This window comes from Alexandromys fortis, unplaced genomic scaffold (genome assembly GCF_014885135.2).
Source record: "Alexandromys fortis isolate MF-2015 unplaced genomic scaffold, M_Fortis_MF-2015_v1.1 scaffold_88, whole genome shotgun sequence".
Lineage (NCBI taxonomy): Eukaryota > Metazoa > Chordata > Mammalia > Rodentia > Cricetidae > Alexandromys > Alexandromys fortis.
In genome coordinates this window covers 1,127,280-1,249,175 of record NW_026067961.1, presented here as the reverse complement: position 1 = coordinate 1,249,175, position 121,896 = coordinate 1,127,280, and the positions used below count along the sequence as shown (strand labels likewise).

Sequence of the window (121,896 nt, the reverse complement as noted above, 5' to 3'; positions counted from 1 at the left end):
CCCATAAAACACCTCCACTTCAACAATAAGGAAGTCAGATGGATCCTGCACAAGGGTCCAGGACCCTGCATGAGGCTATGCTCTCAATTTGACCTATATGTCCCAGTCCTTCTACCGTTTTGGGGAAGACGCCTGTCAGCACCTCCTGGATCACACTGTAAGATCTAAAGAGAGTCTCTCTTTCATATTCCTGCCCATCCAGACTCTCAGCTCCTATTTTTGTTGTAATGGTAAGACCCTTCTCCCAGGTTGCTCAGCAGCTCCTGGGGACTCTCTTACCTCAGGGCTTTTAGGCTAGCCCCTGACTTTATGGACAGACCCTAGCAAGAGACCTGCCATCCCCTAAATTTCACCCCAGAATTAGCCGCGTTCCATACATACATCGTTAGACACCATCATCACTCTCCAGAAACAAGCCTCATGTATATTAAAGGGTTCTTTTTAAAGGCTCAAATGTCTTCACCAAAGGCTCAGGTCTGGGACCAGCTGGACTGTGTAATGATTCATGCATTAATGATCTCATTTTAACTACAGAGATTCCAGTCACAAAAATAATAACCACAGACACTCTTGGGACAGCAGGATTTTTGCTGAATTTGGATTCTCTATCTAGTTCAGCCAAATAGCTAAACCTTTCTATGCAGTCTTCAGGGAACCAGAGAAAGCTGTTAGTTTGGACCCCTGAGATGACATGGGCCTCAGACCTCCTAAAATTCACCCAAGCATCAGATCCCCCAATCATAGTAAACCCTCTTCATTAGGCTTTTGAGTGAGAGAGCGCGGAGCACTTGGAGTTCTAACCCAAATTCTGGGGCCCTCACGGTGCGTAGTAGGTTATCACACGAAGTCATGAGATCTGGTGATATGGGCACTGGCTCCCTTGCCTCAGGTCCCCAAAAGCTTTTTAGATCAAGACTTCATACTCACCCAGAAAGGGTGCTTACAGTTCATCTCCTTCAACCCTCCACAGTGGACCCTGGGGACCAATGAGGGATCAGAGAGGGAATAACCAGGTCATTGAATGAAGAGCGTTGAGTGTACAAGTGTCAAACACATGGTGGTGTTTGGGTCACAGCCAGAACGAGGTGCCTCACTTGGTCTCACATGGCTTCACCCTGTACCATCTCATCCTTATCTTGCCCACCCCCCCTTGTCAAGGCAGCCAGCATGGAGACTCTAGAACTGTGCTGTTCCTGCAGCAGCAGTTGCGGGAGGTGAAGAGGAACTTGGGCCCTCTCCGTCTCACCTCAGCCTCTCTTATTCTAAATTTCATTCAACTCTTAGAAGCCTCAAACTTCTCTCACAGCAGAGTAGGTTTTTAGAGCCTTATTTTTGCTAAGACATGTCCACAGGCTGAAAAACAAGAAGGTTGAGGACCACAAAGAGGCCCGAGTGACGGCAAAGCGTGAGTAGAGCCGACAGGAGAGGTGTACTCCTCCCTGTAAGTCCTCCTGAGGTGAGCATGCAGGCCACACATCACCTAGGTGTCTGCGATGTCCCCAAATCTCCCCTTTCCAGCCCACGGGGCAGATGCACAATTGCAGGAAAGATGCAGATATTCAGCGGGTGCTACTGGGCCCGTGCAGGTGCACACACTTCCTGCCTGTGCTTGCTCTCGCTCCTCACAAGCCTAAGGGAGAGGTTAGTCATAAGAGCCAGTCGCAGGAACATGTGATTTTTTTTAATTATATTACAAAAACAAAAATTCCCACCAAAACACAGCTAAAAAAATAACACATTTTTCTAAGATGACATTACCCAAAACAGTGACTAGCGTCGTTGGACTACATCCATCAATACTGCCTGGAGAAGCATGTCGTTACACTGGAAATGGACAGTTTGGTTTTGGTTTTTGTCCCCTGTCTGAAATGCTGTTCTAAGTAGCAACTTTTGTCCCTTGCAGGATTCTCACACGGGGATCCAGGGCTGGTGCTGCAAGCTCAATGCCGTGACCTCAAAGCAGCCCCACCCAGAGCTGTTAGCTGGGGCAAGCAGTGCAGGAGGACCATGAGAGAGAGCTGTTAGCTGGAGGCACGGAGCTTCCTGGGACCACAGAGGCTGATGTGTGGCATGGCTACTTGTCCAGCCTCGAGGTACCCGCAATTGCTCAACAGCTGTCTCCAGGTCACCCCCAAACTCACTCCCGGTCTACCACATCAGCGCTCCGGGAATCCTGGTGACTGAAAGATTGGCTTTCTCTTGCTCTCTGTGTTTTGCAGAACAGAGTTTATTTTGGACCCAAAGGCCGGTTCCTGGAGAGCTACACGTGTTCTCAGCATGGCAAGGCTTGCTCCTGTGACATTTATTCTCTGGAGATAGTCCGTGGGGGTTCCCTTCAAGTGTGGCAGATCCTGAAGGCTCTTGAGGCAGCTTTGGCACTTGAGGCACTCTGAGGAGACACATAGCTCTGAGTCCTCAGATGGGTTCTTTCCTGTTGACAGCCACCATTAAATAAGTCCTCCTAACCCTTCTCAGGAGCATGAAGTGGGGTGCTTAGGATGGCTCCTCCTGGACAATGCCTGAGATATACTTGTGTAAGACCCCGGAACTCAAGCACTTCTCAGTGGGGCTCACAGAGCCGTGAGTGAGGATACAGTATGCTATGCTATCCCTGTGCTACCTCAGTGTAGATCCTGAGGTAGCATAGGGCTGTGTGTGCCTCGGGAGTGTCACCCACCTCTACTGTGACCTGACGCCGTAGGCAGGCAATGCAGTCTGTCTAGCCTTGGTTTGCTCCTCTGTGCAACAAGAAGGGTATACTTGCCCTCGCTTTGTGAGGTGTGTTAGTATATGCCAGGATGGCCACTTCCTTCACCCAAGAAGTTCTAAGCCAGCGGCTGTAGCTGCTGCGGACCATCTGGGTGCAGGCCTGCTTAGGACCTCCTCCCCTAGGCTAAGCTGTCAATGTCTGTCCAGTTGGAAGAGCCTACATGATCAGCTGATCTCTGGCAACCCGGTGCCTGCACCTACCCTGAGTGCACCCAAGCCCCGCCCCTCAGAGGCCCACAAAGTGTGGTGTGGGTGATAGCAGCCTGAAGTTTGCAGAGCCCGCTAAGATTGGCAGTGTCTGCTCCTGTGCTCCCAGGAGGCAGCCCAATAGGAAGCCAGTCCTGGTGGTGCTGACTGTGTTACCATCCCATTGTCTTCACCGCCTCTGTTGGGCCATGCTAACCAAAGCCAGGCCGAAGGGGAATGGCTGGCCGCGCAGAGTCTGGGCAGCGCATCAGGCTTTATGGCATCAGGGGCTCCCTGTGGTCCTCCATTCCTGCAGGAACTGCCAGGGCTCTCGCTGCAGGAGTTCACAGTTTCTGGCAGGCAGAGAGAGCTCCGTTGGCTGAGTATAAGCAGGAGCTGTCTCTCCAAGGCCACTCTGTCCTTGGGGTACACCATGAGGGCTGAAGCCCCCAGCAGCTGCCCCGGTTCCCCCCATGGGGATGAGCTAGCATTTAGGCTGGGCAGGACAGATGTTCTTCTCACAGCTGGACTTTGACCTGCCCTCCCACAGCTGTGCTCTCTCTTACTGTCCCATCCAACCATCCTGGCAACAGACAGTCGGTTTTCCTAGGCTTGCTGACAACAGTGTATGGAAAAGCCAGGAATGCACTAGGTTGATCACAGAAAGGAATGCTGGGAAAGTTAGAGTGGTGGGGGTGGGAGGAAGAAAGCAAGTTGACCCATCAAATAGAAAGAGTAACATTTTATCAAATATTGAAAATTCAATTTTCAATAGTCTGAGTCCCACTGTCCCTCTGTCTGCTGAGAGAGGTCCATAGAGAGGCCGTGGCCAGCATGTTTTGGGTGCTGGCTGAGTGTTGATGCCAGAAGCTTCCCCTGGTCCTCCAGCCTCCCCTGGACTCTGATTTTGTTCTGGGCAGGAGACTCAGGGGACCAGCAGAATGGCATACATGAGGGACCGATCCATCCCCACATCCTACAGAGGCTGTCTCCAGACTTCACCTTCAAGACACAGTTTGGAATCAACCTGCAGAAGACATGGTGGCCGGGCCGCTCACAGCTAGCAGGAACAATAAGACGCCAGAATACTTTGCGGCAGAGGGTGAGTGAGAAAAGGCTCTCGCTCTGTTCTGGAGATGGCAGAGTCTTCAAGAAAGAACGGGCGTAGAGAGTGGGTACGGGCATACCTACCCACAAAGGGACAGCCCCTGTCTCAGCCTTTGGCCCACCACCTGCCTCGTATCCATGTAGGTAGGGCAGTTCCAGAAGTTTCCTAGGGGCAGTTCATGACTGCCATTCCTTCGGAAACGGCGCCTGGCAAAGGGCCCTTGCTGTTTCCGTGGCTACAGTTGAGGGGTCCTGCTTGCCAGGGCGGTTTCTCACAGAGGAAGGAGAAGGCCCGGCCCTCAGTGGCTCTCTGTCTCTGTGAACTCCTCTTTGATGGGTTGCTTCCGAGACTTGCAGTCAGGCAGGTCAAAGCCAAAGTCTGCCCACTCGTCGGGGCCTGTCACCCCACCTGGGCCTCCGCGGTTTGGGATGGTGATGGTGTGGCGTACGCGGAAATGGACAGCTTCCATGACGCGCTGCCGCTGAAGCTCTCCAGAGCCACCGATGGAGATCGTGGCCGCATTGCTGCTGGTGCGAAGCAGCTGCTGCCCGCAGTCATGGCTCTGCTTCAGGTCCTGCAGGCCCCTCCAGATGGTCATGCGGTACTGATCAGGGATTTTCAGGGCCCCGAGGTCCTGCGGGAGTGATGGACACCTTGTGGTCATAAAAGAGAAACTACAGGGTTCTGTGTCCCCCACACCAGAGACATCCTACCTGCAAGGAAGCTTCTGACTTATTAGGACACGGCAATATGGGTGACAGAGCAGCCCAGAGAGGGACAGCATCAGGGTCACCTGCGCACGCACAGCGTCTAGCCACATGGTTTTGTAGGACAGCTAAAGGACGTGTGGGAGTGTCGAAGGGGACCGTGATGAAGGCCTCTCTGGGGGCCGCATGCAGCCTGGAACATGGATCACAGTGAGAACAGAGATGGGGGCCTAAGGAACCACCTGTCTCTTGGCCCCAGGCTGCCCCTTGGCACCCATTAGTTGGCAGCGGCTCCAGGCTCATCCCTTAGCTTCAAGCGCATGAGTCTCCCTAGTGAGGCAAGGGTTAATATGTGACTCTAGATAGAAGGAAAGCAGTTAGTGGTCACACAGATGCGGGTCGTCAGGCACCAGCCTCACTGCCTCTGATAAGTCTCTGTATCCAGCCTGGGTCCCTGGGCAGGCGGCAGATATGGACTGTCCTCTAATTTAGGCGGGAGTCTAGGAAATAGTTATAGGAGGGGCAGGAGGGACTGAGATGATGCCCCCAGGCCCTGAGGCTGTGTCCCATGGACAAATCAAGGCTGGCTGTGTTACTGGGCTGTACTCAGATGCTGGGGCTCCAGTCTTGATGTCCAGCACCCTTCTAGTCCACACCCAATCCAGAATGTTCTGTGTTGTATGTGTAGGCTGGTCTTTGGGCCCCGTTTATTCTTTCTGGGCCTGTCCTCTCCTGGCTCCTGCACTTGTTAACCACTGGGTCCTGGAAAAATCCCAGCCCCCCAAATTAAAGGTAGTTTGGCTGCGGCACCAGGGGGCTTTAACAAAAGAGAAAGCCCTCCAGGTCACCCCCAGGGACCAGAGCACATGTCCACCCAGCCTCCTTCAAGTCACCTGAGCCTGTTTTGGCTTCTAAGACCCAGAATCTGATTGTTTGTGGGAAAGGCTCTGGGAGTTCCCCCGGCTTGCCACCCTAAATGGCGCACTCTACTCTGCCTTGGGCCAGGCCCTCCATCCCTTTGGGGAGGTCTGCCGGTGTTTACCTCTATGGTGAGGTTCTGCAGGTGGTAGATGCTCTGTAACCCTTGGGAGGTGAAACATTCGATGCAGTTTGGACACCCCAATCCTGTTAAAAAACTGCAGAGAGAATTTGAGAAGATAGCATTAACTCCCATTGCTAGGCTGTGTGCTCAGGTCTCCCAGGAGTAAGAGGTCTTGCTAGGGAGGGAACTGTCCATTGCAGTGGCAAAGCCACTGGTCCCTTGGAGCAGGTATGGCCAGCCATCAGTGTCTCAGCCTAGGAGGCCTGGCTCAAGTGCCCTTCTTCCCAAGGTTCTGTGCCAATACCTGCTGATGAGCCCCGACACATCCGACCGTCTTAGCCTGTCTTCCTTTGGGGGCAGGCCAAGCAATTCAAACACAGAATAAAACAGAGCCACATGCAAGGCTGCTCCTCCAGAGCAGGAACCCACAGTTAGTAGCAGGTGAGGAAGAGGGGGTGCAGCACAAACCCAGGTCCAGACATGGCCCACACACCTGACGAGGCTTGGGTCTGCGTGATAGGGGGGTGGCGGGGTGCAGTGTGACCCCGAAACCATGGTCTGGGAGCCGTGGCCGCCGTTCATCTCACCATTGGCTGTCATGGTGTGGCTGTGACTGTTGAGCATCCCGGAGCCTGGGCAAAAGAATGATGGAGGAATCTGAGAGCAGCTCCACACGCGGTGGGAAGTGTCCCAGGTTAGGATCCAGCCTGGTAAGGGCTGTCTGAGGCTGAGCAAGGGCTGAACCCATAGGCCCAACTCTTCTCCTCAAGAGGTGGAAGTGGGACGTGGCTGTGTACAGGGCACTTAGTTTAAATGAGCCAGGGATTAGCAGCTGGCGTATGGGTGTTACCAGGTTCCAGGGCCCTTATGGGGGACACCCCTGGGCGTATTGCCAGAAGCGTATCCATTAATGTCCATGTAAAGACCTTACAGAGGAGACCCACATTCCAGCCCGCCCGGCTGTGATGCCTCATGTCCTATAATCTTTCAAATGAGGGGACTTGGTGTTGCCATTTTGCTAATGGAGAAACTGAGGCAGAGTGAAACTAGGGATTATCCTCAAGAGGGATGATAGGCCAGGCAAAGCCCCAGACATAGGACTCCTGGGACTAGAAAGAAGACAGCCAACCTCCCTATGGCCATTGCCCTTCTCCAGGCTGAAGTGGCAGGGAAAGCAACCTTCAAGAGTTCCCCACCAGTCCTGTTTATGATCCTGGTAAATCCAACCAGTCCCCCCCTTGGGTCTCTGCAGCCCACACGAGGTGTCCTCTGCTCTAGGGACTCACCCATGGGTCCCAGGTTGGGCCCAGCTGCCGAGCTGTGTGGTGGAGGCTGGCCCACCAGCTGGTTGACGGAGGGCAGCTTGTTGACGCCACCATGTACCTTGTTTATCGGGGAGAGGACGGGCCCATAGGATGACGACTGCAGGTGACTCCTGCTTAGAGAACAACAGCATACATTCCTAAGAGGTAAAAGCAACTCCTTTCTCACCTGGCACTTCTGCGGACATCCCTGGATGCAGGTAGATGAAGACCCCGCCTTTCAGAGAGCTACCAGGAAGATGAACACCTCACCAGCAACGCCAGCCCCGCCTGCCCACTCCTGATCAACATTTACAAGGCCCATAGAAGGCAGAGGTGCGGTTAAGGTGGGGGCTAAGTCCTAGAAGGCTAAGTTCCTGGAGAAGATGCCTCTGAGCACTGAGCTGCCTTGGTCCTACTGTGCACCATACCTCCCGGGCTCCTGGCCTTCTCACTGCTGGGTCAGAATATCCACACTTCCCTATCCAGATGGTGGGGTTCACTCACGGCCTCTGTAGGAGCTGCTGCTGCTGCTGCTGTCGATAGGAGTCGACCAGAGGCTGTGGTACAAGTTCCATCAGTTCGAGGCTCTCCTTGACTTTCATCAAGATCTCAAAGTTCTCCCGGCCTCGCACCTGAGCACAGAGAGGCAGACCCTTTGCCCAGGTGCCCGGGAGCCTCCCCTGGCTCCATGCCTCTGGTGGGAGGGGGCAGCCGGAGTCTTAGGAGGAACCCCGGGTTTGTGGCAGAGTGTAGCTCTTCTCTCAGGGTCCCCTTGCACTCCAGAGCTCAGGACAACTTGGCTTTCTTTCCTCTGCCCAGAGGCAGATGCAGGAAGGGGGTTTGCAGGGGTTCAGAGTTCCATGCCCAATCTTCCCACTAAGAGGCTCTCCTCTTCCTCCTCCCATCTGGCAGCTATAGGCAATAGGACCCATGCTCAAGGAAATAGAAAACGTTCTCTCAGAACCCTCCATGACCTTGCCACCATCCAGTGTTCTCTGAGTCACACAGGCTGTGCCCGGTAGGATCATGAATTCCTACTGAATCTCCACCATGGGGGTCTCCTGGATGCAGAGCTAACCTGGCTGGCATCGTCACACTCACTGAGTTCGGGCACTGCAGAGTCTGACTCTGAGCAGAGCCTCCTTTGAACCCCATCTCCTTCAGGGTCATAGTCTCCACCCCAGCTGCCTAGATGCCACCTTTGCCCATCTCTGTGGCATCTGGAAATTGCCCACCTGGGCTTTCCGGTAAGGGGCACCCCCAGGCCTTGTCCTCCCCAGCTCACTCTGACAGTCACTCACATGCATGTAGAACATGTCCTCATCCCCATTCCTCCTCTTCTTCACGTTAGCGCCCAGGGCCGGGATGGCTGGAGGGCTCTGCTTGAATGCTGGGAAGCAAGTCAGGAAAGACATGAGTCAGAGGGCCAAGGTGCCCAGGTGAACACCTGCCACAGGTGGAGCATGGGTACAGTGCAAGCCTAGGCCAGATGGAGCTGGGCCCAGAGTCGCCTGGCCCTGGCCTTCGAGCACAGAGACAAAGGAACTGTCTTGGGTTGGCTTGGGTTGCACTTGCCCTGTTCAGCCAGAGGCCTCTAGGCCCAGGCCACTGAGACCCAGATCCATCCCACGGATGTGAACATGCTTGGTGTCTTGGTGTCTTTCTGCCGTGGCACGCCAGCTCACACCCAGCACATCCAACTCCATCCTGAGGGATGACCCGCCCTCCACCCTGGCCCAGAGCCCCACGCACCACGTTTACTGGCAGCCCCGTTCTTCGTGGCGCTCTCATTCAGGGCCTGCTGCTCGCGGTAGTGGTCTTCATCGGCTTTGCGGTCACGGCCAGGACAGGCGCAGATGCGACCCTCGAAAGACCGGCGGCCCAGAACCTGTCCACTGTAGGGTGGGCGCAGCACAATGGTGAACTCCTGATCAATCCCACCCCCTGCAGACCCCACAGGACTGGCCTTGGACTTGAGTGCCCTCCGAGGAGAGCAAGCCCTCTCTGTGTCCATGACATGCCCCCCACAGTGCTGGCCCAAGTCCCTGCCCCACCCCTACCATCCTGGCACCGCAGACTCACTCCCGGGTCTCCAAGGTGATGATAACGAGGATAGGCCTCCGGTTCATGCCCCCTACGCAGCTGCTGTTACACATGAAGTTGTACAGGATGGTGGTGAATTCTGTCCCCACCTGTGCACAGGGGAGACAGGGAAAGGGCTTGGCTTCAGTATGCAGAGCCAACCAACTGGAAAAGGGACTTCTAGCTGTCATGTCTGGCCCTGGTTCTAGATAGGTATAGGAGTGATGCACCATGGTTCTCTGTCATCTACCCATCTACCTGCCCAACCACTCACCATCTATTAATCCTGTCTGTGCACTATCCATCCATCTCTCCATCTCTCTGCATCATCTATCATCCATCCATCTACTCATCCATCCATCTACTCATCCATCTACTCATCCATCCACCCATCCATCTACTCATCCATCATCTATCCATCCATCCTTCCATCCACTCATCCATCCATCCATCCATCCATCCATCCATCTCTCTGCATCATCTATCATCCATCCATCCATCCACTCATCCATCCATCCACTCATCCATCCATCCACTCATCCATCCTTCCATCCACTCACCATCTATTAATCCTGTCTGTGCACTATCCATCCATCTCTCCATCTCTCTGCATCATCTATCATCCATCCATCCATCCATCCATCCATCCATCCACTCATCCATCCATCCATCCATCCATCCACTCATCCATCCATCCATCCATCCATCCACTCATCCATCCATTCATCCATCCATCTACTCATCCATCATCTATCCAGCCATCCACCCACCCATCCATCCACCCATCCATCCACTTACATGCCTGCCCATCATGCACATATCCAGCCATCCATCTACCTACCCACCCACCCACTCACCCATACACCTACCCCATTCCCTTGCCCGCCAACTTCTCACCCGCCTGCCCGCCCATCCATTTGCTTGCCCATCTACCATCTACTGACCAGTTTACATTCCTGCCCACCCCCCCTCCCGTTCATCACCCACTCACTGGCCTGACTCCCCCCACCTACTCACCCACCCCTCCACCTACACATCTGTCCACTCACTTGAGATTGCCTACCCAGCCACGGGTCCATTCGTGCCCTCATAACACTCTGCTGGCTCTGGGATCAGAGCGCTTGGGAAGTGCAGAGTCTATGGTGCGATTGCCTCAGCCAGCTCCCGTGATACATGGAGGTCAAATCATAAGGCCGTATGTGGGTGTGTGTGTGCGTGGGCTTTTGTGTCACATGTTTGCTGCATGCTCTGGGCTCGTCTGAGCAGAAGAATGAGAGGGACTCCATCCTCAGAATGGAGGAAGTTCCATGGTCTTGCTAGATCAGGACACCAAAACCACAAATGCCAGCCCTTCCCAGAACTTGCACCTGGCAGCCACTAGAGGGCATGAGACTCCCACTTTGTTTACAAGCTTGCTCAGGCGAGACCTCCTGTGAGGATAGGGGAGGAGGCTGGTCCACCCTTGGCCCTGTCCTACTGATACAACAGCTTCCTCAGAGGACCACGGGGCCTGCCAGAGGACCGGGGAGGCCTCACACCAGCACAGCATGAGAGCTGCCTGTCTACAGTCCTCCTCTGAGTCTCCACCCTGGGGCCACAGGCCATCATTCCTGTAGAGCAACTTCCCTCCACCTTGGCCTTTGGCCCCAGCTGGGCCTCATTTCAGATCTAGAATGGTGATCACACACCCCTCCGTTGCCAAAAGTCAACCCCTGCCTCCTCCAGTCTTTCTTCCTTTGACTGCTTTTTGCAACCACCACTTCCAGCCTGGATCCCTCACTTACGTCCAGCCTGAGCCTCCACATCCACCCTGTACCCCATATCTAGCCTGTGCCACCTACCTCCACTATACGGCACCTCCAGCTTGCACCCCACTTTCGAGGCTCTGCACACAGGCCCTCCTAGTCTCACCCTTCACCTCATCTTTCCTGCTCTCCTGAGCCCACGTCCCACAGCTCCAGTCCCCTTTATCATCTTCTATGGTCCCCAGCCTAGTCTAGGGGCCCTTTCATGACCCCAGCTCCCAGCATGGAATTCCCTACCCTCCATCCAAAGCCCTATGCTTGCTGGCTTAGTTTTGTCCTTGCCAACGGAGTCTGAGATGTCCAGGAACTCTTTCTCACTCCTCATTCCCATGTCTAGAAAGCTATGCTCACGTTGGGAGAAATAGACAAGACTAGACTCTCCTAGTAGGGAAGGGCTGAAAGCTTAGAGGTCATGTGACCATTCCTTGCTATACAGCTAGGGAGAGAGAGAGAGAGAGAGAGAGAGAGAGAGAGAGAGAGAGAGAGAGAGGTCTGAGGGTCATGTCACACAGTATGTGGTCACAAAACAAATGAACAGCCAAGAAAAGGCTCTGGAGAGGCAGGCTGAACTCAGAGCAGTGGCTCCAGGAACCCCACCCTGTCTGGCCCCCAGCTTACCTGTGGGGGTTCGTAGGGTACAACCACGCTTTGCCTGCCGGTGACAGGGTCATCCACATACTGGGAGAGGTTGTTGCCTTCTACTCGGATGAGATGGCTAGCCGGGGCAGACTGTCCTGCCAGGAGGGGACATAGCTTTAGAGAGCGGCACATCCTCCAGCCTGTCACCCCGTACCAGGTGCATGGCAGAGCTGAGACCATAGGGCTTGTCCCTGTGAGAGTCCCAGACGAGGCTCAGAGCTGTACAACCCTCATTCAGGTGGCCTTGAGCCTGGCAGATGCTGTTCCCAGATCTTCTGACCCTGGGGGTGTTGCGGGCTTCTCCAGGAATGCTGCAGGAATGCTTGCTCTACAAGGCTCCCCAGGGTCAGCTGGTCCCTCAAGCTTCTCCCAAGCTACACCCCTGCTGGAACAGCAGCCTCTGGGGCTGCAGCCAGTGCTGAGGAAATGGACTGGAAGGGATGGGGCGGGGCTCCTGCTCAAAGTTCCCGCTAGCGCCACCAGCCCACTCATTGGCCAACATCTCTCAGTTGCACTGCTGGCCGGGTTTCCCCTTCAGTTGGGCCCTCAGGCCACTGGCCATGGTGCTATAGAGGTTGGGGACCCACAGTGGAGAGAGGGTGCTCACCTTCATTGAAGTCCCTGCCAAGCTCGTGGTTGGGGCAGCGTTTAACGATGTCGGTCACGTGCTCTGCCTTCTTGTAGACAGGCATGGCTCTGATGGCCGTGCCCGGGGGTGGCGGCGTGGACACCTTGATCTGGATAGGGCACGTCTTGGCAATCTGACAATACAGCTTCTTCAAAAGTGGGGAGTACTGGGGGGAAGAGAAGAGCCAGGTTGAGCTCACAGCCCAGCTCCGCATGCTTGTCTGGGCACTTTCCACAAGACCCCTTTCCCAGGCACCCTGAAAAGGCCTGCTCCCATGTGTGCCTTCCTTCAGACATCCTTTCTCCAGAACACAGAGATGGCTATGCCTGCTGCCCACTTAGCAACCTGAATCCCAGAGGCTGCAAATGGTGGGCAAGGGTCAAGGATGAGAAAGTACGGGAGGACAGTGGGGATCCGTCTCTGTCTTGTTTCCCCAGCAGAGCTCTTACGCTTGGCTGCAGAGGTGGATCTGGAGCGTTTGAGCTTGCTCGACAAGCCCACAGTTGCATTTTGCTGCCTTGCACAGAAGAAACACTCTGTAGGTAGACGGCTTACGCCTTCCACTCTCTGGGCCAGCACGGCCTTGCAGGGTGATCTGTCACATCAGCACTATTCCACCAACAAAAGCCACTGAGTCCAGGTAGCCAAGCTTGACAGCTGTGTGCGGCATGACCGGGTTTTCCGACCCTAGAACCTGACTGGACCTAAGATCATGCCAGGGCGGCAAGGTCATGCCATTCCGGCAGGGTCATGCTGCTATTCCTCCAACCATCCTGGGGCCCAGGTCACCCATCTAAGGACCAAACTGGCCCTGAGGAGGCCACTTCAGGTATGTCCATTTATGTATACACTAGCTGACCCTCCCTTGCACTCCTGAAACCCCTGGAGACTCCTCACACCTTCTTCTCCAGGGGCAGTGGCGGTTCCCTTGGGTTTAGAGGGGATTTCTACGGTGCGCCGCTTCCTCTAATGTCCCCATTGACTTAGAATTATGAGTTACATCAACCTGGAAAATGTTCACCGTGCCCAATTGTGACAGTTGGGGAAACTGAGGCTCGAGATGGAGAGTTGTCACAAAACTGGGAAGAGCAGGTGATGCGCACATACTAAGAGTCTTTCCTTTGCAAGGGACAGTGGGGGATCCTGACCACCCGAATCCTGTCGGCTCAAGGTTTCCCATAAGAGGCTTACCCAAATATCACATACAATGGGTAAATGCAAGGAAGGGGAGGTGGGAGGAGGTACCATGAAGTAGGTCCCTCCCATTCTATTTAAAGAGCAAGCGAGGCTCACTCTCAGGGCCCTGCAGAAGCCCTGAGGGGTTTGTTTTGAAAAGCAGCTGAGAAAAAGAGTTCTAGTCAAAGCAGCAGCTCGGGGCCACACCAGGGAGGCCAGTTTGACTTCTTGGGGTGACATGAAGTTCACAGTGTGGGGATCCCCACAGGCAGACCAGCGGAGTGCCCAGGCCTCTTAGTCACAAATGAAGGCTCCCCAGCAAGGCTCAGGCTCAGACGATTGTGCTTGCTCTCCTGTCGGGGAGGGAGGACCAAGACAGTCCTGAACTCATAGGGGCTTCACCTGAGGCTAACCAAGTGACTGTTGTTTGCCCATTGCGGAGGATAAGAAAATGGGCTCAGGGTTGGGGGTGGAACTGGGTCAAAGTCACCAGGAGCAACAAAAAGAGGTTGTTAGCCAGCCTTTGAAGTCCCCCGTTCTGGTTCGGGAATGTAGGTTGGATTGCCCTAACCGCAGGACCACCTGTCAGGTTTGCCTACCACTGACTTACCACAAGACCCCCAGATGCCAGCCATGTGGCAGAGTGCCAGCAAGGTCAGACGCCTCGTGTTCCAGCATGGACGCTCTCACTACCAGGTGAGGTGATAGGTGAGTTGGTACAGCTGATGGGCACACGGACCTGGGGGCTCCTACCCCAGAGGTTCCTTCCTCTCCCGCGCTCATGACCTGAGAAAGGTTCATAGACCCACCGGGGCCTGAGCCAGGATGGGCTGAGAGCAGGGCAGGTATGGTGGTGCCTTAGGCCACATTCCTGGGAAGCCCAAACATGCCTGGCGGGAGGGACCGTGCATTAGGCTCACCTCTGTGCTCCTATCAGGATGGAGCCAGGCTCAGGGCACAGCCCAGCCACGGAGGGAGGCATCAGGGCTCCCTTCAACCACCTACTCCTGAGCAGTGCCTTACCACAGTGCCCAAGTATCCCCGGGGCCCTGCCCCAGCCCTCCCCCCTCCCCCCACTGCCCTCTGAGGATCTAAGTCCCGAAGCCGTCCACCCTGCTCAGAAGGTGGCTTTTGTACCTATGGGTGCCCTGGGATGGGTGTGGGGTGGCACAGCCCTCCATGGCTTACAATGGGACCCTGGCGGGGGTGGGGGAGGGTGATCTGGAGAAAGCTAGGGAACCGCTTCAGAGTAGCAGGGCTGGTAAGGGACTAGCCATAGATGCCCCTCCCTGGGGAGGAGCTTAAAGTGCCAGGAGCTGTCCCTGGTACCAAGACAGCGGCTGCGGCATGATAATCTCTCAGAGAAAGAATCACCTGATGTCAAGTCATCTCTGGTGGTGCAAGTGTCTCACCGAGCCAGTGTGGACGGGATGAAGCTACAGGAGGTTACTCTCCCTAGAGCAAGGCAAACACTTCACCTCACTTTTTGCGCCCTCAGGTGGCATCGCTATTAGGTCAAAAACAGTGGTTTTTGAGGCGTTGGGGCTCACAAACACTCGCTAGCCCTACACTGGCCATAGGTTAAATCTGTGGGTATCTATTTTAGCCAGGAGTAGGGAGTTTGAGGGTGGGGTGCCGAGGCTTCCCCGCATCCTGGAGGGCCAGATGGTAAAACCAGCGGCCACAGGGAAAGACTCCAGGATACTCAAGACCTGAGACCAGGAGGTCGCCAGTGCTCCCCTTCCTGGGCAGAGTTTGTGGGGTCAGTCCTCAGGGTCAGACTCTGAAGAAGGGGCAGGAGGGTGGATATCTCTTTTCCAGAGTGTCACGTGAGAAGGCTTCCTCCCTGCTGCCCTCCTCCTGCCTCTCCATCCCTAGAACCGCTAGATGGATGTGTTTCAACAGATTCCGAGCTGATAAAATCTTATTTATCTTCGGCTGTTGACACAGAGCCGTCCAGACTTGCCTGCGCGGATGCGTGTGTTCCGCGGGGCTTGCAGGAAATACTTTGCCCAACATCGGGGCAGAGCAGACGTCCCTCCCGCCGCACTCCTCTCCCGAACCCTCCTCCTTCGCTCCCTCCCTGCCCCCACCCCAGTCCACTATAGTCCCCGCCTGGCTGGAAGCCCCTAGCCTGGCAGGGCTGGTGCAGGGTGGTGGGTGAGAGGGCGGGCGGGGGCGGGCGCGGCACAGGGCTGTTAATTTCCTCGCACCCGCTCCCAGGCAGCTGGGTGCCCGGCACAGGCAGGTTTGGGCAGGAGGACAGTAGGGATGTGATAATAACTTGTCTGTCATTTTCTCGGGACATGTAGCGTCTTGAAAACCGCAAATACCGTTAACCAGCTTGGGTGAATCTGTTAGGACAGATTCTGAACGAAAGGCAGTGGTGGGGGCTTTATTTTTTTAGTTTTTTTTTTCATAGCCCACTTTTATATAGTTTGTGTGTGTTTGTACGTGTCTGGACTCTGGACCCCCCTTGAGAATCAGCCCCATGGTCACAGGCTTTTACTCTTGCTAGGACAGATCCACAGAGCAGGGCACGGAATCTGGTAAGCTCAGACTGATCTCTTAAATCTGGAGGGACCCAGGTCCACAGCCCCTAAGTTGTACCTCCCCTCCCTGTTCCCTTTCCCCTCAAGAAAAGCCACTGGGAGAGCCGCAGACCCATGGATCCCATCAGCCGATAACAGGTCCCGGGCAGCCACTCTGTGGGCGTATCTTAGCCTCAGCTGAGTTCGCTCTCATGATCATTCATGTCCATGATCAATCAGGGGACATCTGAGTCTGGGGTGGGTGCTCACACAGGCTAGGCCTGATAGGACAAGGGTCTACACCTAAGCCCTAGGGAGGGGATGATGCCCAGATGACATCGCTCAGCCTGTGCCAGAACACCTCCATGCCAGGATATAGGCTGAGGGCAGGGAGAGTCCATGTTCTACGAACCCATCTTCGGAGGACCCAGGCTTCAATGCCTAACCCTGCCAAATGCGCAATAGAGGCAGTAGTCATTCCTAAAGAGCTGAAGCAATCTGAGGGAGGGTAGAGGACCCCAGGAGCATCTGAAGCCTGAGTAGGCCATAGTCTAGAAACAAAGACCCATTCCCCTGAGGAGAAGCAGGCCAGGAGCTAGCTGGGGCACTCCTCAGGAGCTGGGCAGCTTGTCCCACCAAACAAACAAGCAGGAGCCATATGGGTATCCTGGTAGCCTGTGCCCTCTTTCACACCAAGACTGTGGAGTCAGAGGGCCCAGGTCATGGGGTTTGGGCCTGCTTAGCCTCTGCATGGCAGAGAACCTTCCAGCAGTTTCCGTCCTAGGCTAAGGAGCTGGGAAGCAGATGGAGGGCCCGATAGAGCTGTCTCAGAGGAGAAGGGGAGGGCGATGGTTGAGAATCTGGAAGGAATGCACGGTTGAGGGGTCCACACAGAAACCTGAGGAAGGGAAGGAGCCCTGTCCATGCCATTTCCTGCAAGGCTTCTGGGTCTACTTCGACTTCCTGGGAACTAGAAGTTGGCTTCCAAAAGCTGCCGTCTGAGCTGGGGTAGATCGGTAACCAGACCTTGTCATGTTGCATTTGTTCTACATCTCTGGTTCCTGGTAAACAGCTCTCAAAATCCAGAGACTCTTCAAAGCAACAGTGCCTTTTTATGCTAATGACAAGCTGAGGGCTGCTTCCCTGAGTAGCTCCTGGAAAGATCCAGGCGGTATATGTGCACCCAGCCCCAGCCTTTGGGAAGGAGCAGAGAGCATGAAGGTCAATTAGGTCCCAAATGTCAGGTGATTTATCATGGCTCCATAATGAAGCCTCTGCATTAACCCCAAAGGACAGGACTTGGTCAGCTTCTGGACAGCTGGACATGTGCAGGTGCCTGGATATGGTAGCCAGAGAGGACCAGGAAACTATATCCTTTCTCTACCTTGGCCCACACATTCCTTCTCTACCCCCACTGTACCCCGTATATCTCTTTGTCTCCCTGGGTAACTAGACAAGCATTTTGCAGAGTCCCGTGAGCTTCTGGAATAGATGACAGTCCCAAAGGGTAGCAGGCAGAAACATTACATAAGGCAGTGGTACCACAGGGGCAGCCTTGGGTTTAGAATCCCTGCCCTGGGGAAGGCATCAGACCTCCAGGAAACCCAGCATCAGAACTGTCTAGAGATGGTGCTGGCTGGTATCCGCTGCTGTGGAGTTGTTGGCTTGCTGGAGGGAGGAGTCTCCACACCTTTGGCCCTTTGTTTCCATCAGACTTGGCAAGTCAGGGGCCTGAAATCAGGGTCTAAACAGACTGAGTTAGTGTAAGAGGGCAATCAGGTGACCAAGCAGCACACCAGAGCCAGGAGAGACAGGTGACTCTGGGCCGGGGTTATGTTTCTGGGGGAAGAGGAAGCTGCCAGGTAGGGATGTCTCCCCTGACATCAAGTCATGGGGTGGAGGGAGGCTCCAGAAGCTGATTGGATGGGTGCAGCTGAACTATGAGCAAATGCTGTGTGGTACCCCAGCTCCAGAGTGCCACTGTCAGGATTTTCTGAGACTTCCCTAGGAGGTACTGTCACCTACTCCTAGCTTGGACACCTAATCTTATCCCAGGACCAAGGGCCATCTGAGGTCCTCAGGAGCAGCGTAGCAGGAAAGTACTTGGAATACATCATGACGGGGTCCTAAGCACCCTAGCTTTATCCTCCCCCTGAGTCCAAACAGGGACCCCCTATAACCCTTCTTCCTGATCCAGCCAGCAGGAGGGTTGTGCCTTGTGTCTTGGCCATGCACGGGGGCAGCCGGCTGCTGCAAGCAGACCTGTTTGGCCCGTCCTCTGGCCTCCAGTCATCGGCTCAGTGATAAGGGACTCACAGACCTGTCCAGCACAGGATCCCACAGGGAGGGTGGCAACCAGCCTGCTCTGTGCACAGCGTGGAGCCCACGCTGGTTGTCAGTGGCGACATCCACAGGCAGGATCAATCTCGTCAGCATGAGGATTGCAGGGCACCATAGGACAGTCTGACACACCCATCTCTACTCCAGCTGTGACCCTTCTAAACGCAGACCTTGGCCAGCTCCTCTCAGGACCGGTAACTTTCCGTATAGTCTCAGGGGCTAGTGACAGCCAGGAGCCAGGGAAGCAAGCTGAGTGTGTGTGTGTGTGTGTGTGTGTGTGTGTGTGTGTGTGGTGTGTGTGTGGTGTATGTGTGGTGTGTGTGTGTGTGTGTGTGTGTGTGTGGTGTGTGTGTGGAGTGTGTGTGTGGTGCATGTTGTGTGTGGGGGGGGAGTCGTTCCTCAGTGCTGTAGGCAATAGCTGACTAGAATATAAGTTTCCACTGAACTTTGGGCACCTTAAGTAGTTTTGGAATAGGAACGTTCAGGTGTCTAAATGTCCAATCCCGCATTAAGCATTGCACAGCGGACTGGGAGCTTCTGTGAGACCAGGACCACACGCAGAGTGTGACACTCCCCTGTTTTACCACCCACCCCCTCTAAGGCTCAGCAAGCTCCCTTAGGTTGTCAAGCACAAGGGGACACCCAGTGAGCAGATACGGCTCGCACTGCTGGTGGAGAGGCAGGCATACAGGCCACTCACTGAGCGGTGAACCTGGAATTCGGGTCACTGAATGGTTTCTGACTTATTTGCCACACCAGCAACTTGTCCAGAAGATTCTAATCAGCCCTCAAGTGTACTGCATAGCCCGGCTTCACAACCTGCTAGCCAGTCTCAGAGCACCAAGGTTGGTCCACCATGTCTTCTTGGACTGATCAGTGGTGGGTGATGGCAGAAGACCCCTCTTCCCTGCTCTTGGAGCCTAGAATATTCCAACTCATACAAGCAACAGAGTTCCTGGATGGGCTCAGGGCTTTCACCAGGAGGAGGTAACAGAGTCTGGACTTTCAGGGCAGAGACAACTATTCTGGAGTGGTCTCTATGCATCTTAGCTTAGCTTCCAAAGTGGGAGTCTCATAAATCTCATGTTGCTCCTATAACCACCACCAGCCTGGAGGTGCAGGTGTGCAAAACCCAGCTCACCATTCGGCTCTGAAGCTCACCTTACTCCATTCCCCAAACCCTGCCCAGCTTTAGCCTAGGATGGACGCCTCCTTCACCCCGGACTCTCATGCAGCTGTAAAGTGTGTTGGTAGACCTGAGGGGCAGTGGGCAGGGCTAGGTCCTGCAGGGCAAGCATACCATGGATCAGCAATGGGGAGAGGTGGTTCACAGACCTGGCTGGCTTACTCACCTTTGAGACTGGTCAGCCCTAGAAGTTTCTAACCAGGAAGCATTTAAGAATCTACCCAGGGCGGCAGCACAAGTGGCGATAAGGGACAAGCCAAGTTCCCTTCTTCGTGGTAAGCAGTGTCCTCCAAATGTCAAAGCCTCATCACTACTGCTCACAGCGCTCCTAACATCCCAGAACTACCCCTGGAGAACGTGGAGCAGTGGGCAGGCAGAAAGAGTTCCACAGACTCCTGGGATATGCCACTGGGTTACCATCTCGTCTCTGTACTTTGCTGATGGCCTGACCTGGCCCCTCCTCTGAATTCTCCTCTGCAAAGTGGAAAGGAAGTACACGTTATCTCCTGCATTTCCTGCAGGGTGATGGGTGGTACCGGGGGTCCTGAGATGCCAAGCCCGCATCAGCTGCACAGAATGCAGGAAGTAGGGAGTCTTCCACAACCCCGGCCAGACCAGGTCTCTATCTACCACTGTGGTGTGAGCTGATGAGAGAGTCTATGTAAGTATCAGCTCTAGGCCTCCCGGGGTCACGCCAGGCAAGCTGAGTGGAGAGAAAAGGAGTGAACCAGGAACCACACTCCCCGTCCATACAGCCGAGTCTCCAAAAAATGGATGGTTCTTTGTGATGTAGGAATCAGAACTCAATCCTCCATAGCCCCATGGGATAGAGTCCTATCCCACATGGTGCCCTGTCTCCTGCTCCACACTAGAGCCCTGGAGGTATGTGGTGTAACCACTCAGGTGGTGAGCATCCTTCGACACGGGAACCATGTTGCCAGTGTCTAGCTGCACTTGGATCCAGGGGTTCAGAGTCTCCAGGCTAGATTCTGTGCCCATTGGGGATCAAAGTCCCCTGGGCCATCAGTGGAGGAGAGAACAGAAACCCATCTCTGAAACCGGGACCCAGCACAGACCAGGGCCAGCCTACTGGGAGCCCGCCTTCTACTGTGAAGTTACACACACAATATGAGCAATTGCTGTAATTCCTCTCTAAGTGCTCTTGTTTCCCCCCAATAATTCTCGTTTCATCTCCACAATAAACATTGTTAGAACTCTCCTCTCGGCTTTAAATATACATAATTGCCCCCGGTGCCAGTAAAAGGTATTAATTCCATTTATGCATTCCATAAACTTTTAGGATAACGCAATTGATACCACAATCATGTTGGGACACCTCCTCTATTCTTCTGCTTTGCAAACCTCCGAGGGGCTGGAAAGTTTGTTCCAAATCCATTAGTGTTGACTCAGCCCCATCCTCCCCAGGAATCCCTCACGGAGGCTTTGTGCTTCCCGCCAGGGGCTGGTGGGTGGGTAGCTGCTCTTTCTCAGGATAGACAGGCAGGAAGGCAGGCAGGCAGGCAGGCAGACAGACAGGCACACACACACACACACACACACACACACACACACACACACACACACACACTGAGGCTGAGCACCACTGAAGATTACTTGGGGCCGTGTCCAAGCCATTTCATCAATGATGCTCCCAGGCCAATCAAGTCATCTGTGAACACGGCCTCACTATTGGCCCCCTCTCTAGCAAGCTAGCGGTGTCACAGCCCAGACACCACACCAGGCCAGTATTACCATCCACACGGGCCCTCTTGCCCAGCTGCAGAGCTCTCTCTCTCTGAATGCCTCCGATATTGAAGACAGCCACCTCTGTAAGCAAGACAAAGGCAATGTGAAGGGGCTGCGCTGGAGCTGGACAGCGGCTAGACGCCCATTGCGTCATGCTTGTTGGTTCCACTTCCTCCTCTGTCGAGGGACTCCTGAGACCAGGTGTCCACAATCTCACACCCAATAATAAAGCCCTCTTCTGGCCAATCCACTCGCTGCTCAGCCTTGCCTGAGGAAAGGGGCTGTCAGAACCCAAGACAGCAAGCAGGGAGACTACCATGTGTGCTTGCATGTTCATTCCTAGTTGTTGGCACGCCTGTGTTTACTGGTGTATGTGCGTGCATCTCTGGATACACATATATAGGTCCCTGAGCCCAAGTATGTTTACATCCTGTGTGCTTATAGATATATGTGTGTGCACTGCACACATCTGTGTAACGAGGTGTCCACACATATGGGACCCTGGGCACATGTACACATACGTGTGTATATACACTCATGTAGGACCATGAACTGAGGACCCAGACCTTTTACTACACAAGCAGATTTTTAGGTTGAGGGAAGCTAATTTGGGCAAGCAGATCCTCTGGGGCTGGAAAGGTGACTTCGGCAATGCCGAGGCCAAAGGCCCCATTAACAGCTGTGGTCACTTGGAGGCCAGTGAGGGTGTTTTTGCCAATCTGAGAGGAACGAAGGCAACAGTCAATATGGAATTGTACTTGAGAAAAATATGAGTTATCTATCAGTTACCAGCCAGTGGTGTGGCAGGGGCCTAGGCGCAGAAGCCTAGATGGCAAGTCTGGGCAGCGCACACACAGTTGGACCCCCAGAGCTGAGAGCAGCCGCTACCAGCCCTTCCCTAGGCATTGAGAATAGCCCTTGGGTGTCTGCTCCCAGATCGCCAAGGTGCCAAAAATCTCATTATCAATGTTGGTCCCACCTCCGCCCCCTGTGTGGCAGGGCTGGGAGGGTGCGGGAAATAGCATCCTCTTGCCCAACAACTCAGCTCTGCTGCCCTGGCATTGGGTGAAGGTTAGGTGGGGAGGCCAAGCCTTCTGTGATCCATGGCAAGTCTGGCCAGCCAGAACTGTCTCTAGTCTGAGCAAACCGCCCCATGAGGACAGAGCAAGGCAGCAGCAAACAAACCATTATGGGAGACTTAGTGCCAGACACCTCCGAAGGGGCTGCAGAGGTCCCGAGTGGAAGAAGGAAGCCAGCAGAGAGGGCGTTGCCTGCCCCTCCCAAAGACCAATGCTGACCATCTGAGGTACCCTGAACCCTCAGACATGCCAGAGACTGACCCCATTAACATCCTCAGCAAATAAGATGGAGGGGGGCAACTCTACAAGCTGCATCATCCCCAGGGTTTAGGGGACCTCCTCCAGACACCACCAGACCTCTATGACGGACCAGGTCCCCACCTCACCCCAGGTCAGGAGCTGGGCTGGACGAAGAATCTATGGTTTACCCCACCCCAGCCCAGCTACAGACACAGGAGAGACCTTTAGCAAGGGTAACAGTTCTATAGAAAAGCCAACTCAGGAGGCCACGCTGGATGGCTCCCTCATCTCCACTGCCCCAGCACTGTGCGCTATACCGGTCCCATCTCATTCGGACCCTTACCACCACCCCTCAGTCAGTGGTTGGGGAGAATGGCACACGAGAGAAACTCAGGATGAGGCACTGTTACAGTCACCCAGCCCCTTTTGACTCACTGGAGCCCGTCAGAGCCCCAGCGTTGGGCTGAGCCATCAGTTAACCATGGACCAGACGCTGGGGAGCCCACCAAGAGCAGTAGCCAAAAGAAACTGCAGGAGGTCAAGGCCTGAGACAGACCCAGGCCAACTAGACTGATCTGCGGCCACATACAGGGCTGGCTCTGTCCAGCTCTTCAGTCTCCAGAGAGAAGGTGAAAGCCGCACCAGTGGGACTAAGGTTTTGGAGAGGAGCCTTGGGAGGGGCCTTGCTCCCGTTGAGAAGGGGAGGTGAGACAAAGCTTGCACCGCAGAGACGGCCCCAACCCCAACTCCAGCTACAGAGGATGGATGCTGCTGCTCAGTGGACAACTGGACGACCCAGTATCCCTCCGTGCACCTCCTACTGGCCCAGCAGGTGCAGGGTTCCCTCTTCCCCACTGGAAGGGCCTGGGGCTGCCCTTCTAGACCCAATGCCTCGTATGCCCCGCACATCCAGACAGTGTCCCAAAGGTCTCACTCTGCTTCTCCTGCAGCCCTTGCTCCCAGAGGCAGTCTGGATGCTCAATGGTTAAGAAGGCTCATGGCAGTGACCCCTGAACCCCAACTCCAGCACCTACTTACTAGTTGCACAACTCTGAGCAGGCTGCTTCCCTTCTCACACCTCAGCTTCCCTGGCTATGCAATGGGGACAAGATCAGACTCCACCGTGGGCAAGTCAAAGCACTTAGCTGGCTACCCAACTCGCAGCCAGTGTGCAGGGGGTGGATTTTGACAACATCAGCTAATTCCCAGCCACAAACCAGACTGTTTCTAGAGACGTCAGAGAAAGGACCAGAGCTCCCGGCACTGTGCTTACACTCCTGGAGAGCCGGTCCACAACCAGCAAGCGACCAAGCCACCTGGAGGAGGTAGTCCCCAAAGGATCATGTGGGCCCCCAAGACTCAGCAGAGGTGCGGAACTCAGCTCAGGATAGATTCCAAGGCACTGAGCACAAAAAAGCTGGCCAGTCTCCCTGCCCCATGGATCTCATTGATTGCAACACTCCTGACCTTTCTGGACCCATGGGAGGCTGGCTGACTCTGGCCACACGTCCGAGGAGTGGGCACACCCACACTGCCAGAACCCGCCTCCTGCTTGATGCTCCTCCTGGCTCTGGCCAGGTGGGAACCCCATGTGGACAGCATGTGTGCTCAGAAAGACCTCCGTGCCAGGGCTGTGGTATTCCACCCTGCTGCCCTCCCTCCAGATGCCCACTGACCATGGCTACTCACCGTCCAGGTGGCTGACTTGGCTGTGCTGGACTGCTGGAAGGTGACCTCGAAGTGGTGGGGGCCAGGGTAGTCAGTGTTGGAAGGGATGACAGGCGCTGGAGACATGGTGTCGAAAGTGGAGCTGGGCTGCGCGTAGGGCGAGTGGGTGGGTGCGCTGGCAGCGTGCTCTGGGGTGTAGGGGCTGGCCGGGGCCGCGCGGCTGCCCATCTGGTCCATGGCGCTGCTGAGCAAATTGAACTGGGCCTGGCAAGGAAGGGGGAGGAGGGAGGGGAGAAACAAGGGCTAAGGTGGAAGCCCCAGCTCCAGCTCCTGTCCCGTTGGGGAGGTGTCTTGTTACAGAAGCCTTAAAGGGCCAGCCGGCTCCAAGTCATCCCAAATATTTCCTGGGGCCCCCACCCCACCCCAACAGGTCACTACTTGTGTTGGGATAAACGCATATTCACCTCTCCCGCCTGCCCCCTCCGTCTGCCTCCCGGGTGCCAGGGCTTCTGGGGATCCACCCAGCTGCCAGCAAGGTGGATTGGGGCTTTGTACACCTACCTGGAGGGGAGCTATTTGGTTGGGAAGGTTCCCAACCCAAGACCCTGGTGGGCTCCACTGTGTTCCTGGGGCAGCACAGGGGCTGGAGGGCCACAAAGATCAAAGTTCTGGGAGCCTGTAGCCTGGCTGCAAGGGTGGGGATGCACTGGGTTTTAGAGCATGGGTACCCTGAAGTCCTGCAAGGCCAGATGTGACTAGGTCCAGCCCTCTGAATGATGGACAGAGGTGAGGCTGCCATCAGTCCCCAGAGGTCCCAACAGCCATTTCAAAGGAATTTCTTTAGGCCTTGGCTTTATCTCCATTACAATGAGTTCCCCACTCCTCCAGGTCCGGGCAGCTCCTCCAAGAACCCTTGCTGGTTCTCTAAGAAAGCCCAGGCTGTCCAGCCCTTCCCCTGAATCAACTACCCCACTGGCCCAGGAACTTTAGGGAGGCCCCACCTTCCTGCCATGGTGTCTCAACAGCTATCAACTGGAAGACTGGAAGACGACCCTGTCCACATCAAAAGGCATCACAACAAGAAGGATTTGAGAGGATAGTACCAATGGCGGATGCTGGTCAGAGTGGGTCCCAAATTGAGTTGCTTAATTGATCCTCTCTGCGCTGGTGAGCTTTCCTGCAAACTCAGATGGACCTCCACCAGCCTGAGGTGGGTACTGCATCTGTTCCCACTTCACAGACGAGGACCCCAAGACTCCGAGGGGGAAATGACTGGCTCCAGTTAGCCAGCACATAACAGACTGGATAGACGGTGAAGAAAGGGGATCACAGTACAAAGTGCCCCCCTTTACCCCGCTGCCCTCTTCAGAGAGGCCTCTGGACCTGGCTGGAGTCTTGTCTTCTATGTCCCCTCCCACTAGCGTACTGCAATAGGTGTTCCCAGACAACACGGCTCCAGACCCCAGGTTTCCCTTCTCGTGGGGACCTTGTGTTCAGCCCCTCCTGTCCCTCAGTCCTCACACGGGGGGGGGGCAGTTGTACAAAGTGACCGGCAATGCCAAGGCCCCAATGGTCCACTGTGAGTCCTTGATTGACAATTCAAGTGTCCTTGAGAACACCAGACTGAAGATAACACAGGAGGGAGGGTCCTACAAAAAGGCTGCCTAGCAGGAGGAGGATCAGCTCAGAGGACAGATCAGAGGAGGAAACTCAGGAGACAAGGGGCCAGAGACGCGTTCTAATTTGTTTGTTTGTTTTTAAGATTTGTTTACTTCTTGATTGACTGATTGGTTTTTCAAGACAGGGCTTCTCTATGTGGCCCTGGCTGTCCCAGAACTAGCTCTATAGACCAGTATGGCCTTGAACTCACCGAGATCCTCCTGCATCTGCCTCCTGAGTGCTGGGATTAAAGACATGAGCTGCCACCTCCCAGCTCTAGATAGGTTTTTTTGTGTTATGTGTATGAGTGTTTTCCTGGGTGTGTGTTGCACACCCCATGTGGAAGCAGGCCAGCATGATGTCACCCTACCCCTGAGTGATACTGAAATGATGATATTCTAAAGAGAGACTCGTGCCTCTCAGTCAGTCAGAACAGTAAAATAATGGACCCCAAAGAAATGGGAATTTCTCCTCGCACCTCCCACCTCCCCAACACAAGAATCTTGTGGTGGGAGAAGGAGAAGGCCTCAAGACTGCTTGTCGCTCAGAAAAAGATTTCACATAAGCTTGCCCCCACTGAGGCTGAAGATTAGTGAGAGCTGGGTCGCACCCTGACCAGGATGCTCAGATATGCACATTCCTGGCCCTCTAGTTAAATTTTGATTTCATTTTGGACCCTGAAGCCAAACTTTAGTGGCCCTCTTTGTCCTGCTTGCCAGTGTGGCCACATTGAATAAACTTTTCCTGTCTTCATTTGACTTCTTCAGTTGGCTTCTTGTGTATGGGTGGCCAAACCTGGCTCAGGATACATGGTGTAACCCCAAGTTCAACAACAAAGAGGGCATCAAATCCCCTGGAACTGGAGTTACAGGTGGTCGTGAGTTGATGTGTGGGTACTGGGAACCAAATCTGTGTCCTCTACAAGGGAAGCAAGTGCTCCTAACCACTGAGCCATCTCTCCAGAACCAAGTTCTGTCTCTCACCGAAACTGTGGCCTCCAAGGGAAGCAAGTGCTCCTAACCACTAAACCATCTCTCCAGAACCAAGTTCTGTCTCTTGCCGGAACTGTGGCCTCCAAGGGAAGCAAGTGCTCCTAAACACTGAGCTATCTCTCCAGAACCAAGTTCTGTCTCTTGCTGGAACTGTGGCCTCTGCACCCTGAGACTGAGGGCCAATCAGAGACCACCAGCTCTGGGACACTGGGGCAGCCAGCTGCTGCCACGCAGAGCAGATCTGAGCAAACCTGAGCTGAGCCAATGTCTAAGCCCCACCTTCTCCCCAGTATGCAAGGCCCTACTGGACTTGGATGGATAGACCTTGGCAGGGGGATCCGTTTCCATAGTAAAAAAACCATCTATCCACAGAGGGGCTGAGTCCAGACTCAGACCACTACATCCTCTCTAGTCCTGGGCAGGCTCCCGAACCTTCTCAACTTCCTGTACCATAGGACACTAGCCCCTTCACCCCTACTCCAGACAAGTGGACAAAGGAGTCAGAAGAGCACTGGCAATGAGGACTGTGATGACATCATAGGATTGTGATGACATAGCACTGTGACGACACCATAGGGCTGTGATGACATAGGACTGTGATGACATCATAGGACTGTGATAACAGCATAGGACTGTGACGACATCATAGGACTGTGACGACATCATAGGGCTGTGATGACATCATAGGACTGTGATAACATTATAGGTCTGTGATGACATCATAGGGCTGTGATGACATAGCACTGTGGTGACACCATAGGACTGTGATGACATAGGACTGTGGTGACATCATAGGACTGTGATAACGTTATAGGACTGTGATGACATCATAGGACTGTGATGACATCATAGGGCTGTGATGACATCATAGGACTGTGATAACATTATAGGACTGTGATGACATCATAGGGCTGTGATGACATAGCACTGTGGTGACACCATAGGACTGTGATGACATAGGACTGTGGTGACATCATAGGACTGTGATAACATTATAGGACTGTGATGAAATCATAGGGCTGTGATGACATCATAGGACTGTGACGACATAGGACTGTGACAATGTTGCGAGCCTGTGGGTGAAACTCTGAACCTTGTTCCCAGCAGACAACCCAGTGTGACTTCATGTTGGTAAACAACGCAGAACAGGTGAAGCCAGAGAGGCAAAGCCAGAGAGGAAAATGGCAATAGACCACGGGACTGCACAGAGAGAGGTAAGAAGCTCAGGCACTGTTCCTCTCTGGCGAGGAGGAAATGTTCTGGAGGTGATGGATGCGTACATACCATCAGACTAAACACTGCTGGGTGGTACATTTTGTTATTTACTTGTTTGTTTTGTTCTTTTTAGTTTTTGGGATGTGGTCTCTTGTAGCCCAAGCTAGCCTGGAGCTCATTATATAGGAGGCTGACCTTGAACTCCTGATCCTCCTCCATCTCCCTCTGGAGTGCTGTGCTGGGATTACAGGCAGGCACCAGGGTGCCTGCTTCATACCGTGCTGAGAATTGAACCCATGGCCTCAGACACTCTAGGCAGGAAGTACTCTACCACCTGAGTTACACCCCCCACCACCATGTTTTAAATAGTAGATTGTGTGGTGTGTGAATTATACCTTAATAACACTGTCTAAAAGCAGGAAGGAACTGATCCTTACCTCCCCCAGCACCAAGACCATGTGAGGGGAGCATGGGATGTGCCAGTTGTCCCCCCTCAGAAAGAGGGGTGAAGCCTCCTATGTTGGAGTATCTAGGCTGAGGAGGCCCCATCCCATCCCAAGATCTGACAACAGATTCCTGGTAGGAAAGTCATGGTCCCGCACCTCCTGCTGGCACAGGAGTGTGGGTGGGATAGAGGCAGAACCCAGCACAGACCCCCCACCCAAGCATCCCCGTTCTCAGACTCCTCCTATAGGCTTTTGACCCCAGCCCCTACCTCCCAGCAGAAGCCTCTGCCTTAGTCTCGCCACAAACTCCACTGAGCTCAGAAGGGCTAGCCCTGGCTACAGCAGTTGGAAAATCCGGGCACTCTGAACTTTGTCCAGTCCTAATGCCTTCCACAGGAAGGTGTCACTCCTATGCCTCCCACTGAACTGTGAGTATGTGAGGACCCCACCATCCTGTGAGTTGCACTAATGGCTACAAAGTGTTTAAAGGAAAGCATCCCAACTGCAAGGACTCTATGCCAGAGAAAGAAGGCCTAGCGCCTTTCTCCTAGCTCCATGGTCACACACTGAGATGACCCTAAGTTGGCAGGAGTAACTGTCGGTTGCCTTTCCCAATTCCTTTCATCTGTTTTATGTTGCAGGCCAGGGGGCCGAACCCAGACTTCACGCAGGCAAACACTCCATCCCCGAGTCACAGCTCCGGCCCTCTTCACTGTGTGAATGCAGTTGTTGAAGTCCAGAAATCCACACGTGGTTCACATTGTACACGTGTCCCGCAGCACTCGTGAGCCATCCGGCCCAGGAACCCCATGGATGCCTTAACATAAAGCCCTTTACAGACAATGGCATAGCACTTACATGGAGCCTACACATCCCCTGGCTGGCTAACAAAACCTAACACGTGGTATCTGCCATGTAGCCATTAGACTGCCCCGCTTAAGGGATGAAGAGTCATGTCTGTACATGTTCAGTATAAATGCGATTTTTCCAAATTTTTTTGATTCCTACTCATTAGAATTTGAGGATGCAGAACCTACAGACACGGGTCCCCACAGACACGGGTCCCCCACAGACACGGGTCCCCGCAGACACGGGCTTTAACCGACACAGACAACCCCACAGACACAGAACACACAGACAGATGACTCAGCAGACACAGGATCCCACAGACACAAAGGAGCCCACAGACAGGATAGGTGTCATAAACACAGACGCAGACAGGAGGATGCCGTTGCCACAGAAGAGTCCACAGACACAGGATCCCACCCACCGTGTTTTCTGAGAGGTGTGCATTTCAGAGCGGTTGCACAAGGCATTTTTCTGTGCACACAAAGTATCAGAGGAAGGAATGAGTGAGTGAATGAATGAATGAGTGTGATGGCGAGGCTGAGTCTGGTGATGGCTTCCCACGTCTGAGTGATGGTCAGGAAGGCAGCTCTCTCTGGTGTGGCTGTCTAGGAATGAGGATAGAGCCATGGTTCTATCCTCCCTGTCTCCCAGGGGATTCCTGGACCTCGGGGAAGGCATTTCCCTGTTACGTTTCAGATCCAGGATGGGATGGTAGGTCCACCTCCTTCCTGCAGCCCTCAGTGTCTCCCCAGAGAAGGGCTTAGGGAAGGGAGGTCACGACAGCGGCAGTGGGCAGTAGCAGCCTCTCCGTGCCCAATTTCTGTCCCATCCCTGATGGGCAGAGAGCCCTGCCTCTCTTGCTCAGAAGCAGAGTACAGGCCCATGGCAGTAAGGTTCATATTTTAACTTGTCTGCATTCTTCCGTGATTGGAGGTGGGTGCCAAGGACTTAGTAATTGAACCAAAAGAAACAGCGATAGCATCTGTGGGGGAGCGTTCTGCAGGAGGGACCGGGCGCTTCCAGAAGTCAGGCCCTCTGTGGGGGAGCGTTCTGCAGGAGGGACCGGGCGCTTCCAGAAGTCAGGCCCTCGGCACTGGGGTGCAGAACCTGGCTGGCATGGTGAATCTGAAGCCCTCTCACAGCGACAGACCCCTGAAGACCTGCTTTGGGGACACTGGACTGGCCAGCCAGTAGACCAACCTGTCCCCTTGTCTAGTGAATACTGGCCCTCCCCTGCCTGCACTTTTCTTGCATTTCAGGGACTCTACCCACTTGCTCACAGTCTTGGTGTCTATCATGCCTCCCAAAGATGGCAAGGACCCCACTGATTACAAAGTGTAGGAGATCTCCATAGCACTCCCTCCTTCCTCTGAGGCTCTGGGGAAGGACCCACTCCTGTTTCCTCATTGCCAGGCTGTGAGGCTCAGTCAGGGCCCCTACTCCTGCCTCCAGATAGGCTGCTGAAATGAGAACTTGTCAGAGAGGTCTAAGCAGGTCCACACAGAAGCCCAGGGGTCCCCCAGGCTCAGAGGCCCCCCGGAAGCCCAGACAAGGCCCACTTGGCCTCAGGGAAGACCTGGGCAAAACCCAAACTTTTTTGGTTTGTTTTCCTTTCAATGAGAACTCCAAGATAGTGGGCTAATTAGGACATGCCCGGCCTGCGGCGGCCCACATGTGCCTACATGTGCGTGTGGAGTGCCTGGGCGTGACCTGAGGAGGCCTTGAGGAATGAAGGAGTCATGGAGCCAGCGGGTGGCCTTTCCTCCAGTGTCCAGGCCACTAGTGGGCCAGTCTCCATGGGAAACCCCGACATCAGGGGACAACAGCTCTGATGGGGGATCGGTTTGAGGAGAACACAGCTCACCCCCAGGTCTCTGTGTCACACACTAGACTTTGTCCAGTGGTACTGGAGTCATCCAGCAAACCCGCAGGACACTTGAGAGTAAGACCTGTCTCCTGGGCCCAGGCAGATGGGGTCCCCTGTGAGCCCCACTTTCTACACTGTCCTGGGCTCAGACAGATGGGGGGCCCTATGAGCCCCACCCTCTACACTGTCTTGGGCACAAAAAAATGGGACCCCTGTGAGCCCCACCTTCTACACTGTCCTGGGCTCAGGCAGATGGAGGCCCCTGTGAGCCCCACCCTCTACACTGTCCTGGACTCAGGCAGATGGGGCCTGTGAGCCCTACTCTTTACAGAGAAGGTCAGGCTTTCTCCAAAGAGTCTCCCATTCCCTCACTCTCCGGGGTCTCTTCTTGGCCCCTGCATAGAGATCTGCAGGAGGCCTCCCAGGCACCGCTGCTGGAAACAGCGCCATCAATGCCTCTGCCCTCCTTCCCTGGGCTCAGACTTCAACTCAGTTCTAACACCTTGTCTCCTGGTAGTCTCTTCATGCCCTGGGTTGACAGCGCGCTGGCAACCCTGCCCTATAGCAGAGGGTCATGAGGCACAGGTCACCCAATACTGGGTCTCTAGCTCCCCAAGCTCCTGCTAAAGGCAGCTGAGTTTCTTGTCTGCTCTGAGCAGAGAGAGAAGGAGATAATGCCAGTCTAACCTGCACTCTCTCCTGGTTGACAGTGGGTCGGGTGAGAACTGTGCCCCAGGGCGTAGGGGACAGCAGGAGCCGGCCGGAGAGAGGTAGGATAAGGGTCCACATCCCTGGACCTCCGTTTTCTCTTTTTTCATAGTGGGAATTAAGTCCATTCATAACTTGTAGCACAGTTGTGAGGGTGGGGCCTGGAAGCCGAAACCCTATGGCTATTGGAGAGGAATAACCCTGGCTCAACCATCAGGACATCGGAATCCAGGAGCTCCATCGCCTTGGGCTGGCACATTCCCACCCTAACATACTGGCACAGGGCCCAGTGAGGAAGGGACAGTGGCTGTCTGCCCACAAGAAGCAAGGCTGGTACCAAAGGCTGAGCAGAGCCATGAAGCTCCATGTGGGATAGACTTGCCGTCCCCAGCGGGGGTCTCATTCTTGGATGTGTACCGGTTGTGCTAACTAACACCTGGCATGGAAAGAGATGCTCGGAATCTCTGGCTGAGTGAAACAGACCCTGAAATACCCACGGAGACCTAAACACAGTCAGAGAGTTCTACTCCTTGGACTTCAGGAGCCTCTGGAGGAAATGCCACACGAGTGCTGATTGCTGTCCTGTTGGCTTCCACAGACAGCATCCAGGGTGGAGGACGGGGGCAGGCTCTTCCTGCTCAATGCTGGAGTGAGGGCAGGGCCTCCCCGATACATCCCTTTCTTCCCCCACCAGTCACCTGTCCTGACCAGACAAGGAAGCTCTCGGCTTCCTGCCCTCACATGTTAAACTTGGATACTGTGCTTTTACCTTAACGACTCCCACCTCCCAGCTTAACTGTTTCAAACCCACGAACAATCTCGATCAATCGGTTCTTATACATGCATGGAAACTAAGCGTCTTTTTAAAGGCTGGGGGCAGGTTACCTCCCTTACACAGTCCCTTCTGATGTCATCAACCTCGACAGCCTTTGTCATAGCCCAGAACACCATGATGGACCACGGAGGTGGACGGGCTGCGCCCAGTTCTTTGCAACAAAAGCACATGCTTTACACGACATGCAACATTCTCCAGAAAGGTGATTTTTTTTCCTCTAATGAAAATAATGACAGAAAACCTGCCTGCTGCATGCACGGGATGTCAAACATAAATGCAAAGGCCCGGGGGTGAAGGCTAACTTCATTCTCCATCTCCCCACCAGAAGACCAGCCTACCAAGGTGCCCTGCCTCCAGGAAGCTCCTGTGTGATCTTCAGCTGCCCCAGCGTTCTGGGCTTCCCCTCCCTAACACATCTAAGGCCATGCTGTCTCCTGTCTCCCCATCTGCTTCGTACAGAACCCAAGATCTTCACGCAACCGCTCTGCCTCAGTTTACCCTGGGATGATGTGGGTTGGTGATACTGGGGGGTTCGGAAGTCGATACACACAGAGAAGTGGGAACACGTGATGGCACACGGGGACGCAAGAATGTTGTCTACTAATGAGGCTCCCTCCAAACTCTGCCTTCCCGAGGGGCAAAGGCACTAGGCTCTGCTGCAGGTGTGCTTCCAAGGACCCCACACTGAAGCCGCCACATCTCCACAGACAAAAAGAACCAAAGTCCACGCACCAAAGTGACCAATCGGTTCCTGATCCACAGTCACCAGCCAAGGGCTTGCTTGTCTGCTAGGGGCACCCAGGTATCTCTGTACCCTGGATTCGGAATGCCTTGCACCCAAGCATTTCTGTACCCCAGATTCGGTATGCCTTTTGAGAAAGGAAACTTCCTTTGTCCTTCCTTCCTGCCTGTCTGCCTCATGCTGAGTCCACAGCTGCTCTAATAGGTCCACCTGGTCTGGCCACTTCCTCTGCTCAGCCAGGCTCACAAGGATAATGCCAGGGACCCAAGTACCCAGCAGGAGATGGCAGCAGCAGCCTTAAGTTCAGAGTTCCCTGAGGTTTTGACATGCACAGAGGGGAACATGGCTTCATAGACCACACAGGATACCTGGAGAGCCTGGAGCACAACCCCACCCAAGTCCACTGCCGTCTTAGTAGAAGAGGACCTTTGTCTAGGTCTCCCTTTCTTCCTTCTCCTCTCTACTCTTCCTCCCTCTCTCCATCGTTTCCTCCTTCCTTTCCTCCTTCCCTTCTTCCTTCATTTTCTCCCTCCTTCCCTTCCTCCCTCTCTCCACTACTCCTTCCTTCCTTCCTTCCTTCCTTCCTTCCTTCCTTCCTTCCTTCCTTCCTCCTTCCCTTCCTCCCTCTCTCTATCATTTCCTCCCCCCTTCCTTCCTTCCTTCCTTCCTTCCTTCCTTCCTTCCTTCCTTCCTTCCTTACCTTCCTCTCTCTTTTCTCCCTTCTTTTCTTCCTTGGCTTGCTCCCTTCCTCCCCTTTTTGGTCTGTCTTTTCTTTCTTTCCCCATCCTTTCTTCACCCCTGCCTCCTCCTTCCTCTCTTCCCTCCTTTCTTTCTGAAAATCACCCCGGCCTCTGTGTGCCCCCTCCTGTGATGACAAGGCAGTTGTGGCCCACCCTGGATTTCTCATAGAAGTAGTTGGGATGGGAACTGAAGAAAAGAGCTAGCTGCCAGGTCCCCATATGCTGTGGTCCCTCAGGCTCCCCTGTGCAGCCGCAAGTACTTCACATTTCAATGCCACTTCCTCAGTACAAGGCCTAGCCCCTGGGCACTTGCTCTGTTGTCCCATGGCCGTTTCTGCTCCCTTACTAAGGTAGTAACTCTGGGTAGGAGCCAAGTAGCGTTTACCCATCCAGCACAGGTATGGGTGCTATGGCCCCCGTGACCACATCTGCTTCTGTGGGATCTCAGAGTTCTGCAGAAACCTGCTCACTCCTGGGCCTCTTTCCTTCTCCCTGGGGCAAGCGTTGTGCTTATTCTGCTGTGAGAGATGGGGAGACAGGGTCCTCTCGTTTCTAGAACACCAGCCGAAGCTGTGTGGACTCTTCTAAGGGTAAGTAGGCTTCTGGAGCCCCAGTCTTCTCCCGTAGGCATGTCTGAGCCTGGGTTCAGCTTGCCTGGGGTTAGTGACTGACAGAAGCCTGGCCCTGTGGAGACCTCCATCCTGATGGTGTTTCCCACAGTCTCCCTGAGCCTGTGATTAAACGGATGGAAATGCCAACAAGATACGACTTGTGCATGGGGGGAACGGCTGTCTCCCTGGAGGTATGCACACAGCACCCTCCTTTTGCCCGCTGAGGCAGAGCCTTGCCCGGTCCCATGCCAGGGCCATGTGGAACTTTCCACACCTCACACCCGGGAAACGTGCCCCCAGAAGCTCCACTCAGCTGCCAGGCGTGCATCTTCAAGACCCACTGTGAAGCCTGGGCCACCCTCCACCCAGTGCAGCCTGAACCTTGGGTATTGTGGAGCAGAACATTCCTGGGGGTCTCTGGGCAGCTCCCCCATCTCTTTGGCACTATATGAGCAGCAGTGATTCACAGAAAATTTCAAACCATCTGAGTGTACCCCAATAGCATAGGGGAGGTGGCGCTCAGAGAAAGATGTAGGAGAGGGCATGCCTCTGCCAGCTCCTCTCCCTGGGCACATTCTTGTACTCAGGAACTCAGTATCCACATCCATGCATTCCTCTTGCTGTCCTTCTGTCTGACTTGTTCATGGAGCCAGCTGAGGACACCTGGAGCCAGTCAGTGAGGATCCCCCAGTCTTTTCCTAGATTTTAGGTTCACGTGGAATAAAGAACGAGCAGCTGACCCGAGAAATTAGGATCATGACAAAGGAGATGTGGGCCCAAGCCATGTGGGCCACCTGCAGTGACCCATAGTGAGACAGTGACAGTGTCTTGGGACCCAAAGAGGGAGAAGACAGCCCAGTGTAAGCTGGGAGATGGGCCATGAAAGCTAAGGACAGATGCTGCCCACACACTCAGGGCATCCCCTGACCCTGCATTGCTCATGTCATCTCTTGGCAAAGGGTCCTGAGTTCTCCCCTGGGTGTACAGTGATGAACCTTCTGGACAATCAGCAAACTAGCTCAGGGCTTCCAGGAAACAAGGGGGAACACTGCCCAGTGAAGAGGCAGAAACGGGTGCCTAGGTAGGGTGGGACTCTGGGAAAGGCACGGGCTGCTGTGGTTTCTAGTCTGTAGGAAGCAGTCCCTTGGACCCCCCAAATCTTGTGGGATCTGGTGTAGTCCTACGCGGGGGAGGGGTGGCTCTGTGCACATCTAAGTGGTTCTGTGCACGTCTACGTGGTTCTGAGCACGTCTGAGTGGTTCTGTGCACGTCTGAGTGGTCCTGTGCACGTCTCAGCATGGGGCAGGCAACATTGCGGCCTTTGGACACAGTAGCAGTAAAGAAAAGGTGTTTAAAGGGGGGGTCAGAGATAGCGCTAGGGTTTAGGTCTGGGTCAAGGGAGTAGAAGGTGTCTCACGGCTGAAATGATGTTGCCCGGGTGGGTCGCCGGAGCTCAGTTTAGCTTCATGAGTGGATATCCCATCATCTGGCTCCCTGGGAACCAGGAGGGAATACAGAAAGCGGAAATGTCCCTGGACAGTGGGGAGACAGAGAGAGCATAGGTTCAGGGTGACCTCCCTGGATCAGGCTCCAGTGGGTGTGCCGCTCCCTCATCTAATCCTACTTCAGTTCTATCCTCCCTGGGGTCACCAGCCCCCTCTCTGTGGTTGACTCTGGTCCCTTTCATAACCTCATAGTGGAACACCTTGTCCCAGGGCACCATGATGCCCCCCTTCCTGGCTTCCAGGCTTCTCCTTAAAGTGGCTGTCTTTCCCCAGAACTGCTTCCCCCTCCCCCATAGCTCTCCCTTAAATAACTTAATAACAAATAATAAATAAACTTAATGACTTAAATAACACTCATGTTCATCTCCACAGCATCCTGCCCACCTGACTCCCACACCTGAGTTGCACATGGCTTCCCCCATGGATGTCCGTGTCCACAGCATCCTGCCCGCATGGCTTCCCCATCCACCCATGCACTCACATTCTTGAGCCTCCCACACAGAACCCTACAGCCTTTCTGACCACTGCTTCAGGGCTCCTAAGGCAGCTGTGGCCTTGTCCTCTAGCCCTGTCTCAGTCCTCCGCAGGTCTTACACCTGGCCATCTCCACAGATGCCCTGTCCCAGCCACCAGATGGTCAGATCCCACTTCCTCCTTCCTGTTGTTGCTTCAGGAACCCCACGCTTGGTCTCCAGTTCCTACCAGCCAGCCACTCTCTCTGTCTCAACCGTTCAACTGCGGAAGCACCCCTAACTCTGCACGGTCACAGAACAATGCTGGATTCTCCCTTCTGAGGCTCCTGCAGCAATTCTCCATCACGGTGGAAAGCCCTTGAAGTCACCCTCACACACTCCACCCCACCTGGACCACATCCCTTCTCCCAGTCTCAGCTCTGCCCTCCTCTGGTCACTTCCCAGCACTGCACTGTGCCTTTCTAGACCCTAAGGCCAGCTCCACCCCTCTGCTCTCCAGTCCTTTCTTGTTGCATAGCTATCTTTTCCCTCATGAGATCATCCCTTGGGCTTCCTGTAGGAGCACGGAGAAGCCTGCTCCAGGCACAGGGTGGACTCCAGACCTGGGCCACACATGCGCTTCTCTGCAACCTCACACACACATCTGAACTGGAAACGGAGGAAGAGGCTAAGAGTTTGGGGTGTCAGAAGATGACTATCTTATGCTCCTGTTCATCTCATCCCATCTAGCAGGCCCAGTTCCAATGGCCCTCAACTTCTTCCTACACTGTAAATGGGCTCCCTGCATGCAGCCCATTCTGCATTGCATTCAGGGTTGGACTCCAGCTGAGGGACATCACTTGCCTAAAGACTCTTTACTCCTTGGAGAGAGAAAGGAAGGTGGGGGAGAGGCAGAGTCAACCGCATAGGAAGCAGCAGCAGGAAGATGAGCTCACGCCCAGTTCTTGCAGTCAGCTTCTCTGTAACTCCACCAGCATGTAAAGGGCTGGCACAGCCATGGCCAGATGCTGTCATTGGGATCTCACAGCTCATCTCTGTGACCTAAGCAGGCATCAGAATTAGTACCACCCTGCTTACAGAGAACAAAACTGTGCCTCAGCATGTGGCCTCATACTCCCCCTAAAGTCATAGCTGGGGGGGCACCAGAGATAAAGTCTGAACCCATACACTGAACCCCAAATCAATATGGGGTACACTTATCAGAAAAACCATCCCTGGATCAGACAGCATCCTGAAAACCAGGCCCTTCTCCAAAGACAAGGCTTGCCTGTGGACTCCCAAGTGGCTGCTTCCACCAGGCAGGGACAACAAAGTCAGATGAGTGGGAAAGACGCATCAGCGAGTCCATGGTTCACATTCTTTAATACACTCCGAGCCAAGAGCTTCTCTCTGCTACACATCCTCTCATTCACTGGGACAAGGTCATGAGCAAATAATGAAACCGAGTCACCCGCCCACCCAGTTAGACTGATGGCTCTGCCCGGCTCCCAGCAGGAGAAGCTTGGAGCCCCAGCAAATCCTGGGGTGCACTGCTGCATTGGGCTGAATGCAGAAGGGGCATCCATGGTCCACAAAGAGAGGACACGTGGCTGGGGAGATGGCTCAGTCAGTGATGTGCGTGCCACAAAAGAATGAAGACCTGAGTTCCATCCCCAGCACCACGACAAGGGCCAGACGTGGTGGTGTGTGCTTGTAATCTAGTCTGGGGAAGTAGAGACAGACAGACAACCCAATCTAGCCTACTCAGTATGTGCCAGTTGCAAGAGAGAGAGAGAGAGATTGTCTCAAAATACAAGAACACATATAAACACACATACACACCCCACCACAACATAATGCACACAGAATAACAGCGTGACATGGTAGCCATTACTGGTTCTGAGACCTAGGGCAGCAGTAGCTAGGTGGGAGTCACTGATTGTCTCGGAAGCAGGTCTCTGTGTGGCCCTGACAGTGGCTCTTTGCCTCCTATTTGCCTCAGGAAGGGCATCCATGAAGAACCATGATTTGACCTGCACTCAGTCAATGGAACAGGTGGCGCCTGTTCCATTAGAGGAAAAAACAGCACAGTCCTCTGCCCTCTGACTTCCAGTTTAGCCTGTTAGGAGACCCTTAGATTCCAGACATAGCAGCCAGATACCCCAGAGGTCAGTAAACTATACGGGCCAGAACTGGGTATGGGAGTTAAAGGCTACCTGGGTAGCTGATATCTGACAATGACACACTGGTGGACAAAAGAATCGATTAGGATGTGGGTGAGGACAGACAGAGGAGGAAGGAAACCCCCTCCTTGGATTTCAGGTGAAGGTAGGAGGAAGGGTGGAGTTGCTGTCCCTTGAGCTATGCCAGTATGCCCCCAACATATGTGCATGCATGCACACACACACATGCATGCATGCACACACACACCACACACATACACACACACCACACTCACACCATACCACACACACATACACACACATGCACACACCTCACACACCACACACATGCACACACCACACACACACATGCACGCACACACACGCATGCATGTGCATGCACACACACCACACACGCACACAACGTACACATCACACACAACACACACACGCACACACACACGCACACACACACACTACTCATTCTGCTAGGAGCTGCAGTTCTCCAAAGCTCTCTGGTTTTTCACAAAGACTTCTGTGGCTCTGTATTCATGGCTCCTATCTTGGGTATAGCTGGACTCTGTCATCTCCCACAATCCTTTACCCATTGTAGGGTCCCTGCACAGTGTATGCGTTCATGGCCCTTACTCTGCCTACTCCCCTAACGGAGAAATAGTCCCATGTGGGGCAGCTGCACCAAGACCTCCATCTGCTCAATTAGCAGCCTGGTGTCTGCTTGACCCCAGGGACCTGGCAAGTCTGGAAATGAGCCTAAGTCCCTTGGGCTCAGGCCAAGAACAGTCTGTGGCCCCTTCTGCCTTCTGCTCCTCTGCCGAGGCTAACTGTACCTGAATGAGAAGAGCAACAGAAACCTTGGGTTCAGCCTGCTACCCATCTGTGCCTTGGAGTTCACACCCACATTGGGAAGAGCCCACGGCTATGAGAAACACCCCATCTGCGCTGTCAAGTGAACAAAGTCCCAGGTGAGGATGCTCTTGGCGGGGCAGGGCAGCCTGACGCTCAAACACAAAACAAAGATGACCTCTTTGCATAAGTTCCTCAGCAGCTGAGTAGGCAGCACAGGATAGCCCTGGGACCCTGAGCAGGACCAGAGCCACCAGACTCAAAAACTGTTTCAGGATCACCCAATTCACAGGGCAGTAACTCAGACACCCCATCAGACACCAGCAGAGCCTCCCTCCAGCTTCTCACTTGCTGCTCTGCCAGAAGCTTCTGGTCCTCAAGAGTCACCTCTGAATGAAGAGAACTAGAGCCGTCCACCCTCCAGCCCAGGATCTGCCTCCAGCCTCCCCAACGCCACTGGTCACCCCACCTGGTAGCAGGCACTTGGCCATGGAGACAGGTGAGAGAATGTCTCTCTGAACCCCAACCATGGCAGACCCTGACAAGCCCCAGAGATGCATGGCACCAGGTCTCCAAGTAGACCGGACACAGCACACCTACCGTGGCAAGGTGTCTCATGGGGTCACCGACGTAAAGCATGGTATGCTTGTGGGGGGCTGCACACGCTGAGGAGCTGGTGTGCCGCGGGACGAGGCATGGGTCTGGGTGGCTCGGTGGGGTAGGGGCAGATTGGTGGCTTCCCGGTGGGGTGGACTGAGGAGGGGCTGAGGCTGTCTGGCTAGGAAAGTAGGAGCCAAGGATGCTCAGGAGCGTGTGGGCTGTGGGCTGGCATTCTCACCCTGCCTTTCTCCCTTACTTCTGTCAACTGGCTGCATCCAACAACAAACCAGGGCCCACCCCTTTCTTCCTCATGACTATTCATCAACGCAGGGCAGGCCTCAGCTTGCCCGGAGATGTGTTGGACCGCACCAAGGAGGCTGCACAGGGGGAGCCGGTGGGGATGCAGGGTCACTGGCTGGCTCGGAGATCACCCATTCCCACCGTGCTCCTTCCTAGCTGCCCCCCAGTGAAGGCTCTGGGGGCCGCGACTGTCACCTATAAGCAGCTGCCGCTCCAAAGCATGAGCGGTCAGCCCTGGTCTTGGAGACCTTGGTAGCCAGGGCTTGGCCACCCTGAAGGAACAGGTGGTGCTGCCAGCCTTGGAGACCCAGGTGAGAGGACCTGCCTCCTCTCAGAGAACTGTGGGCCCATAGGGACCACTCCAAGGCCTGAATAGAGGAAAGACACACCATTATGCTTGTGCCAGGGCACCCGTGGAGAGCCAGGCACAGGATCAGGTGGTCAAAAGTCCACACTTGTGGGTGGAGCCAAAGAACCCATAGCATTGCATTATAGATAGTATTTTTTCCTGGCTCTAACTAAGCCCAGGAAGCAGGGACATGGCTACCCCACCAAAGAGAATTCCTGAGGGACCCCTTTAGAATGCATCTCAACCACTACAGACCTTACAGAGCCAGGGGCTCTACATCAGCATCTGCCCAGTGGTGGCCCTATGGCGGTTACCACTGCTCTTTGTCTGGGGTCATCTAAGTCTCAGGTTTATTTCAAACCACGAAGTCACCTTTGGTGTAGGTACCTGAACCCACCTTGTCTACAACAGATGTGTGTCCTGTGGAAGTGGACATTGGCCCTGGATTTCCAGGCCCCCTAAAACACATCAGTGTGATCCCCACATTGAAAGTTTAAAGATGTTCAAGAAGATGCAGAGACGGCATGGAGACTGAGCCCTCCTAGTCCTTTCTTGCCAAGTTCCAAACCACCTTCTGCCTCTCCAGAAAACTGGGAGTAGCTGGGTTTGGGTGGGAACTGTAGCTGTAGCACTAATTCAGAGTTCGGAGACCCACAGAAGCAGTGGAGGTACCCTACGTCATCCGGAACCCTACCCTGGGCGAAAGCCACAGCTCCACCTCACTGCTCCTAAGTCAGATATGAACAGTAAAGCCAGTTTGTTAAGAAAAATTTTGTGGGGGAAAAATCTTTTGAGAAACACTGCTCAAACTGGGGTTCATAGTAAGAAGTTCTGGGGGGGCATCTGCAGTTTCTCTCCTGGGGGCTAAGGGATAGGTTTGCAGACGTCCACCCCAGTAGGTGTGGCCTGGCTGCTCCAGAGAACCCTGAAGAGATGGCCCTCAGTTTCCAGAATGGGGTTTAGGGAACTGTGCCCCTCGGCAGCTCTGAGTCCTCATCAATCAACTGTCATGTTGGTTTTGCAAAGGAGAAAACGCAGGTGATAATTTGTGCTCGTGTCCACAGTTCCAGACGAGGGACCTGGCCTGAGAGCCTATGAGTCCCATGACGGAAGATGTGTCCATCTCTGAGCTCTCCTCCCCACTGCAGCCCCTGCCCCAGCCTGGCTCCTGCCTCCTCCTGGGTGGTCTGTCTGTCTGCCTCAGGTGCCCCCAGGCAGCAGCGAAGGTCTGCAGGTAACTCCAGTGTGTCCTCTGATGTCCCTAGGTAGTGGTAGGGGTCCTCAGATGCCCCCAGGTACTCCTAGGTACCCCCGGTAGTGGCAGGGGTCCTCAGGTGCCCCCAGGCAGTGGCAGGGAACTTCAGCCCTGCTGGCGGCTTTGTCCCTCTTCCCCTGGACCCTGGCGTGGGGTAGAGGATTTGCGGGTTGGTTGAGTTCAGTACTGTACACGTAAGACTCTTACCGCCAAAGTCTATCAAGGTAAGGGTGGCCACGTAAGACTCTTACCACTAAAGTCTATCAAGGAAAGGGTGGCCAGGAACTACTAGGGGTGGTGGGTGGGCTTGGGGTGCCCAAGTGGATTATACTAAACCCCGTCCCTGTCCCCAGCTTAGTTCCACCCTTCCTCTCACTGTAACTTCTTGCAAAGATATCTACATCCTTCCTGCCCTACCTGCCCCAAAGATGCACACACTGGCCCACGTGTGTCCTTTTCTCGGTCAGGAGAGACCTCCCCTCCTCAAAGCCAGGAAGGCTTCTTTGGATGCCCCTTGGGGTCTCAAGGCATTTACTCCCTACAGGTCACAGGGAGATCAGCACAGAACCTTCTGCCCTATCCAGCAGCAGAACCACCCCTACCCTTTGGGGCCCACCTGCTCACAACAGCTGTTGCAGAGAAAGGCGCCAGAAACAGCGGGAAGGGGGTGCCTCTACTGGAGGTGCAGGCCTGGAGGAGGACGTGGAGAGGGGAGGAAAGGGCGGCGATCCTGCAGCCACACCTGGGGCACCTGCCTCTCTCCCCCTTCCTTTGTGGAACCACGGCCCCCTCTATGCGTTTTCTGCACCCTAAGAGCTGGAGGGGCTCTGGCTGTTGGTGCCTATCTTCATATGGCTCACGGAGACTAAGGAATTGGAGTGAAGGGGCTGATCTCACAACATGTTTATCATGTTTATGGGGTGAGAATTGGGGTTCCTGCCCTCAAAGCCAAACTTCTACAGTCCTTTGGCAGCAGTTGGTGTTCATGATGGGGACTTTGCCCTTCCTTCAATCTTCCAGTCACTGTGGTGGAAGCCTCAGTGATCTGGGACTCCCCCCCCCCCCCCCCCACATGCACTGCCGCATCCGAAGCATCTCAACCTTGCTGGGCACCCTAGAATAGGCTGGAGCAGTCATTCCCATGCCCAGCCTTTGGCATGGGCCCCACCCCCAGCTCACCCTACACAGTACCTGGGAGAGTACTGCTCTGAGTCCTCTTCTTGTTGGACAGGGGTCACTTCATTTTTAAGACAGGGTCTCCCTAGGTAGATCAGGCTGGCCTCAAACTTGAGATCCCCCTAGAAGGGTTACCTAGGAGCTGGGATTTTAGGCATGGGCCACAACACCTAGCGACCAGGGCCTGTTTTAAAGCCTGGTCCTGGAATCTTCGAGGGCAGCTAGAATTGAAAACCACTGCCAGGGCAAGGAGCTGCATACACAAAGGCCGAATTGGACACGGGGAAAACCAGCTGGAGGACTCAGTGCCTCTGCGTGGCAAACTGTTCAGGGCCTTCAAGGAAACAGCCTGGGAAACATAGGACCCCATCCTTGCCCTCCCCATCACTCCCGTGGGAGAAAGAGCACCTGTTCCCCCAAATCCTAGAGAATTCTAACTGTCCATCTCCCCATTTTACCAATGGGGCCACTGAGACCCAGAAGACTAAAAGACCTTGTGGTCTCCCCGCTTAGAAGGCCAGGATGGGCTAGGAACCCAGGACATTTAGTCTTTGGGACCTCGATTTCCCCCTACCCATCACAACCTTCTAGATTCTGCTACATTGTCTACATGGCCACAGGAAACTAAGACCACAGGGGCTCACGGCTTCCCTCACCAAGTCTGGGGCTCTTCCACAACCCACCAGGGGCCCAGCTGTTCCTTTTTACCCCATTTTCTTTAACCCCACAACACAGTCTCCTCGAGTAAGACAAGGACGTGGTCAGATGTCAAGCCCCTTCCTCCACACAAGCCCAGGCAGATGAGCTGGTTCCCAGCATCCGCTGGTACTTCTGAGGATCCTGCACATCCCCCAGCATCCTCTCTATTCTAGCCCCTTCCGTCACACCAACTTCACAAGCAAGGACACGGAGACTCAGAGGCATGTGAGAACTTGAACTCACTGACGGTACCGGTTTCTGCCAGCCATGAAGGTGGGGTGAAGGGTATCGTGTGGTTTTGAGGGTTCACTGTAGCTGGTAGACCTGTTCAAGACCTCCCATGCGACAGGAAGCAATCTCCCACGTGAGGTCCCTTGGTCACAGCATAAACCATCGAAGAGATGTCCCACCTGTTCAAGAACTGTGCTGGCTTAAGCCGGACCACCTTTGCCAGACTATCCTGGCATTTGGGTGGGGATATCCAGCACATAGGAACAACTAGGTACCAGTCAGCACTGGGCGAGCTTCTGTGGGGATGGGTGAGGGTCCCTGAGGACACAGGAGGTGGGGTTGCTGAGAGCCCTCGGTACCTCAGATTCCAGAACTGCTCGCTGACCTGAGAGTGAGCTGGGTAGTATTCCTTGTGCTGGACCCAGCCAGAGGGGGGGCTAGAGTTCCCAGGAGTGGGGCTAGCATCTGGGAGCTCCCATCCAGTCATAGCCTTGAATGGGCCCAGGTACCCCTGCTGTCTCAGCTCCGTTTCCTCTCTGTACTGCCCAGTCCCCCTGAGCTCTAACATCTTAAAAGCCACCCAATACTTTAGAAGCTGCTGCAGACTGTGGGGTGTGAGGTGGGGGCCTTACTCTGTGCTGGTGTCCTGTTTGAAACAACACACGGAACCCACATGTGAGTCCACGGCACGCTCACCCTCCTCTCTGTGTGAGTGTGGCCAACTCCTCCCTCTGATGTCTGTCATACTTCCGAGCCCCCGAATGGGAGCCATTAGCCCCACTCCTGGGCTACACACTCCACATGTAAGAGCACCCATGCAGCTGACACGTGGGAGTGTGGACCTCTGCAGGCTACCCTCCTCCGTCTGTGCCTTCCCCAGACCGGGAGTATGTACTCTCAGTCTGAGCCCTGACCACTGCTTCCTTAGAGCCCCTACCTGCAACAGTGAGGGACCTTGCAGGTCCCCAAGCCACCCCAAGCTGTTATTTCCACAGCCACCTCCGTCCCACGGACTCAGCTGATGGCTGCGAATCCCAACACTGTCCACCTCGCCTTGCTCTGGGAGCATGCATCCTACAGTGTCAAGCTGTCCCTTCCTTCCCCAAGCATTGTGATCCCGATAAGCTGCAATCAGCCGTGTCATATATGAGCTCAAACTTCAACCACCTCATTTCAGGTATGAAACATCTATTGTCCCCTGCAGTTCCCCATAGCCCTCTGCAGCCCTCTGCCAAGGGTGGCAAGGCTGTCTTCCTGCCAATGAGTCTGGAGCACAGCCGCCAGATGGCCAAAGATGTGGCTTATATCTGAGTCTTGATCTTTTGCTATCAGAGCGGCTGGGAATTTTGAAACATACAGTTGTTGGGTCTGTAGCTGTATCTTGAGAGGACTGGGTATAAGGGTCAGGTGAAGCCTGAAGAAGGAGGCCAGGAAGTCCTGGCTCCAGGGAATTCCCACTTCCAGGAGCTGAGCTTTGCACCCAGGAATTTCATCCATGGCTCTACTGCAAGGCATGTTGCTACCTGACAAAGCGGGCCCCTTGTTTGTGGAGGCGTTGTGCCCCACCCGAGTTACCCCCGCTGGGAGCAGCATGCCCCAGCAGGTGAGGTCTCATGAGCACCCTGCCAACATGTTTACATTGGGTATCCTTAGGGCCAGGGGTGGGTACCATATCCCTAGCCTTGGGGGCTTGGGACTGTGCCCTGTTTACACCTTCAGTCCAAGACCCCCACCCAGGTAGGTCAGTGGGGTCTCTGAGAATTCTGTCCTCTCAGGCATGGGCTGGGCAGCTTGGGCCGGGGGAGGCAGCTTCCAGCATTGCCAAGGCAGGCATCTTTAGAGTCTTTGTATAAGGTCCCCCCTCCCTGCAGCCTGGTAGCCATTGCCTGTCTCTCTAGACTGGAAGACATCAGTATCGTAGACAACAAGGGTCAGGATCTTGTCACTAAGGGGTAACAGGCAGGGTGGGGGACTATCCTTCTTGCCATACTGCACGGCTGTCTTCTGTTCCTAAACCCCAGGATACCCCTGCTGCAGTATCTGCCTCAGTTGTCATGCCTGTCACACGGACAAGCAAAGGTGTTGAATGAAGGTGAACTCTGAGACAGTCTCCTGAGCAGGCAGAGACCAGGGCTGGACAGGCAGAGCTCAGAGACGTGGACATCACCAGGCCGACACCTGAAAGACCCCGGCCCACCGGGGCTGCCGCTGTAGGAGACAGTCTTCTAGTTCTACGGGGACCAGTAGGCCCTGACCCATGCTCTACCCTCTACAGAAGGGGGTGGGACCACAAGGAGATGTCTCCTGCCTCTTCAGCCTTGCTGTACACTCATTCTGACAGCTCCACGGGGCCTCCAAGGTGAGCAGACTTCCCCTTCCGGTGTGAGTTCGCCTCACACTTTCCCAGCCTCTCTAGTCCCCGGCCCTCTGGCACGTGGGTCCTCAGGGGCTAGTGGGAGAAAGGCTGTCCTGAAGACCTGCTCAGCTCTCTGGTGCCTCTGCAGCTGGCATGTGCTCTTCCTTCATATGCTTGCAGGGTTCCTCCAATGAGTACCCACCTGACACCTTCCCAGCCTCCATGTCTCATGGGATCCCAGCACCCTGGTGGGCCAGTGGGGAGGTTGTTGAAGACAGAAGACCTCAGGACCAGAGGTCGTCACAGGCCCCTTCTTACATGCACCAGCCACCTCCCTCCAGCTCCTGGCATCAGCAGGACATCGCAGCGGCAGCCGGAGAGTGGGTCAGGGACAGAACCGCACTAACTACTGTGGCTTGCCTTCTGCCTTCTAGACAAGAGTTCCCAGTAGGAGCTGGTGGGCTGGTACCCCTTCTGGTCCAGGAAAGAGACTGTTCCCATTGGTTACATCTTTCCCTTCTCATATAGAGTGCTTAGCCCACTGCCCTCCATCCTGACCTGGTCCACAGTGGAAAAGGGGACAAGAAAGATAGGGATAGCTCAGAGACAGACAGCAACGCGCCTACTCAGACCAACATGGAGCGGCTTTCTGAGCAATGGAAAAAGAGACGGGCCCTCTCCAAAGGGCCTTGAGATGTTAGAGAATCCCAACTTCCTTCTTTCTGAGGGGTGAGGCCGCCTGAAAACAAGGGCATCTCAGGAAAAACTAAAGAAAGAAACAGGTGAAAGAGGCAGCTCCTTCCACCCCTGGGTCCAGTCGGCAGCTCCTCCCACACGGGAACCAATCATGCTTAAATTCATTCCTACCTAGGAGCTGACATAAGACAAGCTGGTTCTACTTCTTATAAGTTAAATATATTTACTTCTTTATAATTTGAAGTGTCCTGACTAACACAAGGTGGGCCACCCAAAGCCCTGGCTTCCTCATTCTGCCTGGCTCCTGAGAAAAGCCGACCCCTGTTTATTACCAATCTCGTCTTCAGCAAGGACCGCCCCACTCACCATGCCCGGCAGGTGGAAGACATCCATGCTGGTCTCCTCATTGCCCACTGCCTCTCTGTTCCCCCTGCTGGGCTGGGGAAGGTCGAAGTAGGTGCTGTCTGGCTCCCTGCATTGTGGGGGGAGAAAATCGGCTGTTAGCATCTGGTCCAGCATCCCCTGAGTCCCCCTGGTTCAGGATGCAAGCTACCCCATGGCTACTGGCAGCATTTGTGTGTCCCAAGAGATCGATCGTAGTCCTCCACCTCCTGGAGCTTTCCTGCTCCCGTCCCCACCTCACCAGCCCTTGGCTTGTCCCTCAGACCTGGCAGTACTGGAATGACATCATTGTGCATACATGATCTCTGTGCCTGGACCTCTCTGCCCATAGCCATCTAGAGCACTGCCCAGAGGACAGACCACCCAGGCAACGGCCTAGGGCAGCTGCTACTCCGGCAGACCCCTCTTCCAACCTGCTCCAAGCCAGCCAAGGTGAAGCAAGCCCAATGGTTGAGGGGGGTCTCCAGACTCACAGAGAACTCCACAGATGCTCGAAGGTAGCTCCCTCGCCAGGGGAGGAAGAGGCAGACTGGGTCATCTCTCCCACGCTGCGGCTCATTCTGCAGGGAGAAGGAGGACAACGTGAGCATCCAGGGAGCCCCACCCTCTGCCTTCTCAGTACCAGGTGAGTGAAGTGAGCAGGGCTGTGACCATGCAGGGGAGACCCCAGAGCAGCTGCCAAGCTCCTGCCCATGCTGCTGACACCACCGCTGTGCCCTCCTCTTCCTTCCCACTCTCTTCTCCTGCCCCTCTCTCCTCTTCCCCCTCAAGCAGTCCATCCACTGGCCCAGGAAGTGAGACAGAGGCAAATTTGGTTCTTGATACATCATTCCTAGATTCTGCTGGGGTGGGAAGGGCTCCGGACAGGCAGTAAACAACCTCCGGGGAAACGGGTAACAAGGGCACCCCTTGTGTAGACGCTATGGGGTGAGTGAATTTAGTCTCCAGGGTCTTGGGGCAGTTTGCGCAAGAATAAGCCAGGGCTGCCATCACCGTGTTCTGAGCCGACAGGTATGGCCAGGGTTAGGTCAAGCCAGGTCTTGGTTGTGTGTTTGGTGGGGGAAGGTTGTGCCAGGTGCCCAGGACTTGGAGACAGCTCAGACATCATCAGTTCCTCTTAGTAAGAGCATGGGCAGAGTGCCCCCTGCTGGAACCAGGTCTGGGACGCGTAGCTATGCAGGCTGCTGCGGAACTCAAGAGGGGAGGGGTCCTCTCTGGACCCACAGAGAAGAAAACTTGACAGAGTCTAAAGCTAAGGCCCTGAGACTGTCCTGGAGTTGTCACCTGTGAGTGGTCTCCTCCTCAAGGAGATAAAGGGGAGGAGGGTTACTGTGACCCCAGCTAGAACCCACTAGCTCTCTCCTTACTATTTCCTTAGCACAGCCTCCAACATGGAGACTCCACCCAGGAAGCGGGTGGAGCAGGGGAACCCCAGTCCACCTGCCCGCTGCTGCCCCTATCCCAGCTGAGGAACAGCTCCCTGGGGCAGCCTTCTGAGCCCTGGGAGTCAGTCTGGCCCAGCCCTGCACTGCCAAGCCGACAGGTCCAGACTTGCCCAGGGCTGGCAGGGCAGATCTGTCACTTTTGCCTGACCCCAGGCAGGCGGTGGCTCATAGAGGTTTGTGGCACGCTCTAGAGATGGCACCGGCCAGGCCATCGGTCCCCAGAGAAGTAGCACAAGCTGGAAGAGCCAGTACAGCAGCTCAGCAGAGCATAGGCACCTGAGGGTGGAGGCTCACCCAGGAAGGGAGGACGGCACCCGAGAGTCACAGCCCCGTCCTCTTCAGAAGTCGGACTCTGAGACATTAAGCGCCTTGCTCCACAACTATAATCAGCTCAGCTCACACAACTATAATAAGCTCAGGAATGAACAATTAATCTATACTCTTCTTTAATAATAGGAATTAATTTTCCCCACTTCCCATTTACCACAGTTATGAAGGCTTGACACAGCATTGGCCAACCAACACAGAGGGTCAGAAGAAACCTGCCTTCACCAGTTGTGGGGGCGCTTGTCCTTTCTGGTGAGGAGCCATTGGTCATGATGGGCTTGCCAGCAGGGCCAGGCTGGTGGATGGGGAATGAATGGTGTGAATGGGTCAGCTGGACTAAGCTAACACCTTCAGACCCTTGCTCTGAGGTCCTGACCTACAGGCCATGTGGTCCTTTTCTCCCCTTTACACTGACTATGCCAGCTCAGAAAGGGAAAGGACAGCAAAGCCTATGTCCCTTCACAGAAGCACTGTTCACTTTAGCCAGGTGGGGTGGAGGGTCAGGAACACATCGGCAGAAGAGCTGAAAGACAAGATGTGACCCGAGCACACAGTAGGTGGCATTTGGCTGTGACCAGGGACAAGCTGCCGACTCAAAACCCCCAATGTGGATGAGCCGTGAGAACAGCGCTGAGCCACCCAGTGTCTGAGTCTGTTGCTTCGACAGGTACAGGACAGGAAGTCTACAGAGGGAGCCAAAGGCAGATCCAGGGGTTCCAGTCTAAGGTGGTGTAATGGCAAACAAACACTATGGTCCCAGGTTTCTTCTGGGGGTTAAATATGCTGGGAGCAGGCAGAAGCTCGGCCGTATCACAAGATGAATGGAGGTCGCTGAGCTTCAAGCTTCAAGATGCTGTTTGGAAGCCAGCAGCGATGCACACAGGCAATCCCGTCATCAAGAGGCTGAGGCAGGGGCATCAGTTCAAGGCCAGCCTCAACTACCTGAGACCTAGGCTACCAAAGCAATATTTTAAGATAAGATGCTAATTATGTGTTCGGAAAATTTCAGGACATTCTTTGACTTTTTATGTAAGTCCATTTATTTATACATTACCTATTTATACACGTGTGGTGTGGTATTATGTGTACACGTGTTACCGTGGTGTGAGGGCAGAGGTCAGAGGACAGCTTTCAGGGGTGGGTTCTCTCCTTGCAGGTCATCAGACATGGCAAAAAGCACCCTTGCCCCCTGAGTCACTTCCCTGGCTCACGCTGGTTTTTGTTTGGAAAGAGAGAGAGAGAGAGAGAGAGAGAGAGAGAGAGAGAGAGAGAGAGACCCACAGCGGCATCTGGAACACATGTTCAGTCATGCTGTGACCATTTTGCCCTGGATGGTCTCCCACGTTCCTGTGCCACCCACTGAAGGCCAGTACTCAGGATAGGAGCAAGCACTTTGAAACTCCCTGTCAGGTGGAGGACCCCAAACACATGCTCCTCCTGGGCTCTGTAGCCCGGATGTAACCTGGGAAAGACAGCAACAAGAGCCTTGGCTGGAACTGGGGTCTGGGTATCCCAGCCTAGGATATGCCAGGAGTGTTCTGTGGGTACCTCTGCCTTCCACACCTCACCCTACCTCTCGCACCCACACCGGCTGGATTCTCCAGTTCCAGCAACGACGTATCTGAAGATGGTCAGCCCTCTGGGGGAAGCCAGAGAGGACATGGGTTCCACTTTATCCCTTGAGCCCACATGGCCAGGACGAGCAGAGGGAGTCTGAGAAGTGACAGATGACCAATGCCTGGGGCGGGGGCGATGTAGGGGGAGGGGCTACCTGCAGGCTCCAGACTCCCAGGAGGTCGGCGGATTTTACAACTCTGCCCCCACCACAAACCCAAGACTCCTATCTGAGGGCTCTTCTTCGCGCCCTTCCTGTCTGCCAGGTCCTCCTGCGTCCACACAGAAGGCACATCTGGCCAGAGGCTTAAGATCAAACCCTGGCCTGCTCACCATTCACACAGCACCCCCACATGCATACTTTCAGCTTGCCCCCCACTGGTTCCTCCAGTCTTAATGGGGTGCGCTTGAGCCAGCTGCTGATAGTCGGCTCTGCACCACTGTCCCTTCGGCTGGGACATTGCCTTCTTGCCCGTGTCTTTGAAGGCTCCATCCTAGCATCCAGGTCTGGACTCAGAGACCACCACAGCCTCCGGGAGGCCACACACCATCCAGCCTTGTCTCCCTTCCTTATTTTCTACAAAATTCCCATAGCTGGTAACCCAGCCTTTACTACATTATTGTCTTATAATCTCTCTCTTCAGAGGGGGGGAAGGGGTGGGGAAGAGGGAAAGAGAGGCAGAGAAAGAGGAGGGGGAGAAAGACCTCTGGGATATCTGCACCCTCAGGGCTAGGATTTGGTGAGGGATATCAAGGGCTTCTGTGCCCAGCTCCCTGTTCAGCCAGGATGCCAGGTTTGCTTTCCCTTCCCATCCCACCAGACTGCAGTCCCAGCCTCTGCTGCCACCACCAGGAGTGTGTGATGCTGGCCACTACAGGAGCCAATCAAAGGGGCTTCCTGGGGCCCTGGCTGCAGGTATGTGTGACCTCAGGGTGAGAGGGCAGGTCAGGACCTGCACTCCAGTAAATCAACCCTAAAACTCTAAGTTAAATCCTCTCAATGAAATCCACATTCCTCAATAGCCTGTCCTGTGTGTGTGTGTGTGCATGTATGTATGTGTGTGTGCATGTGTGTATGTGTGTGCGTGCGTGTGCATGTGTATGCATGCAGGTGTACACCTCAGAGGTCAGAGGTCAGCTTTCAAGAGTCGGTTTTCTCCTCCCCTGTGCAGGTCCCAGAGCTAGAGCTCCAGTCGTCAGGATTGGCAGCGAGCGCCTTTTCCCTTGAGCCATCTCACTGGCCTAGGAATTGTAGATTTTGTTGGAGACTTGAGTTTTTCTAGAGAGAACATGCATCCTGTGATGCGATGGGAGCCACAAAAGATCCAGGATCTTCAGAGGAAGACTTCAGGCTGAATTACACTTGGCCATGGTACCCGCTGATGGCAGAAGCACCAAGGGCCCCCAGGGGAGCCCTGGCCTGCCTGGTCAATCGGCAGAAGCTCCGAATTCAGAGACAGTTGTATCGTGCACATCTGTCCAGAAAGCAGGCGGGTCACAGCCTGTAAGCACAGCTGGTGTATGGGCTGCCTCTGGTCCCGTCCTAGCCCTGCCTCCACCTCCTCGAAGCCTCAGATAGGTTCCTCTCTTTGCTGAGCTGGACCTCTTCTAGGCCTGGCAGCGCCTACACCAGTGAGCCAGTGTAGCACAAATCTAATTGGTCTTAATAATAAAAACCCAGAGTCAGGTATTAGGGTGGTGAAAGCTGAAAGATCAGGGAAGCAGAGCAGCCAGTCACTAGTTCTTACCTCTACGAAATCCTCAGACCGAATTGGATATCCTGTCTCTTCAAGTCCTCAGACTGAACCCTGAGCTACTGTCTCCCCCCACCTTATATTCCTCTCTCTGCCCAGCTATATCACTTCCTGTCTCCACCTCCCTAGTGCTGGGATTAAAGGCACGAGCCACCAGCTCTTGGCTCTGTTTCTCTTTTCAGATAATTCAATCTCTCATGAAGTCCAGGGTGAACTCACAGAGATCCATCTGCCCCTATCTCCAAAGGGCTGGGATTAAAGGTGTGTGCCACCATTGGCTGGCATCTATAGCTAACTAGTGGTTAAGTGCCACACTCTGATCTTCACGCAAGCTTCATTTGTTAGATCACAAACAAGATAGCACCACACACCAGACCACAGCAAGCTGCCGAAGATGCTCTGTGACCAACTCAGACCTCAGCACCTGCTGCACCCCACAGAGTCCCAGCAAGCATGGGAGAGTCGGGGGGTATGTCAGCCAGGCCTGCAATGCCCAGGGCACCAGTAAAGAATAGGGTTATAGAAGGAAGTTAACGCATCTAGACAGCAAAATCTCTTTGAACCAAAGACAGCACAGCTTATCACAGAGGTCTGGCAACTTTGAGTTGGAGTCATGCCATTAACTCTAGCTTCTTATTGGCTAACTCTTACAGATTAATTTAACCCATCTCCATTAATCTGTGCATCACCACAAGGTCGTGGCCTACCAGCAAAATTTCAGCGCGTCTGTCTCCAGAGGCAGCTCCATGGCTTCTCCCTTATTCCGCCTTTCTTTCTCCCAACATTCAGCTTAGTTGTCCCCCCGACACACACCACCTAGCTCTGTTCCCCTATAGCTCTGCTATAGGCCCAAGGCAGTTCCTTTATTAACCAATGGTATTCATAGCATACAGAGGGGGAATCCCACATCACCAGGGTGACCTTGAACTCACAGAGATCCATCTGCCTCTGTCTCCTGAGTTCTGGGATTAAAAGATCCATTGTTACCACTGGGTGATCCTACACAGAGAAACCCCAGCAATGCTGACTGAAGGTTCCTGGCAGGGCCACTAGGCCCACACAGACACTGTCTTTTCTCTTCCAGTCAGCAGGAAAAAACCCCAGAGGAACCCACCGTGATCAGACCACCCCCACCATGGTATATCGACATGATGTCACAGTTAATGTGGTCAGCAGTTCACTTCACACCGAGTACTGGGCTCTGTCAACCAAGTTAGAGATGAAGCAACCAATGTCCCAAGCCCACAATGTTTGAGACCCCCAGGGACTTGCCCCAGTCATTGGCCATCCTAATTACGGCTTGAGCTAAAACAGGTTTGTTGGTGACCTAATGAAAGTCACTGGCTGTCCTCTGTCCCCTAACGGAAGTCGCTGACTGTCCTCTGTCCCCTAACGGAAGCTGCTGACTCTTCTGTTACCTCACCCTGCCCATTATGGCTGGTCTTAGTTTCCAAGCAAAAGCTACCACCCTCTGAACCTTCCGTCTGGCCCCCACATGTTCCTCTGAACCTTCCGTCTGGCCCCCACATGTTCTGCTATTAGTCCTGTCCTTCTCCCAAACACCCCCTCCTTGTCCCCTGTCACCATGGCCCTGGATACATGCTACTTCTACGTTCGGCTGTCCAACTCTTCTTCCCCGTCACTGTCCTTGAAAGCTGAAGGCAGCCTTCATCTTGGACAACTCTCAACTCTCCTCCCCCACCCTCGTCTATATCACTCAACTGGAGGTGGGGACAGAGATGTCACTTCTCATAGAACACATCAATTAAACAGAATGGGGGGCATCCTGCCCTTGCTACCCCTACTTTCTCCCACCACACCCCCCCCGTTCCTGCTATGCCCACGCTTCACAACCACTTATGATATACCAGGCACTCTCAGTCATCCTGGGCCATCTGTAGGGACAGACCCTCACACCTGCTAGAACTCCGATGCCCATCCTCCCTTAGGTAAGCTGTGAAGTCAGACAGTCCACATTTAGCCGGGAGGCAGGCCCTTCAGCAATATGGGGATTTTGGGTATGCTAATGATCCTCTCTCTCTAGGTCAGCAGGGGAAATCCCCAGAGGGACCCACCTTGGCCACCCCTTTCTTGGTAACTCTACTATGTGATGTCACGGTTAATGTGGTTTGTTAGCCGCTCACTTCGTATTAGCAGTGAATGTTAATAAACAGAAAAATGGAAATCAGAAATGTCTAGTAGTAAGTCGGTGGCGACCACAGAAGGGGCTCTCCATTGCCCATGTCAGTCATTCTGTGGCCTTTCTTCCAGAGAACTCAAAATGCCCTACCTAGCACCCATGAGATCCTCTCATGGAGGGAAGGCAGGTGTCAGGCTCAGGGACATGGCCAGGGAGTGTCCCTCTGGAAACCGCAGTGTTTCTAGGCAGTGGCCCAGTCCAAAGATAGGAAGCCAAGAACCTGGCCACAGGGGGCCCTGGTGCTGGGAGCCTGTCTCTCTCAAGCGGTGGGTGCAGCTAGGAGCTTGCTGCTCTCACCTAGTACGCTGGGCAGAGGCCAGGGTCCCCCTGATGTGAGGCAGAAGTACCTCCCTCCTCAGGGCCAGCGTGGCAGTGACAACCCCCTTCGCCTGTTGGTCCTGTCCCAGCAGGAAAGTGGCTGAAGCCCTGCTTTTGCTCACCTCACAGGTGGGAAAAATCCCAACTTTCAGGCAGCCATTCTGCTCCCTAGCCAGGTGAGGCCCTTGACGTCCAGGTGGCAGCTGCTGCCCTCTCCCCGAGCTGGGGGAGTGAAGTACTGGCGAGGGGAGACAAATTTAGCCACTCCGTACAGGGTGGGGTATGTTATGTGAACTATGAAGCAGCTGCTTTCTCTTGCCTGGGCTGAGGCCATCAGCCGCAGTACGGGAATGGGGCTCATCAGTCAGGTCACTGGGGTTCCCTGGACTTCTCAAAGGAGATGATAGTTGGTCAAACTTCCTACCCATGCCAAGTCACCTGGCACCCTGTGGGGACTCAGACAAGAGCAAATGAAATGAGTACCGCAGCATGCTGACCTGTGCCCCTCAAGACAGCACGTACAGAGAATAGTGTGTCCCGCATCTTATTATCAGGGACCTGGCCAGGGAGTGTCCAACTAGCAAACAGTCCAACTAGCTGGGTCACTCGCTCAGGGCGCATAGTAAGCGCCCACCTCTTGATTCCTGCACTTTAATCTCTTCTTTCTATGATGGGGAAGCTCAGCCGATCACATCTGGCTAGGGTGTGGCTGCCTGGAGCCCGGGTAGAAAAACAGGGGTAGATAGGTGCGCATTCTCTCTAAGGCACCCCCGCCATCACGAGCCTCCTTCCCAGCTCTCCTTCAGCAAATCCTCCCAGCGTGCAGTCCCTCTACAATTCCAAGCCTTTTGTTAAGAGAAAACCAGGAGTTTCTGTCTCATGTCAAGAGCCATGATATGGGACAGTAGAAAAGAAAATAATTTATAAACTTTCTTTGCCTTTCCTCATATTTGTTTTTGTCTCTATCATACCTTTCATTGGATATATATGTCTGTATATGTCTATATAGGTCATGCTTAAGTCTTCCACAACGAACAATAAATTTCCCTGCAGTAATCTTTGAAGTTTCCAGGAAGAAAATGGGGCCCTACAACAACAACTCCACCTGATTGATATGACGTCATGATACTGATAGTGCTACTCCTGTTTTGGGTACTAGCTGCACAAGACAGTTCGGACTTGGTTAGCTGAAATGGTGCACATCTTTTACAACATTCTGGCCAGACCTCCACAAAATACTCAGAGACTATTTGCAATTTTACCAGACCAAATACTAATCTTGGAGTTTAACCACCGTTTACTTTCACAGGATCCCCTAGGAAGAACGTCTCCCCCATTACAGCTGGAAGCAATTTTAGAGGATGACGTCCCCTCTCCCAACAAAGTTTGCCCTCAGGTTTAGGGACATCATTTAGGGGTTGGTTTTAATTGGTATATGGTTGAGGGATGGGGGAGGAATTTTATAGGCTCAGGGATGTTCTTGAAAAAAAAAAAGGGATAATTGGTGATGGGATAATAGATTGGTATTTGTGAGTTATTGTTTTTAGACAATTATATTGGTATCAATTCTTATATATTGATACAAAGTTAAATTATATTGAATATTGTATGCATGTATGCTTCTACCTCTGTTTGAAACATTATGCATTGACATATATATTTACCATATTGCAGTGTACACTACTACCTCTGATCAAGATACTTATACATTGTTTACATTTGGAGGTCATTGTTCTTATTTACTGCACAGTTGTTTATTGTGTTAGTCTAAGTTAGATAGGTTTTGAGAATTATAGATCAATAGTATCTATATTTGTCATATTTATAATTAGGCTAATCAGGTTCTTTAGATACATACAGATTATATTCAGTATAGGTAGTATAATCTTCAACCTCTTCAAAGAGCTGTAGAAAATGGCCTTTAATCTAACCTAGAGTTCCATGGTAATGAGACACAAACATTTTTGGCAACACCGATCTACTCCCAAGAGAATGTTGAGCACCAAAGACACTCCATCTGGAGCCTTTCTTCTTGGCAGAACTGGCCTTTGGGCAAAGAAATGTCCATACCTCAACCACTGACAGAGATATCCATAAATGGATAAAACAGGACTGTCATGTCCTGCCAAGACAGGGTAAGATAGTTTTGAAAAGTTTCTTGCCTTTGAAAACGGTATGTCAGTTACACCAGGCCTCAACATTGCAAATGAGACTTTGGGTGATTGCCCAGGTAGTCAGTTGTCTCTGTCATTTGTTGCACATTTTGGAAGTTTCTTGATTGTACTTCTTGTTTACTCAAGTAATATTACTTCTCTTCTCAGATCTTTGATGGAGTTGAAGATTGGATAATTGTAGTTACCCTCCTCATGATTTAGCTAAACTTAATTTCAATACATTATTTAGACCCCTTGAAATAGAATGCTTAGTAAAACCTTTGTTATGTGTTTCTTGCTTAATATTGTTTATTGCTTATAATTTTATATTTGGTATCTGTTCCTATTGTATATGGTTGTATTGGGTTTGGTTCGACCTTGTTTAGACAAAAGGAGGAGATGATGGGGAAGCTCAGCCAATCACATCTGGCTAGGGTGTGGCCGCCTGGAGCCTGGGTAGAAAAACAGGGGTAGATAGGTTTCTAGAAGTGACAGCACTTCCGGTATGCACTCCCACCTTCCTGGGGAAGCCCCCACTTGTTTTCAAGGCCCTGCCCACATGCAGACCTTCAGGGATTCCCTGTCCGCCACTGACCCGCTCAGACCTCCCTTCTGCCCCTAATTTCTCACCTTCATGTTGGGGTGGTATGAGACACATGGTATCTACCCTGACACTCAGCCCTGCTAGGCACCTAAGCCAAGTCCCTGCTGCTCCGTCCACACAGCCCACCTCTGCCACTCTCCCTAGCAGGTGACAACCTCATCCCGAGCCTCCGTGTTCTCATCTGTAAAGGGATGATCATGGATCCTCATGCCCACCACCCATGAAGTGAAGTTAAGAGGGTGACCATGATGCAACAGCACTGGGCAGGATGGTGTTGGATGCACAGCAGAGTCATGGCTCCTTTAGGATGGGGTCACAGTGCGAGAGAGAAAGTCAGGCTCTACTGTACTGGAAAGGCAGAGTGAGAAGCAGCATCTGTGGACAGAGATAGGTCAGCTCTGGTCTCTGCCATCGCAGCATCTCTGGTCTCACCCCTCTTTGAAAGTGGTCTCAAGCCTGCTGAGCACCTCCATGTAGCACGAATTCTAATTGGTCTTAATTAATAAAAACCGGAGCTATCAGGGGTGAAAGCTGAAAGATTAGAGAAGCAGAGTGGCCAGCCACTAGAGAGTTCTTACTTCTACCAATGTTTACCAATGCTCACACCAAAGTTGGGGTTCCTGTCTCTATGAATCCTCAGACTGAATGCGCTGAGCTTCCATCTCCTCCCACCTTATATTCCTCTCTCCACCCAGCCCTATCCCTTCTTGTCTCCACCTCCCTAGTGCTGAAGTTAAAGGTGTGTGACTCTCAAGTACTGGGATTAAGGTGTGAGCCACCACTGCCTGGCTCTGTTTCTCTTTGAGACTGGATCAACCTCATGTAGCCTAGGGTAGCCTTGAACTAACAGAGATCCTTCTACCTCTGCCTCCTGAGTGCTGGGATTAAAGGTGTGCACCACCACTGCACCACCTGGCCTCTATGGCTAACTAGTGACTTACCCTGCACTCCGATCTTCAGGCAAGCTGTATTTGTTCAAGCACAAACAAAATATCAGCACACCACCTCACTCACAGGACTTCTCAAGAAGAAGGTTGATATCTATCACATGGAAGAGGTGAGTCGGGGATAACCTGATTATCTTGGGGGGAAGAACGGATGATACCTGTGATGATGCCAAAGGCTGGGTGCCAGGGAGGACCAGGAAGCCAGGTCTGGACTCCCACCCTATGCCCTCAAGTTATGGTGGCTGGAAATCAGGCGACAGGTGAATTTGGACGGTGGGGGTCACAGGCCTGAAGGTGTGACTTCCTCTGAAGGGCCAGGGGTACGGGTGGGACAATTCAAGGGAGCTTGCTGGTGTGACCCCCCCTTGCCATGTACCGCCAGTGCAGCTGGGCAGATGTCCCCTGTCAGTGTGCAGCAGCAACCTAGAGGAGGTCCTCCAAGGGAGCCTGGCTGGAGAGAAGCGGGTGGCAAGACCGGTTCAGGCCGGCAAGGATAGAGTGGAAAGAGAACGGGGTCCAGCGGCCGCCGGCACTGAGCAGGGCTCATGCTGAGGGAGGGGAGATGGGAGCCAGCAGCCAGGGAGGGTGTCTGTCTAGACACTGTGTGTACAAGTGTCCAGAGCAAGTCTCAGTGGGGTGGGTGCCCACCTCATGGGAGTTGTCACGGCCTCGCCCTATGACTCAGCTCTTCCACATGCCAGGCTGCCGGTCACCCTGGCTCTTTCAATCTGCCCATTTGAATCCCTCTATTCCAAACCCATTTCTACTCCGCTCACAGGGGTCAGATGGTCTCTTTGCCTACTGGTCACCATCGTTAGAGGGCCTGGGTTTAATCAGAGAGAGTCAGCAGCTAGGCAAACGCACTGCTGCCAAGCAGAGGCTGCAGGTCACGGAGACAGGCCTCAGGAGGGCAGATGGAGCTACTGAGGACAGTGATGGGGAACCTCCAGTGTACACCCTGATCCTCAGACCTCTGCACTCACCAGACCTTCAACAAGCCACCAACTTAGGGGCCCCCATCTCCTCCTGTGTGTGGAGCCTAGACTCTCTAGTCCCTAAAGAAGGCTGTGACACCTTCCTTGCATGAATGGTTTATGCTAAGCTCTCAGGAGAATCCTGGACAAGATTGTTACCAAGAATCCAATGTGGATGGCTGTTCTGTGTCTGTAATATAGCCACCTGTGGGTCCTCATGGCCCGACTTCCATTTGGTTTTGGATGTGGAGGGTGGCTGGATGTGGAGGGTGGCTTCTTGCAGGCACTTTGTGTCCCGTTCTCCTCTCCAAGGGACTCATCTACTTCTGGAGAGAGTTCCAGGTGACCTTTAACCTATAGAACTAGGTGCCAAACACCCCAGAACCCTTTGTCTCAGGCCTGAGGCTGCAAGGAAAGGCCCTACACTGCCAGGTAACAGTCCTACAAGTCATCTGTAGGACAGCCCTTGGCTCCCCGAATGTCATGACATTGTCTACAGGAGTAGAGCCCATGTGTATTCAGATAAAATGCAGAGGACAGACCTGGCCATGTTGTTCAGTAAGTAAGTGTACAGTCTAAAGTTGGCATCTAACGAACAGACATTGGTGGCAGAATTAACCATTTAGTGTGATGGCCTTGCAGGTCAGGGAAGGATGGTTGAACCCCAGAGTGAGCTATTTGGGGGTCAAACCTCACCATTTGCACCCCAGGTCCGAAAGGCTTCTATAGGGGCTGAGTGAGATGATCAGCAGTTAAAGGCACCTGCTGCCACGCTTGATGGAGTTCAGTCTCTGGAATGTACTCACATGCCTTCGAACACATATACACACAAAATAAATAAAAGATTAAAATAACAAAAAAAAAGGAGCTGTATCCTCATTTGGTCTTCGATCTGTTGGAAGTTCAGATTTTAGAACCCAAGGAAATATCACTGGCCATGTGTGGCACCGCAGGGACCTGTGTCCTCTTGCTGGCCCTGTTAGCTTTCACTACAGGCACGAGACCCTCACAGCATGAGTCCTGCCTACAGTGAATGCAAATGGACCAGCAGTTGAAGTAACCAATCAGATCAGAGATACCCCAAGACAACCAGTCATGGTGATATATGCCTGCAATCTCAGCACTGGGGAGACTGAGGTAGGATGATCAAGATTCAAGGCTAACCTGGACTACAGTGAAATCTAAGTTAGCCTGGGCTACAGAACAAGACCCTGTTTTAAAAACCGGAGGCAGATATCTCTCTTCCAAACAACATTCCAGCCATCTGGGCTCCAGGACCAAGGAAAGGATGATTAGACACAGGGGTATGGCCCATACACCCCAATTCTCTGCCTCCCCACCCACCCTCTCACACACATATACACACTGCCTCACAACGCACCGCACAACTGAGGTGTTCATATGTGTGCACACATGTGTACGCTCACATGTTCTCTGGCCCCACTGCAACCATTTCTGTTTAGCATTTTCTCCAGCTCATCCTGCTAGGACCCTATGTAATCTGCCTGTCCCCCTGTTCACAGGACAGCAGCCCAAGGGGACAGCAGCAGGAGCAGGGCCTGCTGAGCTCAATCTACTCTCCACACTCGGGCCACCCACAGACATACACGTGAGGACCATGAAGGCTGGAAGAGGCTGAGGCTAGGCAGCCGAGGAGAAGCTAAGGAGAGCCAGTCAGTTCAGGGCAGTGGCAACACCCTGCAGGACAAGCATGGCCTCAGAGGGTCCAGGTAGCTGCTTGGTGTCTCTTGGGCAGGGAATGAAGAGAAACCCAGGTGGTTCAGGGGGACGAAGGCTGCAGAGATGCCAGAATCACTTTTGTTCCCATCCTGACTGGCCATAGCACAGGGACACAGACAGGGAGGCCCTGAAGTTCACTCAGGGCAGATGGCTTCCCAAAGGGCCATACCACAATGCCTTGTCCCATTAGAACCACAGAAGTACCTCCTCAGATTGCCTTGGCCACCAGCTTGCCTATGGGGCATGCCTGTTCACACAGTGCCTTACTTCTGGGCTACCAGGTGAGAGTTAATGGGGAAGGGCTTTTGTATCCTGCTGGTACTTGTGAGGGAGGGGGACAGCAAGAGAACCCTGCCTTCAGAGCTGAGAGTCAAGCAGAGCCCATGCCTACCTTGGCTGAGCCTGGGCCCTGAGTAGGTCCGTAGACTTGGATTGAGGTGCTGGAGGCCCCGTGGTTTGCAGGAGGGCAGTGGCAGGGCAGTGGCAGCAGCGTCCCAGTTGCCTAGGTGATGACATTGGAGTTACGGAAGCTGGGAGGCCTTGTGGCCAGCTCCAAGCCAGTGGGTGGAGCCTGGCTGGGAGCCCTGGGTCTGGGGACCAGCTAGTAGGCTTACAGGTGCTGGCTTGTGTTCATGACCCCTGCTCCTGGTGACCAATCTGAGGACACGCTCCCATTACCTGGGAAACTTGAGTTCAGGAGGTTAAAATCACAGAGGGTAGTTCCTGTTGGTGGTCTCAAGCACATTAAACAGAGCCAGAAGATGGCACAGTAAACCCATTTACACCTCGGTACCACCCCTCTCTCCCCTGATCAGTTCAGAATAAGCCCTGGGAACTCTGAAGTCTCAACAACACACCTCCACGTGTTGGTGGCGGCAAAGTACCTGCCCTTCTGCATGATAGGAACCATGTCTTTGTCCTGTTCACACCCACCCGTAACTCCAGTTGGTGTTGACCCGGGAGGATGGGCAGCCAGAGTGCTAAACTCAGAATTTCTATCTCGTGTTCCTAACCGCTAGTCGGGGGACTTCAGAGGTCCTACTACCCTCCTGTTGCAGTGTAGTTTGTGCTGATAAGCTATCGTGTGCCACTGAAGCTTTGTCAAAGCAGACTATGGGAACGGGGAGGGTCCCTTGGCTTCCCCAAACCTCTGTCCTGATATAGGCTGGCCCCCTGACAGCACACGGCCAAAAGCTTTTGCTGGGAGTGTGATGACACACACCTTTTAACTCCAGTGCTGGAAGGCAGAGGCAGGTGGATCTCTGTGAGTGTGCGGCCAGCCTGGTCCACAGAGCGAGTTCCACACCGTCCAGGCATAGTGAGACCCAGTCTCTAGAAGGCAAACCACTTCCAACGGACATTGCTACTGCTCTTCTCATGAGACAGACGTGAAACATCAAACCAGAAGCTCACGACATCCGGCAGAGATATCTGAGTAGCTTGATTGGTAGAACCAAAGTAACGTCATCAAGTCGGGGGGCTTAGAGACATCCAGCAGAACTGACAGGGGAAGTTGAGGCAGTCAGTCATAATCCCCGAGCATTAAAAGAGCGAGCTTCCAAGCTTCCCATTGTACTGCAGGCATTTTTAAGATTTTAGAAAACATGAATTATGCCTACGTGTGGGTATCGGTTATGTGCACGTGGGTGTATTCCCCTCGAGGCTGGAAGTGTCAGGACCCTGGAACTGAAGTTGCAGGTGGTTATGAGCTCTCTAATGTGGGTAGTGGGGACCCAACTCGAGGCCAGCCTGGTCTACATATCAAGTTCTAGGATAGTCAGGAACATATAGTTAAACTGTGTCTGAAAAATGAGGCAGTGGGGAGTGGCAGAGAAAGAGAGATGGATGGACTCAAACTCACAGAGATCCACCCGCCTCTCCCTCCCTATTGCTGGGATTAAAGACATTCACAACCACACCTGGTGAGAGCGTGCTTCTTTAATTAACTAAGCTGGCATACTAAACTGCCTCCTAAACTTCTGTGCTTAAACCACAGACACAAGCACCCCCCAGCCTCAAGCAGAGACGCTTCTCCTTACAATACACAGCGGTTAATATAGAGATCCACTTGCCCAAGATGCCGAAAAGAGACAGATGTGGACCCAATCCTAAACAAGTAGCCTAGATCCTCTCCAAGGCTCAGGGAACACTGAGAATAGAACCCAGAAGAGACTCAAGCATCTACTGCAATCATTAGCTTAACTCAACTTCACTTCCTCCACAGGTCACACAAGCCCAGCCCAATCAGCAATCAGTCAAGGAGGGGAGAAAAGGAGCTCAGCCCTTTACCTCTGAACTATCGGCTATTAGTGGGTTTTGGGAGATGGGGAGCCACGGTCTTCGGTTATGTACCCTGTGCTGAGCCCAGTGGGCTCCAATGGATAGCTCTGAACTCACAACCATAAGTCGGTCTGGCTATTCTTGATGGGTCACTAAGCCAACATAAGGGTGGATAGGTGAAAATAGTTAGTACCCAAGGCATAATATGTGAAAGTTCAAAATTAAAAATTATAAAAAGAAGAAATGTCCACCTTGTCATAAGCTACAAAGAAAAGTGGGTGGTGATCACGGCGAATGTAGGAAGCAAGAGTTCCAGAAAATGCCAGTTCAGAAAACGTTATCTGAGATGGCGGCGCTTCTCTCCTGGATAAACTCAAGCCCTACCCAGTGGCCAAGTCTGAGCATGGTGTAACAGGTGACGGACGCTTTGGAGGACAACACGCCCTGGGCAGACCCAGAAAGACCCATCACTGATGCTATCTCCTAATACCTTTCACCTTCCAGGGACCCAAGGCCCAAGAGGTAGGGCATGTGCGCATGCGCACGCACACACACACCACACACACACACAGACAGCTCAGGGATACTTGTGGGTATGGCTGGTGCTTTTCTGGGTTCTCTAGGAATAAGCAGGGAACTCAGCATCTCTGCTACATGAATCCATCTATTGAAGGACAAAAATGAGTGGGAAGATGGACGGGTGAGCGGGAGGACGGACGGGTGAGCGGGAGGACGGACGGGTGAGCGGGAGGACGGACGGGTGAGCGGGAGGACGGACGGGTGAACGGGAGGATGGACGGGTGAGCGGGAGGACGGACGGGTGAGCGGGAGGACGGACGGGTGAGCGGGAGGACGGACGGGTGAGCGGGAGGACGGACGGGTGAGCGGGAGGACGGACGGGTGAGCGGGAGGACGGACGGGTGAGCGGGAGGACGGACGGCTGAACGGGAGGACGGACGGGTGAGCGGGAGGACGGACGGGTGAGCGGGAGGACGGACGGGTGAGTGGGAGGACGGACGGGTGAGCGGGAGGGAGAACGGGTGAGCGGGAGGATGGACGGGTGAGTAGGTGGCCAATCACATCTCCATTTTTTTGTTTTGTTTTCCAAGACAGGGTTTCTCTGTGTAACGGTCCTGGCTATGCTGGAGCTTGCTTTGTTTCCCAGACTGGGCCCGAACTCACGGAGATCCACCTGTCTCTGCCTCCCGAGTGCTGGGATTAAAGGCGTGTGCCACCACCACCCAGCTTCCATTTACAGCTCAAGCCACGTCTCAATCTGTTTCCTGAACAGGTGACAGAAAGGCAGCCAACCCCAGCGCTAGGCAGGGAATTCAGCAATGAATTCAAGAGGCCAGGGTTAAAGATCTGTTCTCACCATGCCCCAGGCCCACGGAGGGTGTCCAGGTGTGGGGAGTGCTGATGAGTACAATGTTGAGGTGAACCTGGTCTCACCTGCTGTAAAGTTAGTAGCATCAAACAATGAGTGTTTCTTCCCACACGGGATTGGAGAACTGAGCCAAACTGGCTAAAATCGAGGTGTGGCTGCATGGGCTCCCTCCATTGCACAGAGGCTGCTGGAGGGACCACCTTCCGTACCTCTCAACTCTTCCAGCATCTAGCCACTGCTTCTTGAATGGCACCCTCTCCCCAGCTCTGCCCCATCTCTCTCTCTATGATGGCACTGGGTTGCCTGATTGATAAACCAGGATGACCACAGTTGTCACTATCCCTGCAGCAGGAGGAAAAGCACCTGGGGACAGGATGTGGTTGCCTTAGAGAGCGAGCACTCCTTTTTTGTCTCAGCTGAGTCTTCGGTCCTGGCCCCGCCAGCTCCTCAGCCCCTGCAGAAGTCCCGAGAGCAAGTAGGAGTTCAAGAAAGGATGTGACAGACACCTTGTGTTGACGCTGTTCGTTCGACATGAATGTTACCAATACCAGGAGAAGAGCTACTGAGGAAGTGGAGGGATTGATGTATCTAACATATCGTTCACGACGGAGACAACGTTCACCTCATCTGCGCCAGCAGAACATTGACTCTTTTCTGTTTTTTCGCTTCTGTTTTCACTGCCGCATTCATTTTCACAGACAGTGGACCTGGGTCTCCTAAACACAATCTTGGCCAAACCCTTGTGCCTCTCACTGCGTGAGATTGAGTCCCCTGAGTCTTACCCAAGATACAGGGAACAGGCGCTCAGAGAACAGGCACTAGGACATCACTAGACGTTGCCTGGCTTACTGAAGTTTCTGATGGTCCCTCGAGTGGCAGATCCTAAACGCCCCTCCTGCCCTACTATAAGACTTATCCCCACGCCCCTCCGAATGATACAAAGCATATCCCCGGAGTACTGGCTTCTGTGTTCTGCCTGGGATATCTTTTGCTGTGGTAGACTCAGTGACCTCCATATTACTCAAGAGGCCTGCACTTTGCAGGACAGAAACCTCAGCTTCAGACTGATGTCACTGAATGACAAAGGCTGATCTTACAAAGTTTTGGTTCTCGAGCCCCACAACAGGGCCTAATATACAGCAGGTACTCAACAATGAGCAAGAGATGAGTGATTTCATAGTGGCTTTGTGGGTGGGTGGATAGATGGACAGGTGGATGGATGGATGGATAGATGATGGATGGATGGATGATGGATGATGGATAGATGATGGATGGATGGATGGATGATGGATGATGGATAGATGATGGATGGATGGACAGACAGACGAATGGATGGATGGATAGATGATGGATGGATGGATGGATGGATGGAAAGATGGGTGGATGGATGATGGATAAATGGACGGATGGATGGATAGATGGATGGACCGGATGGGGCTTTTGATTCACGTAAGAACCATGATAATCAAGACAGTGCAAAGCAATGATGTGAGAAGGTTCATCCTAAGAATCAGGACTTGATAATTTAAATATATACATGGCTCAAGTGCTATGCTATTTGTCTACATGGATATTTTCTGGATACTATGAACTCTTGCACAGTCTAGGTGCCAGCCAGGGTTTGAGGAGAACAGTCCAGGGTTAACCCCCACTATAAAGTATTACTGTGACCAGGGCGGGAATGCAGGGCACATCTGGTCTGCAAGGTCCTTCAGGTGCCCTCCAAGTCCTGTGAAGCCTGGCACCTTGCTGGCATTCCAGGAGAACCCATGGCTAGCGGGGGAGACATTTCCTGTTACCTGATGAGAGCGTTCAGAAGTGAGATGGACACTCTGTTCCCACCCTAACTTTCATCATCTTCCTACAGAGTTTTTTTTTTCTCTTTTTTTTCTTTAAACAAAATTCCATTAGGTAACCCACACACAAGTTTGGCTCTGAGATTCAAAGAATTCGAAAGCATCTTGCAGGGCCAACAGGAAATAGAAGGAGGGGCTGGAGAGATGACTAGAGTTTGAGTCCCAGCACCCACACCAGGTGGCTCACAACTGCCGGTAACTGCGGTTACAGAGAGAGCCAAGGCTTCTGGCTTCATGGGCACCTACACTCAGTGCACATACCTATACATACACACGTACACAGAATTTAAAATAAAACTTAGAAAAATGAAATGGAGCGGAGGATGGCAGTTGTCATGTAGAATCTCTAGTGTTCAAAATGACTCAGGGATCCGATAGTCTCCCAGGCGATTTGCACCGACTCAGAAGCTGTGTGACTCAAATGTGTTCAGTGAACTCACATTTGAGTATCAAGAGCAGACCCTGTGTGGTTCCGGTGTTCTGCTCGTCACATCTATCACACAAAGCTTGAGCGATGCTCGTGAAATTGCTCTGACCCCAATCTCGCTGTCGTCCGCCTCACTATTTTTATCCCCGTCTGTCGTTTTCACATTAATCCAATTAGCGCTCTGTTTACCGATGCCTCATTTTTTAATTTGCAGCTTCATCCTGAAAGCTCAGGGACACTTTCACAACCTCGCCTCTCCTCCCTCATTACTGCCAAATAATTAGTCAAGGAGGTGTCCCTGATCAAAAATTAAGGGCCCGGAAGCAAGCTGGAGCATGCCTTATTCCAAAAGAAAGAAGAGACAGGAGGCTGCTGCAATTACAAAGGCTTGTTGATGGGGGTTGACCACGGGGGGGGGGACTGAGTATGGTAGGTGGTGGCAGGAAGAGGGGGCACCCACATTGTCTGATCCAAGCCTTGCAGATCAAGAAAGTGCTGCCTCTAACTCCCATGGGAATCTCTAGCGGACCCTTCTTCTCTAGTATGGGGACTGAGTCTAGTCTGTTTTGTGCGGTAAAGAGTCCCAGGGACCCCAAAGGAAGGGGACTGGGTAAAAGTGAGGATGGGCTGCTTGTTGTTCGTGGTCTGGGCAGCACAGGTAACAGGAAGAACCCACTGCCACTGGCGAGCTCATCTTCCCTTTGTGGCCCTACAGCATCTGGTTAGGGTTTCTGGGGTTTCTGCAGAAGAGAGACTCCTCTCTAGTATAAGCCCCTGCTTCTGCTTCTGGTGAGATTGAAGATCCTGCATGTCCTCTCCCACAAGGGAGAGGGAACTGAGAGTTGCCAGGGGTGTTCTCCAGCAGGGCATGTCCTAGAAAGTGGACATGCCTGGCTGGGCCTGGAGGTCTCGAAATCCAAGTCCCCTGATTTAGCTAAACCCAGAGGAGGGAACAACTCGGAAGTCACTTCCAAAGTCCAGGATATGGTACAGGATGGAGTAGTGTTTCCTTGCTCTCTGTGAAGGACCCACTGAGAGGTGTACACCACGCATATTGCCCTCACAAGGAGGGGCCATGTCTCTAACTAGCACGGCTTCCCCAGACAACCCCTCCCAGGAATGGCAACTTCTCTGAGCAGCAGGTGAGCAATTAAGAGTCCCTGTTATCCCCAAGGGAGGAATCTGGCAGCTGTCACTGGGCAGGGACATTGGGACAGCCCTTCTTAGATACAGCAGTCTGAGCAGGCTGACAAAGCCTGTCCTTGCAGGTCACCTGCCCAGGCGGTGCCTACTCCAGGCCCTGTCCCTGGTTGGCAAGGAGATGGGGTAATGGGGAGGGTGGTGATGCCCAAAGAACCTATGCGGGGGCTGAAACCAGAGAGGCTGCGCAAACTTTCCTTGGTGCCTGGTATCCCTGCGCTGTCCCTCCAGGGGTTCTCGGGTGTGGTCCATGGTGGCTCAGGAAAGATCACAGGTGGAACGAATCCTGGGCTTCTCTGGAGAACCTGGTGTGGAGGCAGGCGGCTGACTCACTCAGGACACTAGCTCAACACAAGACACAGCGGCATTTGAGAAAACGGCAGAAGTGGGGCAGCTGCACTCTGCCCCCCCTTCCCCCTGCAGAAGCCCATTGATAAATGAGACTTTATGAAGTGCAAAAGTGCAGCCTGCACTGCCTCCCCATCTGTGCTCTATGCTACAATACAGATCGCGAGCTTTGGGCAAGGGGCTGGAGGTTGAGAAAACACACACAGAGACAGACCAACATAGAGACAGACAGACACACGGATGTCTAACCACTGGTAAGAAGCCCTTTCTTTAATAGCACCATGGAGGCTTAAATACCCAGCAGTCAAGTGGGCCAACAGGTGAGAACCCCATCCTCTGATCCTCAAGGCGCAGCTTTTAGTAACTCCAATCAGACGGCTCTAGCAGGGAAGAGCAGCTGAAGGCCAGGACTCCAATTGGTCCCAACACAAAAGACTTTGTATAGAAAAAGAGCTACTTGAGCAAAGAGACAGTTCAGAATGGGAAGAAGTCTTCGCTGGCTATATATCTGGCTGGGGATTGACGTCTAGAAAACACAAAGAGGGACTGAGGAGAGGTTCAGCTGTTAACACTGGCTGTTCTTCCCGGGGAGCTAAGTTCAACTCATAGCACCCACAGGAGCCCTAAGACTCTCTTCCGGCCTCCATGGGCTCCAGGCACACATGTGGTGCACACAGACAAGTATGCAGGCAAAATATCCCTACCCATAAAACAACGGAATAGATACAGAACTCAAAACTCCAAACACAGGGCCTGCAGAGATGGTTCAGCAGTCAAAAGGGCTTACTGCTGTAGAATAGGATCTGGGCTCCATTCCCAGAACCTGTGCCAGGTGGCTTACACAACTGCCAATGTCTCCAGCTCCAGGGAATTCGACACTTTCTGGTCTGCTGTGGTTCTTGTACATGTGTTGCACATATGTACACTCAGGCACACATGCATACACATACATAAACATAAAGCAAATAACCAGAGTGGTGATGGCACACACCTTTAATTCCAGCACTTGGGAGGCAGAGACAGGTGGATCTCTGTGAGTTCAAGGCCAGCCTGGTCTCCAGAACGAGTTCCAGGGCAACCAGGGCAACCAGGGAAACCCTGCCTCAAAAACCATATACATAAATAAACAAGTATATAAATAAATGAAGCAAATATTTAAAAAACTAAACACACACATGATTATACAACCGAATTTTAAAAAAACAGACCAATGAAATGAGCAGACAGACCTCAGAAGGGGAAATACAGATGCTTAAAAATTAGAGAAGTGCAAATCAAAACTATGCCGAGATTCCATCTTATTACTCATTTGAAAACAAAACCCAACAAACGCTGGTGAGGATCTGGACAGGAGGAGCCAGAGGAGGGCAAACCAGCACGGCCACTGTTGTAGTCAGCAAGGAGGGTCTTTAGAAATAGGTCTCGTAGGGATAGTTCATTTGTATTTTAATAAATAAAGCCTGCCTGAAGATCAGAAAGTAAAACAGCCACACTGGCCAGCCTTACAGAACAGGCAGTGGTGACACACACCTTTAATCCCAGTAGCCACACTAGTTTGCCATAGAAACCAGGCAGTAGTGGTGCACACCTTTAATCCCAGAACTAGAGAGGAATATAAAACAGGAGGAGACAGCTCTCAGACACAGTCTCATTCTGAGATTCCTGGAGGCGGGATCGCCATTTCAGACTGAGGTAGAGGTAAGAGCCAGTGGTTTGGCTGCTTTGCTTTTCTGACATTCAGGTTGAACCCCAAGTTCTGTCTCTGGGTTTTTATTAATTGTGCTACAGATCTACCATATGGCCCATGTGTACCACTGCTGGGCTTCATAAAGACTCCGAACTGACACACTGGAGAGACACCCACACAACCAATGCTCATGGTAGTACTGCTAGCTACCCAATAGCAGAGGACTGGATAAAGAAAAGGAGACGAATATATATGATGGATTTTTTTCAGTCATAAAGAATGGCAAAGTTATGTCATTTTCATGAACATGGAAGCAGCTGGAAATGATAGGTTAGATGAACTGATCCAGTCTCAGCAAGATAAACATTGTGTATTTTCTCTCACATGTGGTTCCTACATTTTTACATATATGCATAAAGTCACATAGGTATGCGTGACAAAAAGGTAGAAATAAACTGTCTAAAGGAGGGGACTGGTAAGTGGGGGGAGAAGCATGGGGAACAGTCTTTGTACCATATATGCCTATCCAAAGAAGTCCTTATGTAACACAGAACCACATACAGTGAATATGCACAATGAAACCTCTAATAGAGAATTCTCAGCCTGACCCTGAATAGCATGAGGCCTTCTGTGCCCTGTTCTGGAATACAGGAACCCACAGAGCCCCTGTACTCTCACAGTATCAGAGTTCAGCTGGGCAGGCTCCCTCTAACACACACACACACACACACACACACACACACACACACGGGAGAAAAACACTCAGGTCTCTGTCTTCTTCATCTCTGAAGTCCCCAGTGTCTAATAAAACCAATGTTGAGTGGCTGGAGAGAGAGCTCAGCAATAACACTTGCTCGTTGCTCTAGTTAAAGACCAGGGTTCAGTGCTTAGCATTCACACGGTGGCTTCTAACTTTTTGTAACTCATGTTCCAAGAGATCTAACGACTTCTGGCTTCCATGGGCATTCTCTCTCTCTCTCTCTCTCTCTCTCTCTCTCTCTCTCTCTCTCTCTCTCTTTTTNCTCTCTCTCTCTCTCTCTCTCTCTCTCTCTCTCTCTCTCTCTCTCTCTCTCTCTCTCTCTCTCTCTCTCTCTCTCTCTCTCTCTCTCTCTCTCTCACACACACACACACACACACATACACTACACATACATACATACATGTAATCAAACACTCATATACATAAGATTTAAAAAATCTTACTTAAAAATTAAAATCTAGCGAGGGGGGAGTTGCACACGCCTTTAATCCCAGCATTCAGGAGACAGAGGCAGGCAGATCTCTGTGAGTTCGAGGCCAGCCTGGTCTACAGAGTGAGTTCCAGGACAACCAGAGTTACACAGAGAAACCCTGTCTTCGAAAACCAAAATAGATTTTTAAAAAACAAGTTAATCAAAATCTAGTATCAGCTCAGTTGTGGGCTTCCCTGTTGAGACTTCTCTCCTTTCTCGCTGTCCTTACCAAGAACCTGCCAGGCGAGTGCTCTGCCCCTGAAGTGTATTAGAACCCTTTGGACTTTTTGTTTTGAAACCGAGTCTCCCTAAGCCAATCAGGATGGGTTTTTAACCCACTTTGTTGCCCAGGGTGGCTTTAATCTTTCCATCCTCCCGCCTCGGCCTCCCTGGTGGTTGGGATTACAGCCCAAGCCTGAATTCATCTTTTATGACCATGGCCTCACCACACTTAGGATTATGCTGCCCCTCCTTTTAGTTGCTGCAGGGATCTCCCAGCCCTCTGCCTCCCCATCTGTAAGCGGAGGAAACAAAGCCCACTGCTGCCAAGAGAACAGCGCAGTGGCCCGCAGTGGCATCATGCAAATTCTCTAACCGTGGCTGCCGTTCATCCTTGTACCCAAAGCACACTGGGAAAACAGAAGGGGTTTTACTGAGAACCCACAGAAGGTTCTAAAATACCAGGTGTCATCATCCCAGGGCCTCTCTCACCCTTCAGTCTGTTGAATTCTGCCCCCGGGCCAGCCCCACCCACCCTGACTCTTTGAGTAAACAGGGTTCAGCACCACAACCCCATCGCTCCAGCTACAGATCTAAGGTGCATACTGAGACTCAGGACATATAATCCCTGATCATGGCTGCAGAACACTAGGACGTGTGACTCCGTTGGCCACTCTTAGCATCTTGAGACTGCAGATCCACAGTGGCACCGAGGAGGAGCCGATGGCATAGTTCTGAAGGGCACATACAACAGGAAAGGGGTCCCAGCTGTGGGGAGAAGTTCTGGACCTCATCAAAGCAAAGTCATGTCTGGGGCTGGGTCAGTGTAGTGCTTGCCATAAGCATGAGAACCTAATTATGATCCCCAGAACTCAGGTTTAAAAAGTGGGGTGTGCGGGGTCATTAAGACGGTTCATCAGGCCATAAGGCATTGGCAGCCAAGCCTGAAATTTGAGTTTGAAACTCAGATTCCACAATGGTAGAAGGACCCAACTCCCCCAACACTCCTCTGACCACCACGGGCATGCTGTGACGTGTGTGTACTCACAGATGTAAAATGATGATGATGGTCGTGGTGGTGGTGGTGGTAGTGATAGTGATAATGATAATAATAAATGCATGAAAATTTTATATGAAATCCCAAGAAGTCTGACCTCATCTCTATCAGTTCTAGTTCTTCTTCTTCTTCTTCTTCTTCTTCTTCTTCTCCTCCTCCTCCTCCTCCTCCTCCTCCTCCTCCTCCTCCTCTTCTTTTCTTTCTTTCTTCTTTCTTTCTTTCTTTCTTTCTTTCTTTCTTTCTTTCTTTCTTTCTTCTTTTCATTTGTTTGTTTGTTTTCAAGACAGGATTTTTCTGTGTAGCCCTGACTGTCCTAGAACTTGCTCTGTAGACCAGGCTGGCCTCGAACTCACAGAGATTCACCTGCCTCTGCCCCCTAATGCTGGGATTAAAGGTGTGCGCCACCAACACTCAGCTCTTTTCTTTAGAAAAAAAGATTTATTTATTTTATGTGTGTAAATGCTTTGTAGTATAGAAATGCTTATTTCCATAGAGGTAGAGTTATTTGTGTAAGTAAAAAACAATAACACCCCCCCCACACACACACAGAGAGAAAGTGAGAGAGAGAGAGAGAGAGAGAGAGAGAGAGAGAGAGAGAGATCTAAAAAAGTGCCTGACTTACAAGGTCTCATAGACAAGGACAGTTACCCTCTGGAGGGGTAAGGATAAGGCTATTTGGGGATCTCTAGGAGGAGAAGTTCTGCAGCTGAATTCCAACGGTGGGACCCTGACTTGGCTTGGCTGCCAGCACTGGTTTCTGAGGCCGGCTATGGGACTCTGTTTGACTTGCACGGTCACTCAGTACTTTCACTGCACCTATGCAGATAAGCAGGGCACGAGCAATAAGACTAGAATGTTTCTGAAAATTAGTTTATTGTGATTACCTTTGGTAGAGATTGGGGAGATGGCTCAGTTGGTAAGGTATGAGAACCTGAGTTCAGATACACAGAACCCACATAAAACACATTGAGAGGGGGGGGGGAGGGAGGGAGGGAGGAAGGAGAGGGAGAGAGCAAAACAACATCATCATCAACAACAAAAAACCCCACATTAAACAGCAACAACAGCAAAACCAAACCTGGCATGGCAGCAAATGTCTGCAATCCTAGCACCGAGGAACAGACAGTAAAAATATTAGTCACTGAAATGGGTGAGAAAATTCCATGAACTGTAAAGATTTTGGTTTGTTTGTACATTCATAACTGGAGAAGATGAGAAAATTTCTCTCAGGTATTGAGTTCACAACACTCTTAATTCTAGGCATCTAGTCTCAAAGAGTCCTTTCTAAAACAGGCAGGGTACTGGAGTGCCTGACTCTGTCTTACCTTTACTAGGCTGCTTAGCCAACACCAGCTAAAGAGGAGAGAACCACCCAGAAGCCCCTGACCTAGACCATTTGTCAGATGGGGGAGGGGGACTCTCAGCTCCTGTGGTGTGAAGACCTGTAACTCCAGACCCCTTGAATCATACACTAAACCCTCCTTTGCCTAACTGTAAATGGGCATAATTGCAGTACCTACTACATTAAGGGAATGTTGGAGAATTACAGGCAAATCAAAATCCTAACTTATTTAGCCTAATACCAGAACACAGCCATAACCCAAACAGGCACTAGCCACTAATTCCTGCAGCTACTTCATAAGCAGTAGTTTTGCTGAGCAATTCTTTCTTCTTTGGTCCTCCCCTGTGGAGCAACAAGTCCAGGAAAAGCAAACTCTCTTAAAGAGAAAGTGTCTGCAAAAGCCCTCAAGGTTGTTCTGCAGGGTAGGAGGCAGCAAGAGGCATTGCCTGGTCTAAGCTGTCTATAGTTGGACTAAATGACACAATGTATCTGCTAAACTCCTTGCCGCATATTTAGGCAGAAACAAGGTTGAGTGACCAAGGGTTTTTTGTTTGTTTGTTTTTTTGTTGTTTTTAAAGGAATCTCTGTCACAGAATATTACTCCACAGTTTCTTCTCTGAGGTTGAAGTAGAATTTGGTACCAATAACATTTCAAAGTAGTCTTTGATGAACCGGAAACTAAATCTGGCTTGTTAGAAGGAACAAACAAGAGTGTTTTGAGGATTTCTCTGATTCGCTTTTTCTTTTTTCTTATCTTTTCTTTTCTTTTTGTAATGAACACCATTCACCATGTACACAGTCATTTGTGTTACTTCTGGGCAGTAAATTGCCCTTGAATTTGGTGACAGAAACAGTCTCCCATCGAGGTGTACAAGCAGCTGTAATTAAAGGCAATGAGGAAAACGGCTTTGCTTTGGAGTTCTAGGAGTCTCGGGGCTAGTACATCCCTGGATACACCCCGGCCCGGTGAACCTCCCTCAGCCCTCAGTCTCCCCTCCCTCTTCATCCCTTCTTTAGCTGTGTTCCTTTGAATGCGTCACCACTGGAAGTCCATTCCAGAACTTGGGTTGGGCATGCTCTATAAATAAACATGAAATAGATGCATCTTTACCACAGGACCTACTCCTGATAGATGCCACCAGCCTGCACCCAGGTCAGAGGCAGATTCCTGCCTTGCTGACACCACCTCTCCAAAACCTGGGGACGGATCCTCTTCCTGGGGTACAGTCAAAATCTAGGACCAAAAGCCAGCACATTTGGGGGCCATTTGGTGGATATCAGCACTCTCCCAACCACTTTGGATATAGCGCCCTGGCTACTTTTCTCCCAACCTTTTGAGAAAGACACTGTTATGATTGTTTTTGCAGATGGATAAACTGAGGTTCCAAAGGGTTAAGTAACTTGTCCCAGACTGTTTGCAAACAGGGTGCCCACCGGAATGGAGTGACCACCTGGAATGAGCAGGCGTGCTCAGCATCCCGCAAGTACCCGAGCTGGATAGGCAGCCTCCCACTTAGGCCAACCAGTAGCCCAGTCCCGCCAGACTAGTGGGAATGCAACTTCTTTGAAGCCGCTTATTTTTAAAATTACATACACATTTATACAATCACGAATGGCAAAATTTCAAATATTTTCCTTTTGTTCACAAGGTAATGTTTTAAAATTTTTTTTTACTGAATAATTCAAAGAATGAAGGTGGGGGGAGGGGGGATCGGCATTTGCAACACGCCGAGAATTTGTGATGAATTTTGTCTCCGTTGATTTTCTTCCCAAGTTAATGATAACAAAGAGCAACAGAAACAAAAACCAAGCAGGTGCTTGCTGCCTAGCCTGGACTCTTGAGAGTTAAATCCCCAAGACCGGTAAGATGGAAAAAGAATTGACTTCAGAAGTCATCCTCTGACGATGCCATGCAGGGCACCGGGGCAGGAACACACACGACTGAATTTTAAATGAGGAAAAACAAACACAACAGCAACCTTCCTCAAACATTGCTGCAAACCAGGTCCCAAGTGCACACCTAATTAATAGAGAGATCACAGTATATATAGGGAACCAAGGGTCTTGGGGGTCCCCCCACCTCTGTGTGTATGGACAGGCACCTACACATGTGCTCATCTCTTAAGCGCGTTGCCGGTTCAGAAGGATCTGACCTGATCTGAAACAGGAGACAGCGCGGGCAGCCTGGATTCTCTCCTAGAAGACTAGGGAGGGAGGCAGGTGAAGCAACAGCCCTCCAGGTAACTCGCATCTTGGGGCCAGCGGGGCCAGCGTGGAGTGGTTCTAGCGGGGCTAGCATAGAGTGGCTCTAGCTGGCTTTGGACTCTCTTAGTCTGCTTACAGGGCTTGCACGGAAAGGCCTTCGGGTTTCGCATTCCTTGCACCTCCCAACTTCCACTCGCTGGAGACCTAAGCTCTAGTATCTCCAGGGATCACCTGCTACCTGTGGTGGACAGAGTGGGCAGGAGGCAGGCCCCAGGGTTACCGAGGCACCGACTGGATCTTCTGGTAGCCCACTCCGGCCCCTCCTGCCACTGACGCGAGGTCCCTGGGGCGGTTCCCACGGCTAGCATCCCGGCTGCCGGTTGCCGCTCACCCTAATCCCAGCCTCAGAGCCGCGGGAGGGATCCCTCCCAGGGCAGCCAGATCCCTCCCAGGGCTGCCTACCTGGCTGCTGGCCGGGGCGTCAGAGTCGCAGAGAACCGGGCTGAACCGTTGCCTTCTCGCTGGGCTGCGGGGCGGGCTGCAGGGACGGCGGGTTATATGGGCGCCGGGCGGGGAGGCGGCGGCAAAGGGACTGCCGCGGGCTTAGCGCCTTTCGCAGCGGACCGGCGGGAACGCAGCGCGGGCACTCAGCCGTGGCGGGAGGAGGGCCGGCTACCCCGGCCCAGGGCTCCCACGCGCGCTCCGCCTCCCCAGCTGGCTCTGCCCGAGTCGGGGTCCGGGCCCCACTCCTCCCGCCTCCTTCCCGCCACCGCTTGGCGCGCGTCGCCCAGAGGAACCCCAGCGGGGTCTCCCTGCCGGACTGCACGCTAGTAGCCGAAGCCCTTCGCGGAGCTGTAGGGGACCGCGACCTTTGGCGGTGCTCGGGGCGCCAGGAAGGGTGCGCAGGCGCCGAGGGGTTGGACCCAGGTGCACACTCGGCACCCGACGCCCTGGACTCTCTCCCATTCTCTCCTCCGCCTTCTCCCCAGATGCCCGTCTCCTCCGAACCCCTCGCAGCTTCTACTGCCAAGCGCCTGCAACTCAGGGGGTCAGGAGTGCCCTCAGCCGGGTGGCTGCGCCTTCTCCAGGGCGAGCCCTGGCCGAAGTAAACCTGGAGGAGGGACCGAAACTGAAGACTGGAAGCCCTGGAGGAGAACCGTTGACCGACGAGCACCAGCGGGTCTCCTCCTCTGAGAACAGTTCGTAGCCCCTCTCGATTTGCCTGATGGAGACCACAGCCTGCCTGGAAAGGGTATTCAGTGCAGACCCTCTGGGTTCGACTCTTCAAACTTCAACCAGAGGTTGTGCCTCCTGAGCCCATACACCCCTGATGCCTGCTCCCTCCCGGATCCGTCCGGGTTTCCTTGCCCTGGTTATCAGTCGTTTCTTGGTCGAAAGTGCACGTGGGTGTTGGTGTGGTAGGCGATGCTCAACGGATGCCCAGAAATTGCTCACACAGAGCGGCTTGTGGTTAGGCACAGGCTCATCTTTGGCTTGAGATGCCTACTGCACTACCAGCGATCTCGCCGCTGGGCAAGTGAGCGGTCTAGCGGTTCCTCATCTCAATTCGGAGTCGGTTTCGGCCACCGGGTGTGCTCTGCCTTGCGTGGTTATGGACCCCTTAGTGGCCCCGCAGGGTGGTCCTAGCCCAAGATGTTCGTTCCCACGCGCCTTCGAAGTCACGTTAGTGTCACCAGTGGCATTGCAAGAGAAGAGGTCGGGCGCAGACCCGATTTCCCCCTCTCACTCGAAAGTCTGACCATGAACCAGGCCGATTGTTAGGTGCAGGGTAGGGACAAGCAAGTTTGGGACTGGTTGGGAACAGAAAAGGCCAGCATTCCAGGCACTCTTCAGGTTCTCTCCTAACGGTACAAGTACCCTCATTCAATCTTACTCAGAAATTAGATGTATCGGCGAGGAAGAGGTTCGGAGCTAGGAGCTTAACCAAACAATACCAGGTCTGCTTTGCTCTCAGAATTCGGGACCCAGCACCCATGGCAGCGGCTGCGCCATAAGTTGATCCTCAGAAGCTCTGGGTGCAAACAGGAGCAATCAGCTTCCAGAATGAGACGGGAATGGGGAGCCCTGTGGGACGGAGGACTTGGGACACCGCGTGAGTCAGGAGGAGCAGGGCTCTTTGGGGAGCGAGCGGGGCTTGAAGCCCGGTTGACGCTCTGTCCCACAGACGCCTAGCAGGGCTGCTATCAAGAGCCTCTAAGTTCACACTCTAACATCCAGGAAGGTGAGCTGATCCACGTGCCTACGATTTCGTTTCGCCCTAGACTTGCGAAGCACTTGAGCATCACGAGGTCGTGCTGCTCGTGGTCGCCCTCAACAAAACCTCAAAGCAAACCTATATTTATACTTAGACAATACATAGAAAATAAATTGTAATAGATACTATATTTTGCTTTGTTTTGTTTGAGAAAGGATCTCTTGTAGGCCAAGACGTTCTACTAACGGAGGATGACCTTGAACTGCCGCCGCCTCTGCCTTCAGGTCTGGGATTAAAGGTGTGCACCGTTGTGCCCGGTTTAGGCGGTGCTGGGCACCGAAACCAAAGTTTCATTTATGCTAAGCAAGCACTCTGCCATCTGAGCCGCGCCCCTAAACCCTGTAACAGAAACTTTGTTACATACTAAAATAGGTTTATCTGCACGACTACATACTTTAATATGTATTTACATGTAAACAAATGTTTATTTACAAGTACAGACGCCTAGTTAAATCTTGAATTTTAGATAAGGGAGTTTTTTAGTCTAAGTATGTCTCATGTAACATCTGGGGACATATTTATATTGTGACTTATCTGAAGTCAAAATTCAGCCACGAGTTCCGCGGCTTGCACATAGATCCTTTATGGCGCAAAGGCGCTAGGTGCCTTTAAGGCACGAGCGCGGACTCCCCGCCCCACAATGCCGCGCGGCCGCTCGAGGCTCCCATTGGCTGCAGCTTGCTTCCGCCTCCGTACTTCCGGCCGCGGCCCGCGGCGGTTGCGGGCGGTACCTTAGGGCGCTGCTGGCCCCGGCTGGCCGCGGCCATGAACTTTTCGGAATCATTCAAGCTTTCGGGCCTGCTTTGCAGGTTCTCCCCGGACGGCAAGTACCTGGTGAGCCGCGGTGCGCGGGGCATTACCTGTGCGTGGGCGCGCGACCTGTGCAGGGGGCCTGAGCGGGTCGAAGGGGGGCGGGAAGGGGGCCCGAGCGGGACGAGGGGGGCGGCCAGGGGGACTCGAGCCAGACGAAGCGGGGCACCAGGCGGAGGAGTTTTGGGCGGGACGGGGGAGATCTAGGTAGATGATCAGGGTGTGGAAAGAGGGCCTGAGCCAGACCGGGCTTGGGGGGGTCTTGGCAGGGGGCCGGGGTAGGGAAGGGGCATGTGGAGCGGGTGGCCTGGGCAGGGCAGGGATGGAGCTGGGGGTAGGTCGATATTCTGGCAGGTGGTCATGGTAGGGAGGGGGACCTGGAACAGGTGGCGCGGGCTGGGCGGATGCCAGCCTCCCGGATCCAGTTTCCCTTTGTCAAAGTTGGGTTAGGCGATGCCAGCTCATTGTTACTTTGTCACAAACGGCATAGTTTATGTTTGCTCGCGTGTAAGCTGGTTAAATGGCGCCCTCCTTTTGGTCCGCGCTACTTCTCCTCCATGACATGCCGATGATTTAAGTAACTAGCTTTAAGTCCCAGTGTTGGATGTCAGCTGTCCATTCTGTGGGTGACAGACACCCACATGACCACTGGCATTAGGAAGCCATCAGGGAAAACAAAAACAAACAAACAAACAAAAAAACTCGGCTTATAAAAACTATGGTTCTGGACCAGTAACGGTACCTGCGCTAAGCCTGTTGAGCTGAGTCCCATCGCTAGGGCCCACAAATGGAAGGGCAGAATGACATGTGCAAGCTGTCTTAACCTCCACATAAGCCACAGCCAGTGCATGACCCTCCCCGCATACAAATGTAATCGTACTTTTTAATGAGCTTCCTTTTATGCATTGACCATCCTCTTTAGACAAGGTTTCTCTGTGCAGTCTTGGCTGCCCAGGAACTCACTCTAGTGAGGTAGGCCTCTAGAGAGCTACCTCTTCTCCCGAGTGCTAGGATTAAAGGTGTGCACCACCACTGCCTGGCTATTTTGGTTCTTAATCCACACTCTATTTATCCAGGCCTTTGAGACGTCGTTTAACCGCCTTATGTGTCATTCTAGGAAAGTAGGGAGTGAGTGTCAGAATAGAGGTAGTATTAGAAGATTACGGTAGTGCTGTGCAAGCCCGACACCTTGAGTTCTGGGACCCATGGAAGGGTGGAAGGAGAGAACTCACACAGCCTCACACACACACACACACACACACACACACACACACACAGCATATTCTACCTTGATACATTTTACCTTTTACTGCATGCAAGCCTGACCTTGAGTACTGGAACCCTTGGATAGGTGGAAGGAGAGAACTCACACAGGTGGGCGCGCGCGCGCACGCACACACACACACACACACACACACACACACAAGCATATCCTACCTCGATACATTTTACCTTTTTCCAAGTATCTCGGCAGATGAGGGTTGTTTTCCTGAAAGTTCTTATGAACAGCAAGGAGGTTTCGTTTAGTTATCTGATGTTTGTGTTTGGGACTGCCCACTCATCAAAATGTTGTGAAACTCCTGATAATTGTTTATTGGGAGTCTTGCCATACTAGGCAGAGCTGGCCCATGCTTCCTGCTTCAGTGTCTTCAATGGTTCTTAAAGAATTCATTGGACCTGGTAACTCTGGAATTCACAGCTCACAAGGCTGTCCTGTGAAAACCTAAGTCCTGTGCTAGGCTCTCTTTTTTCCACGGAAGACGAATTAGGATCCTTTTCTCTATTTTCAGTCTGCCTGTGCACCACGTGCTCGTGTGTCTGTGTTAGTGTGCAGTTGTACATGGGGGCCACGCACACAGAGGGCAGAGGACAACTGGAATATGATTGCTTGGCTTCCACCTTGTTCCATTCAAGGTCTCTTGTTCTCTGCTGCATACACCAGGCTAGCTGACCCACCCTGTCTCTGCCTCCCCTCTGACCACAGGAACACTGGTATTATAAACAAGTACACCCAGTTTTGTGTGACTTCTGGGAATGAGGCGAGTGCAAGTTCTTTTAGGCTATAGTGTAATATGCAAAGCTGGCCTCAGCATCTCCCTAGAGCGGTAGTTACAGGTGTGTCCCATCACACCTAAGCAAAAAACCCTTTTCCCTTTTCTTTCTTTCTTTCTTTTTTTTTCTTTTGATTTTGGTGGTGGGGGTGGTTCAGGATAGAGTTTCCCTGCGTAGTTCTGGTTGTCCTGGAATTCATTCTACAGACCAGGGTTGCTTCAAACTAAGGAATTTGCGTGTCTCTGCCTCCCAAGTGCTGGGATTACAGGCATGCACACCAATCTAATTTTTTTTAAAAAATAAATTTATTTGTACAAATCTGGGGATTCCAGTTGAATGTTTGACAGATGTGCAGTGTGCGCAATGATGAAACTGCGTGGTAGAACGTTTAAATCTTCCGTATGCACCAGCTTTCTCTTCTTCTAATTTTGGAACGAGCTATGTAATTACTGGCAGCTCTGAAACATGCCAGACAGGAGGAAAGGAGGTGACCGCTGAGGCACGGCCTCACTGTTGTTACTGGAGGATTCTCTCCCACCCGCCATTCCTGAATAACCACTCTGAGGCTTAATATTAATTATAATTGCTTGGCCGATGGCTCAGACTTCTTAGTAGCTGGCTCTACATATAAATTAAGCCGTTTCTAATAATCTGTGTATTGCCACGTGCCCTGTGGCTTACCGGTAATGCCCTGGCATCTTACTCCTTTGGCTGCTGTTGGTGTCTTCCTGACTCCGCCGTCTTCCTCCCTCTATTCAGTTTGGCTTTTCTGCCTAGCTGTATTCTGCCCTGACATAGGCCAGAGCAGCTTCTTTATTAACCAATGGTAATAAAACATATTCACAGCACACAGAGGGGCACCCACCTCAGAGAGCCCTCCTGTAGAGCAGACACTACTGAGTGCCTTCTGCCTCACTTTTCAGGCTTCCTGTGTCCAGTACCGGCTAGTGATCCGGGATGGGAAGACCCTTCAGATCCTTCAGTTGTATACGTGCCTGGACCAGATCCAGCACATAGAGTGGTCAGCAGACTCCCTCTTCATCCTGTGTGCCATGTACAGACGGGGGCTTGTGCAGGTGTGTACCGGGGCAGGCGTGTGTGTAGGCAGGTACATGCGACATATAGGTAAGGCTCATGTAAGTCCCCTGTGTGGATGGGCGCCTGCACTCACAGGGCCTGTGTAATTGGTCCGGTGCTGTTACTGTAGCAGGGTTAGAATTAGGAAACTTTCCCAGGGGTGTAACTAGGAAGGAGTGGGGTTTTTTGTATCCTCTAGTTAGGTTTGAAAACAAAAATGCAAAGAAACTCTAAAGTTTTTTTCTTTAAATACCTAATGTTCTCTAATAGTTTAATCCAAATACTTTTGATGTTTAAGAAATAGAACAGAAAAGCACTAACATGCTGTGAGTCTCGGAGCTGTGTTCTCCGGAGGGGGAGGCGTTCGTGTTTAGGGAGTGCTGGAAGGCAGTGAACTGTTATCCGAGACATGAGCGGACCCTTTTAAAGGGACGCCTGAGGTGACAAGGTGGCATCCTCTCCCTTACAGAGGCTGCGGGTGGTGCACCCGTGCTCTGCAACCCTGTGTTTCTTTTATGACTCAAGGTCTGGTCACTGGAGCAGCCAGAATGGCACTGCAAAATCGACGAGGGCTCCGCAGGGCTGGTTGCTTCCTGCTGGAGTCCAGACGGCCGCCACATTCTGAATACAACTGAATTTCATGTAAGCTGGCCAAACGTGGCCCATCCTGTCCCTTGTGCCTAAAACACTTTGGGATGTGGAAGTCTGGGTTCTGGAGGAAAACACGCTGGGATGTGGAAGTCTGGGTTCTGGAGTAATATGCAGGTCAGAGTTCTCAAACAGTACAATTTTTAAATCCTATTTTTAAAAATGTCTTTAAAAAAGATTGATTTATTCATGCATTTTATGTATATGAGGGCTCTGTCTTCATGCACACCAGAAGGAATCTGATCCATTACAGATGGCTGTGAGCCACCATGTGGGTGCTGGGAATTGAACTTAGGACCTCTAGAAGAGCAGGCAAGTGCTCTTAACCACTAAGCCATCTCTCAAGGCCCTTTAAATCCTACTTTAGAGAAGAAAATTAGAACGTTATAAAGGGTTGGCAAGATGGCTCAGGAGCTAAATGCTTTTGCCACCAAGCCTGACCACCTGAGTTGGCTTCTACGAACGCACTTGCCGGAAGGAGAACCGATTTGTGTGACATGTTCTCATGACCACATGCGCCTCCTATCCTGAAACCAACGTAAACAAGGACAAGTCTGTGTCTTCTGTCACAGGCCAGCTCTCTACTGGTTATGCTAACACCTTAGCTGGGCACCTTGAGTGGCCTGGGCGTGTGAGAGTTTTCCAGACAACTCTGATCAGCAGTCCTCATGCTTAGAGTTCTGCAGACCAGAGTCCAGCCTCCAGATCTCAGACCCTCAGTTAATGCCCCCCTCCCAAAAAAAAGAGTACCTTTATTCATTCAGTCACACACATACTGAAATGGAGAGGACGTTTGGACAGAGTAAAACGTGCAGGTCGCCTTCGATGGCTTTGCTGGCCCGTGGCCCTGAAGTGACTGTTCAGCTCGGGTGTGAAGGAATACCAGGGCTTAGCAAGGGCACCCTGAGGAAGCCACCTATTTGTTATATTTTGTTATGTTTTGGGACAGGGTCTCACTGGGTAGCCCTGGCTGTCCTTAGACTCTCAGAGATCTGCCTGTCTTTGCCTCTTGACGACTGGGATTAAAGCTTTGTGTCACCATGCCCTACCTTATTCCTAGCTTTTAAGTTTTAGCTTTTAAAAAATCCCTCAGACTTCATTTACCACAGCTATGCTTGGTGGTCAGGAGGTGACCCTACAGGCATCCGTTAGTAGAGTGGACGCATAACTGAGAGTCATGCAGTTCCCACGCAGGACAGTTAGATCATGGGTACCCTTCTGTACAGTGCAAGGAGCCCCTGTCTCCTATGAGACAACAAGAAGACAGCCGACTTGGGCTGTCGCCTCAGCAGTGGAAGACACACCTACACACTTCTCAGAACACCAACAGGCCTCGAGAGCCTGCTGGAGCTGCACTGCACAGTAGCCATTTTCTCCCCGTTCTGGGGGTTCCTGGGGTCTGCAGTGCCTGTGTATTTATTTAAATATGCCTGTCCGTTGCCCCTCCTGGCAGTCATAGCTGCTGCTCTTGTTCCTTAAAAGGACAGGCTTGCTGGATCATCCTCAGCTGTCGCTCTGCTGCTGAGATCTGAGTTGTGGGGAGCCCTGGGGCTCAGTGACAGGATCCTGCTGGGCCAGTGCAGATCAGGATTTGAGATGGCTACCAGGCTAGGGCACTGAAGTGACATTGAGTCGTGGGTGTGCGCGAGTTCCCACGTCGTCGATGTTGCGTGTCTTCCTCAGTTATTCTCCACCTCGTTTTGAGGCAGTGTCTCTCACTTGAACTTAGCTGTCCAGTTCTAGTTAAGCTAGCCCGCTTGCCTGTCTCTGTCTTGCACATGCTGGGATCTTAGACACTTGGCATTTGGAGGAATGCTGAGTTTCCAAACTCCACTGCCTCCTTGAGCTGTGAGACCTTCGCCCTGAGCGTCGCCCCAGCCCTGCGCTGTGGAGTCAGTGTCCCCTCTGACGACTGGTGACAATCAGGGCTCTCACGGCCGCTCATGCAAGCATGCTAAACTAACCTTGCTGTACGTGTATAGCGTGAATCCACCTTCGTTTTCTCAGCTTCGAGAGTCTTCCTAGCGACGGGAAACATCCTAACTCCTTTCTCTCTCCCCTTCTCCCTGGCAGCTGCGAATAACCGTCTGGTCCCTGTGCACAAAATCTGTGTCTTACATCAAGTATCCCAAAGCCTGTCAGCAGGGTGAGTCTGCCAGCGCCCCTCACACACAGTCTGTCACGGAGAGCAGAAAGCAGTGGCTGCTGCAGCAGCAGACCCCTATCAGCTAGCCTCCATGGCTGTTCCTTCCTCTGTGTCCTTAGATATCGCCTGGCTCTCCTCGCTCTGTGCAGTTTCCTGTGTCTCTGTAAGCAAGAGCTTGCGTGCTATTTCCTTGACAGCAGGAGTCGGGAAGGGCTCGCTTGCCCTCAGTCCCTGTTGCAGCCTCACTGCACTCACTTTTTTTTAAGATTTATTTTTATAATCAGGTGTGTGTGTGTGTGTAATGTGAATGCAAGCATTCGTGGAGTCCAGAGAGGACATCCCAGTCCCTGGAGTTGGAGTTACAGGTGGTTGTGAGCTGTCTGTCTTGGGTGCTGGGGTCCAGTTTTCTGGAAAAGCAGCGTACGTTTTTAACCCCTGAGTATCTCCAGCTCATTTCACTAGCTCTTCTGTCAGGGCTCACATCACATCCGGTCACATCTGAGCGTCCCAGAGCAGGGGAAAGGGACAGGAGCCCCTCGCCATTGGAGCCCTGGGCAGAGTGCATGGGCTGATGGGATGTGTGTGCATCGCTGCCCTCGATCCCAGAAACAACATACAGTAGAAGGAGCCAGACACATCGGCGTCGTACTGTCTTCTTTGTTGCCATAAGCAGTTTGCAGGTCACACTGAACTGAAGTGCACTGTAGGTTCATTCTGACTTTTGTAGTCTGAAGTGTTACTGTAGCTGAACAACAGTCTGGGTCTGGGTGGAGGTGACCTCTAGTCCTCTGTTCTTTGAAATGTTCTTATCATTCATGAAGCAGCAACCTTGGCCTCGGGTTTTTTACGCTAATACTGAATATTCATTTATTTGAAATGATAAGTTCTGGGCTAGAGCACACACTGCTCTTCAAGAAGCGCCCGTGTCAGGGGCTCACAGCTGCCTATAGCTTCAACTCCAGGGGATGGGACTTGTGGCCTCTGCAGGCGCTCCTGCTCTGTGCACAACCCATACACTAACTGAGAATAATAAAGATAAATCCAAAAACAATAAGAAATGCAGTACCAGACGAGAGAGCTACCTCAGGGTATAAAGTGCTTGTGCAAGCCTGCAGACATGAGTTCAGACCCCAGAGCCCACTGTGGAGCAGGCACGGCCACACAAGTCTGCAGTCCTAGCGCTCCTACATCAAGATGGGAGCTGGAGACGGAGAATTTCAGAAGCTTGCAGGCCACTTAGCCTGGCACATGCAGTTGCAAACAATCTCAACAAGGCCATTGGGGAGTACAGACGCCTAAGACTTTTAACCTTTATACACACACACACATATGCCACAACACACATGTGCCAAACACACAAAATAGCAAGCTGGATTTTGACCACAAGTGTCTCCTATAGTTTCTTTGTGAAACATACTAACCAGCTAGGCACTGCATTTAGTCAGTGACATTTCTGACTCATTAAAAATCAGGTACTTGGGCTCCCACCTATCTTGGAGGAGTGAGATCTCTCTGCTTGTCAGGTTCCCGTGTGACAGTGTCCTGCTCACCACATTTTTGGGGCTTCCCCTTTTCTTGCCTGGTTCTTTCTCTTGTCCCCTGTAAAGTCCCTGCTGTTCTGGGCATTTGTCCACGCTCTGGCTCCAGTACATTCTCTCCACAGGAATAACTTTCACCAGGGATGGCCGCTACCTGGCCTTGGCAGAGAGGCGAGACTGCAGGGACTATGTGAGCATCTTTGTGTGCAGCGACTGGCAGCTCCTCCGGGTAGGGTAGTCCTCTCCTGCTGGGGATAGAGGGGCAGCTCCTCCGGGTAGGGTAGTCCTCACCTGCTGGGGATAGAGGGGCAGCTCCTCCGGGTAGGGTAGTCCTCACCTGCTGGGGATAGAGGGGCAGCTCCTCCGTGTAGGGTAGTGCTCTCCTGCTGGGGATAGAGGGGCAGCTCCTCCGGGTAGGACAGTCCTCTCCTGCTGGGGATAGAGGGACAGCTCCTCTGAGTAGGGTAGTCCTTTCCTGCTGGGGATAGAGGGACAGCTCCTCCGGGTAGGGTAGTCCTCTCCTGCTGGGGATAGAGGGGCAGCTCCTCCGGGTAGTGCAGTCCTCTCCTGCTGGCAGGGGTGGGGGCGGAGAGGGGCAGAGCCAGTGTTCTGATGATCCCAGGGGCCTTTGCAGTCCCTGGTGTAGGTAGAATGAGGTTTCTGTGGCCAGAGGGCAGGAGTACTGTGTGTGCCTTTAAGCAGTGCACACTAAGTGTGATTCAGACCTTGTGTGCACACTTGGTGCACGCCAGGCATTGGCATGAACTTTGAATCCTCATTTGTGTAAGGGAATGCCTCGCTGGGAGGAATGCTGTTGAGTTGGCCCTGGGCAAGATGTCTCAGGAGCTGTGACGTGAGCACATCGCCCTCCATGCACACACGCCTCAAACCCATGAACAGATCCGAGGGGGCACACTGGGAAGCAGGCTGCGGGAGGGTGAGGGCATGTGGGCCTTGCCCGGAATGGCTAGCACTCACCAGGACGGCATGCAGCTGTCTTGTCTGTGCTGCATGTGAAATGATACGTGTGCCAAAAGCACTGGTTGTGAAATAAATGCACTTATCTAAGGAATTTTTTTTCAAATTGTCGTGTTTTCCTCTCGTCCGGAAGCACTTTGACACAGATACGCAGGATCTCACAGGGATCGAGTGGGCCCCGAATGGCTGTGTGCTGGCAGCGTGGGACACTTGCTTGGAGGTATAGCACATGGCCAGCAGCACATTCTTTCTCGAGAGCACGCACCTGCAGGTACCTGTGTGTGCTTTTAGTGCAGTGAGCTGCTGGGCACTGAAGCCTGCACTCGGTACCTGTGACCTGTCTACATGTCTGTCTGCAGTACAAGATTCTGCTCTACTCCTTGGACGGCCGCCTGCTCTCCGCATATTGTGCCTATGAGTGGTCCCTGGGCATCAAGTCTGTGGCCTGGAGCCCCAGTAGTCAGTTCCTGGCCATTGGGAGCTATGACGGAAAGGTGGGAAATGGCCCAGGGGGTTGGCCACCTCCGTGGGCTGTCTGCAGCCTGCATGTTATCCTCATGGTTCCTTCCCCAGGTGCGCCTCCTTAATCATGTGACCTGGAAGATGATCACCGAGTTTGGGCATCCTGCAACCATTAATAATCCCAAGACAGTAAGTCTGCATGAATCTTGACTTGAGTATGGTGGTGTCTCTGGTGCTGTGAGCTGCTCTTGACTTCCTTGGTTACTGTGATGTCGTCTTCCTTGTCCCTGCGCCCTCATGCCCTCTTTTGTCAAGGGCATGTCTAGTCCAGGCTCTGTGGACTGTGCCTCTGTCCTAGCCAGATGCTGTGTTCATCCATGCTCTGTCCTTTGCTGGTCCCTGGTGTTAGCAGAGGGACTGGGGAGTCTTGAACACCTGCCGTCCTGCCAGGTTCTGTGCAGACAAGCAGGGAAGGGCCAGGAGAGTTGTTCTGTGCAGACCTTGGGGAGCAAGGGGCAGCTCAGGTCTGGGAACCAGGAAGGCATGCTCTGAGCTCCATAGTGTTGAGTCGTGCTGTCCTCTCAGTCTGCAGCAAGGACAGACTTCTGCTTTCCTTGTAGAGGTCACCCATCCAAGGAAGGGGCGGGGCTGCAGGCCAGAACCTGGAGGAAGGAAGAGCTGGGCAGAGGTGAGGCTTTGGCTTAGCGTGTGCTCTTCCAGTAGTAGTGGTTGGCCTTGGCTGAGCTCAGGTGAGGGACGGCAGGGTGCAAGGCTGGCCCTGCTGGCCGCCAAGGCTTGCCTGTGGTTCATGCGTCTAGGTTTCTGTGTGTGCTATGGTTTCTCTACCAGGACTGGTGTATAAATCAGCTATGTCACTGGGACAGGATCAATTTAAAGGAAAGGGGGCTTCAGTCCGTGGACCCTATGCCTTCTTACTCTGGACTTGTGTCAAGGCAACACACTGTGGTAAGGAGCACATGGCAGGGCAGAGCTAATCTTACAGTGGCCAAGAGAGAGGAAGGACAGGCGAGGTCCCAATACAGGCTTTTAAGGCACACCTCCAGTGACCTGCCTTATCCCCCATACACTGTTTAAAGTTGCTGGTAGCCAAGCCCCAGCTCATGGGCTTTAAGACCCACACTAGCAGCGAGTCTGTTGTGCCTGGCTGTTTGCTGCTCCCACAGGCTTGCTGCTCACTGCCCTCTGGCCTGGCACCCACACAAGCCACTTCTGCATGGCTGTGACATTGTTTACCACGACACAGCCATGTAGTCAGGGCCCATCTCTCCAGGACAGCCTGGTCAGCAGGACTGAGGTGGCAGCTGAGCTGTCCTTCACTGCAAGGGTGCTCTTCTTCCCAGTAACTGTGATGTCTGGCACTTAAGTTGGCCACCTTCCCGAGTCCCTGGTTCTTGTCACAAACTGGTTAGTGGCCAAATCATGTTTTTCAGGTTGTGTATAAGGAAGCTGAGAAGATCCCACAGCTGGGGCTGGGCCACCTGTCCTTCCCACCACCCCGAGCAATGGCGGGTGCCCTCTCTACCTCAGAGAGCAAATGTAAGCAGCAGAGGGAGAAAGCCTGTGCTTTGTCTCAGATGAGAATCCTCTGTCCATGTGAATCTCAGGTGGGGCGGGGGAGATCTCGGCTGGGGTCTCAAGCTCCCTGCAGCATAGACCAGTGCTCTCCTGTGACGCTCACCTTTCCCACACTGCCCTGTAGTCCGTGTGCCCTCATCCCACCTGTCACAGTAGCTTAACAGTCCTGGCCGTCGACAGTTCTCTGATGGACCTCAGAGGGATTGGGGGGAGAGAGAACAGGAGCAGACATGTACTCGGTAGCTTAGCCTTTCACTTCCTGCCCTGCAGGGTTGAGGGCAGCCAGGCTTGAGAGGTGCTGCTCGTACTGGCTGGTGCTTAGCTAACATCTTCTGCCGGGTGATAATCTTCCTTCACCTCCCAGCTGGAAAAGGGCAGCCGGCCGTCTGTGCAGATGCTGGTGATGGGTAGACCGGCCAGATGTTCAAGCAGCTGGGACTAGCTCAGAAAGCAGACCTGATCATGTTTATACCCTTCCTGTGGGCTCCAGACTGCATGGGCCTGTCCCGACTTGGGGCCCTCTCAGCAGCGGAATAGAACTGTTGTCCCCTAGGGGACTCGTGAGCAGGCCTCTTCCCACAGCAGATCTCTTGCACACTTGCTCGCCTGCTTTCCCTTCCCCCCTTTAAACCAGCACCCTCGCATGCCCTCCCTGCTGTGTTCCAGATGAGATCGCCTCTGGGCCAGTTGCCTTGCAGACTCTGAAGCCGGTAGCTGACAGAGCGAACCCTAGGATGGGAGTAGGGATGCTGGCTTTCAGTTCTGACAGCTACTTCCTGGCAACAAGAAACGGTCAGTGTCATACTCCTGGGCAGGGTCAGCTGCTCCCTGCACCGCTTGACGCCCAGAGCAGAAATGAATGAGAAGCAGCTCAGGAGGGCAGCTGTGCGCTGTTCTCCCTGTGGACAGTCTGCACAGCAGCTCCTAGTCAGCCCATGCCCTGGCTGACCGCCTACTCCCTCCAGCATTGGCCTTTGTGGCTCTGGTTTTGTTTGCATAGTTTCACAATTACAAATGTAAAAACCACAGGGAAAAAGGAGGGATTTATGGCCTTTGGGGGTCTTTTTTGTTTTGTTTCGCGTGCTAGTCCCTGAGAAAGAAACCTAGTACATCCTTTGAGCCAGGTTTGCTCGAAGAGGGCCGGCACTGACATGGTGCCCTATCTCTGTTTCCTTGCAGACAATGTCCCCAACGCTGTCTGGGTCTGGGACATTCAGAAGCTGAAGCTGTTTGTGGTACTGGAGCATTTGTCTCCAGTGCGCTCATTTCAGTGGGACCCACAGCAGCCAAGGCTGGCCATCTGTACAGGCGGGAGCAAGGTGTACCTGTGGTCCCCCGCAGGCTGTGTGTCCGTGCAGGTACCTGGGGAAGGTGAGCATATCCCAGCCAACGGACGGACATGGTGGCTTGTGCGTAGCAGTGACATGCCCCCACCCCCACGGCTTTTAGCAAACTTGCAGGACCTTGCCCAGTGTGTAACCTGACACGGGACCTGCTGCCCAAGCTTTATAGGCTTTGGCTGCATCAGTCTGGGCTCGCCAGGATCCTCACTTAATCCATAGGATGCCCTCCCTGGTCCTGGTCTCTGCTCTGACCCTGACCACCTGTCTCTCTAGGTGACTTCCCAGTGCTTGGACTGTGCTGGCACTTGAGTGGGGATTCCTTGGCCCTCCTTAGCAAGGACCACTTCTGTCTCTGTTTTCTGGAGACCAAGGAGGGGTTTGGTGCAGCCTGTGGACAACGGGATGGCCATGCCTAGGACCTGAGTGGAAACCGAGGCGACGGGCCCTGCTGCTTTCAACACAAGCAACAGCTGCGCAGGCTCCTGATGGGACGGGATACCCAGTTTTCTGTAGTGACGTGTTCTGTAAATATGTATAAACTGTAACATAAAATAGGTATTTGCAAATCCATGGGACAAGGGTGATCATTTCCCTCAAGGCCTTAGGTCATAGGTTCAAGGTCTATCTTAGGAGGATGAAGAATCCTGAAGTAACACTTTACCGCCTTATGTCTCTATATTCCGAGCTGTTTCCAGAGTGCTCTTGACCAAGGGTGACTACTGTTGATCTGTGCAGCCCCTCTGCAGCAGGATGTCCTCAGGCACCTGTGCCTCCCCCAGCAGTTCTGTCTGGCTGAGTGGAAGCACTTAGCCCACCCAGCATAGCTCCACATCTCTAGCAAATGGCCTGAAAGCAGCCAGACCAAAATGTTGGGATATCTGAACCAGGACTCTAACCTGGACTGTGGACTTGCCCATCTGAACTTCTGTAAAGAGGACTATGGGGAGGGTCCACAGCCAGCCAGCAGGTTCAGTCCCTCAGGCCTCAAGACAGTCTTTAGTTGGGGCACCTGTTTTGTGACAGTAACTTCAAAAAGGAGCGACTTCATTTGGTTTTCAGCGTCTTTACTACAAGACCAAAAGCAGAGGACAAAGACCAGGTGCATCTGAGGTCATTCTGGTCACATCCATGGTTAACTTAAAGCTGCGGCAGAGGTATCGAGTGACAGGCCAGCATCTACAGTGTACTGACAGGTGCTAGAGCCACAGGGGAAACCGTGTGTGGCTGGCGTGGTGAAGCTCAGCAAAGCTCGGTGGGGCTGATGGCACCTGGGGCCAGGGGGATGCAGGCTGGTCTACTTATTATAAACATGCACTTTTTAAACCAAACCACTCAGTCCCTTTTAAACAGAGACAGGATGATAAAAACCCACCACCATGACTTCCAGAAGGGCCTGGATTATGTCATGAGACTGACTGTCCCTGGGCCTAGGAAAACTGCTGTATTAACACAAGCTGGATTAGTTTGCAAAGTGTGACTTCAGGTCAAACATATTCACGGAAGAGCAGTTTCGCTAGGAGTGGCCAGGCAGGCTGTCTTTCTTGTAACTGGTCTGCTGACTGCTATTGTATTTAGCTTTTAAAAAACAGGCTGAATTTCAAAATACAAAACTTGAAGGGCGGCGGGGCGGGGGGAGTTAATGCAAGTGCATCAGCAGTGCAGGTACGGGTCGCTCTGGCGCCCGGTGTCCCAACAGTTTATGTTCAGCAGAAGTGGGAGGGCACATTCTGCTCAGCATGCTGGAGAGGCAGAGCAGGAAGAACAAGCCCAGCAGGGACACTGGAGAAAACATTTATGTGGCGTTACAGAAGGAACACGGTGGCATAGGGACAGCCAGTATTTCTGCCTTCATATATCATGTTGCCAAGGTGTCCAATATCCAACTAAATATATATAATTCGCTTGACTATTCTAATCAGGCACCTAAAGGGACCATGCCTGTGTTCTCTCCAACCGCAGTGGGTAGCTTGAGGTGGCACACCGCGTCCCTCCACGAAGACTAGAAGCCTATCTTGCCCCTGGTCATGGAGTAACCCAGCTTGGCTTCGTTGTTAATGAAGGACATGAGCCCCACGTAGGTTTCGATGAGGAGTGGGCGCTCCAGCACCAGCACGCTATTTGCCTGTCCTGGCAGTGGGCTTTCCTTCTGGGCTTTCTTGACAGCTTGGATCAGGAGAGCCTTGAAGCTTTCCAACTGTAAAGAGAGAAGAAACATGGAGCCTTAACCTCAAGGCGGACAACAGTACTCCACTACACGGGGAACGGGGATTCGGAGAAGTCATCAGGTCAAGTGCTAAGGGCTGGGTCACCAGGTGACTCGTCTGTCCAAACGCCACTCAGCTCTAGATAGTACCGCTCTGTCACTGAAGACACCAGGAGGAGACTCGGCACCTCCCTCCGACAGCACCGCCACCACACACGCTGCACACTGGCATGCTGTGCACTCCATCACAGATGGAGAAATTCATGAGGACTATGACGTCATCCAGTGACAGGACTTTCTCAGCCCTACCATAACCTGTCTGGAATGCATGTACACAATGCACTATATGCTGCACGTGTGCCCTTTTGAAGGATCTCAGGGCTCCCTCAGCACCTCCCAAGTACCCGCCTGCACCAGAGGCAGCACCCACAGAGCCTCACCAGGACTGCAACTTGCCCCCTCTAGACTGAGCATCTTGCAGCGGGATGGGCGTGTCCCTGTGTTCCGAGGCCCCACTATCAGGACCTGCACTTCAAGTGCTCACACTCACTGCTGGCCCCGGGCCTCGGATCTGCTTACATGGCACAGAGACGCAGTCTTCTCGTCCATGCCAGCCATCGGGTGTTCTATGAAGGTGGCGTAGGGCATATTTGTGGACCAGGGGTTCCATCTGTTGATGAAAGAAGGGCGGCTCTGCTTGTCCCACTGAATGCGAACCCCAAAGCCTTCTCGCCTGATGGAAGAGGGGAAAGAGAGCCTTGCTTACCACTGGAGTCCAACGCTGCAGCCAGCTGCTATCAGGAAGGCAGGGACAGCTGCGGTACAGTGTAACAACAACGGTCTCCGCTAGCCACTGCGAGCACTTTCTGAGAGTAAGAAGTTCATGTCTTGGTGATGCTAAGACTTGTCTTTACAGCCAGTGAAACCGGCATACAGTTCAGTCTGGCCAAATTATGGATGTTTTCGTTCCTGAATGTGTTACTGACTAATGCTCGCAGCCATTAGCTTCCTGGATTCCCTATTCAAATTGCCATAGACTGGGCTCAGATGTATGGGCCTCTTTTTCAGTTTTTCAAGACAGTGTGTCTCGGTGTAGCTCTGGCTGTACTGGAACTTACTTTGTAGACCAGGCTGGTCTCAGATTTATAAAGATCCGCCTGCCTCTGCCTCCTGGGTCCTGGAATTAAAGGTGTGTGCCACCACCACCCAGCGGGTATGGGCCTCTTAAGCTTCACAATACTTTTATAGCAAGCTCACCAGCTCTTGAAAACTGGCTGTTAGGTATTTTCTAATGTATCCGATTTTTAGTACGTTCAATCAACGAATCAATCAGCCAATCTGCTTTTCTTTTAAACAGGAACCAGAAAAAGACTGAACAGATACCCTGTGCTCCCATCCTGCTGGAGGTAAAATGCCCGGTCTGGGGAGTGTTCAGTACTTAACATAGCTTTTAACAGTGGGCTAGGATTCCACAAATCCTAACTGGTAACCGGTTTTTAGTGCCGGCAGCCCTTTTAAGGTGGCACTGGGCCGCCCTCAAGTCAGTTTCTACAGTTTCTATTTTAAGGCCCTTTTCACTGGTCCTTCAAGATGAGGCCTTTAGCTCGCAAGAACGGAACTTACAGGGTTCGCAGGGGCCCTGCCACGTAGTGCGCTGGTGCACCTACTTGTTGAGCGACTTCGGAGGGAACTGGAACTCTCCACAGGAGATGGTGTCCACCGCGCTGAGCGCCACCCTGACCACCTGCTGGCACTGAAGGCTGATGAAGTCATACTTGCAGATGAGCAGTGACTGATCGGTGACCAGCACCAGCCGCTCCTTCTCGTTGTTCCAGTGGTCCACCCTGGAGGGGAGAGGGACCGCCTGTCACCAGGGCCCCCGCCCGCTGCCCACCCGGCGGCCGAGAGGCGAGGCTCCCACGCGCACTCGCGCAGGCTTACTCGGTCAGCAGCCACACCCCCTGGATCTCGCCGTCCTCCACGGGTCGCACGACGGCGCGGATCTCCTCCACCGCCTGCTCGATGGTGCCGGGCCGGAACACGAAGTACTCCTTGACGCGGGCGCGGCGTGTCGGGTCGTGGACGCTCAGCGGCCACAGCGTCTGGCGCAGCGGCGTGCTCGTCCCCGGCCGGCCCGCTCCCGCATCCTCGCCGGCCGCCAGCAGCGCCGTGGGGCTTGTGCCCGCCGAGTCCACCGTGTCCCGCAGCTGCAGCATCGCGCCGCCGCCACCCGCCGGCCCCACCGACGCGGCCGCCGCCCCGGCGTCCGTCCCACCGCGCCCCGCCCTCGCCCGCCCCGCGATTGGCTCGCTCCCCGGCCGTCTCCTGCGATTGGCTGCAGCCCGCTGCCGTTCAGAATCACCGAGGCCCCGGGCCGGAAGCAGCCGCCACGCGTGGAGCCACTTCCTGTTTACTCGGCAGGAAAAGGTGTAGGTTGCCGGGAGGCTCCAGACAGAGGACCAGGAAAGGACGGCTCGGTCTTGCACGCGCGGAGGGCGGGGTGGCGCGAGGGGCGTCGGCTCTACGCCCTTCCCCTTTTCCAAGGTCACGGTGCGTGCGTTTCGGCGCGTGGCGCTCCGCGGAGGTGTGCACACCGCGGGAGGGGGGTGTTGGCATCTGGGGGTTGCGGGTGCTTCGGTGTGGACCCCTCAGATGTAGGAGTCTCAGGATGAGCTGCTTGCCTTGTGTGCACGCATCTCAGGTGTGTGGCATATCGGATGGGCACTGGGGGATGTTGGTACCTAAGGTGTGGACATGGACACCAGGGCCACCTTGGGTGTGTGGCTTTCTAGGGTCTGTGCACACTAGTAGTTGGGTGTGTGCGGGGCATCTGTTCACATTGGGCATGACGCCCACAGGTGAGTTACCAAATCACAGACTATGCCGCTGTGAGGGATTTGGAAGAAAACGTTGGATGATTCTTAGGCCTCGCAGCTCCTCCCCGAAAGATAAATCCTCCTTAGCTCTCTTCATCCAGCCCAGCCGCCTCACAGCGGGATCATGGCTCCCTTTGGGTGGATGGTGTATGTAATCGCTTCATAATGGGCATGACGCCGGGGCACTCCATTTGTCCAGATGCGCGACACAAGCCTGGGCTCTGCTGTCCTTCCGAGAACCTAACTGACCCCCATGTCACCCTGCATCTCACCGTCCCCACAGGCTCCGAGGGCTGTGCATCCACGACAGTTTAAACCTTCACCCAAGTGGTCAATTCTGACTTCCCCGTCTCCGTCACGTTTCTTCTTACTCCCTCCTCGCCCCCAAAGCCTTTTACCTCCTATATCCTGTGTTCACCTGGCTCCGGACACCCTCCTGAGAGAGACTTCAGTCCACCAGGGCTCTGGGCTTTTTGCCTTGTTTGTGTTGTTATAGCCCTGTTTGCACCTGTCAGTCTGTTCCGTGCCTGTCAGTGTGCACAGGCGAACGTGGAAGCTGTACTTGGTAGGGAGGTTTGTGGATCGAGTCCCTTCCATGACTGGCACTTTGGGCTCTCTAACCATGGCAGAGTTCCGCCTACTGTTGTACATGCTAGACTTGGGAGAAGGGTTCCGAGTGAACCTGTAAGAGCCCAGCAGCCTTGGGACATCAGAACTGTCTCTGGAAACTCCCCGCGCTGGAACTTACTTGGGGACCACACAGCATTCCTCTGTAGTCACTCACTACTACGTATCAGCCCTGGCAGTAACAAGAGGTGCTGCAACACTTTAGTGCTGAGATTGCACCGCGTGGGAAGTGTGGCTGAGAACTGCTTCTCCTCCTGTAGACTGCCCCCCGTGTGCGCGCGCGTGCACGCACCCACCCACACACCTATGCTCTCACTGTAGGCCCAGTCTTCCTCTGTCGATCAGTACCCCAGAGCAGCTCTGCGATTGCTTGGGCAGCCTAAGTTAGTGGGGCTATGGCCACTGCCAGCTTCCTGCTCCTGTCTCCCGTCAGGTTCTCTGTGTCCTTGTCTCAGTGGGGCCATCGTGTCTCCTGTGGCTGCTGGGAGTGCTGAGTGAGCCAGCCCTGTGTTGCTGTATCTTCAGAGATGTGCTCTCTCCAGACAGGGCACCAGTGACCCAGCAGAACAGCACTTCTACACAAGGGTAACTGAGCATACTGACCGTACTGGGCTCAGCTGTGGGAGCAGAGATGAGGGGTTACTTGTAGGAATTGTAGATGACCCCCCAAACAGCTGCATCACCAAAAGACCGCCCCAGCATACGTGATGCCCCCCCACTCCACCCCGGTTCACCTTATACCCTTGGTGAATGCAGCTGGGACAGAATTACAACAGAGGGGGCCCCGAAAGCTGTGGCCAGAATCTAAGGGGAGACTCTAACAACCTTTTCCCACCTCTCTGTGTGGGATGCTCAGCAGGCTGGTACTTGAGTGTCCCATTGTATGCCAGGGCTGCTCTGCTCCTGGAGTCAGGCTCTACACTCTTAACTGAGCCTCTGCTGGGGGCCAGCAAGGTTCCAGTCGGCTTCCCTCGCTCCAGGTTTCACGGGGCAGGGGCTGCCATGTAGCAGTTCCCTCTAGAATCTGGAGGAAAGCTCACTAACACTGGGAAGTCCCTGAAACTGACCAGTGCAGAGCCCTGCTCCTTGCAGGGTTACATAAGTAGTAGGAACCGCTGAAGGAGACTCCTGTCCATCCAGCTACCTACAAGCCACTTGGTGCCAGCTTTAGGAATCGTCACCCATGCTAGGATCGGCTTTCAGTGATGCAGCCGCCTGTGAATTGTCCATGTTCTGACCCCTCACCCATAGCCCTCTAACCCCGATAAACCCACTGGTTCACCAAATTGAACCTTGGTAGTATCCTTACCAAGGTCTGCTGGCAGGTCTTGCCATACCAACACAGGACTAGCTAGAACTTTGACTCTTCCAAACCAGTAGCCATGCTCTGGGGCCACCCCAGCCCTGTGCCTTGGGCTCCTGGATAGTGAGGGAGGTGAGAACCAAGCTACCCCTGCCTCCTGTGTGCCTCCACCTACAGTGGGCACAGTTCTTCAATTTCATAAACCAGGGAGGAGCTGCACTGGGGCAGCAGCTGTGTGTCCTACCCAAGGCCCAGAGAGTGGCAGCCTTTGTCCCAAGCTCATACCAGCAGCGGAGGGCAGAAAGTGAGCCACAGTGTGAGAATGTTCTGCCAGGGCCAGAGCTTTGGGGACCAAGGCTGTGGGGTTAAGGTTAGCCGGCCCTGGCCAAGTTTGAAGAGAGACAACAGGATGTGGACACTCGGGACATCCTGACCCATGCCTAAGACTGGTGGGAAAATGGCCCCTTCTGTTTGGGACAAAGTGTGGAGCAACTAGATTGGGTGCAGAGAAACAGGAATGGGGAGCATTCAGAGCCCCTGCCTTATGGGTTCTCGGAGGAGCTAGAGGCTTGGTAAAGATGGTTTAGAACAGCAGGGAATAAGGGGGGGGGGATACTGATTAGGGACAGTGTGGAGGTGTGTGTGTCTACATTTGTTTTGGGGCCATGGTGGGTGCACTGGGGTACAGCAGTAGCCCCAAAGGAGCATCTGCCAGGAACACTTCCCCATCTGTAGAAACGGGCCAGACTGGCACAGTATGTCGGTGTTGGCAGAAACCACCAGGCCCCTGTGCCAGAGAGGAAGAACTCTTAGGAGGAAAGCCATGTAAGGTGTCTGTGAAGTCCGGCTCCCACAGGGTGGTCAACAGTGTGCCTGGGTTGGTGGAGCTAACGGTCAGCTAAGACAATATGGTCCAAAAGTCCTCTAGCAGTCACCAAGACATAGGTTAGATTCAGGAGTGAATGACAGCCTAAGACGGCTTTAGCTCCAGACCTGTAGTCGTCAGGGCTCGTCAGCCTGCAAGACCTTTTATAGTGTGGCTTCTTCAGAGAATCTAGTTCACAGTGCTGAGGTCCCTGGGACACTGGTAGGAACAGCTGTGATGACATAGATTCCCACACGGGCTCCTGTCTGTGGATATGGGGTATGAGCTGGGCATCCATAAAGCTGAGAGCTGGCAGAGGAGGGGCAGAGGGTTAAGGGCACATAAGACAATTGCAGCGCACAACGCCTGCCTGCGCTCTGTGTGCTACCATACAGTTCGTGAGCTTCGGGCAAGGGGCTGGAGGTTGAAACACACAAACACAGAGACACGGACCTCTAGTCGCTGGTAGGAAGCCCTTTACTCAAGAGCACCACGGAGGCTTATATACCCAACAAGTCAGGTGGGCCAACAGGTGAAAACCTTATTCTCTGATCCTCAAGGCAACACGTGCTCGTGAAGCAGAGCTGGTAAACAACTTTGACACAGCTTTCAGTAACTCAGATCAGAAGGAAAGGAAAGATCTCTAGCAGGGAAGAGCAGCTAGAGGCCAGGACTCCAAATGGTCCCAACAGACAATAAGCAGAAGTCATCCCGTGGTATGCACACATCTAGGGTTTAAGGTAAAGCATCATGGCCCATTTTCAGTGTGAGGCCATCGAAGAATCACAGCTAAGAAGGTGTTCTGCACCTGTTCCCAGCAGAGGGCACGAGCACCTGGAGCCTGCTTGTCCAGGCGTATCTTAAGGTTGAAAAACCAGACTATTGCCATGACAAAGACCATGTATCAGAAAAGGGGAAGATGGGGAATTGGGGGAGGGACAGCAACACTCTGCACCAGCCTGTGGGGGAAAAGGGCAGGAATCTTCAGATTGGGAACTGTGAAAACCGTGACTTCACAATGCGACATCTGCACACTGACAGCTGGCTTCTGCAGACGTGAAAATAAACCTGTCTCGCTTTGACTACCAAGTTTCTGGTATTCTCGCTATGAGTAAGGACCATTGTAACTCACATGGGGCTGCCAGGACAGACCATGGACTGGCTTGTTGGAAGCAACAGAAGCACAAAGTGAGGTTCCTGAGACCAGAGGACCAGAACGACAGTGTGTGTTTGCAGGGGGTGGGGGGATTTAGCAGGTAGGGAACTCCTCTGACACCTGGGGACACATGTCTTCCATTGCCCTTCCAGCTTCCTGTGCTGCTAGCCACTCTGGGCGTCCCTCAGCCTGCGGCTGCCTCTCCCTGTCGGCTCATTTGTAAGGGTTTCTGATGTATTGGTGCAGGCCCACCCGAACAGCCTCCTCTTTACCTGGTCATCATTGAAGACTCTGTCTTCCAAAGATGATCAGTCACCAATACTTGTTGGGATTTGAACATATCTTTAGAAGATACAGAATTCATCTGGTAGCGGTGGATTCATCCAGGGGCAAGTGGTGAGCACTGCATTTAGATGACCCCCACGTGGGCACACAGGTCAGGGGCAGGGACCAGGGGCAATGATCAAGACTAGGAGGAGACTGGTTTGGGGCTCCAGAGCTTAGGTTGGCCTGAGGCCCAGTTCCCAAAGTGGTCAGCAGATGGCGCAATGACCCACACTCAGCCTGCCCGGGGAGGCCCCAGCTTCAAAGTTTGGCAGACATGAGGTCTTTTTTAGTTTTCGAAGACAGGATTTCTCTGTAGCTTTGGAGCCTGTCTTGGAACTCGCTCTGTAGACCAGGCTGGCCTCGAACTCACAGAGATCCACCTAGAAGCACCACTGGAAGTCGTCACAGGAGGCTGCAACAGTTCTTTCGATGTTGCCCTTAGTCATTGACTCAAAGCATCCACAACGGATTTGCAGGTAACCTTGACAACGAACCTGGTTCCCAAGCTGGAGAGATGGCTCAGCGGGTAAAAGTCCTTGCTCCCACACTTGAAGACCTGAGTTCAGTTCTTGAGAGAAGTAACTCATGCGGCTTGTCTCCTGATCTCCACACACTCTGTAGCACGCACGCATGCACGCACGCACACACACACATTTTTAAAAATCAGTCAAATGCATACACACATGAGAGAAACCAGCTTCTAACAACTAAGGCATACAGCAGGATTGTGGGCATAAAGATGCCAGCTCCAGACAATGTGGCCTTATGGGAAATCAGCCTGACTACAGCCCTGGGTGGTCCTCACAAACTTTCTATGGTAATTTTCTAACAACCACCATGCCACCAGGAGGATGATTTTACTCTTTGTCCCACTGAGTCGAAGAGGGTCTCTCTCTGGAACCAGCCACAGTTCCAATATCCACCTGGTCCAGTGAAGAGGCCTGGGCTTAAGCCAGGTGTGCCTAATAGTAGGCCTCCATGTCCCTCAGATGGCCTCAGAAGGACCTCTGTGGGTTTCCCTTGCCTAAGTGGGAGGAATCTGCACCAGGAGATCTTTTTCATTCATTTATTTCATTTCATTTATTAATTCTTGACTGTCCCAGGTTTTATGTAAGGCTGGGGATTGAACCCAGGCCTCTGTGGATGATAGGCACAAACTCGGTCTTTCTGTCTCAACCTCCATCGTGGAGTACTGGGGTCACAGACAGGTGCCACCACACCTGGCTGTGGAGACAACCTCTGATGTCACCTGTTAGAAGAAGTAGCCACGAAAACCCAGTCAAGACGTGAGCTTATTTTCTCAGGGTGGTGGCCTTTGGCTCAGCAGCTGACGTCTCTGGAGCTGCAGAGGATTCTCTCTCTTCCAGCTCCTGCAAGATGCATCCGGCTGCAGAGCAGGGCAGCGGAGCAGGGCGGCAGAGCAGGGCTGCAGAGCAGGGCGGCGGAGCAGGGCGGCCAGCAGGGCTCTGGGAAAGGAGGGAGCGGTTTGCTTTGGAAATTAGCACTGTGGTTTGAGCCCTCTCCCTCCCTACATTATTTTTCCTCCAGCCAAAGACGATTTTAATTGTTTCCAGCAGAGAACGAGACAATAACAATGAAAAGTATTGTCTCCTCAGGGCACAGCTCTGCAGGCCTTTAATCAGAGCAGCTAGTAGGGGCAGGCAGGGCTCTGTGAGTTCAAGGCCAGCCTGGCCTCCATAAGGGAGTGCCAGGACAGCCAAGGCTAGTGAGCATTTTTTTTAAAAGCCCATTTTAGACTAAAAAGAGAAGGTTATTTTCTAGGTAGATAAAAGAAGCCACAGCTACGACTCCTGTCTGTCTGGGACGGACACTGCTAAGGACTTCCAAAGTCTAACCCTGAGTGTCACCACACTGCTAAGTGGGAGGCATGGTGACAGGGTGGGCTGAGGAAGGGAAAATCGGAGATCCTAGGACGCATCTGCTGTGGCAGTGGGCTCGGGCCTGGGTGTGAATGCTGCACATTCCTTGAGAGCTCCTGGTTAAACATATATATGTAGGCCGGGGTGGTGGCACACACCTTTAGTCCTAGCATTCAGGAGGCAGAGGCAGGTGGATCTCTTATAGTTCAAGGCCAGCCTGGTCTACAAAGAGAGTTCTGGGATAGCCAGGGCTACAGAGAAACCCCCGTCTCAAACAAAACCAAATGTGTGTGTGTATTTACTGTTTTGCCTAAATGTATATCTGTGTACCACATGTGTGCCTGGTGTCCACAGGGGCTCAGAAGAGGACATGGGATCCCTTGGAACTGGAGTTACAGAGAGTTGTGCGTGGCCATGTGGGTGCTGGGAATCGAACCCAGGTCCTTTGGAAGAGCATTAAGCTCTCTTAACTATTGACCTATCTCTCTACCCCCAGAAGTTCAAGGATTCTCACAGGTAAATCCAATCTGTACCCCATGAACGGACTGAGCAGACCCTGAAGTGGAAGGTGACATGTGGCTAAACCTGAGTGGGCCACCAGCCTGCTGAAGCCAGCAAGTGGTCTTTCAATACGTGCAATGTCCACAAGGGGGCGCTGCGTCAATAGTCCAGTTACTGTCAATAGTCCAGTTACTGTCAATAGTCCAGTTACTGTGGAAATCCTGCTAATTCTTAAATTAACACATTTAAGGCAATTACAGATAAATTCCAATGCAATTTGACAGGAACTGGACAGATTAACCTCCAAACTAATTTGGAAGGATGACCAAGAATTACCATTATATAAAGAACGACCAAGTTCTTATAGTGCTGACAAGATGGCTCAGCAGGAAAGGTGACTGTTGAAAATCTGATGAACCTGAGTTTGACCCCTGTGACACAGGTCAGGAACAGTTCTATCGCATTGTCCTCTGATCCCAACACACACTCTGTGACACATGCACTGCCCAATAAATGAATAAGTCTAATAAAAAAATTAAGAAAAAGAATACCGATATTACTTGCAGGGAAAACCAAGTTACAAACTTCAAGGACCTACATATGCAGCTGTGTGAGCCTTCGCCCAGAGCTATCACAAACATCTCCATGGCCAGCCCTTGCTGGTACAACAATCCGGGATGGAGTCGCTGGAAATACTCAGAAGCAGGTGCTGTTTGTGTCGAGCTAGGAGAATGTGGTGTCGGTGGTAGCCAGCGGACCGGCTAGCTGGCCATATTCCCTTAACAGCAGACACTGGGATGAACTCCACATGTAAGAAATACACACAGCAGACTCAACAACAGAACACGCAGCCGTCTTTCTGAGCCAAGTGCTTATTTATTTTTATACACAGGTTTACATAAGGATATTACCATGCACATACTTAATGAACTTGGAGCAAGCTCCTTCCCCTCGCTCCTCTGCTCATTTCTGAGGGACGGAGGGACCTACTGAGTGCATAACTCCTGGAACTAGTCTGCTTCGTTAACCGCGTTATGACTCATTCCAGCCCACGATACAGTTTCAAATAATTATGCCATGAAAAACCAGCCAGGTAGTTAAGTTTTGGAGAATATTTGTTATGTTTAATTCAGTAGCTGTAAAAGAAAACTTGCTCGTTGTGAGTTATAAAAGTGTATGAAACAAGCTGGGCGGTGGTGGCACATGCCTTTAATCCCAGCACTCGGGAGGCAGAGGCAGGTGGATCTCTGTGAGTTCGAGGCCAGCCTGGTCTACCAAGAGCTAGTTCCAGGACCGGAACCAAAAAAACTATGGAGAAACCCTGTCTCGAAAATTAAAAAAAAGTGTATGAAACACACATGTGCAGTCTGTTGACACACGTGCACCCTGAGTTCTGCGCTCTGTGCGCTGGCACCCAGTTACCGAGCTTCGGGCAAGGGGGCTGGAAGTTAAAATACACAGACACACACAGACAGAGAGACAGCAACACGGGTCATCCTTGAATTCCCCAAGAATGCCCCCTTTATTGTGTTCAGGGGCAGATTATATAGAGATAGCCAGGCCCCAGCCAAACCCACCAGAAACCACTCTCCTGCCATCAGGAACTCCTAAAGGTCTCGTGCTCAGAGCAGCTGTAGGCACTCAGATCAGGGGATTACAAGAAATTCAGGATCTGGGGTCTCACTGCTCCCAACACACTCTGATTTCTAGTTTTGTGGGGTTTGTTTTGTTTTTGTTTTTTGAGATAAGGTCTCAGGTAGCCCCGGATGGCATCGAACTTGCTGTATAGCTGGGGATGGCCTGTTCTGCTCTGCCTGCCTCTACCTCCCCAGTGCGAGTGTGCACCACCACACCTAGTTTGTGTAGTGCTGGGGACTGGACCCAGAAAGTCATGCAGGATAGGCAAGCACTGTACCAGCTGAGTCATAGCTCTAGGTTCTGATTACTTTTAAAATGACAAACTCTTAGTGTCCTGATTACTCAGCGGTTGTACTGGGAATTAGACACTCTTTAGGCAATCAGATGCTCACAGGAGCCAGAACAGACAAGAAAAGGGTCTTTTGGTCTTTCCAGCTAATACCAGTCCATGTTAAATGCTTTGCTTGGAAATCTGAGTGATGCTCACACAGGGTTATGGGAGCCAGACTCCAGACAACACCAGTCCATGTGATGGGCTTTGCTTGGAGACTACAGGGTCCACCTGCCTACATCTGACCGGGAACAAGGACTCTGGGAATAGTGGACAGACCCCACTCTGTCTATGTGTATTCTTCCTGCCTTAAATGACAGATGGGCAAGGACACACCTGCCGTGGAAGGGGGTGCGCAGGTGTCTTACCCTAACCACAAGGAAGCGCCCCACTTCCTGTCTGCCTGACCACCTGACACCTGCCAGGACTCTTCACACAGCAGAGAGTTGGTGCATGGACAAAGTTAGAATAACCTAAGGCCAATAAAACTTTGATTCAGGAAAATTAAGTTGGGGGGGGCTAGAAATTCATGCACTAGGCCATGTACTTTTGTAAAATCAGCAAAAATTATTTCCTTCAGTATTATGTTTCTTCAATAAGGTCCCCTCATTGGTTTCAGGAGACTAAACACCCAGACAGAACCCCACCGAGAGATTCTCTTTCTCACCCAGGACCACCTTCTTCCCTCTGATGACCAGAGACGATTGTGGGGTGGAGTCCTCTTTGGCTCACCCACCCCAGATCCTGGTCCTGGGGCGTGGTTTAGCAAAGGAGGCGGTGAGCCTTTTCAGGGTCCGGGTCCACGTGTGCACACTCTACTGACCGCGTGCGCATTCATGAGAAAGTCAGCTCCTGGAGAGAAAGGGGTGCTTAGAAGGAACCAGCAGATGGGCCCACTGCAGTTTCCGACTTGGGGAGACAACCTTGACTTCCCTGCAGTGGAGGCCCCGAACTGAGGTGGGGTAATCGATGATTTCTTGGGTGCAGACACTTGGAAGGCCAGTACTTTAGAGTCACCCAGCGCTTGAGTCAGCCTCTACTACTGAGATCCAGGGAGGAGCCCGTGATGGGCTCAGGCAGAAGAGGGAGATCTGGTCCAGAACAGAGAAGGGCAAAGTAGGGTCCTGTCCTGTTTGGGGAATCAGGTAGCAAGTTCCAGGACCCCCCTCAGCTGCTTCCCCCCTCCCTCCCTGAGGCCAGGGTCCTGTGCTAGTGCTCAGATCTGCAGGTTGTAGTATTGTAAGCAGAGGCTCTGCTCCCTTCGTTGTCCCCATGGCTCTCCACTTGGGCCAGCTGTAGGTCTGACTGGCAGTACCCACGCCCATGAATGTGACTGCTGCCTTCTGAAATGCGAGTGAGACGCTTTGCTCCTCCACTTCCAGGTCCCTTGGCCAGAGGTTCCCTCAAGCGCTTGCCATTAGGGAGAGGACATTGGAACACCTACCTCACGCCTCAGGGAATGGTGGAGGAAGGAGGTCTTCAAAGGAGGGCAGGCTAGGCCTACCAATCATGTAAACGCAGGCGCTCCTCTCCAGGAGGCGAGCAGGGGCGGATGCTCACACAACTGTCTGCAACCAGTGAGGTCCCTTACTGTGCCCTTTTGAGACAATCCCAGCTCAACTTTCAAAAGGTGTCGGGGAAGTCCTGGCCCCAGAGACATCATGTCTAGCGCTGGACAGTCTGGCCCTAGCCCTCGAGAAAGTCACATCAAACCCAAACCGGAATTAAAGGACAGCAGAGAGCCCGGAGCAGGGAGTGGCTTTGCCTTCTAGACCTCTGTGCAGGTTCCTGGTGGGACCTACACGCCCACTCCACCCCATGCCACCGACCCAAAGCACTCACACAGAACTAGGAATACAAATGCCCAGACGGTGGTGTTACCTATGTCAGTACCCAAAGGAGGTGCCCAGAGGCACACAAAGGCTGCCCCCCTGATTCCTCCCTACTTCTGGGGCAGCGGGGGCGGGCGCAGAATGAGGGGCCAAGGAACGGTGAATGCAGCGTTGGTGGAGAGAAGTCACGGACGCGCTTACCGGGGTCCCAGATCACGGTTAAGTCTGTTTGCAAGGTGTGCAACATTCAGGTCGGACACCTGGACGGGACCAGACCTGGGACTCTCTGCCGGAGGTGGGCAGAGAACGCCCAGAGGATGCTCAAATGGAGACAGAAAAGCAAGCTTAGTTTTGTGGGCTGGATCAGGAGCCGCGGAGGGGAGGGGCTGGAGTGGGGCTGGAAGTGGTCTTTCTCTATTGGGACAGTGTGGGCGGGACCGAAGGCGGAACGGGCGTGGCCTGGGCTGGGGGTGGGGCCGAAAAGGGGCGGGAGCCGGGGCGGGGAGGGGGTTGGGGTCCGGGCGGGGGGCGTGCGGAGGGCGGGTCTGACGGCTGGGGCGTCCCGCTCCGAGTTCGCTCTCCAGCACTCCTGGCAAGTGTCTGCGAGCGGAGCGCGAAGTTCTCGGCGCTCGTGGCAGCTGAACCATCCGCACCTGCGGCGACCACGCGCCCCGCACCTGGTGCGGCTCGGTTGCGGCGTCCCGCTGTCCGCCAGGGCATGGCGCGCGTGAAGACTGGGTCTCGCGGCCGCAAGGGCCGCCTGTGAGTCGGCGAGCAGAGGACCGAGTGGGAGCGCGATCGCGCGCACGATGCCTGTCCGGGCGGAGGCGAGAGCGGCTTGGCGCGCGGTGGCCCTGGCTATGCTGCTGCTCCCCACCGTGCTTGCAGCCGTTCCGCCGCGCCCCCCGCGCCCGCTGCAGCCGAGCATGTGAGTAGCGCGAGTCTCGAGGCTCGCGGTAGCGACGCTGACCCGAACAGAGCTCGGGGCTTTGTCCCTGGGGCCCCAGAACAATGGGTTCTTTTGCCTTAACCAAAGAGGAGACGGTCTAGACGTGGGGTCCAGGGTTGGATATGGGGCCCTCGAGGCTGCCACAGGACCCCCAGTCTCCCGGCTCCCGCCTCTGCCGTGAGGGTCCTGCAGACTTAGGCGGATGCTGAAGTTTGGAGAGGTGAGGAATCCAAGCCCCTGCGGTGCAGAGTCCAGCTGGGGGACCGGCTTGGAGGCGGCCGAGAGGAAGCCGCCTGGTCCCACTTCCTCCCCAAGCTGGTCTCCTGGGGTCTGGGGGCCTGCGCAGGGGCGGGGGTGCCCAGAGGGGGCTGCCAGAACTGGTTTGTGTGTTAAACACGTGCGCTCTGGGGCCTCGGGAGAAGGAATTTAGTTCTAGAATGAGCAGGAAGAGAGGGTCAGGGAGCCAGCGGCGACGGATTTAATTTTGAAAGATGATTCCCCAATAGGCTGGTTAGCGGTCTCTCTTAAACTGCAAAGCGATCCCTCTGTTGGCCTCAAAGGAAAACCGGTGCGAACTGAGCCCAAGTGGATGAGGTACAGGGATGAGAGGTATACGGCCCCCACCTGGCCCTTGCAGGGTGCAAGATGGGGCCTTGTAAACTTGGCAGAGCTGCTGGGGCTGCATGGGGAGTGGAAAGACCCTAAAAGCCTGAGTTGGGGCTTTCTCTCTGCCAATTAGAGCACCCATTCAGCCACAGAAGGGACTTGCTGCTCCTGTCCAGGACTGGCACTGGAGGATCCACCTCATACTTGACCTTGAGGACAGAGGCGTGGCTGGCTCGGGGGGGGGGGGGAATGGGGGAACAAGTTTCTCACTGGGGCAGGTGCCTTCGGGACCCCCCACCCTAGGTCTTGCCTTTGATCCTGTGGCCATTACAAAGGAGAGCTGGTCTGAGTTGGGGACGTCTCACCCGAGTATGGGAGCAGCATGGTTCACGTCTCTTAGCTGTGCGTTTGCCCAGAAGGAGCTTCAACCCCAGGACGATTATATCGCAGTTAGCTTGATGGGCTAGGGTTGCCAGCCTGCCCGCCCCTTTTCATGATTGAGAGGGGCAGCAGACACAGGCTTCCTGAAGTTCTGGGTGGATGGATGCAATCTGGCACATGTGGAAACAGTTGGTCGCCCTGTATGGGTTCTCCTCCCAGCTCTGTCCACTCCTGATGATCTCCCTGGGAGTGGAGCCAAGGCCTTGCTGCTGGTATCCTGCTCACCTGGGCCCAGGAAGTCTTCAGCTGTTGAGAAAGTCTGAAAGGGTAGCGGGAGAGCCTGCCTCTTCCTGCTTGATGTGTTTTCCAGAGTCTGCCTTCCCTTCTTCCTGCAGTGGGGGCTGCACCTCTGAGGCGTGTGCCCCCACTTCCTGACCCTTGTGTCCCAATGGGCCTCTGTTCTTAGACTGTCCATTTTGGGTGGGTCTGAGTTCCAGGTTGGCCAGAAATCCTGGCTGTCTTCCTCAGAACTGCATCTCTCGGGCGTCGGCACATGGGTCCTAGCTGGCGGGGCCAGTGAGGGAGAGATAGCCTTCTGGACTTTGGAGAAGGAGTGTTGGATTTGCTGAGCAGACAGCAGGTGGAAGGAAGCCCGTGAGGACCTGCTTCCAGGGGTGACATTGCAGGTCTACTCTTAACTCCCCGACACTCAGAGCAGCAGGATAGAGGGGCTGGGAAGGCAGCCAGGGCCCTAGAAAACACTTCTTCCTGGCTGACCCTCTCCACCCTGCTTGCCTTTCCCCCCTCTGAGGCATTCTGATGAGCTGGCAGGGCCTGGTACGGCTGCCACACCTCTTTGGCCAGTGTTCATGAACTGATAGCTGCAGTTTTCATGGTGCGCTGTCCCCCTGCCCATTGCCCCCTACACCTGGTGTGCAAGCCATGGCCTTGGTGGGTTCCAGGGTAGGGCAGCTCCGACTCCCATCCCAGGTGCTCTCGTGAATCTGCAGAAAATGTGGGTGATTCTCTGGCTGCTGTTGCCTGGGGGGGGGGTGCTCAGATTCAGTGGGTAGAGCCTGGCTACCTGATTGGTTTTTTGCCTCGAGTGACTTTTCAGCTTCGTGGAAGCTTGGCTTGGCTGTTTCATCTGGAGATGGGAGTGACTGCCGAGCAGTGCAAGGCTGGTGTGGATGGCTGCGTAAGGTCTTCCTGCAGCCCCGGTGAGGATAGAGAGAGAGGCTGCCTGGGTGCTGAAGCTCTGAGTCCCGGCTGAGACCATGCCACAGTGTCCATACACAGCTTCACAGCACAGGCTTCTCCCAGGCAGAAGCCCCCTGGGCAGCTATGCTAAGAAACCCACCAGGGCTTTGGAATCAGCTAATGACTGACCATGACCCCTCCTACCCCAGGCAGGTCCCTCCGAGCTCAAGTTCCGTCTTGCAAGCTCTTTGGGCCTCCCGGCCCTGAGGGTTTAAACAGCCACATTCTCCATCTGTTGTGTAGCCCCTAATGCCCCTCTTCAGGGTGTGGGGAAGCTGACATGGTGAATGGCCAGATGTCCCAGAAGACAGGAGGTGTTGTGCCGTGGTCGGGGGAGGGGGCAGAGCAGGGGAAGGAATGCATGTCTGCTGAACCTCCTGTGACCATCTTGTGCCTGGTGGGAGGCCTCTGAGGGACTTCATCTGCCTTCTCACAGTGTTGCTAGGCCCCTAAAGCCTCACACTTGCCGGTGTGCCAGCTGTACCCAGGCCAGGGGAAGTATGCTCAGAGGTGAGCCATGAGGCCAGATGAGGGAGGCAGAGACAAATCATCCTCCTGAAACAGGGTCAGGCTGGTTATAGAGACGGTGTGCCTCCCACTTCCACACCTTGGTAAAAGGTGCCATTGCCATGAACACCCCTGGCCTCTAGCTCCTTCAAAGACTTCCCGGAGCAACATTCCACGCTTCAACAGATGGCTCTGCAGCTGGGCTGAAGTCCCCTCCCTCTGCTGGCCCTGGGTCTACCTTGTGGTTTGGGCTTTGCCTTTCCCGCCTCGGTGAGAAGCTACATGCAAATACAAGAAACAGAAAGACACCTTCAGCTCAGTGTTTGCTGGGTTCTTCTGGGGCCTGAGCTAAGGCTGTCTTTTTGTCTCTTCCTTCCCTTCCTCTAATATCTAGTATCCCCCATCCTCCACCATGTCCCTTTGCCTGCACTTCCTAGGAGAGGTGCTGAGCCCAGCTTGTGCCTCCCCGTGTCCCTGTTAATGTCAGTTAACCACCTTGGGGGGTCCCTGTAAGAACTTCGAAGCCTCTGGACTGGTCTCTTGTCCATGTGGCTTCCTGCAGACCATCCTCACATGGTGGGGGATGGTGGCATTCTCTACCTGTCATGGGTGTCCTTATGCCTGCTCTGCTGCTCTCTCGGGCCTTCGAGAGGCACAGAGCGCAGGGGCAGGGTTCAGAAGGCGAACAGAGTGAGCATGCAGTCAGGGAATGCGACTGTGTGACCACACTGGAGCAGCTACCACCTGGCAGGAAGGGTTCTAAGTGGTTAGGGAAACAGACACCCAGTGTCCCCTCTCCCAGGCACCACCTCCTGTTGGTCCTCCAATCAGCTGCACTTACCACTAGCCAGAGGGCAGGTGTGTGTGTGTGTGTGTGTGTGTGTGTGTGTGTGAGAGAGAGAGAGAGGGGGGGGGGGCATATGATCAGGGGTTCCGTAGAGGGCACTATCCAGTGGGCACACCACAAAGTGGAAGCCACAAGGATCAAAAGGCCAGGACCCAGGCCATGGAATGCTGAGGGCTTTCCCTGTGTGGAAACTGCTGGCCTTGTGCAAACCCTTGCCCTGGTCTCTCCCTGTGTCCCAGCTTGGGATCCTCAGCCCACAACAGGCTCTCGGAAGTCTGGGTCCCCCATTCCTTAGCTAGCCATCCGAGCAGCACAGAATCTCAGCAGAGCCCAGGAAGAGGAGGGGGTCTTTGGTCCAGGTACCATGTCTGGTTGGCAGATGATTCAGGGGAAATCACTGTCACCTCCTGTCAGGTGATGAAAGCGGCCAGCAGTCCCCATGGGCTGATGCCTTGAAGGTGCCTGGTGTCAGCATGGGGGAGGAGGAGGGTGGTTGTGGTCGTGGTGTTTGTGCTTGTTGCTGTCATCATTGTCGTTGTGGTCACCGTGGTCGTCTGTCTCCCTAGGGATTGTCTCTGTGAGGTGGCAGAAACCTTTCCCATCTGACCCTTCTGCTTCGTCCTGTCTGGGATTCTACCTGGCCACAGAGAATGTGTTCACAGTTAATAGCGCACACGTGGGGTCCACAGCATACTCCAGGTCCCACTGCTTTGGCCTGGCACCCGAGAGTCCTTGCCCTGCAGTCACCCCAGACTTGAGATGGCTACCTCCTGCCCTAGACGGGACATTTGGGAGACTGGGGAAGGTATCATGGGACTGGGAGGACTCAGGACATGTGACAGTCCTGCGCCTAGGATTGCTGATGGCTGCAGTGCTGACTCTGCCCTGCCTGTGTTGTGACTGATGGGAAACTAGGGTTTAGATGGTCTGGTGTCATGCTGGCCAGGTGCAGACCCTGCTCCAGGCTGCGAGCCCTTGATACTGTGGCTGGGTGGTGCAGACGCTGCTCTAGGCTGGGAGCCCCTGATGCCATGGCTGGGAGACCCTGATACTATGACTGGGAGCCTCTGATACCATGGCTGGGCAGGTACAGTCCCTGCTCCAGGCTGGGAGCCCCTGATGTTTGTTTTCTACGGACATCTTGACTGCAGGTGGTCCGTACACTTCCCCGAGGGGGTGGCTTCCCATGCAGCAGAGCCAGGGAAAAAACAAAAATAAAGGCTTTTTGGTCAGAACATCCGTCTGGGGGTGGCTGGTCTAGGGCCAGAGCTGCTGGTTGGCGTGGTCAGGGTCTCTTAAGTGCTGGACTTTGGACAGCACCCAGCAGTCACTGAGAATGTGGAAGTCACTTGGGGAGGGGTGCCTCATTGGGCATGGGATGGAGGCAGAGGTCAGGGCAAAGCTAAGAAAGCATCTATATCCCCTAGCAGGGACCTCCGCTAGGGTGGGAGGAATACCCTGCTCACTGTGTATACCGAGGATTTCAGGCTCTGAGCAAGTTGGAAAGTGACTCTGTTCCGTGTGCGTGTCCTGTAACCCTTGGTGCTCGGGATTGAGCTCAGAGCCTGGCCATGTGAGGTACTCACCTGTTTGCCAGGCTTGGTCCAATGTAGTGGGTCTTGTCTTCTGTTTCATGACTTGCTTTTGCATTCCTTGGTCTCTCGGGGGTACAGGCTTGAGTGAGCCTGAGCTTTGTGTTCACTGCTTGGTGAGCGTCTCTAGATTGCTCTTCTAGTTGATTTTCTCTCTGAGGGCTGGAGCCTTTTCTCCCTTTGGTTTGCCTGGAGGGCTGTCTTAGGTCACCCACCTTTGGCACTCTGTGCTCCCCTTTCTGGCTTCTGGGACAAGTGAAGGGCAGAGACATAAGAAGAATCACTGCCCTGGGTATGGCTGGATAGTGGCCAGAGTTTTTGGTTTTCTCTTTCCTAATTCCTCCTTGAGCCCATCCTTACTCCTGGGTCTTGTCCACATACCCCTGTGTATTCTGAGAATTCAGGGGAGACACTGAGGTAGCAGGGGTGAAGGAGGGTGTGGAAAGAGCATTATTCTGGGGACCTGGACTTGGGGAGCAGCCTGAGCCCCGACCAGGACTGTTCAAGGGATGGATGACCCTGCCTACCTTGAAGATTCTTAGGGACTAGGGCAGTGCCTCGTACAACACAGGATCCTGGCAGAAGATGCTGTGGCCATCAGTCCCTCAGTCCCCTTGTCCTGGAGTCCAGAGTAGATGCCAGGCGGGCATTGTGCTGTGGCCCAGCCATAGCTGAATGCTTAGTATAGCTCTGGAGGCGTGACTGGTGCCAGCCAGCTGTTGGTAGTGGAGAAGTTGAATGTCATTGTCCTTCTTTCCAGGCCCCATGTGTGTGCCGAGCAGAAGCTGACCCTGGTAGGCCACCGCCAGCCCTGTGTGCAAGCCTTCAGTCGCATCGTGCCCGTGTGGAGAGCAGGCTGTGGGCAGCAGGCATGGTGCATTGGCCAAGAGCGCAGGTACGTAGTGAGCATCCTGGTCTAACGGGGGAACAGTTCTCAGCTAGGACTGCAGAGTGACCTCTAGGGTCAAACAGCTTGGGCTGGAGCCCCACCTTGATTCCATCTCTCATCGAGGATGTGGTCTCTTATTCCCAGACTCTAGAAGGCCTGCTTGGGCAGGTCCTGGCCACTTATGAGGGTAGGGAGGAGCCCTGGTGGTGGTGGGACCTTGCAGGGGAGGTGTGCTGATTGGCCAGAAGGTAGAAGCCCTGCTCAGCCAGCTGAGATCCCAACTGGAGATGTTTGCCACCTGACCTCTGGGCCCAGTTCCCAAGCCCATGAAAAACTTATTGCTCAATGTTTTATTTAAAAATCAAATCTTAAGGAGTGCCTTTGCATAGCTCTCCTCCACAGGGCCGAGGGGAAGCTGGGCAGTGGGAGAGAGCCGTGGAAACGTTGGGTGGTAAGGGCGTAGCAGAGTTGGCTGCAGCCCTAGCTAGGTGGAGGTGTGTGTCTGAGGAGTCCTTAGCTGGGCAGGGTGCTCAGCAGGGGGAAGCCTTTAGTGTTGCCTGTTGCTGCTCTTGTGGGAGCTGGAGTTCATGGGGTACTTGGGCCTGCTCTGCCTGGTCCAGGAGCTCCAGAGGCCACTCAGAATTCAGTATTTGTTTGTCGTCCATTAGGGCTGGTGTAGAGAAGAGATGGAAAAAGTACAGCCGAGAAGCCTTGTTTCTCAGGGACTGTGTTTGGTCTCCTCACCCGGGACAACCAGGGTGATGCCCGAGGTGGTGGGTGCTGTGGGGTGAGGTGCTGACCTAGACGGGGTGGGGCATGCGGCTCAAGTCTGCGAAGCATAGCAGCGCCCCTCCCCATGGAATGACATGTGGCAGGTCAGGAGACTTAGGAACTCAGAGGCAGAAAGGGAGGTCTTGACCCGGCCTCAGAGGTTGACATTTGTGCTTTTTCCTTCCAGCCCTCACATGGCCATGGGTGCACATGCTTATACATGCTTATACATGCTTATGAAGCAGGGCTTGGTCCACTAAGCTTGTTTCCCTGTCCATAGCGTGTGAGAGACACTCTGTTTGGAAGCCACTGGGGCCCTGAGGCTGGAGACTCTGTGGCAGTCAAGGTCTATAGGTTGACAGGGTTTCCTATGTGGCTGATGGCCTCCAGCATCATGGCATGATGTCCTCTGATATCTGGGAGGGCCACACTTCCCTGGCTGTGCACGTGTGTTGGGGAGACAGGACATTGGTGGGTAGGTGTGGGGGAATGGTGTATATGGCATAGTGTCGGAGTCAGGGTTTTCTGGATATCTCAAGAGGGCTTTATCTAGGTTCTGGGATCCCCATCATACTGCCCAGCTCAAGGCATCTGGTGCCCTTCACCTACTCTCTGGCCTGTAACATAGACATTCAATCCCGAGGTTGGGGTGGGGGTCCCATGTGGCGTTTTGGGTTCTAGGTGGGGACCAGGGCTCTGTGGATGAGCAGCTGTTTACTATAGTTGAGGCCATTCTCTGTGTTGGACATAGGCCTGTTTCCCTCACCCATCCTGCTCTGAGGTATACCTGAGTTGTGTGCCTCAATGCCTACAGAGGATGAGGGGGTCCCACCAGCTCATGGGGATCAGAACTCAGTAGTACCCATTCCAGCCAGGCCCACCTCAGCTCTCAGTATACAGTAAACACAGGCATGCTTGAGGTCCTGAAGTCTTTTTGCTGTCTCTCCCAAGCCCTGGGAGATTCTCCCATCCTCATCAGGACAGCTGATCTTCCAGTAGCTGCCCTGCTGTGCTGGCCCCAGCCCATACCTCTTAAGAATCCAGCCCCAGGACTATCCACCCCCTTATCCAGTGTGCCTGACCCTGTGAGATGTTGCTTCTTTTCCACTAACTGTGACTGGGTCCTCATCTCTACCCGGAACCCTCAGGCCTGTCCTTCTTCCTGGCTCATGAGCAGAACCCACACTGGATTGTAGTCTGAGGTTGGCCTCGGTGGAACAGGTGTTTAATATGGAAATGAGGTCGGAATGGGATGTGGGGATAGCGCACAGTGGTCTCTGGGACTGGGCTCGGCTAGTAGGCCCTATTGTCAGCCTTGCTGGCCTTCCAGCCAGCTAAGCCTGTAACTCAGTCACGTGCCGAGGCCCCCTGTGCAGTCAACAGTGGGCTCCAGTGCTGTCTAAGCCCTGAAGGACTTCACACTGTAATGTCGGGCATTGACCACGGTGTGGCCATGCTGATGTGGAGGCTTCTCTGTTCTGTCTTCCTCTTTCTGATGTTATATGTGTGTGTGGTTCATGCATGTGAGTGTGCAAGATGCGTACGACGGGGTGTGACCACGTGTGTGCACACGGAGGTCAGAGATGTCACCATCTCTCCCGCTCTTCCTTACTGTCTTGAGGTGGGTTCTCTTATCGAGCTGGAAAAGCACCATTTTGGCCAGGCTGGATGACCAGCAAGCTCCTAGTGCTGGGGATATGTGTATGGTAGCCATGCCCAGCTGTCTACATGGATGTTGGGGGTTCAAGCTTATGTTTTCTTACTTCACTGAGCCATTTCCCTGACCCCTAGTGATTTTTTTGTTTTAGTTTTTGTGGGATGGTGGTTGCGGGGGGGGGGGGGGAACCTCTCCTCCTGAGCTCCTGTGTGGCCAGCCCAGGCAGAGCATCCCAGTTTGGACTCCGGGTCCTAGCCTTCATCTGTGTGCGTGGCTAGGCCGAGAACTTGTTCTGGTCTCAGTTTTCCCTTCTGGATTGGCCTGGGTGAGGCTATAGTGATTGCTTAGGCCGTGCCCCACATGTGGCTGTCACCTGGTGGCTCCTGGCACCATCTTTTGTCTTAGAGTCATGGGCTTTTGGTGGCGGTGTGTCACCTCATCAAAGACAGGTGAGGCTGTCGTGACACCTGAGAGCATCTCCCTGTGAGACCAGACAGACAGCCAGGTCGCCAGGCTAGGAACTCTCCAGAGGTCCTTTGAGGGGCGAGGGAGGAGTCCTTTAGAAAAAGAAAGGAAGGGGTAAGAAATGGAAGGTGGCAGGTATTCAAATCATGGGGTCATAGGCCCTCTTGGAAAGCCCAGCTTGAGTACTATGGCCTCCATTCCGACCTGGTCCCAACAGCCTCCATTCCGACCTGTTCCCAGAAGCCCCCAGCCCTACAGGACTAGAGCCCTTGTGAGCTAGTGTTTGTTATCTGAAGGTGAGCTGAGTTTGGTTCTCATGGCTGCCTGGCCTCTCCAGAAATTGTGTCCAGGGGGAGCTGCACATAGCCCAGCCCTGTCTGCAGCCCAGGCAAGGGGATAAATATTTACGATGGCCAGACTCTAGTGCTCTGTCGCTGCCAAATATTGTTCATGCTGTGGTCGGTTTCATGTCCTGCCAAGGGGGTATTTTGTAAAGTGCTCCGAGACTTTCTGTGTGCCGAGCCTGTGTAGGAACACACACTTCCGGGAAGTGGCCTCAACCTTGTTTATTGGGCAGAGCCCAGGGCCACATGGCTTCCCGTGTACTGGACCAGAAAACACAGTCTGGTTTGTTGCCTAGAGATACAGCCTGGGCCACCTGACCATTCCCAGGGCCTTAAGTGCCCTTGACCTTGTGACCGTGGGCCTCGCTTCTGGGCAGGAGGGTAACCCTACCGCCTTAAGGGCAGTTGGCACTGCAGGCTGGAGACCAGTCGGGAGGCTGGAGTCAACCATCTCCTCTTTACCTGTCTTTCCTCCCCCATCTCTGTCTCTGGTTTCTCTCTGTCTTGTTCCTGGTCTGCGGCTACAGAGACTTTACAGTCAGAGGGCTCAGGGGCACCGACCAAGCTGTGCGTTTTGTGCTCATTTCTTAGCACTGCTGTGACAAATGCTGGCAGGTCAGGTGGCTTAAAAATGGCTTTGGAGGAGTCCGGGGAGATGGCACAGTTGGATAGAAACTTGAGTTCAGATCCCCAGAATCCATCTAAAAAAAAAAATGGTAGGCATAGCATCGCAGTTGGTGAGTACCACAATTCAGTGAGAGCCTGCTTCAAAGAAATAAGGTAGAAAAAATAAGATTGAGGAAGACACTCAATGTTGTCCTTGCCTCCACATATATAAGACACATGCCTGTGTACCCACACATGAGACATAAAAATGCAAAAGACAAACCATCTTTTGAAGCTGGAATTCCTATATAGTGGTGAAGTCCTGAGGGAGCAGCTGTCCCAGCCACCAGTCTGGTGCCACTGGCTGCCCTGTTGTGTCTGTCTTGGGGTGTCACCAACTGCCCCATCTCTGCACGCTTTCCTTCCTGTATTCTCAGTACGGCATGATTCAGTGTGCCCCCGTGTTAACTGATGTCAGTACAGCACTATTCAGTGTGTCCCCGTGTTAACTGATGTCATACGGCACTATTCAGTGTGTCCCCGTGTTAACTGATGTCATACGGTACTATTCAGTGTGTCCCCATGTTAACTGATGTCATACGGCACGATTCAGTGTGTCCTCATGTTAACTGATGTCATACGGTACTATGCAGTGTGTCCCCATGTTAACTGATGGCACCTTACACAGACTTTGTTCCCTGGTCAGTTGCCATTATAGGCAGGCATAGATTTGGGGGAGTCAGTGTTCAAACTCGGTATCAGAAGTGACAGACAAAGGTATCAGACTGGACAGAGCTGACAGCCAGGAGCAGCAGCCATGTGCCTTACTAGTCACTCGAGTGAGGGAGGAGTCTGTGTGGCAGGCAAGGTGGGGACAAGATTCCTCCCTGAATAGGATGGAACCACCCTGTGAAGAAGGCAGAGACCTTGAGGGGAGGAAGGAGCCAGGCTCTGGTGTCTGGGGCATTAGCTCCCTGGGCACTTCAGCCTGCTCAGCCCCCATTGGCAAGGACCTATCTTCCTATCTTTGGGGTGTTCTGAGAGCCCAAGTGCTGGCCCTGTAATGATCAACACACCCTTTCTCTTCTGTTCCAGGACTGTCTACTATATGAGCTATAGGCAGGTGTATGCCACGGAGGCCCGCACTGTGTTCAGGTGCTGTCCGGGGTGGAGCCAGAAGCCTGGCCAGGAGGGGTGCCTCTCAGGTGAGTGCCCATCTCTCTCAGCTGGTACTGGGCAGACTGAACAGAGGCATGTCTAATAGGGAGCATCTGCCTGGCTTTGACTCTCTGGGTACTGACCCATACATAGCTTTTGTCCTCTTGGTCCCTGCCCTCAGTCGCATTAGAGATCCCAGGGACTCCAGCACCACAGTTCTGTCTGCCAAAGACTGTTCGAGCAGAATTCAAATGGAAGGGGCAGTGGATTCTCAGAATAGTCTGTAGAATCGTGTATGTGTGGGGGGTAGAGCTGGCCTGGTTCTGGCATCAGAGGGAGGAAGGCAAGCCTGAGCATCTGGCCATGCCAGGGACAAAGGAATAGGCTCCTAGCCATGGAGCATGGCTATTGTGGCTGCTGGAGAGGCCTTGGTCTGCAGGTATGGGACAGGTGGCTAGCAGGCGGGTGTGGGGACCAGTGACTGGCAGGTATTTATAGGGACAGGTGGCTGGCAGGTGGGTGTTGGGGATAGGTGACTGGCTGCTGAATGTGGGGACAGGTGACTGGCAGGTGTTATAGAGACAGGTGGCTGGCAGGTGTCGTGGGAACAGGTGGCTAGCAGGGGTCGAGGGGACAGTTAGCTGGTAGGTGTCGTGGGGACAGGTGACCAGCAGGTGTCATGGGGAGAGGTGGCTGGCAGGTGTCGTGGGGATGGGCCAACAGGCAAGAGTGGTATTCCTCTAGAACAATCATCCTTAAAGTCACTGGGGTGTCTGGGAGCCACACTCCTCACATCAAAGGTTAAGCATGGTGGGCTTCACGGTTAGAGACTTAGCTGCTTGTCCTGAGGTGAACTCTAGTGAGAAGTAGGGAAGAGAGAAGGGACGGTTGGTGATTTTTTTTCCAGGAGGGAAGTGAGTCACTCTCCGGAAAGGAGCAGAGGGAAAAGGACAGGAGGCCAGCTTGGAGGTGACAAGACTGGGATGCTGTCCAGCACTCCTCAGGTTGGGGTGTTCTGGCCCAACACCAGTATCTCCCTTCCCTCTGTGCCTCTCTGGAGGTGTCTGATGTGTCCCCTTCTTCCTGTGGCTTATAATTGGGGCACAGATATCAAAGTCTGGGGCCCCTGGGTTTCTGCTGTGAGGCGGGGGCTCCCTGGGTCTGCCAGGGGAGGCACTAATAATGGGATGGGAGGATAGGGAAGCATCGGGTGTGTGTGGCTGCATGGGAGGGAGAGGGGGCTTGAAGGCTTCCAGGGACAGGTGCATGGATAGGGATGCTGTGGGCAGGATGGTGATGGTGGGGTCGGGGAGGGGAGCAGGGCAGCCTGTAGCTAGCCCTGTGTCCCCTCTGAGTCTTGAGCCGGTGTCTAGTGAATATCCCAGGGCGAGAGTGGGCAGAGGCAGGCCAAGCCAGGCTTGACCCAGCTGTACAGGCAAGACACGGGTGCTGGCTTTTGTGGGCAGGGTGGGTCTGTAACAAGGCTGTGGGTATAGCTTGTCTGTATGAGCCGGATGTCAGGCTGTCGTCTGCATGCGGAACTGTAAAGTGTAGGCAGACCTTTTCTGTGTCCTGGCAGTCGCTCCAAATAACCACACAGAGACTTGTTACTTGTTATAAATGCTCAGGCTTGTTGCTGGCTAACTCTTACATTTTAAATGTTCCCATACTTCTTATCTATCCTCTGGCATGTGGCGGTACTTTCTTTCAACATAGCACGTTCCTCTTGTTTCTGTCTGCATCTGCTTGAGACTCCTTAGACCCTGCCCATCTTCTTCCCAGCATTCTCTGTGCCCCAAAAATCATGCCTAGCTATTGACCAATCATCTTTTTATTAACACTGAGAGCAACGCATTTTCACGGTCTGCGGAAGGATTATCCCATAGGACAGAGAGCTCGGGTGGTTGTAACTCCCAGTCTGTGGCAGAAGTGGGTACGGGAGCAGGGCCACCCAGCACTGGTGAGGCTGCTAGTGGTGGCAGGGGGGCTCTGGTTGTCACATGGCCTGGGAGCCACCGCAGGATCTCCACCCGGAGCCCGGGCTTCCTTAGTTGTTTGTTTTGAGGCTTGTTTTCAATGGAGGGCCCCTAGTTACATGTCTGGCCTTGTTTATTTAATGGTCGCGGCCGAGCCTGTG

The 121,896-nt window shown here is 53.3% G+C and overlaps 4 protein-coding genes across 12 annotated transcripts in view; 2 read left to right on the top strand and 2 right to left on the bottom strand.

Moving 5' to 3' along the window:
* Positions 1–1,781: 1,781 nt before the first annotated feature.
* Positions 1,782–62,528, bottom strand: Tp73 (tumor protein p73). 3 transcript variants are annotated; one of them, XM_050153417.1, is made up of 15 exons: positions 62,415–62,528; positions 48,421–48,507; positions 47,908–48,017; positions 38,880–38,890; positions 24,258–24,500; positions 12,250–12,436; positions 11,622–11,737; positions 9,199–9,308; positions 8,869–9,011; positions 8,418–8,506; positions 7,621–7,748; positions 7,099–7,247; positions 6,306–6,444; positions 5,813–5,906; positions 1,782–4,697 (listed from the first exon to the last, which is right to left on the bottom strand). In XM_050153417.1, exons 2-15 carry the CDS (start codon positions 48,504–48,506, stop codon positions 4,362–4,364), a joined length of 1,941 nt encoding a protein of 646 aa, XP_050009374.1. In that variant the 5' UTR covers position 48,507; positions 62,415–62,528; the 3' UTR covers positions 1,782–4,361. The 3 variants fall into 3 exon arrangements, with proteins under 3 accessions (XP_050009374.1, XP_050009372.1, XP_050009373.1); XM_050153415.1 differs by lacking the exon at positions 38,880–38,890 and having other exon boundaries at positions 47,912–48,017; positions 62,415–62,527; XM_050153416.1 differs by lacking the exons at positions 38,880–38,890; positions 47,908–48,017; positions 48,421–48,507; positions 62,415–62,528 and adding an exon at positions 40,484–40,691.
* A 17,711-nt stretch (positions 62,529–80,239) lies between these two features.
* Positions 80,240–92,758, top strand: Wrap73 (WD repeat containing, antisense to TP73). 5 transcript variants are annotated; one of them, XM_050153292.1, is made up of 13 exons: positions 80,240–80,372; positions 83,324–83,476; positions 84,003–84,119; positions 86,199–86,271; positions 87,935–88,038; positions 88,921–89,007; positions 89,147–89,281; positions 89,361–89,438; positions 90,099–90,215; positions 90,701–90,806; positions 91,512–91,637; positions 92,025–92,216; positions 92,462–92,758. In XM_050153292.1, exons 1-13 carry the CDS (start codon positions 80,304–80,306, stop codon positions 92,602–92,604), a joined length of 1,500 nt encoding a protein of 499 aa, XP_050009249.1. In that variant the 5' UTR covers positions 80,240–80,303; the 3' UTR covers positions 92,605–92,758. The 5 variants fall into 5 exon arrangements, with proteins under 5 accessions (XP_050009249.1, XP_050009252.1, XP_050009251.1 ...); XM_050153295.1 differs by lacking the exon at positions 83,324–83,476; XM_050153294.1 differs by lacking the exon at positions 84,003–84,119.
* A 1,205-nt stretch (positions 92,759–93,963) lies between these two features.
* Positions 93,964–96,674, bottom strand: Tprg1l (tumor protein p63 regulated 1 like). The gene is made up of 4 exons (XM_050153297.1): positions 96,333–96,674; positions 96,059–96,235; positions 94,971–95,124; positions 93,964–94,382 (listed from the first exon to the last, which is right to left on the bottom strand). Exons 1-4 carry the CDS (start codon positions 96,605–96,607, stop codon positions 94,188–94,190), a joined length of 801 nt encoding a protein of 266 aa, XP_050009254.1. The 5' UTR covers positions 96,608–96,674; the 3' UTR covers positions 93,964–94,187.
* An 11,604-nt stretch (positions 96,675–108,278) lies between these two features.
* Positions 108,279–121,896, top strand: part of Megf6 (multiple EGF like domains 6) — a 95,509-nt gene continuing 81,891 nt past the window's right edge. For all 3 annotated transcript variants that reach the window (XR_007593756.1, XM_050153324.1, XM_050153323.1), the window contains exons 1-3: positions 108,279–108,655; positions 114,630–114,764; positions 119,697–119,806. Coding sequence is in view for 2 of the 3 variants with exons in the window: in XM_050153324.1 (XP_050009281.1) it covers positions 108,537–108,655; positions 114,630–114,764; positions 119,697–119,806 (364 nt within the window). In the remaining variant the exon portion in view is untranslated. The remainder of the gene's footprint in view (positions 108,656–114,629; positions 114,765–119,696; positions 119,807–121,896) is intronic.

What these genes read in the sequence shown, in the direction of transcription:
- Tp73 (XM_050153417.1), bottom strand. Translation starts at nt 48,506, where the DNA reads ATGAGCCGCAGCGTGGGAGAGATGACCCAGTCTGCCTCTTCCTCCCCT. An exon ending in CCAAGTCAGCCACCTGGACG is followed by an intron (nt 12,437 to 24,257) that starts GTGAGTAGCCAT and finishes TCTTCCCCCCAG; the next exon opens with TACTCCCCACTTTTGAAGAA. An exon ending in GCAGACCCAAGCCTCGTCAG is followed by an intron (nt 5,907 to 6,305) that starts GTGTGTGGGCCA and finishes TTCTCTCTGCAG; the next exon opens with TTTTTTAACAGGATTGGGGT.
- Wrap73 (XM_050153292.1), top strand. Translation starts at nt 80,304, where the DNA reads ATGAACTTTTCGGAATCATTCAAGCTTTCGGGCCTGCTTTGCAGGTTC. An exon ending in GCGACTGGCAGCTCCTCCGG is followed by an intron (nt 88,039 to 88,920) that starts GTAGGGTAGTCC and finishes CTCGTCCGGAAG; the next exon opens with CACTTTGACACAGATACGCA. An exon ending in TGTCAAGGCAACACACTGTG is followed by an intron (nt 90,216 to 90,700) that starts GTAAGGAGCACA and finishes CATGTTTTTCAG; the next exon opens with GTTGTGTATAAGGAAGCTGA.
- Tprg1l (XM_050153297.1), bottom strand. Translation starts at nt 96,607, where the DNA reads ATGCTGCAGCTGCGGGACACGGTGGACTCGGCGGGCACAAGCCCCACG. An exon ending in CCTCCGAAGTCGCTCAACAA is followed by an intron (nt 95,125 to 96,058) that starts GTAGGTGCACCA and finishes CTCTTCCATCAG; the next exon opens with GCGAGAAGGCTTTGGGGTTC. An exon ending in AGACTGCGTCTCTGTGCCAT is followed by an intron (nt 94,383 to 94,970) that starts GTAAGCAGATCC and finishes CTCTCTTTACAG; the next exon opens with TTGGAAAGCTTCAAGGCTCT.